General features: G+C 45.3%; 1 long non-coding RNA gene and 1 pseudogene across 1 annotated transcript; one reads left to right on the top strand and one right to left on the bottom strand.

Moving 5' to 3' along the window:
- Positions 1–58,663: 58,663 nt before the first annotated feature.
- On the bottom strand, positions 58,664–77,166 carry LOC121586935 (annotated as a pseudogene).
- A 3,094-nt stretch (positions 77,167–80,260) lies between these two features.
- On the top strand, positions 80,261–131,040 carry LOC121585718. The gene is made up of 3 exons (XR_006003890.1): positions 80,261–80,332; positions 87,305–87,362; positions 130,861–131,040. It is a non-coding gene; the product is annotated as an uncharacterized LOC121585718 (long non-coding RNA).
- The last annotated feature ends 13,139 nt before the right edge of the window (positions 131,041–144,179 follow it).

Here is a 144,179-nt window from a genome sequence, read left to right as displayed (position 1 = left end):
GTCAGTAGAGAACACAGTAACAGTCACGGTCAGTAGAGAACACAGTAACAGTCAGGATCAGTAGAGAACACAGTAACAGTCAGGGTCAGTAGAGAACACAGTAACAGTCAGGGTCAGTAGAGAACACAGTAACAGTCAGGGTCAGTAGAGAGCACAGTAACAGTCAGGGTCAGTAGAGACCATAGTAACAGTCAGGGTCAGTAGAGAACACAGTAACACTCAGGGTCAGTAGAGACAGAACACAGTAACAGTCAGGGTCAATAGTGAACACAGTAACAGTCAGGGTCAGTAGAGAACACAGTAACAGTCTGGGTCAGTAGAAACAGTAAAAGTCAGGGTCAATAGAGAACACAGTAACAGTCAGGGTCAGTAGAGAACACAGTAACAGTCAGGGTCAGTAGAGAACACAGTAACAGTCAGGGTCAGTAGAGAACACAGTAACAGTCAGGGCCAGTAGAGAACACAGTAACAGTCAGGGTCAGTAGAGAACACAGTAACAGTCAGGGTCAGTAGAGAACACAGTAACAGTCAGGGTCAGTAGAGAACACAGTAACAGTCAAGGTCAGTAGAGAACACGGTAACAGTCAGGGTCAGTAGAGAACACAGTAACAGTCAGGGCCAGTAGAGAACACAGTAACAGTCAGGGCCAGTAGAGAACAAAGTAACAGTCAAGGTCAGTAGAGAACACAGTAACAGTCAGGGTCAGTAGAGAACACAGTAACAGTCAAGGTCGGTAGAGAACACAGTAACAGTCAGGGTCAGTAGAGAACACTAACAGTCAGGGTCAGTAGATAACACAGTAACAGTCAGGGTCAGTAGAGAACACAGTAACAGTCAGGGTCAGTAGAGACAGAACACAGTAACAGTCAGGGTCAGTAGAAACAGAACACAGTAACAGTCAGGGTCAGTAGAGACAGAACACAGTAACAGTCAAGGTCAATAGAGAACACAGTAACCGTCAGGGTCAGTAGAGAACACAGTAACAGTCTGGGTCAGTAGAAACAGTAAAAGTCAGGGCCAATAGAGAACACAGTAACAGTCAGGTCAGTAGAGAACACAGTAACAGTCAGGGTTAGTAGAGAACACAGTAACAGTCAGGGTCAGGGTCAGTAGAGAACACAGTAACAGTCAGGGTCAGTAGAGAACACAGTAACAGTCATGGTCAGTAGAGAACACAGTAACAGTCAAGGTCAGTAGAGAACACAGTAACAGTAAGGGTCAGTAGAGAACACAGTAACAGTCAGGGTCAGTAGAGAACACAGTAACAGTCAGGGTTAGTAGAGAACACAGTAACAGTCAGGGTCAGGGTCAATAGAGAACACAGTAACAGTCAGGTCAGTAGAGAACACAGTAACAGTCAGGGTTAGTAGAGAACACAGTAACAGTCAGGGTCAGGGTCAGTAGAGAACACAGTAACAGTAAGGGTCAGTAGAGAACACAGTAACAGTCAGGGTCAGTAGAGAACACAGTAACAGTCAGGATCAGTAGAGAACACAGTAACAGTCTGGGTCAGTAGAGACAGTAACAGTCAGGGTCAATAGAGAACACAGTAACAGTCAGGGTCAGTAGAGAACCCAGTAACAGTCAGGATCAGTAGAGAACACAGTAACAGTCAGGGTCAATAGAGAACACAGTAACAGTCAAGGTCAGTAGAGAACACAGTAACAGTCAGGGTCAGTAGAGAACACAGTAACAGTCAGGGTCAGTAGAGAACACAGTAAGAGTCAGGGTCAGTAGAGAACACAGTAACAGTCAGGGTCAGTAGAGAACATAGTAACAGTCAGGGTCAGTAGAGAACACAGTAACAGTCTGGGTCAGTAGAGAACAGAGTAACAGTCAGGGTCAGTAGAGAACACAGCAACAGTCAAGATCAGTAGAGAACACAGTAACAGTCAGGGTCAGTAGAGAACAGAGTAACAGTCAGTGTCAGTAGAGAACACAGTAACAGTCAGGGTCAGTAGAGAACACAGTAACAGTCAGGGTCAGTAGAGAACACAGTAACAGTCAGGGTCAGTAGAGAACACAGTAACAGTCAGGGTCAGTAGAGAACACAGTAACAGTCAGGGCCAGTAGAGAACACAGTAACAGTCAGGGTCAGTAGAGAACACAGTAACAGTCAGGGACAGTAGAGAACACAGTAACAGTCAGGGTCAGTAGAGAACACAGTAACAGTCAAGGTCAGTAGAGAACACAGTAAAAGTCAGGGTCAGTAGAGAACACAGTAACAGTCAGGGTCAGTAGAGAACACTGTAACAGTCAGGGTCAGTAGAGAACACAGTAACAGTCAGGGTCAGTAGAGAACACAGTAGCAGTCAGGGTCAGTAGAGAACACAGTAAAATGCAGGGCCAGTAGAGAACACAGTAACAGTCAGGGCCAGTAGAGAACACAGTAACAGTCGAGGTCAGTAGAGAACACAGCAACAGTTAGGGTCAGTAGAGAACACAGCAACAGTCAGGGTCAGTAGAGAACACAGCAACAGTCAGGGTCAGTAGAGAACACAGTAACAGTCAAGGTCAGTAGAGAACACAGTAACAGTCAGGTTCAGTAGATAACACAGTAACAGTGAGGGTCAGTAGATAACACAGTAACAGTGAGGGTCAGTAGAGAACACAGTAACAGTCAGGGTCAATATAGACAGAACACAGTAACAGTCAGGGTCAGTAGAGACAGAACACAGTAACAGTCAGGGTCAGTAGATACAGAACACAATTACAGTCAGGGTCATTAGAGACAGAACACAGTAACAGTCAGGTTCAGTAGAGACAGAACACAGTAACAGTCAGGGTCAGGGTCAGTAGAGAACATAGTAACAGTCAGGGTCAGTAGAGAACACAGTAACAGTCATGGTCAGTAGAGAACACAGTAACAGTCAAGGTCAGTAGAGAACACAGTAACAGTAAGGGTCAGTAGAGAACACAGTAACAGTCAGGGTCAGTAGAGAACACAGTAACAGTCAGGGTCAGTAGAGAACACAGTAACAGTCAGGGTTAGTAGAGAACACAGTAACAGTCAGGGTCAGGGTCAATAGAGAACACAGTAACAGTCAGGTCAGTAGAGAACACAGTAACAGTCAGGGTTAGTAGAGAACACAGTAACAGTCAGGGTCAGGGTCAGTAGAGAACACAGTAACAGTAAGGGTCAGTAGAGAACACAGTAACAGTCAGGGTCAGTAGAGAACACAGTAACAGTCAGGATCAGTAGAGAACACAGTAACAGTCAGGGTCAGTAGAGAACACAGTAACAGTCAGGGTCAGTAGAGAACACAGTAACAGTCAGGGTCAGTACAGAACACAGTAACAGTCAGGATCAGTAGACAACACAGTAACAGTCAGGGTCAATAGAGAACACAGTAACAGTCAGGGTCAGTAGAGAACACAGTAACAGTCAGGGTCAGTAGAGAACACAGTAACAGTCAGGGTCAGTAGAGAACACAGTAACAGTCAGGGTCAGTAGAGAACACAGTAAAAATCAGGGTCAGTAGAGAACACAGTAACAGTCAGGGTCAGTAGAGAACACAGTAACAGTCTGGGTCAGTAGAGAACAGAGTAACAGTCAGGGTCAGTAGAGAACACAGTAACAGTCAAGATCAGTAGAGAACACAGTAACAGTCAGGGTCAGTAGAGAACAGAGTAACAGTCAGTGTCAGTAGAGAACACAGTAACAGTCAAGGTCAGCAGAGAACACAGAAACAGTCAGGGTCAGTAGAGAACACAGTAACAGTCAGGGTCAGTATAGAACACAGTATCAGTCAGGGTCAGTAGAGAACACAGTAACAGTCAGGGCCAGTAGAGAACACAGTAACAGTCAGGGTCAGTAGAGAACACAGTAACAGTCAGGGACAGTAGAGAACACAGTAACAGTCAGGGTCAGTAGAGAACACAGTAACAGCCAAGGTCAGTAGAGAACACAGTAAAAGTCAGGGTCAGTAGAGAACACAGTAACAGTCAGGGTCAGTAGAGAACACTGTAACAGTCAGGGTCAGTAGAGAACACAGTAACAGTCAGGGTCAGTAGAGAACACAGTAGCAGTCAGGGTCAGTAGAGAACACAGTAAAATTCAGGGCCAGTAGAGAACACAGTAACAGTCAGGGCCAGTAGAGAACACAGTAACAGTCGAGGTCAGTAGAGAACACAGCAACAGTTAGGGTCAGTAGAGAACACAGCAACAGTCAGGGTCAGTAGAGAACACAGCAACAGTCAGGGTCAGTAGAGAACACAGTAACAGTCAAGGTCAGTAGAGAACACAGTAACAGTCAGGGTCAGTAGAGAACACTAACAGTGAGGGTCAGTAGAGAACACAGTAACAGTCAGGGTCAGTTTAGACAGAAAACAGTAACAGTCAGGGTCTGTAGAGACAGAACACAGTAACAGTCAGGGTCAGTAGATACAGAACACAATAACAGTCAGGGTCATTAGAGACAGAACACAGTAACAGTCAGGGTCAGTAGAGACAGAACACAGTAACAGTCAGGGTCAGTAGAGACAGAACACAGTAACAGTCAGGGTCAATAGAGAACACAGTAACAGTCATGGTCAGTAGAGAACACAGTAACAGTCTGGGTCAGTAGAAACAGTAAAAGTCAGGGTCAATAGAGAACACAGTAACAGTCAGGGTCAGTAGAGAACACAGTAACAGTCAGGGTCAGTAGAGAACACAGTAACAGTCAGGGTCAGTAGAGAACACAGTAACAGTCAGGATCAGTAGAGAACACAGTAACAGTCAGGGTCAGTAGAGAACACAGTAACAGTCAGGGTCAGTAGAGAACACAGTAACAGTCAGGGTCAGTAGAGAACACAGTAACAGTCAGGGTCAGTAGAGAACACAGTAACACTCAGGGTCAGTAGAGACAGAACACAGTAACAGTCAGGGTCAATAGTAAACACAGTAACAGTCAGGGTCAGTAGAGAACACAGTAACAGTCTGGGTCAGTAGAAACAGTAAAAGTCAGGGTCAATAGAGAACACAGTAACAGTCAGGGTCAGTAGAGAACACAGTAACAGTCAGGGTCAGTAGAGAACACAGTAACAGTCAGGGTCAGTAGAGAACACAGTAACAGTCAGGGCCAGTAGAGAACACAGTAACAGTCAGGGTCAGTAGAGAACACAGTAACAGTCAGGGTCAGTAGAGAACACAGTAACAGTCAGGGTCAGTAGAGAACACAGTAACAGTCAGGGTCAGTAGAGAACAGAGTAACAGTCAGGGTCAGTAGAGAACACATTTACATTTACATTTACGTCATTTAGCAGACGCTCTTATCCAGAGCGACTTACAGTTAGTGCATACATTATTCTTTTTTTTTCTTTTTTTCATACTGGCCCCCCGTGGGAATCGAACCCACAACCCTGGCGTTGCAAACGCCATGCTCTACCAACTGAGCTATCTCCCTGCCGGCCATTCCCTCCCCTACCCTGGACGACGCTGGGCCAATTGTGCGCCGCCCCATTGGTCTCCCGGTTGCGGCCGGCTACAGCAGAGCCTGGATTCGAACCAGGATCTCTAGTGGCACAGTTAGCACTGCCTTAGACCACTGCGCCACTCGGGAGACGTAACAATAAGGGTCAGTAGAGAACACAGTAACAGTCAGGGTCAGTAGAGAACACAGTAACAGTCAGGGTCAGTAGAGAACACTGTAACAGTCAGGGTCGGTAGAGAACACAGTAACAGTCGGGGTCAGTAGAGAACACAGTAACAGTCTGGGTCAATAGAGAACACAGTAACAGTCAGGGCCAGTAGAGAACACAGTAACAGTCAGGGTCAGGGTCAGTAGAGAACAGAGTAACAGTCAGTGTCAGTAGAGAACAGAGTAACAGTCAGGGTCAGTAGAGAACACAGTAACAGTCAGGGTCAGTAGAGAACACAGTAACAGTCAGGGTCAGTAGAGAACACAGTAACAGTCAGGGTCAGTAGAGAACACAGTAACAGTCAGGGCCAGTAGAGAACACAGTAACAGTCAGGGTCAGTAGAGAACACAGTAACAGTCAGGGACAGTAGAGAACACAGTAACAGTCAGGGTCAGTAGAGAACATAGTAACAGTCAAGGTCAGTAGAGAACACAGTAAAAGTCAGGGTCAGTAGAGAACACAGTAACAGTCAGGGTCAGTAGAGAACACTGTAACAGTCAGGGTCAGTAGAGAACACAGTAACAGTCAGGGTCAGTAGAGAACACAGTAGCAGTCAGGGTCAGTAGAGAACACAGTAAAATGCAGGGCCAGTAGAGAACACAGTAACAGTCAGGGCCAGTAGAGAACACAGTAACAGTCGAGGTCAGTAGAGAACACAGCAACAGTTAGGGTCAGTAGAGAACACAGCAACAGTCAGGGTCAGTAGAGAACACAGCAACAGTCAGGGTCAGTAGAGAACACAGTAACAGTCAAGGTCAGTAGAGAACACAGTAACAGTCAGGGTCAGTAGATAACACAGTAACAGTCAGGGTCAGTAGATAACACAGTAACAGTGAGGGTCAGTAGAGAACACAGTAACAGTCAGGGTCAGTATAGACAGAACACAGTAACAGTCAGGGTCAGTAGAGACAGAACACAGTAACAGTCAGGGTCAGTAGATACAGAACACAATAACAGTCAGGGTCATTAGAGACAGAACACAGTAACAGTCAGGGTCAGTAGAGACAGAACACAGTAACAGTCAAGGTCAATAGAGAACACAGTAACCGTCAGGGTCAGTAGAGAACACAGTAACAGTCTGGGTCAGTAGAAACAGTAAAAGTCAGGGTCAATAGAGAACACAGTAACAGTCAGGTCAGTAGAGAACACAGTAACAGTCAGGGTTAGTAGAGAACACAGTAACAGTCAGGGTCAGGGTCAGTAGAGAACATAGTAACAGTCAGGGTCAGTAGAGAACACAGTAACAGTCATGGTCAGTAGAGAACACAGTAACAGTCAAGGTCAGTAGAGAACACAGTAACAGTAAGGGTCAGTAGAGAACACAGTAACAGTCAGGGTCAGTAGAGAACACAGTAACAGTCAGGTTCAGTAGAGAACACAGTAACAGTCAGGGTTAGTAGAGAACACAGTAACAGTCAGGGTCAGGGTCAATAGAGAACACAGTAACAGTCAGGTCAGTAGAGAACACAGTAACAGTCAGGGTTAGTAGAGAACACAGTAACAGTCAGGGTCAGGGTCAGTAGAGAACACAGTAACAGTAAGGGTCAGTAGAGAACACAGTAACAGTCAGGGTCAGAAGAGAACACAGTAACAGTCAGGATCAGTAGAGAACACAGTAACAGTCAGGGTCAGTAGAGAACACAGTAACAGTCAGGGTCAGTAGAGAACACAGTAACAGTCAGGGTCAGTAGAGAACACAGTAACAGTCAGGATCAGTAGAGAACACAGTAACAGTCAGGGTCAATAGAGAACACAGTAACAGTCAGGGTCAGTAGAGAACACAGTAACAGTCAGGGTCAGTAGAGAACACAGTAACAGTCAGGGTCAGTAGAGAACACAGTAACAGTCAGGGTCAGTAGAGAACACAGTAAGAGTCAGGGTCAGTAGAGAACACAGTAACAGTCAGGGTCAGTAGAGAACACAGTAACAGTCAGGGTCAGTAGAGAACACAGTAACAGTCTGGGTCAGTAGAGAACAGAGTAACAGTCAGGGTCAGTAGAGAACACAGTAACAGTCAAGATCAGTAGAGAACACAGTAACAGTCAGGGTCAGTAGAGAACAGAGTAACAGTCAGTGTCAGTAGAGAACACAGTAACAGTCAAGGTCAGCAGAGAACACAGAAACAGTCAGGGTCAGTAGAGAACACAGTAACAGTCAGGGTCAGTATAGAACACAGTATCAGTCAGGGTCAGTAGAGAACACAGTAACAGTCAGGGCCAGTAGAGAACACAGTAACAGTCAGGGTCAGTAGAGAACACAGTAACAGTCAGGGACAGTAGAGAACACAGTAACAGTCAGGGTCAGTAGAGAACACAGTAACAGTCAAGGTCAGTAGAGAACACAGTAAAAGTCAGGGTCAGTAGAGAACACAGTAACAGTCAGGGTCAGTAGAGAACACTGTAACAGTCAGGGTCAGTAGAGAACACAGTAACAGTCAGGGTCAGTAGAGAACACAGTAGCAGTCAGGGTCAGTAGAGAACACAGTAAAATTCAGGGCCAGTAGAGAACACAGTAACAGTCAGGGCCAATAGAGAACACAGTAACAGTCGAGGTCAGTAGAGAACACAGCAACAGTTAGGGTCAGTAGAGAACACAGCAACAGTCAGGGTCAGTAGAGAACACAGCAACAGTCAGGGTCAGTAGAGAACACAGTAACAGTCAAGGTCAGTAGAGAACACAGTAACAGTCAGGGTCAGTAGAGAACACTAACAGTGAGGGTCAGTAGAGAACACAGTAACAGTCAGGGTCAGTAGAGACATAAAACAGTAACAGTCAGGGTCAGTAGAGACAGAACACAGTAACAGTCAGGGTCAGTAGATACAGAACACAATAACAGTCAGGGTCATTAGAGACAGAACACAGTAACAGTCAGGGTCAGTAGAGACAGAACACAGTAACAGTCAGGGTCAGTAGAGACAGAACACAGTAACAGTCAGGGTCAATAGAGAACACAGTAACAGTCAGGTTCAGTAGAGAACACAGTAACAGTCTGGGTCAGTAGAAACAGTAAAAGTCAGGGTCAATAGAGAACACAGTAACAGTCAGGGTCAGTAGAGAACACAGTAACAATCAGGGTCAGTAGAGAACACAGTAACAGTCAGGGTCAGTAGAGAACACAGTAACAGTCAGGATCAGTAGAGAACACAGTAACAGTCAGGGTCAGTAGAGAACACAGTAACAGTCAGGGTCAGTAGAGAACACAGTAACAGTCAGGGTCAGTAGAGAACACAGTAACAGTCAGGGTCAGTAGAGAACACAGTAAGAGTCAGGGTCAGTAGAGAACACAGTAACAGTCAGGGTCAGTAGAAAACACAGTAACAGTCAGGGTCAGTAGAGAACACAGTAACAGTCTGGGTCAGTAGAGAACAGAGTAACAGTCAGGGTCAGTAGAGAACACAGTAACAGTCAAGATCAGTAGAGAACACAGTAACAGTCAGGGTCAGTAGAGAACAGAGTAACAGTCAGTGTCAGTAGAGAACACAGTAACAGTCAAGGTCAGCAGAGAACACAGAAACAGTCAGGGTCAGTAGAGAACACAGTAACAGTCAGGGTCAGTATAGAACACAGTATCAGTCAGGGTCAGTAGAGAACACAGTAACAGTCAGGGCCAGTAGAGAACACAGTAACAGTCAGGGTCAGTAGAGAACACAGTAACAGTCAGGGACAGTAGAGAACACAGTAACAGTCAGGGTCAGTAGAGAACACAGTAACAGTCAAGGTCAGTAGAGAACACAGTAAAAGTCAGGGTCAGTAGAGAACACAGTAACAGTCAGGGTCAGTAGAGAACACTGTAACAGTCAGGGTCAGTAGAGAACACAGTAACAGTCAGGGTCAGTAGAGAACACAGTAGCAGTCAGGGTCAGTAGAGAACACAGTAAAATTCAGGGCCAGTAGAGAACACAGTAACAGTCAGGGCCAATAGAGAACACAGTAACAGTCGAGGTCAGTAGAGAACACAGCAACAGTTAGGGTCAGTAGAGAACACAGCAACAGTCAGGGTCAGTAGAGAACACAGCAACAGTCAGGGTCAGTAGAGAACACAGTAACAGTCAAGGTCAGTAGAGAACACAGTAACAGTCAGGGTCAGTAGAGAACACTAACAGTGAGGGTCAGTAGAGAACACAGTAACAGTCAGGGTCAGTATAGACAGAAAACAGTAACAGTCAGGGTCAGTAGAGACAGAACACAGTAACAGTCAGGGTCAGTAGATACAGAACACAATAACAGTCAGGGTCATTAGAGACAGAACACAGTAACAGTCAGGGTCAGTAGAGACAGAACACAGTAACAGTCAGGGTCAGTAGAGACAGAACACAGTAACAGTCAGGGTCAATAGAGAACACAGTAACAGTCAGGTTCAGTAGAGAACACAGTAACAGTCTGGGTCAGTAGAAACAGTAAAAGTCAGGGTCAATAGAGAACACAGTAACAGTCAGGGTCAGTAGAGAACACAGTAACAATCAGGGTCAGTAGAGAACACAGTAACAGTCAGGGTCAGTAGAGAACACAGTAACAGTCAGGATCAGTAGAGAACACAGTAACAGTCAGGGTCAGTAGAGAACACAGTAACAGTCAGGGTCAGTAGAGAACACAGTAACAGTCAGGGTCAGTAGAGAACACAGTAACAGTCAGGGTCAGTAGAGACCACAGTAACAGTCAGGGTCAGTAGAGAACACAGTAACACTCAGGGTCAGTAGAGACAGAACACAGTAACAGTCAGGGTCAATAGTGAACACAGTAACAGTCAGGGTCAGTAGAGAACACAGTAACAGTCTGGGTCAGTAGAAACAGTAAAAGTCAGGGTCAATAGAGAACACAGTAACAGTCAGGGTCAGTAGAGAACACAGTAACAGTCAGGGTCAGTAGAGAACACAGTAACAGTCAGGGTCAGTAGAGAACACAGTAACAGTCAGGGCCAGTAGAGAACACAGTAACAGTCAGGGTCAGTAGAGAACACAGTAACAGTCAGGGTCAGTAGAGAACACAGTAACAGTCAGGGTCAGTAGAGAACACAGTAACAGTCAGGGTCAGTAGAGAACACAGTAACAGTCAAGGTCAGTAGAGAACACATTTACATTTACATTTACGTCATTTAGCAGACGCTCTTATCCAGAGCGACTTACAGTTAGTGCATACATTATTCTTTTTTTTCTTTTTTCATACTGGCCCCCGTGGGAATCGAACCCACAACCCTGGCGTTGCAAACGCCATGCTCTACCAACTGAGCTACCTCCCTGCCGGCCATTCCCTCCCCTACCCTGGGCGACGCTGGGCCAATTGTGCGCCGCCCCATTGGTCTCCCGGTTGCGGCCGGCTACAGCAGAGCCTGGATTCGAACCAGGATCTCTAGTGGCACAGTTAGCACTGCCTTAGACCACTGCGCCACTCGGGAGACGTAACAATAAGGGTCAGTAGAGAACACAGTAACAGTCAGGGTCAGTAGAGAACACAGTAACAGTCAGGGTCAGTAGAGAACACTGTAACAGTCAGGGTCGGTAGAGAACACAGTAACAGTCGGGGTCAGTAGAGAACACAGTAACAGTCTGGGTCAATAGAGAACACAGTAACAGTCAGGGCCAGTAGAGAACACAGTAACAGTCAGGGTCAGGGTCAGTAGAGAACACAGTAACAGTCAGGGTCAGTAGAAAACACAGTAACAGTCAGGGTCAGTAGAGAACACAGTAACAGTCAAGGTCAGTAGAGAACACATTTACATTTACATTTACGTCATTTAGCAGACGCTCTTATCCAGAGCGACTTACAGTTAGTGCATACATTATTCTTTTTTTTCCTTTTTTTCATACTGGCCCCCCGTGGAAATCGAACCCACAACCCTGGCGTTGCAAACGCCATGCTCTACCAACTGAGCTACCTCCCTGCCGGCCATTCCCTCCCCTACCCTGGACGACGCTGGGCCAATTGTGCGCCGCCCCATTGGTCTCCCGGTTGCGGCCGGCTACAGCAGAGCCTGGATTCGAACCAGGATCTCTAGTGGCACAGTTAGCACTGCGATGCAGTGCCTTAGACCACTGCGCCACTCGGGAGACGTAACAATAAGGGTCAGTAGAGAACACAGTAACAGTCAGGGTCAGTAGAGAACACAGTAACAGTCAGGGTCAGTAGAGAACACAGTAACAGTCAGGATCAGTAGAGAACACAGTAACAGTCAGGGTCAATAGAGAACACAGTAACAGTCAGGGTCAGTAGAGAACACAGTAACAGTCAGGGTCAGTAGAGAACACAGTAACAGTCAGGGTCAGTAGAGAACACAGTAACAGTCAGGGTCAGTAGAGAACACAGTAAGAGTCAGGGTCAGTAGAGAACACAGTAAGAGTCAGGGTCAGTAGAGAACACAGTAACAGTCAGGGTCAGTAGAGAACACAGTAACAGTCTGGGTCAGTAGAGAACAGAGTAACAGTCAGGGTCAGTAGAGAACACAGTAACAGTCAAGATCAGTAGAGAACACAGTAACAGTCAGGGTCAGTAGAGAACAGAGTAACAGTCAGTGTCAGTAGAGAACACAGTAACAGTCAAGGTCAGCAGAGAACACAGAAACAGTCAGGGTCAGTAGAGAACACAGTAACAGTCAGGGTCAGTATAGAACACAGTATCAGTCAGGGTCAGTAGAGAACACAGTAACAGTCAGGGCCAGTAGAGAACACAGTAACAGTCAGGGTCAGTAGAGAACACAGTAACAGTCAGGGACAGTAGAAAACACAGTAACAGTCAGGGTCAGTAGAGAACACAGTAACAGTCAAGGTCAGTAGAGAACACAGTAAAAGTCAGGGTCAGTAGAGAACACAGTAACAGTCAGGGTCAGTAGAGAACACTGTAACAGTCAGGGTCAGTAGAGAACACAGTAACAGTCAGGGTCAGTAGAGAACACAGTAGCAGTCAGGGTCAGTAGAGAACACAGTAAAATTCAGGGCCAGTAGAGAACACAGTAACAGTCAGGGCCAATAGAGAACACAGTAACAGTCGAGGTCAGTAGAGAACACAGCAACAGTTAGGGTCAGTAGAGAACACAGCAACAGTCAGGGTCAGTAGAGAACACAGCAACAGTCAGGGTCAGTAGAGAACACAGTAACAGTCAAGGTCAGTAGAGAACACAGTAACAGTCAGGGTCAGTAGAGAACACTAACAGTGAGGGTCAGTAGAGAACACAGTAACAGTCAGGGTCAGTATAGACAGAAAACAGTAACAGTCAGGGTCAGTAGAGACAGAACACAGTAACAGTCAGGGTCAGTAGATACAGAACACAATAACAGTCAGGGTCATTAGAGACAGAACACAGTAACAGTCAGGGTCAGTAGAGACATAACACAGTAACAGTCAGGGTCAGTAGAGACAGAACACAGTAACAGTCAGGGTCAATAGAGAACACAGTAACAGTCAGGTTCAGTAGAGAACACAGTAACAGTCTGGGTCAGTAGAAACAGTAAAAGTCAGGGTCAATAGAGAACACAGTAACAGTCAGGGTCAGTAGAGAACACAGTAACAGTCAGGGTCAGTAGAGAACACAGTAACAGTCAGGGTCAGTAGAGAACACAGTAACAGTCAGGATCAGTAGAGAACACAGTAACAGTCAGGGTCAGTAGAGAACACAGTAACAGTCAGGGTCAGTAGAGAACACAGTAACAGTCAGGGTCAGTAGAGAGCACAGTAACAGTCAGGGTCAGTAGAGACCATAGTAACAGTCAGGGTCAGTAGAGAACACAGTAACACTCAGGGTCAGTAGAGACAGAACACAGTAACAGTCAGGGTCAATAGTGAACACAGTAACAGTCAGGGTCAGTAGAGAACACAGTAACAGTCTGGGTCAGTAGAAACAGTAAAAGTCAGGGTCAATAGAGAACACAGTAACAGTCAGGGTCAGTAGAGAACACAGTAACAGTCAGGGTCAGTAGAGAACACAGTAACAGTCAGGGTCAGTAGAGAACACAGTAACAGTCAGGGCCAGTAGAGAACACAGTAACAGTCAGGGTCAGTAGAGAACACAGTAACAGTCAGGGTCAGTAGAGAACACAGTAACAGTCAGGGTCAGTAGAGAACACAGTAACAGTCAGGGTCAGTATAGACAGAAAACAGTAACAGTCAGGGTCAGTAGAGACAGAACACAGTAACAGTCAGGGTCAGTAGATACAGAACACAATAACAGTCAGGGTCATTAGAGACAGAACACAGTAACAGTCAGGGTCAGTAGAGACAGAACACAGTAACAGTCAGGGTCAGTAGAGACAGAACACAGTAACAGTCAGGGTCAATAGAGAACACAGTAACAGTCAGGTTCAGTAGAGAACACAGTAACAGTCTGGGTCAGTAGAAACAGTAAAAGTCAGGGTCAATAGAGAACACAGTAACAGTCAGGGTCAGTAGAGAACACAGTAACAATCAGGGTCAGTAGAGAACACAGTAACAGTCAGGGTCAGTAGAGAACACAGTAACAGTCAGGATCAGTAGAGAACACAGTAACAGTCAGGGTCAGTAGAGAACACAGTAACAGTCAGGGTCAGTAGAGAACACAGTAACAGTCAGGGTCAGTAGAGAACACAGTAACAGTCAGGGTCAGTAGAGACCACAGTAACAGTCAGGGTCAGTAGAGAACACAGTAACACTCAGGGTCAGTAGAGACAGAACACAGTAACAGTCAGGGTCAATAGTGAACACAGTAACAGTCAGGGTCAGTAGAGAACACAGTAACAGTCTGGGTCAGTAGAAACAGTAAAAGTCAGGGTCAATAGAGAACACAGTAACAGTCAGGGTCAGTAGAGAACACAGTAACAGTCAGGGTCAGTAGAGAACACAGTAACAGTCAGGGTCAGTAGAGAACACAGTAACAGTCAGGGCCAGTAGAGAACACAGTAACAGTCAGGGTCAGTAGAGAACACAGTAACAGTCAGGGTCAGTAGAGAACACAGTAACAGTCAGGGTCAGTAGAGAACACAGTAACAGTCAGGGTCAGTAGAGAACACAGTAACAGTCAAGGTCAGTAGAGAACACATTTACATTTACATTTACGTCATTTAGCAGACGCTCTTATCCAGAGCGACTTACAGTTAGTGCATACATTATTCTTTTTTTTTCTTTTTTTCATACTGGCCCCCCGTGGGAATCGAACCCACAACCCTGGCGTTGCAAACGCCATGCTCTACCAACTGAGCTACCTCCCTGCCGGCCATTCCCTCCCCTACCCTGGACGACGCTGGGCCAATTGTGCGCCGCCCCATTGGTCTCCCGGTTGCGGCCGGCTACAGCAGAGCCTGGATTCGAACCAGGATCTCTAGTGGCACAGTTAGCACTGCCTTAGACCACTGCGCCACTCGGGAGACGTAACAATAAGGGTCAGTAGAGAACACAGTAACAGTCAGGGTCAGTAGAGAACACAGTAACAGTCAGGGTCAGTAGAGAACACTGTAACAGTCAGGGTCGGTAGAGAACACAGTAACAGTCGGGGTCAGTAGAGAACACAGTAACAGTCTGGGTCAATAGAGAACACAGTAACAGTCAGGGCCAGTAGAGAACACAGTAACAGTCAGGGTCAGGGTCAGTAGAGAACACAGTAACAGTCAGGGTCAGTAGAAAACACAGTAACAGTCAGGGTCAGTAGAGAACACAGTAACAGTCAAGGTCAGTAGAGAACACATTTACATTTACATTTACGTCATTTAGCAGACGCTCTTATCCAGAGCGACTTACAGTTAGTGCATACATTATTCTTTTTTTTCCTTTTTTTCATACTGGCCCCCCGTGGAAATCGAACCCACAACCCTGGCGTTGCAAACGCCATGCTCTACCAACTGAGCTACCTCCCTGCCGGCCATTCCCTCCCCTACCCTGGACGACGCTGGGCCAATTGTGCGCCGCCCCATTGGTCTCCCGGTTGCGGCCGGCTACAGCAGAGCCTGGATTCGAACCAGGATCTCTAGTGGCACAGTTAGCACTGCGATGCAGTGCCTTAGACCACTGCGCCACTCGGGAGACGTAACAATAAGGGTCAGTAGAGAACACAGTAACAGTCAGGGTCAGTAGAGAACACAGTAACAGTCAGGGTCAGTAGAGAACACAGTAACAGTCAGGATCAGTAGAGAACACAGTAACAGTCAGGGTCAATAGAGAACACAGTAACAGTCAGGGTCAGTAGAGAACACAGTAACAGTCAGGGTCAGTAGAGAACACAGTAACAGTCAGGGTCAGTAGAGAACACAGTAACAGTCAGGGTCAGTAGAGAACACAGTAAGAGTCAGGGTCAGTAGAGAACACAGTAAGAGTCAGGGTCAGTAGAGAACACAGTAACAGTCAGGGTCAGTAGAGAACACAGTAACAGTCTGGGTCAGTAGAGAACAGAGTAACAGTCAGGGTCAGTAGAGAACACAGTAACAGTCAAGATCAGTAGAGAACACAGTAACAGTCAGGGTCAGTAGAGAACAGAGTAACAGTCAGTGTCAGTAGAGAACACAGTAACAGTCAAGGTCAGCAGAGAACACAGAAACAGTCAGGGTCAGTAGAGAACACAGTAACAGTCAGGGTCAGTATAGAACACAGTATCAGTCAGGGTCAGTAGAGAACACAGTAACAGTCAGGGCCAGTAGAGAACACAGTAACAGTCAGGGTCAGTAGAGAACACAGTAACAGTCAGGGACAGTAGAAAACACAGTAACAGTCAGGGTCAGTAGAGAACACAGTAACAGTCAAGGTCAGTAGAGAACACAGTAAAAGTCAGGGTCAGTAGAGAACACAGTAACAGTCAGGGTCAGTAGAGAACACTGTAACAGTCAGGGTCAGTAGAGAACACAGTAACAGTCAGGGTCAGTAGAGAACACAGTAGCAGTCAGGGTCAGTAGAGAACACAGTAAAATTCAGGGCCAGTAGAGAACACAGTAACAGTCAGGGCCAATAGAGAACACAGTAACAGTCGAGGTCAGTAGAGAACACAGCAACAGTTAGGGTCAGTAGAGAACACAGCAACAGTCAGGGTCAGTAGAGAACACAGCAACAGTCAGGGTCAGTAGAGAACACAGTAACAGTCAAGGTCAGTAGAGAACACAGTAACAGTCAGGGTCAGTAGAGAACACTAACAGTGAGGGTCAGTAGAGAACACAGTAACAGTCAGGGTCAGTATAGACAGAAAACAGTAACAGTCAGGGTCAGTAGAGACAGAACACAGTAACAGTCAGGGTCAGTAGATACAGAACACAATAACAGTCAGGGTCATTAGAGACAGAACACAGTAACAGTCAGGGTCAGTAGAGACAGAACACAGTAACAGTCAGGGTCAGTAGAGACAGAACACAGTAACAGTCAGGGTCAATAGAGAACACAGTAACAGTCAGGTTCAGTAGAGAACACAGTAACAGTCTGGGTCAGTAGAAACAGTAAAAGTCAGGGTCAATAGAGAACACAGTAACAGTCAGGGTCAGTAGAGAACACAGTAACAGTCAGGGTCAGTAGAGAACACAGTAACAGTCAGGGTCAGTAGAGAACACAGTAACAGTCAGGATCAGTAGAGAACACAGTAACAGTCAGGGTCAGTAGAGAACACAGTAACAGTCAGGGTCAGTAGAGAACACAGTAACAGTCAGGGTCAGTAGAGAGCACAGTAACAGTCAGGGTCAGTAGAGACCATAGTAACAGTCAGGGTCAGTAGAGAACACAGTAACACTCAGGGTCAGTAGAGACAGAACACAGTAACAGTCAGGGTCAATAGTGAACACAGTAACAGTCAGGGTCAGTAGAGAACACAGTAACAGTCTGGGTCAGTAGAAACAGTAAAAGTCAGGGTCAATAGAGAACACAGTAACAGTCAGGGTCAGTAGAGAACACAGTAACAGTCAGGGTCAGTAGAGAACACAGTAACAGTCAGGGTCAGTAGAGAACACAGTAACAGTCAGGGCCAGTAGAGAACACAGTAACAGTCAGGGTCAGTAGAGAACACAGTAACAGTCAGGGTCAGTAGAGAACACAGTAACAGTCAGGGTCAGTAGAGAACACAGTAACAGTCAGGGTCAGTATAGACAGAAAACAGTAACAGTCAGGGTCAGTAGAGACAGAACACAGTAACAGTCAGGGTCAGTAGATACAGAACACAATAACAGTCAGGGTCATTAGAGACAGAACACAGTAACAGTCAGGGTCAGTAGAGACAGAACACAGTAACAGTCAGGGTCAGTAGAGACAGAACACAGTAACAGTCAGGGTCAATAGAGAACACAGTAACAGTCAGGTTCAGTAGAGAACACAGTAACAGTCTGGGTCAGTAGAAACAGTAAAAGTCAGGGTCAATAGAGAACACAGTAACAGTCAGGGTCAGTAGAGAACACAGTAACAATCAGGGTCAGTAGAGAACACAGTAACAGTCAGGGTCAGTAGAGAACACAGTAACAGTCAGGATCAGTAGAGAACACAGTAACAGTCAGGGTCAGTAGAGAACACAGTAACAGTCAGGGTCAGTAGAGAACACAGTAACAGTCAGGGTCAGTAGAGAACACAGTAACAGTCAGGGTCAGTAGAGACCACAGTAACAGTCAGGGTCAGTAGAGAACACAGTAACACTCAGGGTCAGTAGAGACAGAACACAGTAACAGTCAGGGTCAATAGTGAACACAGTAACAGTCAGGGTCAGTAGAGAACACAGTAACAGTCTGGGTCAGTAGAAACAGTAAAAGTCAGGATCAATAGAGAACACAGTAACAGTCAGGGTCAGTAGAGAACACAGTAACAGTCAGGGTCAGTAGAGAACACAGTAACAGTCAGGGTCAGTAGAGAACACAGTAACAGTCAGGGCCAGTAGAGAACACAGTAACAGTCAGGGTCAGTAGAGAACACAGTAACAGTCAGGGTCAGTAGAGAACACAGTAACAGTCAGGGTCAGTAGAGAACACAGTAACAATCAGGGTCAGTAGAGAACACAGTAACAGTCAAGGTCAGTAGAGAACACATTTACATTTACATTTACGTCATTTAGCAGACGCTCTTATCCAGAGCGACTTACAGTTAGTGCATACATTATTCTTTTTTTTCTTTTTTCATACTGGCCCCCGTGGGAATCGAACCCACAACCCTGGCGTTGCAAACGCCATGCTCTACCAACTGAGCTACCTCCCTGCCGGCCATTCCCTCCCCTACCCTGGGCGACGCTAGGCCAGTTGTGCGCCGCCCCATTGGTCTCCCGGTTGCGGCCGGCTACAGCAGAGCCTGGATTCGAACCAGGATCTCTAGTGGCACAGTTAGCACTGCCTTAGACCACTGCGCCACTCGGGAGACGTAACAATAAGGGTCAGTAGAGAACACAGTAACAGTCAGGGTCAGTAGAGAACACAGTAACAGTCAGGGTCAGTAGAGAACACTGTAACAGTCAGGGTCGGTAGAGAACACAGTAACAGTCGGGGTCAGTAGAGAACACAGTAACAGTCTGGGTCAATAGAGAACACAGTAACAGTCAGGGCCAGTAGAGAACACAGTAACAGTCAGGGTCAGGGTCAGTAGAGAACACAGTAACAGTCAGGGTCAGTAGAAAACACAGTAACAGTCAGGGTCAGTAGAGAACACAGTAACAGTCAAGGTCAGTAGAGAACACATTTACATTTACATTTACGTCATTTAGCAGACGCTCTTATCCAGAGCGACTTACAGTTAGTGCATACATTATTCTTTTTTTCTTTTTTTCATACTGGCCCCCGTGGAAATCGAACCCACAACCCTGGCGTTGCAAACGCCATGCTCTACCAACTGAGCTACCTCCCTGCCGGCCATTCCCTCCCCTACCCTGGGCGACGCTGGGCCAATTGTGCGCCGCCCCATTGGTCTCCGGTTGCGGCCCGGCTACAGCAGAGCCTGGATTCGAACCAGGATCTCTAGTGGCACAGTTAGCACTGCGATGCAGTGCCTTAGACCACTGCGCCACTTTCGGGAGGCGTAACAATAAGGGTCAGTAGAGAACACAGTAACAGTCAGGGTCAGTAGAGAACACAGTAACAGTCAGGGTCAGTAGAGAACACAGTAACAGTCAGGATCAGTAGAGAACACAGTAACAGTCAGGGTCAATAGAGAACACAGTAACAGTCAGGGTCAGTAGAGAACACAGTAACAGTCAGGGTCAGTAGAGAACACAGTAACAGTCAGGGTCAGTAGAGAACACAGTAACAGTCAGGGTCAGTAGAGAACACAGTAAGAGTCAGGGTCAGTAGAGAACACAGTAAGAGTCAGGGTCAGTAGAGAACACAGTAACAGTCAGGGTCAGTAGAGAACACAGTAACAGTCTGGGTCAGTAGAGAACAGAGTAACAGTCAGGGTCAGTAGAGAACACAGTAACAGTCAAGATCAGTAGAGAACACAGTAACAGTCAGGGTCAGTAGAGAACAGAGTAACAGTCAGTGTCAGTAGAGAACACAGTAACAGTCAAGGTCAGCAGAGAACACAGAAACAGTCAGGGTCAGTAGAGAACACAGTAACAGTCAGGGTCAGTATAGAACACAGTATCAGTCAGGGTCAGTAGAGAACACAGTAACAGTCAGGGCCAGTAGAGAACACAGTAACAGTCAGGGTCAGTAGAGAACACAGTAACAGTCAGGGACAGTAGAAAACACAGTAACAGTCAGGGTCAGTAGAGAACACAGTAACAGTCAAGGTCAGTAGAGAACACAGTAAAAGTCAGGGTCAGTAGAGAACACAGTAACAGTCAGGGTCAGTAGAGAACACTGTAACAGTCAGGGTCAGTAGAGAACACAGTAACAGTCAGGGTCAGTAGAGAACACAGTAGCAGTCAGGGTCAGTAGAGAACACAGTAACAGTCAGGGTCAGTAGAGAACACTAACAGTGAGGGTCAGTAGAGAACACAGTAACAGTCAGGGTCAGTATAGACAGAAAACAGTAACAGTCAGGGTCAGTAGAGACAGAACACAGTAACAGTCAGGGTCAGTAGATACAGAACACAATAACAGTCAGGGTCATTAGAGACAGAACACAGTAACAGTCAGGGTCAGTAGAGACAGAACACAGTAACAGTCAGGGTCAGTAGAGACAGAACACAGTAACAGTCAGGGTCAATAGAGAACACAGTAACAGTCAGGTTCAGTAGAGAACACAGTAACAGTCTGGGTCAGTAGAAACAGTAAAAGTCAGGGTCAATAGAGAACACAGTAACAGTCAGGGTCAGTAGAGAACACAGTAACAGTCAGGGTCAGTAGAGAACACAGTAACAGTCAGGGTCAGTAGAGAACACAGTAACAGTCAGGATCAGTAGAGAACACAGTAACAGTCAGGGTCAGTAGAGAACACAGTAACAGTCAGGGTCAGTAGAGAACACAGTAACAGTCAGGGTCAGTAGAGAGCACAGTAACAGTCAGGGTCAGTAGAGACCATAGTAACAGTCAGGGTCAGTAGAGAACACAGTAACACTCAGGGTCAGTAGAGACAGAACACAGTAACAGTCAGGGTCAATAGTGAACACAGTAACAGTCAGGGTCAGTAGAGAACACAGTAACAGTCTGGGTCAGTAGAAACAGTAAAAGTCAGGGTCAATAGAGAACACAGTAACAGTCAGGGTCAGTAGAGAACACAGTAACAGTCAGGGTCAGTAGAGAACACAGTAACAGTCAGGGTCAGTAGAGAACACAGTAACAGTCAGGGCCAGTAGAGAACACAGTAACAGTCAGGGTCAGTAGAGAACACAGTAACAGTCAGGGTCAGTAGAGAACACAGTAACAGTCAGGGTCAGTAGAGAACACAGTAACAGTCAGGGTCAGTAGAGAACACAGTAACAGTCAAGGTCAGTAGAGAACACATTTACATTTACATTTACGTCATTTAGCAGACGCTCTTATCCAGAGCGACTTACAGTTAGGTGCATACATTATTCTTTTTTTCTTTTTCATACTGGCCCCCGTGAAATCGAACCCACAACCCTGGCGTTGCAAACGCCATGCTCTACCAACTGAGCTACCTCCCTGCCGGCCATTCCCTCCCCTACCCTGGACGACGCTGGGCCAATTGTGCGCCGCCCCATTGGTCTCCCGGTTGCGGCCGGCTACAGCAGAGCCTGGATTCGAACCAGGATCTCTAGTGGCACAGTTAGCACTGCGATGCAGTGCCTTAGACCACTGCGCCACTCGGGAGACGTAACAATAAGGGTCAGTAGAGAACACAGTAACAGTCAGGGTCAGTAGAGAACACAGTAACAGTCAGGGTCAGTAGAGAACACAGTAACAGTCAGGATCAGTAGAGAACACAGTAACAGTCAGGGTCAATAGAGAACACAGTAACAGTCAGGGTCAGTAGAGAACACAGTAACAGTCAGGGTCAGTAGAGAACACAGTAACAGTCAGGGTCAGTAGAGAACACAGTAACAGTCAGGGTCAGTAGAGAACACAGTAAGAGTCAGGGTCAGTAGAGAACACAGTAAGAGTCAGGGTCAGTAGAGAACACAGTAACAGTCAGGGTCAGTAGAGAACACAGTAACAGTCTGGGTCAGTAGAGAACAGAGTAACAGTCAGGGTCAGTAGAGAACACAGTAACAGTCAAGATCAGTAGAGAACACAGTAACAGTCAGGGTCAGTAGAGAACAGAGTAACAGTCAGTGTCAGTAGAGAACACAGTAACAGTCAAGGTCAGCAGAGAACACAGAAACAGTCAGGGTCAGTAGAGAACACAGTAACAGTCAGGGTCAGTATAGAACACAGTATCAGTCAGGGTCAGTAGAGAACACAGTAACAGTCAGGGCCAGTAGAGAACACAATAACAGTCAGGGTCAGTAGAGAACACAGTAACAGTCAGGGACAGTAGAAAACACAGTAACAGTCAGGGTCAGTAGAGAACACAGTAACAGTCAAGGTCAGTAGAGAACACAGTAAAAGTCAGGGTCAGTAGAGAACACAGTAACAGTCAGGGTCAGTAGAGAACACTGTAACAGTCAGGGTCAGTAGAGAACACAGTAACAGTCAGGGTCAGTAGAGAACACAGTAGCAGTCAGGGTCAGTAGAGAACACAGTAAAATTCAGGGCCAGTAGAGAACACAGTAACAGTCAGGGCCAATAGAGAACACAGTAACAGTCGAGGTCAGTAGAGAACACAGCAACAGTTAGGGTCAGTAGAGAACACAGCAACAGTCAGGGTCAGTAGAGAACACAGCAACAGTCAGGGTCAGTAGAGAACACAGTAACAGTCAAGGTCAGTAGAGAACACAGTAACAGTCAGGGTCAGTAGAGAACACTAACAGTGAGGGTCAGTAGAGAACACAGTAACAGTCAGGGTCAGTATAGACAGAAAACAGTAACAGTCAGGGTCAGTAGAGACAGAACACAGTAACAGTCAGGGTCAGTAGATACAGAACACAATAACAGTCAGGGTCATTAGAGACAGAACACAGTAACAGTCAGGGTCAGTAGAGACAGAACACAGTAACAGTCAGGGTCAGTAGAGACAGAACACAGTAACAGTCAGGGTCAATAGAGAACACAGTAACAGTCAGGTTCAGTAGAGAACACAGTAACAGTCTGGGTCAGTAGAAACAGTAAAAGTCAGGGTCAATAGAGAACACAGTAACAGTCAGGGTCAGTAGAGAACACAGTAACAGTCAGGGTCAGTAGAGAACACAGTAACAGTCAGGGTCAGTAGAGAACACAGTAACAGTCAGGATCAGTAGAGAACACAGTAACAGTCAGGGTCAGTAGAGAACACAGTAACAGTCAGGGTCAGTAGAGAACACAGTAACAGTCAGGGTCAGTAGAGAACACAGTAACAGTCAGGGTCAGTAGAGACCATAGTAACAGTCAGGGTCAGTAGAGAACACAGTAACACTCAGGGTCAGTAGAGACAGAACACAGTAACAGTCAGGGTCAATAGTGAACACAGTAACAGTCAGGGTCAGTAGAGAACACAGTAACAGTCTGGGTCAGTAGAAACAGTAAAAGTCAGGGTCAATAGAGAACACAGTAACAGTCAGGGTCAGTAGAGAACACAGTAACAGTCAGGGTCAGTAGAGAACACAGTAACAGTCAGGGTCAGTAGAGAACACAGTAACAGTCAGGGCCAGTAGAGAACACAGTAACAGTCAGGGTCAGTAGAGAACACAGTAACAGTCAGGGTCAGTAGAGAACACAGTAACAGTCAGGGTCAGTAGAGAACACAGTAACAGTCAGGGTCAGTAGAGAACACAGTAACAGTCAAGGTCAGTAGAGAACACATTTACATTTACATTTACGTCATTTAGCAGACGCTCTTATCCAGAGCGACTTACAGTTAGTGCATACATTATTCTTTTTTTTCTTTTTTCATACTGGCCCCCCGTGGAATCGAACCCACAACCCTGGCGTTGCAAACGCCATGCTCTACCAACTGAGCTACCTCCCTGCCGGCCATTCCCTCCCCTACCCTGGGCGACGCTGGGCCCAATTGTGCGCCGCCCCATTGGTCTCCGGTTGCGGCCGGCTACAGCAGAGCCTGGATTCGAACCAGGATCTCTAGTGGCACAGTTAGCACTGCCTTAGACCACTGCGCCACTCGGGAGACGTAACAATAAGGGTCAGTAGAGAACACAGTAACAGTCAGGGTCAGTAGAGAACACAGTAACAGTCAGGGTCAGTAGAGAACACTGTAACAGTCAGGGTCGGTAGAGAACACAGTAACAGTCGGGGTCAGTAGAGAACACAGTAACAGTCTGGGTCAATAGAGAACACAGTAACAGTCAGGGCCAGTAGAGAACACAGTAACAGTCAGGGTCAGGGTCAGTAGAGAACACAGTAACAGTCAGGGTCAGTAGAAAACACAGTAACAGTCAGGGTCAGTAGAGAACACAGTAACAGTCAAGGTCAGTAGAGAACACATTTACATTTACATTTACGTCATTTAGCAGACGCTCTTATCCAGAGCGACTTACAGTTAGTGCATACATTATTCTTTTTTTTCTTTTTTCATACTGGCCCCCCGTGGGAAATCGAACCCACAACCCTGGCGTTGCAAACGCCATGCTCTACCAACTGAGCTACCTCCCTGCCGGCCATTCCCTCCCCTACCCTGGACGACGCTGGGCCAATTGTGCGCGCACCCATTGGTCTCCCGGTTGCGGCCGGCTACAGCAGAGCCTGGATTCGAACCAGGATCTCTAGTGGCACAGTTAGCACTGCGATGCAGTGCCTTAGACCACTGCGCCACTCGGGAGACGTAACAATAAGGGTCAGTAGAGAACACAGTAACAGTCAGGGTCAGTAGAGAACACAGTAACAGTCAGGGTCAGTAGAGAACACTGTAACAGTCAGGGTCGGTAGAGAACACAATAACAGTCAGGGTCAGTAGAGAACACAGTAACAGTCAGGGTCATTAGAGAACACTGTAACAGTCAGGGTCAGTAGAGAACACAGTAACAGTCAGCGTCAGTAGAGAACACAGTAACAGTCAGGGTCAGTAGAGAACACTGTAACAGTCAGGGTCAGTAGAGAACACAGTAACAGTCAGGGTCAGTGGATAACACAGTAACAGTCAGGGTCAGTGGATAACACAGTAACAGTCAGGGTCAGTAGAGAACACAGTAACAGTCTGGGTCAGTAGAGACAGTAACAGTCAGGGTCAATAGAGAACACAGTAACAGTCAGGGTCAGTAGAGAACACAGTAACAGTCAGGGTCATTAGAGAATACAGTAACAGTCAGGGTCAGTAGAGAACACAGTAACAGTCAGGGTCAGTAGAGAACACAGTAACAGTCAAGGTCAGTAGAGAACACGGTAACAGTCAGGGTCAGTAGAGAACACAGTAACAGTCAGGGCCAGTAGAGAACACAGTAACAGTCAGGGCCAGTAGAGAACAAAGTAACAGTCAAGGTCAGTAGAGAACACAGTAACAGTCAGGGTCAGTAGAGAACACAGTAACAGTCAAGGTCGGTAGAGAACACAGTAACAGTCAGGGTCAGTAGAGAACACTAACAGTCAGGGTCAGTAGATAACACAGTAACAGTCAGGGTCAGTAGAGAACACAGTAACAGTCAGGGTCAGTAGAGACAGAACACAGTAACAGTCAGGGTCAGTAGAAACAGAACACAGTAACAGTCAGGGTCAGTAGAGACAGAACACAGTAACAGTCAAGGTCAATAGAGAACACAGTAACCGTCAGGGTCAGTAGAGAACACAGTAACAGTCTGGGTCAGTAGAGAACACTAACAGTCAGGGTCAGTAGATAACACAGTAACAGTCAGGGTCAGTAGAAAACACAGTAACAGTCAGGGTCAGTAGAGAACACAGTAACAGTCAAGGTCAGTAGAGAACACGGTAACAGTCAGGGTCAGTAGAGAACACAGTAACAGTCAGGGCCAGTAGAGAACACAGTAACAGTCAGGGCCAGTAGAGAACACAGTAACAGTCAAGGTCGGTAGAGAACACAGTAACAGTCAGGGTCAGTAGAGAACACTAACAGTCAGGGTCAGTAGATAACACAGTAACAGTCAGGGTCAGTAGAGAACACAGTAACAGTCAGGGTCAGTAGAGACAGAACACAGTAACAGTCAGGGTCAGTAGATAACACAGTAACAGTCAGGGTCAGTAGAGAACACAGTAACAGTCAGGGTCAGTAGAGACAGAACACAGTAACAGTCAGGGTCAGTAGAGAACACTGTAACAGTCAGGGTCAGTAGAGAACACAGTAACAGTCAGGGTCAGTGGATAACACAGTAACAGTCAGGGTCAGTGGATAACACAGTAACAGTCAGGGTCAGTAGAGAACACAGTAACAGTCTGGGTCAGTAGAGACAGTAACAGTCAGGGTCAATAGAGAACACAGTAACAGTCAGGGTCAGTAGAGAACACAGTAACAGTCAGGGTCATTAGAGAATACAGTAACAGTCAGGGTCAGTAGAGAACACAGTAACAGTCAGGGTCAGTAGAGAACACAGTAACAGTCAAGGTCAGTAGAGAACACGGTAACAGTCAGGGTCAGTAGAGAACACAGTAACAGTCAGGGCCAGTAGAGAACACAGTAACAGTCAGGGCCAGTAGAGAACAAAGTAACAGTCAAGGTCAGTAGAGAACACAGTAACAGTCAGGGTCAGTAGAGAACACAGTAACAGTCAAGGTCGGTAGAGAACACAGTAACAGTCAGGGTCAGTAGAGAACACTAACAGTCAGGGTCAGTAGATAACACAGTAACAGTCAGGGTCAGTAGAGAACACAGTAACAGTCAGGGTCAGTAGAGACAGAACACAGTAACAGTCAGGGTCAGTAGAAACAGAACACAGTAACAGTCAGGGTCAGTAGAGACAGAACACAGTAACAGTCAAGGTCAATAGAGAACACAGTAACCGTCAGGGTCAGTAGAGAACACAGTAACAGTCTGGGTCAGTAGAGAACACTAACAGTCAGGGTCAGTAGATAACACAGTAACAGTCAGGGTCAGTAGAAAACACAGTAACAGTCAGGGTCAGTAGAGAACACAGTAACAGTCAAGGTCAGTAGAGAACACGGTAACAGTCAGGGTCAGTAGAGAACACAGTAACAGTCAGGGCCAGTAGAGAACACAGTAACAGTCAGGGCCAGTAGAGAACACAGTAACAGTCAAGGTCGGTAGAGAACACAGTAACAGTCAGGGTCAGTAGAGAACACTAACAGTCAGGGTCAGTAGATAACACAGTAACAGTCAGGGTCAGTAGAGAACACAGTAACAGTCAGGGTCAGTAGAGACAGAACACAGTAACAGTCAGGGTCAGTAGAAACAGAACACAGTAACAGTCAGGGTCAGTAGAGACAGAACACAGTAACAGTCAAGGTCAATAGAGAACACAGTAACCGTCAGGGTCAGTAGAGAACACAGTAACAGTCTGGGTCAGTAGAAACAGTAAAAGTCAGGGTCAATAGAGAACACAGTAACAGTCAGGTCAGTAGAGAACACAGTAACAGTCAGGGTTAGTAGAGAACACAGTAACAGTCAGGGTCAGGGTCAGTAGAGAACACAGTAACAGTCAGGGTCAGTAGAGAACACAGTAACAGTCATGGTCAGTAGAGAACACAGTAACAGTCAAGGTCAGTAGAGAACACAGTAACAGTAAGGGTCAGTAGAGAACACAGTAACAGTCAGGGTCAGTAGAGAACACAGTAACAGTCAGGGTCAGTAGAGAACACAGTAACAGTCAGGGTTAGTAGAGAACACAGTAACAGTCAGGGTCAGGGTCAATAGAGAACACAGTAACAGTCAGGTCAGTAGAGAACACAGTAACAGTCAGGGTTAGTAGAGAACACAGTAACAGTCAGGGTCAGGGTCAGTAGAGAACACAGTAACAGTAAGGTTCAGTAGAGAACACAGTAACAGTCAGGGTCAGTAGAGAACACAGTAACAGTCAGGATCAGTAGAGAACACAGTAACAGTCAGGGCCAGTAGAGAACACAGTAACAGTCAGGGTCAGTAGAGAACACAGTAACAGTCAGGGTCAGTAGAGAACACAGTAACAGTCAGGGTCAGTAGAGAAAACAGTAACAGTCAGGGTCAGTAGAGAACACAGTAACAGTCAAGGTCAGTAGAGAACACATTTACATTTACATTTACGTCATTTAGCAGACGCTCTTATCCAGAGCGACTTACAGTTAGTGCATACATTATTCTTTTTTTTCCTTTTTTTCATACTGGCCCCCCGTGGGAATCGAACCCACAACCCTGGCGTTGCAACGCCATGCTCTACCAACTGAGCTACCTCCCTGCCGGCCATTCCCTCCCCCTACCCTGGACGACGCTGGGCCAATTGTGCGCCGCCCCATTGGTCTCCGGTTGCGGCCGGCTACAGCAGAGCCTGGATTCGAACCAGGATCTCTAGTGGCACAGTTAGCACTGCCTTAGACCACTGCGCCACTCGGGAGACGTAACAATAAGGGTCAGTAGAGAACACAGTAACAGTCAGGGTCAGTAGAGAACACAGTAACAGTCAGGGTCAGTAGAGAACACTGTAACAGTCAGGGTCGGTAGAGAACACAGTAACAGTCGGGGTCAGTAGAGAACACAGTAACAGTCTGGGTCAATAGAGAACACAGTAACAGTCAGGGTCAGGGTCAGTAGAGAACACAGTAACAGTCAGGGTCAGTAGAAAACACAGTAACAGTCAGGGTCAGTAGAGAACACAGTAACAGTCAAGGTCAGTAGAGAACACATTTACATTTACATTTACGTCATTTAGCAGACGCTCTTATCCAGAGCGACTTACAGTTAGTGCATACATTATTCTTTTTTTTCTTTTTTATACTGGCCCCCGTGGGAATCGAACCCACAACCCTGGCGTTGCAAAACGCCATGCTCTACCAACTGAGCTACCTCCCGCCGGCCATTCCCTCCCCCTACCCTGGACGACGCTGGGCCAATTGTGCGCCGCCCCATTGGTCTCCCGGTTGCGGCCGGCTACAGCAGAGCCTGGATTCGAACCAGGATCTCTAGTGGCACAGTTAGCACTGCGATGCAGTGCCTTAGACCACTGCGCCACTCGGGAGACGTAACAATAAGGGTCAGTAGAGAACACAGTAACAGTCAGGGTCAGTAGAGAACACAGTAACAATCAGGGTCAGTAGAGAACACTGTAACAGTCAGGGTCGGTAGAGAACACAATAACAGTCAGGGTCAGTAGAGAACACAGTAACAGTCAGGGTCATTAGAGAACACTGTAACAGTCAGGGTCAGTAGAGAACACAGTAACAGTCAGCGTCAGTAGAGAACACAGTAACAGTCAGGGTCAGTAGAGAACACTGTAACAGTCAGGGTCAGTAGAGAACACAGTAACAGTCAGGGTCAGTGGATAACACAGTAACAGTCAGGGTCAGTGGATAACACAGTAACAGTCAGGGTCAGTAGAGAACACAGTAACAGTCTGGGTCAGTAGAGACAGTAACAGTCAGGGTCAATAGAGAACACAGTAACAGTCAGGGTCAGTAGAGAACACAGTAACAGTCAGGGTCATTAGAGAACACAGTAACAGTCAGGGTCAGTAGAGAACACAGTAACAGTCAGGGTCAGTAGAGAACACAGTAACAGTCAAGGTCAGTAGAGAACACGGTAACAGTCAGGGTCAGTAGAGAACACAGTAACAGTCAGGGCCAGTAGAGAACACAGTAACAGTCAGGGCCAGTAGAGAACAAAGTAACAGTCAAGGTCAGTAGAGAACACAGTAACAGTCAGGGTCAGTAGAGAACACAGTAACAGTCAAGGTCGGTAGAGAACACAGTAACAGTCAGGGTCAGTAGAGAACACTAACAGTCAGGGTCAGTAGATAACACAGTAACAGTCAGGGTCAGTAGAGAACACAGTAACAGTCAGGGTCAGTAGAGACAGAACACAGTAACAGTCAGGGTCAGTAGAAACAGAACACAGTAACAGTCAGGGTCAGTAGAGACAGAACACAGTAACAGTCAAGGTCAATAGAGAACACAGTAACCGTCAGGGTCAGTAGAGAACACAGTAACAGTCTGGGTCAGTAGAGAACACTAACAGTCAGGGTCAGTAGATAACACAGTAACAGTCAGGGTCAGTAGAAAACACAGTAACAGTCAGGGTCAGTAGAGAACACAGTAACAGTCAAGGTCAGTAGAGAACACGGTAACAGTCAGGGTCAGTAGAGAACACAGTAACAGTCAGGGCCAGTAGAGAACACAGTAACAGTCAGGGCCAGTAGAGAACAAAGTAACAGTCAAGGTCAGTAGAGAACACAGTAACAGTCAGGGTCAGTAGAGAACACAGTAACAGTCAAGGTCGGTAGAGAACACAGTAACAGTCAGGGTCAGTAGAGAACACTAACAGTCAGGGTCAGTAGATAACACAGTAACAGTCAGGGTCAGTAGAGAACACAGTAACAGTCAGGGTCAGTAGAGACAGAACACAGTAACAGTCAGGGTCAGTAGAAACAGAACACAGTAACAGTCAGGGTCAGTAGAGACAGAACACAGTAACAGTCAAGGTCAGTAGAGAACACAGTAACCGTCAGGGTCAGTAGAGAACACAGTAACAGTCTGGGTCAGTAGAGAACACTAACAGTCAGGGTCAGTAGATAACACAGTAACAGTCAGGGTCAGTAGAAAACACAGTAACAGTCAGGGTCAGTAGAGAACACAGTAACAGTCAAGGTCAGTAGAGAACACGGTAACAGTCAGGGTCAGTAGAGAACACAGTAACAGTCAGGGCCAGTAGAGAACACAGTAACAGTCAGGGCCAGTAGAGAACAAAGTAACAGTCAAGGTCAGTAGAGAACACAGTAACAGTCAGGGTCAGTAGAGAACACAGTAACAGTCAAGGTCGGTAGAGAACACAGTAACAGTCAGGGTCAGTAGAGAACACTAACAGTCAGGGTCAGTAGATAACACAGTAACAGTCAGGGTCAGTAGAGAACACAGTAACAGTCAGGGTCAGTAGAGACAGAACACAGTAACAGTCAGGGTCAGTAGAAACAGAACACAGTAACAGTCAGGGTCAGTAGAGACAGAACACAGTAACAGTCAAGGTCAATAGAGAACACAGTAACCGTCAGGGTCAGTAGAGAACACAGTAACAGTCTGGGTCAGTAGAAACAGTAAAAGTCAGGGTCAATAGAGAACACAGTAACAGTCAGGTCAGTAGAGAACACAGTAACAGTCAGGGTTAGTAGAGAACACAGTAACAGTCAGGGTCAGGGTCAGTAGAGAACACAGTAACAGTCAGGGTCAGTAGAGAACACAGTAACAGTCAGGGTCAGTAGAGAACACAGTAACAGTCAGGGTCAGTAGAGAACACAGTAACAGTCAGGGTTAGTAGAGAACACAGTAACAGTCAGGGTCAGGGTCAATAGAGAACACAGTAACAGTCAGGTCAGTAGAGAACACAGTAACAGTCAGGTTAGTAGAGAACACAGTAACAGTCAGGGTCAGGGTCAGTAGAGAACACAGTAACAGTAAGGTTCAGTAGAGAACACAGTAACAGTCAGGGTCAGTAGAGAACACAGTAACAGTCAGGATCAGTAGAGAACACAGTAACAGTCTGGGTCAGTAGAGACAGTAACAGTCAGGGTCAATAGAGAACACAGTAACAGTCAGGGTCAGTAGAGAACCCAGTAACAGTCAGGATCAGTAGAGAACACAGTAACAGTCAGGGTCAATAGAGAACACAGTAACAGTCAAGGTCAGTAGAGAACACAGTAACAGTCAGGGTCAGTAGAGAACACAGTAACAGTCAGGGTCAGTAGAGAACAAAGTAAGAGTCAGGGTCAGTAGAAAACACAGTAACAGTCAGGGTCAGTAGAGAACATAGTAACAGTCAGGGTCAGTAGAGAACACAGTAACAGTCTGGGTCAGTAGAGAACAGAGTAACAGTCAGGGTCAGTAGAGAACACAGCAACAGTCAAGATCAGTAGAGAACACAGTAACAGTCAGGGTCAGTAGAGAACAGAGTAACAGTCAGTGTCAGTAGAGAACACAGTAACAGTCAGGGTCAGTAGAGAACACAGTAACAGTCAGGGTCAGTAGAGACAGAACACAGTAACAGTCAGGGTCAGTAGAAACAGAACACAGTAACAGTCAGGGTCAGTAGAGACAGAACACAGTAACAGTCAAGGTCAATAGAGAACACAGTAACCGTCAGGGTCAGTAGAGAACACAGTAACAGTCTGGGTCAGTAGAAACAGTAAAAGTCAGGGTCAATAGAGAACACAGTAACAGTCAGGGTCAGTAGAGAACACAGTAACAGTCAGGGTTAGTAGAGAACACAGTAACAGTCAGGGTCAGGGTCAGTAGAGAACACAGTAACAGTCAGGGTCAGTAGAGAACACAGTAACAGTCAGGGTCAGTAGAGAACACAGTAACAGTCAGGGTCAGTAGAGAACACAGTAACAGTCAGGGTTAGTAGAGAACACAGTAACAGTCAGGGTCAGGGTCAATAGAGAACACAGTAACAGTCAGGTCAGTAGAGAACACAGTAACAGTCAGGGTTAGTAGAGAACACAGTAACAGTCAGGGTCAGGGTCAGTAGAGAACACAGTAACAGTAAGGTTCAGTAGAGAACACAGTAACAGTCAGGGTCAGTAGAGAACACAGTAACAGTCAGGATCAGTAGAGAACACAGTAACAGTCTGGGTCAGTAGAGACAGTAACAGTCAGGGTCAATAGAGAACACAGTAACAGTCAGGGTCAGTAGAGAACACAGTAACAGTCAGGATCAGTAGAGAACACAGTAACAGTCAGGGTCAATAGAGAACACAGTAACAGTCAAGGTCAGTAGAGAACACAGTAACAGTCAGGGTCAGTAGAGAACACAGTAACAGTCAGGGTCAGTAGAGAACAAAGTAAGAGTCAGGGTCAGTAGAAAACACAGTAACAGTCAGGGTCAGTAGAGAACATAGTAACAGTCAGGGTCAGTAGAGAACACAGTAACAGTCTGGGTCAGTAGAGAACAGAGTAACAGTCAGGGTCAGTAGAGAAAACAGTAACAGTCAGGGTCAGTAGAGAACACAGTAACAGTCAAGGTCAGTAGAGAACACATTTACATTTACATTTACGTCATTTAGCAGACGCTCTTATCCAGAGCGACTTACAGTTAGTGCATACATTATTCTTTTTTTTTCTTTTTTTCATACTGGCCCCCCGTGGGAATCGAACCCACAACCCTGGCGTTGCAAACGCCATGCTCTACCAACTGAGCTACCTCCCTGCCGGCCATTCCCTCCCCTACCCTGGACGACGCTGGGCCAATTGTGCGCCGCCCCATTGGTCTCGGTTGCGGCCGGCTACAGCAGAGCCTGGATTCGAACCAGGATCTCTAGTGGCACAGTTAGCACTGCCTTAGACCACTGCGCCACTCGGGAGACGTAACAATAAGGGTCAGTAGAGAACACAGTAACAGTCAGGGTCAGTAGAGAACACAGTAACAGTCAGGGTCAGTAGAGAACACTGTAACAGTCAGGGTCGGTAGAGAACACAGTAACAGTCGGGGTCAGTAGAGAACACAGTAACAGTCTGGGTCAATAGAGAACACAGTAACAGTCAGGGCCAGTAGAGAACACAGTAACAGTCAGGGTCAGGGTCAGTAGAGAACACAGTAACAGTCAGGGTCAGTAGAAAACACAGTAACAGTCAGGGTCAGTAGAGAACACAGTAACAGTCAAGGTCAGTAGAGAACACATTTACATTTACATTTCGTCATTTAGCAGACGCTCTTATCCAGACGACTTACAGTTAGTGCATACATTATTCTTTTTCTTTTTTCATACTGGCCCCCGTGGGAATCGAACCCACAACCCTGGCGTTGCAAGCGCCATGCTCTACCAACTGAGCTACCTCCCTGCCGGCCATTCCCTCCCCTACCCTGGACGACGCTGGCCAATGTGCGCCGCCCCATTGGTCTCCGGTTGCGGCCGGCTACAGCAGAGCCTGGATTCGAACCAGGATCTCTAGTGGCACAGTTAGCACTGCGATGCAGTGCCTTAGACCACTGGCCACTCGGGAGACGTAACAATAAGGGTCAGTAGAGAACACAGTAACAGTCAGGGTCAGTAGAGAACACAGTAACAGTCAGGGTCAGTAGAGAACACTGTAACAGTCAGGGTCGGTAGAGAACACAGTAACAGTCAGGGTCAGTAGAGAACACAGTAACAGTCAGGGTCATTAGAGAACACTGTAACAGTCAGGGTCAGTAGAGAACACAGTAACAGTCAGCGTCAGTAGAGAACACAGTAACAGTCAGGGTCAGTAGAGAACACTGTAACAGTCAGGGTCAGTAGAGAACACAGTAACAGTCAGGGTCAGTGGATAACACAGTAACAGTCAGGGTCAGTGGATAACACAGTAACAGTCAGGGTCAGTAGAGAACACAGTAACAGTCTGGGTCAGTAGAGACAGTAACAGTCAGGGTCAATAGAGAACACAGTAACAGTCAGGGTCAGTAGAGAACACAGTAACAGTCAGGGTCAGTAGAGAACACAGTAACAGTCAGGGTCAGTAGAGAACACAGTAACAGTCAGGGTCAGTAGAGAACACAGTAACAGTCAAGGTCAGTAGAGAACACGTAACAGTCAGGGTCAGTAGAGAACACAGTAACAGTCAGGGCCAGTAGAGAACACAGTAACAGTCAGGGCCAGTAGAGAACAAAGTAACAGTCAAGGTCAGTAGAGAACACAGTAACAGTCAGGGTCAGTAGAGAACACAGTAACAGTCAAGGTCGGTAGAGAACACAGTAACAGTCAGGGTCAGTAGAGAACACTAACAGTCAGGGTCAGTAGATAACACAGTAACAGTCAGGGTCAGTAGAGAACACAGTAACAGTCAGGGTCAGTAGAGACAGAACACAGTAACAGTCAGGGTCAGTAGAAACAGAACACAGTAACAGTCAGGGTCAGTAGAGACAGAACACAGTAACAGTCAAGGTCAATAGAGAACACAGTAACCGTCAGGGTCAGTAGAGAACACAGTAACAGTCTGGGTCAGTAGAGAACACTAACAGTCAGGGTCAGTAGATAACACAGTAACAGTCAGGGTCAGTAGAAAACACAGTAACAGTCAGGGTCAGTAGAGAACACAGTAACAGTCAAGGTCAGTAGAGAACACGGTAACAGTCAGGGTCAGTAGAGAACACAGTAACAGTCAGGGCCAGTAGAGAACACAGTAACAGTCAGGCAGTACCAGTAACAGTAGGCAGTAGAGAACACAGTAACAGTCAAGGTCGGTAGAGAACACAGTAACAGTCAGGGTCAGTAGAGAACACTAACAGTCAGGGTCAGTAGATAACACAGTAACAGTCAGGGTCAGTAGAGAACACAGTAACAGTCAGGGTCAGTAGAGACAGAACACAGTAACAGTCAGGGTCAGTAGAAACAGAACACAGTAACAGTCAGGGTCAGTAGAGACAGAACACAGTAACAGTCAAGGTCAATAGAGAACACAGTAACCGTCAGGGTCAGTAGAGAACACAGTAACAGTCTGGGTCAGTAGAAACAGTAAAAGTCAGGGTCAATAGAGAACACAGTAACAGTCAGGTCAGTAGAGAACACAGTAACAGTCAGGGTTAGTAGAGAACACAGTAACAGTCAGGGTCAGGGTCAGTAGAGAACACAGTAACAGTCAGGGTCAGTAGAGAACACAGTAACAGTCATGGTCAGTAGAGAACACAGTAACAGTCAAGGTCAGTAGAGAACACAGTAACAGTAAGGGTCAGTAGAGAACACAGTAACAGTCAGGGTCAGTAGAGAACACAGTAACAGTCAGGGTCAGTAGAGAACACAGTAACAGTCAGGGTTAGTAGAGAACACAGTAACAGTCAGGGTCAGGGTCAATAGAGAACACAGTAACAGTCAGGTCAGTAGAGAACACAGTAACAGTCAGGGTTAGTAGAGAACACAGTAACAGTCAGGGTCAGGGTCAGTAGAGAACACAGTAACAGTAAGGTTCAGTAGAGAACACAGTAACAGTCAGGGTCAGTAGAGAACACAGTAACAGTCAGGATCAGTAGAGAACACAGTAACAGTCAGGGCCAGTAGAGAACACAGTAACAGTCAGGGTCAGTAGAGAACACAGTAACAGTCAGGGTCAGTAGAGAACACAGTAACAGTCAGGGTCAGTAGAGAACACAGTAACAGTCAGGGTCAGTAGAGAACACAGTAACAGTCAGGGTCAGTAGAGAACACAGTAACATCGTCAGGGTCAGTAGAGAACACAGTCAACAGTCAGGGTCAGTAGAGAACACAGTACACAGTCAGGCCGTCAGTAGAGAACACAGTAACAGTCAGGGTCAGTAGAGAACACAGTAACAGTCCAGGGTCAGTAGAGAACACAGTAACAGTCAGGGTCAGTGAGAACACTAGTAACAGTCAGGGTCAGTAGAGAACACAGTAACAGTCGGGGTCAGTAGAGAACACAGTAACAGTCAGGGTCAGTAGAGAACACAGTAACAGTCAGGGTCGCAGTAGAGAACACAGTAACAGTCAGGGTCAGTAGAGAACACAGTAACAGTCAGGGTCAGTAGAGAACACAGTAACAGTCAGGGTCAGTAGAGAACACAGTAACAGTCAGGGTCAGTAGAGAACACATTAACAGTCAGGGTCAGTAGAGAACACAGTAACAGTCAGGGTCAGTAGAGAACACAGTAACAGTCAGGGTCAGTAGAGAACACAGTAACAGTCAGGGTCAGTAGAGAACACAGTAACAGTCAGGGTCAGTAGAGAACACAGTAACAGTCAGGGTCAGTAGAGAACACAGTAACAGTCAGGGTCAGTAGAGAACACAGTAACAGTCAGGGTCAGTAGAGAACACAGTAACAGTCAGGGTCAGTAGAGAACACAGTAACAGTCAGGGTCAGTAGAGAACACAGTAACAGTCAGGGTCAGTAGAGAACACAGTAACAGTCAGGGTCAGTAGAGAACACAGTAACAGTCAGGGTCAGTAGAGAACACAGTAACAGTCAGGGTCAGTAGAGAACACAGTAACAGTCAGGGTCAGTAGAGAACACAGTAACAGTCAGGGTCAGTAGAGAACACAGTAACAGTCAGGGTCAGTAGAGAACACAGTAACAGTCAGGGTCAGTAGAGAACACAGTAACAGTCAGGGTCAGTAGAGAACACAGTAACAGTCAGGGTCAGTAGAGAACACAGTAACAGTCAGGGTCAGTAGAGAACACAGTAACAGTCAGGGTCAGTAGAGAACACAGTAACAGTCAGGGTCAGTAGAGAACACAGTAACAGTCAGGGTCAGTAGAGAACACAGTAACAGTCAGGGTCAGTAGAGAACACAGTAACAGTCAGGGTCAGTAGAGAACACAGTAACAGTCAGGGTCAGTAGAGAACACAGTAACAGTCAGGGTCAGTAGAGAACACAGTAACAGTCAGGGTCAGTAGAGAAACACAGTAACAGTCAGGGTCAGTAGAGAACACAGTAACAGTCAGGGTCAGTAGAGAACACAGTAACAGTCAGGGTCAGTAGAGAACACAGTAACAGTCAGGGTCAGTAGAGAACACAGTAACAGTCAGGGTCAGTAGAGAACACAGTAACAGTCAGGGTCAGTAGAGAACACAGTAACAGTCAGGGTCAGTAGAGAACACAGTAACAGTCAGGGTCAGTAGAGAACACAGTAACAGTCAGGGTCAGTAGAGAACACAGTAACAGTCAGGGTCAGTAGAGAACACAGTAACAGTCAGGGTCAGTAGAGAACACAGTAACAGTCAGGGTCAGTAGAGAACACAGTAACAGTCAGGGTCAGTAGAGAACACAGTAACAGTCAGGGTCAGTAGAGAACACAGTAACAGTCAGGGTCAGTAGAGAACACAGTAACAGTCAGGGTCAGTAGAGAACACAGTAACAGTCAGGGTCAGTAGAGAACACAGTAACAGTCAGGGTCAGTAGAGAACACAGTAACAGTCAGGGTCAGTAGAGAACACAGTAACAGTCAGGGTCAGTAGAGAACACAGTAACAGTCAGGGTCAGTAGAGAACACAGTAACAGTCAGGGTCAGGTAGAGAGACACAGTAACAGTCAGGGTCAGTAGAGAACACAGTAACAGTCAGGGTCAGTAGAGAACACAGTAACAGTCAGGGTCAGTAGAGAACACAGTAACAGTCAGGGTCAGTAGAGAACACAGTAACAGTCAGGGTCAGTAGAGAACACAGTAACAGTCAGGGTCAGTAGAGAACACAGTAACAGTCAGGGTCAGTAGAGAACACAGTAACAGTCAGGGTCAGTAGAGAACACAGTAACAGTCAGGGTCAGTAGAGAACACAGTAACAGTCAGGGTCAGTAGAGAACACAGTAACAGTCAGGGTCAGTAGAGAACACAGTAACAGTCAGGGTCAGTAGAGAACACAGTAACAGTCAGGGTCAGTAGAGACACACAGTAACAGTCAGGATCAGTAGAGAACACAGTACGTCAGTAGAGAACACAGTAACAGTCGGTCAGTAGAAACCAGTAACAGTCAGGGTAGAGAACACAGTAACAGTCAGGGTCAGTAGAGAACACAGTAACAGTCAGGGTCAGTAGAGAACACAGTAACAGTCAGGGTCAGTAGAGAACACAGTAACAGTCAGGGTCAGTAGAGAACACAGTAACAGTCAGGGTCAGTAGAGAACACAGTAACAGTCAGGGTCAGTAGAGAACACAGTAACAGTCAGGGTCAGTAGAGAACACAGTAACAGTCAGGGTCAGTAGAGAACACAGTAACAGTCAGGGTCAGTAGAGAACACAGTAACAGTCAGGGTCAGTAGAGAACACAGTAACAGTCAGGGTCAGTAGAGAACACAGTAACAGTCAGGGTCAGTAGAGAACACAGTAACAGTCAGGGTCAGTAGAGAACACAGTAACAGTCAGGGTCAGTAGAGAACACAGTAACAGTCAGGGTCAGTAGAGAACACAGTAACAGTCAGGGTCAGTAGAGAACACAGTAACAGTCAGGGTCAGTAGAGAACACAGTAACAGTCAGGGTCAGTAGAGAACACAGTAACAGTCAGGGTCAGTAGAGAACACAGTAACAGTCAGGGTCAGTAGAGAACACAGTAACAGTCAGGGTCAGTAGAGAACACAGTAACAGTCAGGGTCAGTAGAGAACACAGTAACAGTCAGGGTCAGTAGAGAACACAGTAACAGTCAGGGTCAGTAGAGAACACAGTAACAGTCAGGGTCAGTAGAGAACACAGTAACAGTCAGGGTCAGTAGAGAACACAGTAACAGTCAGGGTCAGTAGAGAACACAGTAACAGTCAGGGTCAGGGTCAGTAGAGAACACAGTAACAGTCAGGGTCAGTAGAGAACACAGTAACAGTCAGGGTCAGTAGAGAACACAGTAACAGTCAGGGTCAGTAGAGAACACAGTAACAGTCAGGGTCAGTAGAGAACACAGTAACAGTCAGGGTCAGTAGAGAACACAGTAACAGTCAGGATCAGTAGAGAACACAGTAACAGTCAGGGTCAGTAGAGAACACAGTAACAGTCAGGGTCAGTAGAGAACACAGTAACAGTCAGGGTCAGTAGAGAACACAGTAACAGTCAGGGTCAGTAGAGAACACAGTAACAGTCAGGGTCAGTAGAGAACACAGTAACAGTCAGGGTCAGTAGAGAACACAGTAACAGTCAGGGTCAGTAGAGAACACAGTAACAGTCAGGGTCAGTAGAGAACACAGTAACAGTCAGGGTCAGTAGAGAACACAGTAACAGTCAGGGTCAGTAGAGAACACAGTAACAGTCAGGGTCAGTAGAGAACACAGTAACAGTCAGGGTCAGTAGAGAACACAGTAACAGTCAGGGTCAGTAGAGAACACAGTAACAGTCAAGGTCAGTAGAGAACACAGTAACAGTCAAGGTTAGTAGAGAACACAGCAACAGTCAGGGTCAGTAGAGAACACAGTAACAGTCAAGGTCGGTAGAGAACACAATAACAGTCAGGGTCAGTAGAGAACACAGTAACAGTCAGGGTCAGTAGATAACACAGTAACAGTCAGGGTCAGTAGAAAACACAGTAACAGTCAGGGTCAGTAGAGAACACAGTAACAGTCAAGGTCAGTAGAGAACACAGTAACAGTCAGGGTCAGTAGAGAACACAGTAACAGTCAGGGTCAGTAGAGAACACAGTAACAGTCAGGGTCAGTAGAGAACACAGTAACAGTCAGGGTCAGTAGAGAACACAGTAACAGTCAGGGTCAGTAGAGAACACAGTAACAGTCAGGGTCAGTAGAGAACACAGTAACAGTCAGGGCCAATAGAGAACACAGTAACAGTCAGGGTCAGTAGAGAACACAGCAACAGTCAGGGTCAGTAGAGAACACAGTAACAGTCAGGGTCAGTAGAGAACACAGTAACAGTCAGGGTCAGTAGAGAACACAGTAACAGTCAGGGTCAGTAGAGAACACAGTAACAGTCAGGGTCAGTAGAGAACACTAACAGTGAGGGTCAGTAGAGAACACAGTAACAGTCAGGGTCAGTATAGAGAAACACAGTAACAGTCAGGGTCAGTAGAGACAACACAGTAACAGTCAGGGTCAGTAGATACAGAACACAATAACAGTCAGGGTCATTAGAGACAGAACACAGTAACAGTCAGGGTCAGTAGAGACAGAACACAGTAACAGTCAGGGTCAGTAGAGACAGAACACAGTAACAGTCAGGGTTAGTAGAGAACACAGTAACAGTCAGGTTCAGTAGAGAACACAGTAACAGTCTGGGTCAGTAGAAACAGTAAAAGTCAGGGTCAGTAGAGAACACAGTAACAGTCAGGGTCAGTAGAGAACACAGTAACAGTCAGGGTCAGTAGAGAACACAGTAACAGTCAGGGTCAGTAGAGAACACAGTAACAGTCAGGTCAGTAGAGAACACAGTAACAGTCAGGGTCAGTAGAGAACACAGTAACAGTCAGGGTCAGTAGAGAACACAGTAACAGTCAGGGTCAGTAGAGAACACAGTAACAGTCAGGGTCAGTAGAGACCACAGTAACAGTCAGGGTCAGTAGAGAACACAGTAACACTCAGGGTCAGTAGAGACAGAACACAGTAACAGTCAGGGTCAATAGAGAACACAGTAACAGTCAGGGTCAGTAGAGAACACAGTAACAGTCTGGGTCAGTAGAAACAGTAAAAGTCAGGGTCAATAGAGAACACAGTAACAGTCAGGGTCAGTAGAGAACACAGTAACAGTCAGGGTCAGTAGAGAACACAGTAACAGTCAGGGTCAGTAGAGAACACAGTAACAGTCAGGGTCAGTAGAGAACACAGTAACAGTCAGGGTCAGTAGAGAACACAGTAACAGTCAGGGTCAGTAGAGAACACAGTAACAGTCAGGGTCAGTAGAGAACACAGTAACAGTCAGGGTCAGTAGAGAACACAGTAACAGTCAAGGTCAGTAGAGAACACATTTACATTTACATTTACGTCATTTAGCAGACGCTCTTATCCAGAGCGACTTACAGTTAGTGCATACATTATTCTTTTTTTTCTTTTTTCATACTGGCCCCCCGTGAGAATCGAACCCACAACCCTGGCGTTGCAAACGCCATGCTCTACCAACTGAGCTACCTCCCTGCCGGCCATTCCCTCCCTACCCTGGACGACACTGGGCCAATTGTGCGCCGCCCCATTGGTCTCCCCGGTTGCGGCCGGCTACAGCAGAGCCTGGATTCGAACCAGGATCTCTAGTGGCACAGTTAGCACTGCCTTAGACCACTGCGCCACTCGGGAGACGTAACAATAAGGGTCAGTAGAGAACACAGTAACAGTCAGGGTCAGTAGAGAACACAGTAACAGTCAGGGTCAGTAGAGAACACTGTAACAGTCAGGGTCGGTAGAGAACACAGTAACAGTCGGGGTCAGTAGAGAACACAGTAACAGTCAGGGTCAGTAGAGAACACAGTAACAGTCAGGGCCAGTAGAGAACACAGTAACAGTCAGGGTCAGGGTCAGTAGAGAACACAGTAACAGTCAGGGTCAGTAGAAAACACAGTAACAGTCAGGGTCAGTAGAGAACACAGTAACAGTCAAGGTCAGTAGAGAACACATTTACATTTACATTTACGTCATTTAGCAGACGCTCTTATCCAGAGCGACTTACAGTTAGTGCATACATTATTCTTTTTTTTCTTTTTTCAACGGCCCCCGTGGAAATCGAACCCACAACCCTGGCGTGCAAACGCCATGCTCTACCAACTTAGCTACCTCCCCCGGCCATTCCCTCCCCTACCCTGGACGACGCTGACCATGTGCGCCGCCCCATTGGTCTCCCGGTTGCGGCCGGTACAGCAGAGCCTGGATTCGAACCAGGATCTCTAGTGGCACAGTTAGCACTGCGATGCAGTGCCTTAGACCACTGCGCCACTCGGGAGACGTAACAATAAGGGTCAGTAGAGAACACAGTAACAGTCAGGGTCAGTAGAGAACACAGTAACAGTCAGGGTCAGTAGAGAACACAGTAACAGTCAGGGTCGGTAGAGAACACAATAACAGTCAGGGTCAGTAGAGAACACAGTAACAGTCAGGGTCATTAGAGAACACAGTAACAGTCAGGGTCAGTAGAGAACACAGTAACAGTCAGCGTCAGTAGAGAACACAGTAACAGTCAGGGTCAGTAGAGAACACAGTAACAGTCAGGGTCAGTAGAGAACACAGTAACAGTCAGGGTCAGTGGATAACACAGTAACAGTCAGGGTCAGTGGATAACACAGTAACAGTCAGGGTCAGTAGAGAACACAGTAACAGTCTGGGTCAGTAGAGAACACAGTAACAGTCAGGGTCAGTAGAGAACACAGTAACAGTCAGGGTCAGTAGAGAACACAGTAACAGTCAGGGTCATTAGAGAACACAGTAACAGTCAGGGTCAGTAGAGAACACAGTAACAGTCAGGGTCAGTAGAGAACACAGTAACAGTCAGGGCCAGTAGAGAACACAGTAACAGTCAGGGTCAGTAGAGAACACAGTAACAGTCAGGGTCAGTAGAGAACACAGTAACAGTCAGGGTCAGTAGAGAACACAGTAACAGTCAGGGTCAGTAGAGAACACAGTAACAGTCAGGGTCAGTAGAGAACACAGTAACAGTCAGGGTCAGTAGAGAACACAGTAACAGTCAGGGGTCAGTAGAGAACACAGTAACAGTCAGGGTCAGTAGAGAACACAGTAACAGTCAGGGTCAGTAGAGAACACAGTAACAGTCAGGGTCAGTAGAGAACACAGTAACAGTCAGGGTCAGTAGAGAACACAGTAACAGTCAGGGTCAGTAGAGAACACAGTAACAGTCAGGGTCAGTAGAGAACACAGTAACAGTCAGGGTCAGTAGAGAACACAGTAACAGTCAGGGTCAGTAGAGAACACAGTAACATTCAGGGTCAGTAGAGAACACAGTAACAGTCAGGGCCAGTAGAGAACACAGTAACAGTCAGGGTCAGTAGAACAAGTAACAGTCAGGGTCAGTAGAAAACAGTAACAGTCAGGGTCAGTAGAGAACACAGCAACAGTCAGGGTCAGTAGAGAACACAGTAACAGTCAGGGTCAGTAGAGAACACAGTAACAGTCAGGGTCAGTAGAGAACACAGTAACAGTCAGGGTCAGTAGAGAACACAGTAACAGTCAGGGTCAGTAGAGAACACAGTAACAGTCAGGGTCAATAGAGAACACAGTAACAGTCAGGGCCAGTAGAGAACACAGTAACAGTCTGGGTCAGTAGAGAACACAGTAAAATTCAGGGCCAGTAGAGAACACAGTAACAGTCAGGGCCAGTAGAGAACACAGTAACAGTCGAGGTCAGTAGAGAACACAGCAACAGTTAGGGTCAGTAGAGAACACAGCAACAGTCAGGGTCAGTAGAGAACACAGCAACAGTCAGGGTCAGTAGAGAACACAGTAACAGTCAGGGTCAGTAGAGAACACAGTAACAGTCAGGGTCAGTAGAGACCACAGTAACAGTCAGGGTCAGTAGAGAACACAGTTACACTCAGGGTCAGTAGAGACAGAACACAGTAACAGTCAGGGTCAATAGTGAACACAGTAACAGTCAGGGTCAGTAGAGAACACAGTAACAGTCTGGGTCAGTAGAAACAGTAAAAGTCAGGGTCAATAGAGAACACAGTAACAGTCAGGGTCAGTAGAGAACACAGTAACAGTCAGGGTCAGTAGAGAACACAGTAACAGTCAGGGTCAGTAGAGAACACAGTAACAGTCAGGGCCAGTAGAGAACACAGTAACAGTCAGGGTCAGTAGAGAACACAGTAACAGTCAGGGTCAGTAGAGAACACAGTAACAGTCAGGGTCAGTAGAGAACACAGTAACAGTCAGGGTCAGTAGAGAACACAGTAACAGTCAAGGTCAGTAGAGAACACATTAACAGTCAGGGTCAGTAGAGAACACAGTTACAGTCACGGGTCATTAGTAACTAACAGTCGGTCATATCGAGAACGACTAACAGTCAGGGTCATACATTATCTTTTTTCTTTTTAATACGCCAGGCCCCAGTAGAGAACACAGCAACACCACCTGGCGTTCAAGCATACTCTACCAACTGAGCTACCTCGAGCCAGTGCAGTCGGGGACCAGTAGAGAACCACTGTGCAACAGTCAGGGTCAGTGAGAACACAGTAACAGTCAGGGTCAGTAGAGAACACAGTAACAGTCAGGTTCAGTAGAGAACACAGTAGCAGTCAGGGTCAGTAGAGAACACAGTAACAGTCAGGGTCAGTAGAGAACACAGTAACAATAAGGGTCAGTAGAGAACACAGTAACAGTCAGGGTCAGTAGAGAACACAGTAACAGTCAGGGTCAGTAGAGAACACTGTAACAGTCAGGGTCGGTAGAGAACACAGTAACAGTCGGGGTCAGTAGAGAACACAGTAACAGTCTGGGTCAATAGAGAACACAGTAACAGTCAGGGCCAGTAGAGAACACAGTAACAGTCAGGGTCAGGGTCAGTAGAGAACACAGTAACAGTCAGGGTCAGTAGAAAACACAGTAACAGTCAGGGTCAGTAGAGAACACAGTAACAGTCAAGGTCAGTAGAGAACACATTTACATTTACATTTACGTCATTTAGCAGACGCTCTTATCCAGAGCGACTTACAGTTAGTGCATACATTATTCTTTTTTTTTCTTTTTTTCATACTGGCCCCCCGTGGAAATCGAACCCACAACCCTGGCGTTGCAAACGCCATGCTCTACCAACTTAGCTACCTCCCTGCCGGCCATTCCCTCCCCTACCCTGGAACGACGCTGGGCCAATGTGCGCCGCCCCATTGGTCTCCCGGGTTGCGCCGCTACAGCAGAGCCTGGATTCGAACCAGGATCTCTAGTGGCACAGTTAGCACTGCGATGCAGTGCCTTAGACCACTGCGCCACTCGGGAGATGTAACAATAAGGGTCAGTAGAGAACACAGTAACAGTCAGGGTCAGTAGAGAACACAGTAACAGTCAGGGTCAGTAGAGAACACTGTAACAGTCAGGGTCGGTAGAGAACACAATAACAGTCAGGGTCAGTAGAGAACACAGTAACAGTCAGGGTCATTAGAGAACACTGTAACAGTCAGGGTCAGTAGAGAACACAGTAACAGTCAGCGTCAGTAGAGAACACAGTAACAGTCAGGGTCAGTAGAGAACACAGTAACAGTCAGGGTCAGTAGAGAACACAGTAACAGTCAGGGTCAGTGGATAACACAGTAACAGTCAGGGTCAGTGGATAACACAGTAACAGTCAGGGTCAGTAGAGAACACAGTAACAGTCTGGGTCAGTAGAGACAGTAACAGTCAGGGTCAATAGAGAACACAGTAACAGTCAGGGTCAGTAGAGAACACAGTAACAGTCAGGGTCATTAGATAACACAGTAACAGTCAGGGTCAGTAGAGAACACAGTAACAGTCAGGGTCAGTAGAGAACACAGTAACAGTCAGGGCCAGTAGAGAACACAGTAACAGTCAGGGTCAGTAGAGAACACAGTAACAGTCAGGGTCAGTAGAGAACACAGTAACAGTCAGGGTCAGTAGAGAACACAGTAACAGTCAGGGTCAGTAGAGAACACAGTAACAGTCAGGGTCAGTAGAGAACACAGTAACAGTCAGGGCCAGTAGAGAACACAGTAACAGTCAGGGTCAGTAGAGAACACAGTAACAGTCAGGGACAGTAGAGAACACAGTAACAGTCAGGGTCAGTAGAGAACACAGTAACAGTCAAGGTCAGTAGAGAACACAGTAAAAGTCAGGGTCAGTAGAGAACACAGTAACAGTCAGGGTCAGTAGAGAACACTGTAACAGTCAGGGTCAGTAGAGAACACAGTAACAGTCAGGGTCAGTAGAGAACACAGTAACAGTCAGGGTCAGTAGAGAACACAGTAAAATTCAGGGCCAGTAGAGAACACAGTAACAGTCAGGGCCAGTAGAGAACACAGTAACAGTCGAGGTCAGTAGAGAACACAGCAACAGTTAGGGTCAGTAGAGAACACAGCAACAGTCAGGGTCAGTAGAGAACACAGCAACAGTCAGGGTCAGTAGAGAACACAGTAACAGTCAGGGTCATTAGAGAACACAGTAACAGTCAGGGTCAGTAGAGAACACAGTAACAGTCAGGGTCAGTAGAGAACACAGTAACAGTCAGGGCCAGTAGAGAACACAGTAACAGTCAGGGTCAGTAGAGAACACAGTAACAGTCAGGGTCAGTAGAGAACACAGTAAAAGTCAGGGTCAGTAGAGAACACAGTAACAGTCAGGGTCAGTAGAGAACACAGTAACAGTCAGGGTCAGTAGAGAACACAGTAACAGTCAGGGCCAGTAGAGAACACAGTAACAGTCAGGGTCAGTAGAGAACACAGTAACAGTCAGGGACAGTAGAGAACACAGTAACAGTCAGGGTCAGTAGAGAACACAGTAACAGTCAAGGTCAGTAGAGAACACAGTAAAAGTCAGGGTCAGTAGAGAACACAGTAACAGTCAGGGTCAGTAGAGAACACTGTAACAGTCAGGGTCAGTAGAGAACACAGTAACAGTCAGGGTCAGTAGAGAACACAGTAACAGTCAGGGTCAGTAGAGAACACAGTAAAATTCAGGGCCAGTAGAGAACACAGTAACAGTCAGGGCCAGTAGAGAACACAGTAACAGTCGAGGTCAGTAGAGAACTCAGCAACAGTTAGGGTCAGTAGAGAACACAGCAACAGTCAGGGTCAGTAGAGAACACAGCAACAGTCAGGGTCAGTAGAGAACACAGTAACAGTCAAGGTCAGTAGAGAACACAGTACCTGGAGCCTAGCATTCCTAGTCAGTACCTGGAGTCTAGCATTCCTACTCAATACCTGGAGTCTAGTATTCCTACTCAGTACCTGGAGTCTAAGCATTCCTAGTCAGTACCTGGAGTCTAAGCATTCCTACTCAGTACCTGGAGTCTAGCATTCCTACTCAGTACCTGGAGTCTAGCATTCCTACTCAGTACCTGGAGTCTAGCATTCCTACTCAGTACCTGGAGTCTAGCATTCCTACTCAGTACCTGGAGTCTAGCATTCCTACTCAGAACCTGGAGTCTAAGCATTCCTAGTCTGTACCTGGAGTCTAAGCATTCATAGTCAGTACCTGGAGTCTAAGCATTCCTACTCAGTACCTGGAGTCTAGCATTCCTACTCAGTACCTGTAGCCTAGCATTCCTACTCAGTACCTGGAGTCTAGCATTCCTACTCAGTACCTGTAGTCTAGCATTCCTACTCAGTACCTGGAGTCTAGCATTCCTAGTCAGTACCTGGAGTCTATTATTCATAGTCAGTACCTGGAGTCTAGCATTCACAGTCAGTACCTGGAGTCTAGCATTCCTACTCAGTACCGGGAGTCGAAGCATTCCTACTCAGTACCTGGAGTCTAGCATTCCTAGTCAGTACCTGGAGTCTAAGCATTCCTACTCAGTACCTGGAGTTTAGCATTCCTACTCAGTACCTGGAGTCTAGCATTCCTACTCAGTACCTGGAGATTAGCATTCCTAATCAGTACCTGGAGTCTAGTATTCCTACTCAGTACCTGGAGTCTAAGCATTCCTAGTCAGTACCTGGAGTCTAAGCATTCCTACTCAGTACCTGGAGTCTAGCATTCCTACTCAGTACCTGGAGTCTAGCATTCCTACTCAGTACCTGGAGTCTAGCATTCCTACTCAGTACCTGGAGTCTAGCATTCCTACTCAGTACCTGGAGTCTAGCATTCCTACTCAGAACCTGGAGTCTAAGCATTCCTAGTCTGTACCTGGAGTCTAAGCATTCATAGTCAGTACCTGGAGTCTAAGCATTCCTACTCAGTACCTGGAGTCTAGCATTCCTACTCAGTACCTGTAGCCTAGCATTCCTACTCAGTACCTGGAGTCTAGCATTCCTACTCAGTACCTGTAGTCTAGCATTCCTACTCAGTACCTGGAGTCTAGCATTCCTAGTCAGTACCTGGAGTCTATTATTCATAGTCAGTACCTGGAGTCTAGCATTCACAGTCAGTACCTGGAGTCTAGCATTCCTACTCAGTACCGGGAGTCGAAGCATTCCTACTCAGTACCTGGAGTCTAGCATTCCTAGTCAGTACCTGGAGTCTAAGCATTCCTACTCAGTACCTGGAGTTTAGCATTCCTACTCAGTACCTGGAGTCTAGCATTCCTAGTCAGTTCCTGGAGTCTAAGCATTCCTACTCAGTACCTGGAGATTAGCATTCCTAATCAGTACCTGGAGTCTAGCATTCATAGTCAGTACCTGGAGTCTAGCATACCTAGTCAGTACCTGGAGTCTAAGCATTCCTACTCAGTACCTGGAGTCTAGAATTCCTACTCAGTACCTGGAGTCTAAGCATTCCTAGTCAGTACCTGGAGTCTAGCATTCCTACTCAGTACCTGGAGTCTAGCATTCCTACTCAGTACCTGGAGTCTAAGCATTCCTAGTCTGTAACTGGAGTCTAAGCATTCCTATTTAGTACCTGGAGTCTAGCATTCCTACTCAGTTCCTGGAGTCTAGCATTCCTACTCAGTACCTGGAGTCTAAGCATTCCAAGTCTGTAGCTGGAGTCTCAGGTTTCCTACTCAGTACCTGGAGCCTAGCATTCCTAGTCAGTACCTGGAGTCTAGCATTCCTACTCAGTACCTGGAAACTAGCATTCATATTTAGTACCTGGAGTCTAGCATTCCTACTCAGTACCTCGAGCCTAGCATTCCTAGTCAGTACCTGGAGTCTAGCATTCCTACTCCTTACCTGGAGTCTAGCATTCCTAGTCAGTACCTAGAGTCTAGCATTCCTAGTCAGTACCTAGAGTCTAGCATTCCTACTCAGTACCTGGAGTCTAAGCATTCCTACTCAATACCTGAAGTCTAAGCATTCCTACTCAGTACCTGGAATCTAGCATTCCAAGTCAGTACCTAGAGACTAGAATTCCTAGTCAGTACCTGGAGTGTAGCATTCCTAGTCAGTACCTGGAGTCTAAGCATTCCTACTCAGTATCTGGAGTTTAGCATTCCTACTCAGTACCTGGATTATAGCATTCCTACTCAGTACCTGGAGTCTAGCATTCCTACTCAGTACCTGGAGTCTAAGCATTCCTACTCAGTACCTGGAGTCTAGCATTCCTACTCAGTACCTGGAGTCTAGCATTCCTACTCAGTACCTGGATTCTAGCATTCCTATTCAGTACCTGGAGTCGAAGCATTCCTACTCAGTACCTGGAGCCTAGCATTCCTAGTCAGTACCTGGAGTCTAAGCATTCCTACTCACTACCTGGAGTTTAGCATTCCTACTCAGTACCTGGATTATAGCATTCCTACTCAGTTCCTGGAGTCTAGCATTCCTACTCAGTACCTGGAGTCAAAGCATTCCTACTCAGTACCTGTAGTCTAGCATTCCTACTCAGTACCTGGATTATAGCATTCCAACTCAGTACCTGGAGTCTAGTATTCCTACTCAGTACCTGGAGTCTAAGCATTCCTACTCAGTACCTGGAGTCTAGCATTCCTACTCAGTACATGGAATCTAGCATTCCTACTAAGTACCGGGAGTCTAACATTACTACTCAGTACCTGGAGTCTAGCATTCCTACTCAGTACCTGGAGTCTAAGCATTCCTACTCAGTACCTGGAGTCTAGCATTCCTACTCAGTACCTGGAGTCTAGCATTCCTACTCAGTACCTGGATTCTAGCATTCCTACTCAGTACCTGTAGTCTAGCATTCCTACTCAGTACCTGGATTATATCATTCCAACTCAGTACCTGGAGTCTAGCATTCCTACTCAGTACCTGGAGTCTAGCATTCCTACTCAGTACATGGAATCTAGCATTCCTACTAAGTACCGGGAGTCTAACATTACTACTCAGTACCTGGAGTCTAGCATTCCTACTCAGTACCTGGAGTCTAGCATTCCTACTCAGTACCTGGAGTCTAGCATTCCTACTCAGTACCTGGAGTCTAGCATTCCTAGTCAGTACCTGGAGTCTATCATTCCTAGTCAGTACCTGGAGTCTAGCATTCTTAGTCAGTACCTGGAGTCTAAGCATTCCTACTCAGTACCTGGAGTCTAGCATTCCTACTCAGTACCTGGAGTCTAGCATTCCTACTCAGTACCTGGAGTCTAGCATTCCTACTCAGTACCTGGAGTCTAAGCATTCCTAGTCAGTACCTGGAGTCTAGCATTCCTAGTCTGTACCTGGAGTCTAAGCATTCCTACTCAGTACCTGGAGTCTAGCATTCCTACTCTGTACCTGGAGTCTAGCATTCCTACTCAATACCTGGAGACTAGCATTCCTACTCAGTACCTGGAGTCTAGCATTCCTAGTCAGTACCTGGAGTCTAGCATTCCTACTCAGTACCTGGAGTCTAGCATTCCTAGTCTGTACCTGGAGTCTAGCATTCCTACTCAGTACCTGGAGTCTAAGCATTCCTACTCAGTACCTGGAGTCTAGCATTCCTAGTCAGTACCTGAAGTCTAGCATTCCTACTCAATACCTGGAGTCTAGCATTCCTAGTCAGTACCTGGAGTCTAGCATTCCTACTCAGTACCTGGAGTCTAAGCATTCCTACTCAATACCTGAAGTCTAAGCATTCCTACTCAGTACTTGGAGTCTAGCATTCCTAGTCAGTACCTGGAGACTAGCATTCCTAGTCAGTACCTGGAGTCTAGCATTCCTACTCAGTACCTGGAGTCTAGCATTCCTGGTCAGTACCTGGAGTCTAGGGTTGATGGTGAAGCTCCCAGAGGTAGGGTTCATACAGGCAACATACTGACAGTGGTGGATCTCCTTTCATACCTGCAGTAGGAAACAGTGGGGCAACAGCTTGATTATACAAAGCTAACACACCATAAACCACCCTTCTGATGAAATGGAAGTGCAATATTTGATTCTGATCCGACAATCAAAGGTGGTATAAGGGGCATTATAGTGTGCAGGGCTTCTAGCCCACCACCTATGTTTACTCTGACAATACTTCCCCATACATAACAATACTTCCCCATACATATGACATATGACAATACTTCCCCACACGTATGACAATACTTCCCCATACATATGACAATACTTCCCCATACATATGACATATGACAATACTTCCCCATACATATGACAATACTTCCCCATACATTTCTATCCATCTATTGAGCGGTATGTGTTGTTGGTCTGTATGCCTGACCAGTGTGTGTAGTCCAGGTGCTGGCGTATGAGTGTGTGTGGCTGCACGGTGCCGTAGCTGTCCACAGCTGGCATGTTCATGTCGTCGATGAAGTAGACCAGCTTCCTGTTTCCTGGACGGGCGAAGTTACAGCCTGTCCTCTTCTCCAATGGCCACTCCAGGACCACTGAGCCAAAACAACATCAACAGTCATGGTCAGAGTTACCAAAATGCACTATTCACATCAGACAACAGAGTTACCAAAACACCCCATGTCATGGATAAATAATATTTTGATGAGTACTGTTAGATCACCAACAACCAACTTGTTTCCTGTTGGCCCTTTTAGAAGATGTTCACGTAGAATTGTTTAACGATCAAAATATTATTAGCCTATACCCCTCAAACTCAACTCTGGACCTCGAAGCCAGTTCCACTGCATTTTTTCATTGTTCCCCTCTAATCAGGGACTGATTTAGACCTGGGACACCAGGTGGGTGCAATTAATTATCAGGTAGAACAGAGAACCAGCAGGCTCCGGACCTTGTAGGGTCAGAGTTGAACACCCCTGGCCTATACTGTATGGTACTGATAACTTTTTTCTTTGTGACCTCACCAGCGCTACTCTTTCTCCAAGTAACACCAGCAGATGGTGCTGCTGTTCTGGTTTGAGATCTGGATCTTAGAACAGTATATCTTAGACGTGAAGCATTTTTTCATCACAACTTGCTGCCTTAAAGTACAGCTTCAACACAGGAAGAACTGGACCAGAACCGAGTGAGATGGAGGACATTCGTCAATGACCTATGCTCCTAATAGGGCTTAAGTCAAGAAAGTCACAACGTTGTGTAACTCACTTTGCAGCATGAGGGAGGTGCAGTAGTTGTTGAGGGGTACTTTAGTGGTCATATAGATGTCTGTCAGGTGGTCTAACTGGTTCCTGACCAGAGATGTCTTCCCCACGCCAGCATTCCCCACCAGCATCAAGGGGTTGGCCCCTCTCCAGCAACAGATCCATGAAGTACCTCAGACGCGCCATCTCCGCCGTATGTGTCACGATCGTCAGGGAGAGACCAATGCGCAGCGTGATGAACAAACATACTTTAATTAGTTAAAGCGTAAACAAGATACAAAACAAGAAACGACTCGTGAAGTCCATGGTGACAATGACCGAACACGGAACATAAACCCACAAACACAAAGGGAAAACATACAGTTTAAATATGGCTCCCAATCAGAGACAACCAGCCAACAGCTGACACTCGTTGCCTCTGATTGGGAGTCACTCAGGCAAAACATAGAAATCAACAAACTAGAACCCCCAACATAGAAATAACCCACATAGAATGAACACACCCTGGCTCAACATATGGAGTCCCAGAACCAGGGTGTGACAGTACCCCCCCCTAAAGACAGTACCCCCCGCACCTCAAAAAGAGCAAAACAGGGGAGGGCTGGGTGGGCATACCTCCTCGGCGGCGGTTCTGGCTCCGGCCTTGACCACCACCCTCCAATTAACCCCCCATAGCGCCCCTGGTCCAGTCTGGCCCCGCTGGCTGGAGCTGAACTTGACACTGGTGGAGCGGATTGCTCTAGCTCCGGCGCGAAGCATCTGACCGGTGCCGGACCAGCCAACGGTGGAACAGGCACGGCCCGTGCCGGACTGACGACGCACACCACTGGCTTGGTGTGGGGAGCAGGAGCGGGCCGCGCCGGGCTGACGAAACGCACCACTGACTTGGTGCGGGGAGCAGGAGCGGGCCGGACCGGGCTGACGAAACGCACCACTGACTTGGTGCGGGGAGCAGGAGCGGGCCGGACCAGGCTGACGAAGCGCACCACTGACTTGGTGCGGGGAGCAGGAGCGGGCGGACTGGGCTGACGGGCGCACCACTGACTTGGTGCGGGGAGCAGGAACGGGCCGGACCGGGCTGACGGCGTACACCACTGACTTGGTGCGGGGAGCAGGAACGGGCCGTGCCGGGCTGAAGAAGCGCACCACTGACTTGGTGCGGGAGCAGGAACGGGCCGTGCCGGGCTGGCGAAGCGCACCACTGACTTGGTGCGAGTGGCAGGAACAGGCCGGACCGTACTGGGAACACACACCACTGGCCCTACGTGGGGATCAGGAACAGGCCGGACCGGACTGGCAACACACGCCAGTACCTCTCGCCGTGCCTCTACATCCTCCTTCCCCCTGGTGACCAGTGACTCCCGTAACCTGGCGGCCTCCTGCTGCCCCGTCGTCCACGGCGTTAGCCCCCCCCTAAAAAATGTATGGGCTTCACTCCTACCCGTGGCCAAGGCCTCCATCCCTCTTGCCAGACTCGCACTCATCTCCTCCCAAGTCCATCCTCTCTCCTCGTCACGCTGCTTGATCCAGTCGAGGTGGGTTTTTCTGTCACGATCGTCAGGGAGAGACCAATGCGCAGCGTGATGAACAAACATACTTTAATTAGTTAAAGCGTAAACAAGAAACGACTCGTGAAGTCCACGGTGACAATGACCGAACACGGAACATAAACCCACAAACACAAAGGGAAAACATACAGTTTAAATATGGCTCCCAATCAGAGACAACCAGCCAACAGCTGACACTCGTTGCCTCTGATTGGGAGTCACTCAGGCAAAACATAGAAATCAACAAACTAGAACCCCCAACATAGAAATAACCCACATAGAATGAACACACCCTGGCTCAACATATGGAGTCCCAGAACCAGGGTGTGACAGTATGCACCAGAACGGCCTACAGTACAGCAGCCTTATAAAACAACTGAGACAAGAGTACAGTGTGAACACAGAAACGGTTACAGCACGGTTATATCACTCACTTTGAAAGCCATGTATTGACCGACACGAACTCAGTGAGTTGTTCATAATTGATAATGTCTTATGTTTCCCGTGTATACCACCACTGTTCGGGGATAATAGCGTCATTAGGTGGGAACAAAACCCTGCTAATTACAGCTCAGCCAGAAGCGGCAGGCAGGCAGGCAGGCAGCAGGCAGCAGGCAGGCAGCTGTGGGCAGGAGGACTGGGAGGAGGCAACAGAGCGTTGGTTGAGAGCCTAGAGTCTGTGTCCTGGTGCTTTTACACCCACACCCTCTGCTATGCGGTGTGCTAGATGGTAATCAGACACAGTGGCAGGGCTTTGTTCCGTCCTAGCTAGGGACCCCCACTATGACCTCATGATGTGTGGCTTTACCCTCTCTTATCATGCTCGCTGATGCGTTCAGACATTTTTAATACGTCCGTATCGTTCATTTATTGTTATTGTTTTTCAAAGGATGGTGGCTTTCTCGCTGAAACATGTATTCTGATGTTCTTTTAAAAGTTGCAACGGGAAGATAAAGTTGCAAAAGGAAGATATTATCCCCATGTAGGCTAGAATAATAACTGTCCCCGGGAGGTTTTCCAGACCATGTGACCATGGAACTCTGGCTGCGCGGCTAGTTAATTACAATCTACATAGATGCTACAGAGATGCTACAAAGAGGCTACAGAAAGAGGAGAGAAGTCTCCTTGGTCAAGTCATATTGTCAGGAAAAAGTCCTGGCCCTAGTTGGAAAGTCTAAGCTCTTTCATAGTCCTTAATACAACATCTTGTCAGTCAGGTGTCTAGGTTTTGACCTGCAGTGGCATATCAGGCTCCATGTGGTAGGGTGTTACTCTGTGGCTCCAGGGCAGGAAGCGTCTGGTCACAGGGTCCAGGTTGAAGTCAAACACAGAGTCCTGGGCTGGGGCCTGCAGCTTCACTGTCTTCATCTCCTTGGTCCACCACTGGCTGAACTCAGCCCGGTAGTCATGGAGCTACAGAAAAAGAAGAAGAAAAACTGTAGCACTGGTAATCTTGATGCTTCTTCCAACAATTTAATGAATCTTTTTAACCAACATTTCTGTCTCAATCGACCTTCATCAGGGTATTTTACAGGAAGGCGAAACTCATTCATGGAGCTACAGGCAGCATGGTCAAATATTTATATGTCAATGCACATGTACTGTAGCATCGTGTGTAATAACTGACAACATTATTTATCATCGTGTAAAAGACCAGATGAATGAGCTACACAGGCTTTTAGCATATCAACCCATTTATTTTATAAATTAAATAATTTTTGGGGGGTAGAGGAATGTGATGTCTTGTACAGTCAATATGATATGATGGTACCTCATACAGTATTTGTGCTGGGGTGTCATACCTGATCTTGGTACAGGGTTAGAGTGTCATACCTGGTCTTGGAACAGGGTTAGAGTGTCATACCTGGTCTTGGTACAGGGTTAGAGTTAGAGTGTCATACCTGATCTTGGTACAGGGCTAGGGTTAGAGTGTCATACCTGATCTTGGTACAGGGCTAGGGTTAGAGTGTCATACCTGATCTTGGTACATGGCCCTATCGAAGGCCCAGATGCCAAGATGAGTGTGTGTGTGTGTGTGTGTGTGTGTGTGTGTGTGTGTGTGTGTGTGTGTGTGTGTAGTGAGAGAGAGAGAGAGAGAGAGACAGAAAGAGAAAGTGAGAGAGAGAGACAGAAAGAGAAAGAGAAAGAGAGAGAGAGAGAGAGAGAGAGAGAGAGAGAGAGAGAGAGAGAGAGAGAGAGAGAGAGAGAGAGAGAGAGAGAGAGAGACAGCTTTACAGTAACACTACCTGCACCATGGAGCTCTCTGAGATGGGGGTGATGGTCTTGAAGGTACTCCTCACGTTTAGTACGTTTACTAAATGGAGGAAGAGAAAATTGTAGATTGGTGTGTTGTAGTAGTGGATTGGGGTGTTGTAGTAGTGGATTGGGGTGTTGTAGTAGTGGATTGGGGTATTGTAGTGGATTGGGGTGGATTGGGGTGTTGTAATAGTGGAATGGTGTGTTGTAGTGGATTGGGGCGGCAGGTAGCTTAGTGGTTAAGAGCGTTGTGCCAGTAACCGAAAGGTCGCTGGTTCTAATCCCAGAGCCGACTAGGTGAAAAATCTGTCGATGTGCCCTTGAGCAAGGCACTTAACCCTAATTGCTCCTGTAAGTCGCTCTGGATAAGAGCGTCTGCTAAATGACTAAAATGTAAATGTAAATGTAATATTGGAATGGTGTGTTGTAGAAGTGGATTGGGGTGTTGTAGAAGTGGATTGGGGTGTTGTAGTAGTGGATTGGGGTGTTGTAATAGTGGATTGGGGTGTTGTAATAGTGGATTGGGGTGTTGTAATAGTGGATTGGTGTGTTGTAGTAGTGGATTGGGGTGTTGTTGTAGTAGTGGATTGAGGTGTTGTAATAGTGGAATGGGGTGTTGTAGTGGATTGGGGTGTTGTAATAGTGGATTGGTGTGTTGTAGTAGTGGATTGGTGTAGAAAGTGAACAGGAGGGAGGAGGTACCTTGTTGTCGTCCATCACTGTGTTGAGAGATTCAATCCACATCGGATCAATGTCTCCATCCAACACAATCCACTTAGGCCCTGGGTGGCAGATGTTACCCTGCTCTCTCATCCGAAAGGACAGGAGACCTACAGTACAATAACACAGGAGGGGATGGATGACAGGAGAGCCTGGCGGGTAGGAGCGGGTAGGAGCATTGGGCCAGTAACCAAAAGGTTGCTGGATCAAATCCGCGAACCGATAAGGTAAAAATCTGTCGTTCTGCCCCTGAGCAAGGCAGTTAACCCCCAACAACAACTTCTCCCCGGGCGTCGTAGAGATTGTTACAATGTCACATTGTCTTTAACACAGTTTAATGGTTAAGACGAAACTTATCTATTAGTGGTTGGTTATATTTGACAGAAGTATTAAAGTGGTTGAAGGATTGTGACTTGACCGTCTTTCCGCTGGCGAGTGGCAGGATGGATGAATCCAAACAGCTCATCTGTGTTGACCGCCTTAGGATTCAGATCATTCCACACCGGCTTCCTCTTCAAGTTACAGTAGGTCTTATTCAGGGTTCTCAATATCTATCAAAAACAATAGTTACCACAACAGTTTGGCATTTGTTAGGTTGGAGATTCGGAGTGTGGTATTCTATTTTTCAAGCTAGGTGTTTACTGTATAAACTATATGAAGTTCGTACATTATCAAAGGTGTAGAGATCCAAATTTAGGGCATAAACACCATTCACAAATCCAAAAGGTACGTAAGCAAACAGCATTTGTCCTTCTGTAACATGGCTGTATGGACAGTAATGTCTACCTGGCTGTATGGGCAGTAACATCTAACGATTACCTGGTTGTATGGACAGTAACATTTACCTGGCTGTATGGATAGTAACATCTACCTGGCTGTATGGACAGTAACATCTACCTGGATGTATGGACAGTAACGTCTAACATCTACCTGGCTGTATGGATAGTAACGTCTAACATCTACCTGGCTGTATGGACAGTAACGTCTAACATCTACCTGGCTGTATGGACAGTAAAGTCTAACATCTACCTGGCTGTATGGAGAGTAACGTCTAATGTTTACCTGGCTGTATGGACAGTAACATTTACCTGGCTGTATGGACAGTAACGTCTACCTGGCTGTAACATCTACCTGGCTGTATGGACAGTAACATCTACCTGGCTGTATGGACAGTAACATCTACCTAGCTGTATGGACAGTAACGTCTACCTGGCTATATGGACCGTAACATCTACCTGGCTGTACGGACAGTAACATCTACCTGGCTGTATGGACAGTAACATCTACCTGGCTGTATGGACAGTAACGTCTAACGTTTACCTGGCTGTATGGACAGTAACATCTACCTGGCTGTATGGACAGTAACATCTACCTGGCTGTATGGACAGTAACATCTACCTGGCTGTATGGACAGTAACGTCTAACGTTTACCTGGCTGTATGGACGGTTACATCTACCTGGCTGTACGGACAGTAACATCTACCTGGCTGTACGGACAGTAACACCTACCTGGCTGTATGGACAGTAACATCTACCTGGCTGTATGGACAGTAACGTCTACCTGGCTATATGGACCGTAACATCTACCTGGCTGTACAGACAGTAACATCTACCTGGCTGTATGGACAGTAACGTCTAATGTTTACCTGGCTGTATGGACAGTAACATCTACCTGGCTGTACGGACAGTAACATCTACCTGGCTGAATGGACAGTAACGTCTACCTGGCTTGTCCCCTCTCTTCATAGCTCCCTCAATCAGCAAAACGAACTTGACCGCATGCAAACCCCAGTCATAGTGGTCCTAAGACAGAGGAAGATTGGAGAAGATAGCACTGGACAGGACACTAGTCTATCTGCTATTTCTGTAGTGAGGCAGCTTGATGTACCAGTACACCCCCTGGACAGGACACTAGTCTATCTCCTGTTTCTGTAGTGAGGCAGCTTGATGTACCAGTACACCCCCTGGACAGGACACTAGTCTATCTCCTGTTTCTGTAGTGAGGCAGCTTGATGTACCAGTACATCCCCTGGACAGGACACTTGTCTATCTCCTGTTTCTGTAGCGTGAGGCAGCTTGATGTAAATACACCTCCTGGACAAGACACTAGTCTATCTCCTGTTTCTGTAGTGAGGCAGCTTGATGTACCAGTACACCCCCTAGAAAGGACACTAGTCTAGCGCAGGGCCTTACCCCCAATCTATGTCCTTAATGCTGAGTGCCAAGCAGAGACGCATCAGGTCCCATTTTTGCAGTCTTTGGTATGATCCGTCAGGGGATCGAACAGCAAGGTGATGTGTGTGTGTGTGTGTGTGTGTGTGTGTGTGTGTGTGTGTGTGTGTGTGCATATAATGCATTGGTAGTATAGTTACCTGTTTGGAGAGCAGCTCCTTGCAGAGTGTGTACATGGTAATAAACGTATTGGCCAGTAGCTTGGCACTGTCACGATCGTCTAGAACAGATGAGGACCAAGGCGCAGCGTTGCAGGCAAACATACTCTTTAATTAGAGACACGATCAAAAACAACAAACGATACGTGACAGTTCACGGTCTAACATAAACAGACTTGAAACAAAATCCCACAAACACGAATGAAAAACAGACTGTATAAATATGGCTCCCAATCAGAGACAGCCAGCAACACCTGACACTCGTTGCCTCTGATTGGGAGCCACTCTGGCCAACATAGAAATAGCACCCATAGAACCAAAACACATTGATCTACACACCCTGGCTCAACATAACAGTGTCCCCAGAGCCAGGGCGTGACAGTACCCCCCCTAAAGGCGCGGACTCCGACCGCGTCAACCAAATACCACAGGGGAGGGACCGGGTGGGCACTCCGCCTAGGCGGCGGATCCGGCTCCGGGCCTGATCCCCGCTCCCTCTCCAACCCCCCAAAGTACCCCTGGTCCGGTCTGGACTGCACACTGATGGAGCGGATTGCTCTAGCTCCGGCGTAAAACATCTGACCAGTGCCGAACCAGGCACCAGTGGAACAGGCACGGGCCGTGCCGGACTGCCGACGCCCACCACTGGCTTGGTGTGGAGAACAGGCACGGGCCGTGCTGGACTGACAACGCACACCACTGGCTTGGTGTGAGGAGCAGGAGTGAGCCGAACCGGGCTGACGAAACGCACCACTGACTTGGTGCGGGGAGCAGGAACGGGCCGAGCCGGGCTGACGAAGCGCACCACTGACTTGGTGCGGGGAGCAGGAACGGGCCGAGCCGGGCTGACAAAGCGCACCACTGACTTGGTGCGGGGAGCAGGAATGGGCCGAGCCGGGCTGACGAAGCGCACCACTAACTTGAGTGCGGGGAGCAGGAACGGGCCGAGCCGGGCTGACGGGCGCACCACTGACTTGGTGCGGGAGCAGGAACGGGCCGAGCCGGGCTGACGGGTGCACCACTGACTTGGTGCGGGGAGCAGGAACGGGCCGAGCCGGGCTGACGAGCGCACCACTGACTTTGTGCGGGGAGCAGGAACGGGCCGAGCCGGGCTGACGAAGCGCACCACTGACTTGGTGCGGGGAGCAGGAACGGGCCGAGCCGGGCTGACGAAGTGCACCACTGACTTGGTGCGGGGAGCAGGAACAGACCGGACCGTACTGGGGACACACACCACTGGCCCTACACCGGGATCTGGAACGGGCCGGACCGGACTGGTAACACACCCCAGTACCTCTCGCCGTGCCTCTACACCTTCCATCCCCTCTTCTACCAGTGGCCCCCGTAACCTGGCGGCCTCCTCTGCCAACCCGCTGGACCGCTCTATCGCGGCCTCCTGCTGCCCCGACGTCGTGAGCCCCCCCCTAAAAATGTTCTGGGGGTCTCTCCTCCCCGTGGGCCAGGCCTCTATAGTTCTCGCCCAACTCTCGCTCTTCTGCCTCCAACTCCCGCTATTCAGCTCCTCAATTGGCTTGACCCAGTCGAAGCTCTTCCTCCATTGTTCCCAAGTCCACTCTCTCTGCTCTTCACTCGGCTTGACCCAGTCGAGGCTGCCACGGAGATCTGCTAGGGATTTCCCTGGCGATGGATCCTCGACTCGCTGCTTGGTCCAGTTGTGGTGGGATTTTCTGTCACGATCGTCTAGAACAGATGAGGACCAAGGCGCAGCGTTGCAGGCAAACATACTCTTTAATTAGAGACACGATCAAAAACAACAAACGATACGTGACAGTTCACGGTCTAACATAAACAGACTTGAAACAAAATCCCACAAACACGAATGAAAAACAGACTGTATAAATATGGCTCCCAATCAGAGACAGCCAGCAACACCTGACACTCGTTGCCTCTGATTGGGAGCCACTCTGGCCAACATAGAAATAGCACCCATAGAACCAAAACACATTGATCTACACACCCTGGCTCAACATAACAGTGTCCCCAGAGCCAGGGCGTGACAGGCACTGAGGAAGCCTTCAGCCACCAGCATGATCTCACAGATCAGCGCAATGTCAGGCACCACCATGGCACGTGGTCCTAGGAGAGGATAATATGGTGAGAGAATGGAGCTAGCTGTACCTGAAGAGAGCCTTGAAGTTCTCAGGTAGCTCCGTCCTGCCTGCGTAGCCTGGGTTCATGGTGATGAAGATCCCTACTGACGATTTTAACACAATCTCCTCTTCCAGGAACAAGAACCTGGTGCAAGGTTGAGGGATTGTCAGTTGTGTCTGAGGATAACTTATATATAACATGTTGTTCCGGTTGTGATCTGAATCAGAAAACTGTATTGCCATGCAACAGTAGTTGTTGTATGGAATTTCTCTTGGTGTTGTTCACAGAACGTTAAGAAACATCCACATCAACAATCAATCCAGATTTGTAATGTTGTGTGCAAATCAAGGAACCAGGGTCATGTTCAACAGGGTAAACCGTATCAAAACGTTTTGCAACAGAAAAATGAAAAATCTGTCTTCTTGTTGGACAAGTTTGGCTAGTACGTCGCCATTTAAATACATATTCTCCTTACTGAATACGACCCTGTGTTCACATCATAAAAACGGTCCCCACCTCTTCCTCTTGTTGCGGATGGCAGTCTGAATGGTTTTGACCTGCACAGCCACCACTGACAGGACCTCCACAGAGATACGGTTGAATTAATCAAAGCAGCCCCAGGCTCCAGTCAGGGCCAGGTCCTTATAGATGTTCCCTATAGACTGGACATGACAGGGGATGACATCATTATAAACACCACCTGGGTGTTATACAACACGCACAAGGAACTATTCAAGTGCAGAGGGAGAAATACTGTACATCAATTAATATGAAAATGCAATATTGTGGTGTTGGTGACTGGTGCTATTCCAACTGAAAAACAAGTTAAGTCAACAACAACAAAAAAGTCTAACAAATGTGGCCATGTTCTAACCTTCTAGTCCATCTGTTCAGAGCAGTTGAAGATGTATAAACCATGACGCCCAGGGCCCGGCCCAGATCCTTGGTGGTCTCAGTCTTCCCAGTGCCAGCAGGGCCTGCCGGGGACCCACTCTTAGTCAGGTGGAGAGACTGGGTCAGAGGGATGTAGCACCTACACATGGCCACAACAACAACAACATCACACACTGAGAACAACAAAGTCGTCATTTATCACAGCTCTCTATCCCTGACTACTGAATAATGATATTCTTTAGGACAGAAAATAAAAGTACAGTAAGATAATATTTAGTATCCCTAATCAGCTTTTATTTTGTATTTTAATCAGCACTGATAGCAACACAGTTGTTAACATGAAATAAACCTAATGACAAGATGATGACCAGAAGAGGGGTGTTCCCCAGGTATTCGTAGGAGCAGAGGAACTGAGCACCACAGATGTTAGCCAGCCAGTGTCTCTGCTGCTCGTCCCAGCGATGCCTCAGCTGAGACAGCCAGTAGAAAGCCTGCCCGTGGGTCACCTGTAAAAACATTATCCAGAGGCAGGTGGAAGGGGGAGAAAGTAAGGAACTTGTCTGTCGGCCCTGCATTAAAGACAAAAATGTGTTAAAGAAAATTGTGATAAATAATAAAGTATACCAGTTTAATTTAAGGACCAAAACATGGACAGCTGTGCCATATAGATTGCATAATAGTTGGGAAGAGATTTTCGATGTACCGATTCCATGGCACACAGTTTATGAACTGATACACAAAACGACGCTGGATTCAAAACTTCGAGTTTTCCAATTTAAATTATTATACAAAATTCTTGCAATCAATAGAATGTTATATACAGTGTGGAGAACAAGTATTTGATACACTGCCGATTTTGCAGGTTTTCCTACTTACAAAGCATGTAGAGGTCTGTAATTTTTATCATAGGTAAACTTCAACTGTGAGAGACGGAATCTAAAACAAAAATCCAGAAAATCACATTGTATGATTTTTAAGTAATTAATTTGCATTTTATTGCATGACATAAGTATTTGATCACCTACCAACCAGTAAGAATTCCGGCTCTCACAGACCTGTTAGTTTTTCTTTAAGAAGCCCTCCTGTTCTCCACTCATTACCTGTATTAACTGCACCTGTTTGAACTCGTTACCTGTATAAAAGACACCTGTCCACACACTCAATCAAACAGACTCCAACCTCTCCACAATGGCCAAGACCAGAGAGCTGTGTAAGGACATCAGGGATAAAATTGTAGACCTGCACAAGGCTGGGATGGGCTACAGGACAATAGGCAAGCAGCTTGGTGAGAAGGCAACAACTGTTGGCGCAATTATTAGAAAATGGAAGAAGTTCAAGATGACGGTCAATCACCCTCGGTCTGGGGCTCCATGCAAGATCTCACCTCGTGGGGCATCAATGATCATGAGGAAGGTGAGGGATCAGCCCAGAACTACACGGCAGGACCTGGTCAATGACCTGAAGAGAGCTGGGACAACAGTCTCAAAGAAAACCATTATTAACACACTACTCCATCATGGATTAAAATCCTGCAGCGCACGCAAGGTCCCCCTGCTCAAGCCAGCGCATGTCCAGGCCCATCTGAAGTTTGCCAATGACCATCTGGATGATCCAGAGGAGGAATGGGAGAAAGTCATGTGGTCTGATGAGACAAAAATAGAGCTTTTTGGTCAAAACTCCACTCGCCGTGTTTGGAGGAAGAAGAAGGATGAGTGCAACTCCAAGAACACCATCCCAACCGTGAAGCATGGAGGTGGAAACATCATTCTTTGGGGATGCTTTTCTGCAAAGGGGACAGGACGACTGCACCGTATTGAGGGGAGGATGGATGGGGCCATGTACAGTGAGGGAAAAAAGTATTTGATCCCCTGCTGATTTTGTACGTTTGCCCACTGACAAAGAAATGATCAGTCTATAATTTTAATGGTAGGTTTATTTGAACAGTGAGAGACAGAATAACAACAAAGAAATCCAGAAAAATGCATGTCAAAAATGTTATAAATTGATTTGCCTTTTAATGAGGGAAATAAGTATTTGACCCCCTCTCAATCAGAAAGATTTCTGGCTCCGAGGTGTCTTTTATACAGGTAACGAGCTGAGATTAGGAGCACACTCTTAAAGGGAGTGCTCCTAATCTCAGTTTGTTACCTGCATAAAAGACACCTGTTCACAGAAGCAATCAATCAATCAGATTCCAAATTCTCCACCATGGCCAAGACCAAAGAGCTCTCCAATGATGTCAGGGACAAGATTGTAGACCTACACAAGGCTGGAATGGGCTACAAGACCATCACCAAGCAGCTTGGTGAGAAGGTGACAACAGTTGGTGCGATTATTCGCAAATGGAAGAAACACAAAAGACCTGTCAAACTCCCTCGGCCTGGGGCTCCATATAAGATCTCACCTCGTGGATTTGCAATGATCATGAGAACGGTGAGGAATCAGCCCAGAACTACACGGGAGGATCTTGTCAATGATCTCAAGGCAGCTGGGACCATAGTCACCAAGAAAACAATCGGTAACACACTACGCCGTGAAGGACTGAAATTCTGCAGCGCCCGCAAGGTCCCCCTGCTCAAGAAAGCACATATACAGGGCCGTCTGAAGTTTGCCAATGAACATCTGAATGATTCAGAGGAGAACTGGGTGAAAGTGTTGTGGTCAGATGAGACCAAAATTGAGCTCTTTGGCATCAACTCAACTCGCCGTGTTTGGAGGAGGAGGAATGCTGCCTATGACCCCAAGAACACCATCCCCACCATCAAACATGGAGGTGGAAACATTATGCTTTGGGGGTGTTTTTCTGCTAAGGGGACAGGACAACTTTACCGCATCAAAGGGAAGATGGACAGGGCCATGTACCGTCAAATATTGGGTGAGAACCTCCTTCCCTCAGCCAGGGCATTGAAAATAGGTCGTGGATGGGTATTCTAGCATGACAATGACCCAAAACACACGGCCAAGGCAACAAAGGAGTGGCTCAAGAAGAAGCACATTAAGGTCCTGGAGTGATGTAGCCAGTCTCCAGACCTTAATCCCATAGAAAATCTGTGGAGGTAGCTGAAGATTCGAGTTGCCAAACGTCAGCCTCGAATCTTTAATGACTTGGAGAAGATCTGCAAAGAGGAGTGGGACAAAATCCCTCCTGAGGTGTGTGCAAACCTGGTGGCCAACTACAAGAAACGTCTGACCTCTGTGATTGCCAACAAGGGTTTTGCCACCAAGTACTAAGTCATGTTTTGCAGAGGGGTCAAATACTTATTTCCCTCATTAAAAGGCAAATACATTTATAACATTTTTGACATGCGTTTTTCTGAATTTTTTTGTTGTTATTCTGTCTCTCACTGTTCAAATAAACCTACCATTAAAATTATAGACTGATCATTTCTTTGTCAGTGGGCAAACATACAAAATCAGCAGGGGATGAAATACTTTTTTCCCTCACTGTATCGCGAGATCTTGGCCAACAACCTCCTTCCCTCAGTAAGAGCATTGAAGATGGGTCGGGGCTGGGTCTTCCAGCATGACAACGACCCGAAACACACAGCCAGGGCAACTAAGGAGTGGCTCCGTAAGAAGCATCTCAAGGTCCTGGAGTGGCCTAGCCAGTCTCCAGACCTGAACCCAATAGAAAATCTTTGGAGGGAGCTGAAAGTCCGTATTGCCCATCGACAGCCCCGAAACCTGAAGGATCTGGAGAAGGTCTGTATGGAGGAGTGGGCCAAAATCCTTGCTGCAGTGTGTGCAAACCTGGTCAAGACCTACAGGAAACGTATGATCTCTGTAATTGCAAACAAAGGTTTCTGTACCAAATATTAAGTTCTGCTTTTCTGATGTATCAAATACTTATGTCATGCAATAAAATGCAAATGAATTACTTAAAAATCATACAATGTGTTTTTCTGGATTTTTGTTTTAGATTCCATTTCTGACAGTTGAAGTGTACCTATGATAAAAATTACAGACCTCTTTATGCTTTGTAAGTAGGAAAACCTGCAAAATTGGCAGTGTATCAAATACTTGTTCTCCCCACTGTATATATACATATGGGGGATACAACCATCTCAGCTCTGCAGATTTTGCTGCGAAGAGACAGAATCATTAGATCATTTGTTTTGGTACTTTTATTTTTTTTTATTTCACCTTTATTTAACCAGGTAAGCCAGTTGAGAACAGGTTCTCATTTACAACTGCGACCTGGCCAAGATAAAGCAAAGGTACTGTCCATATCTAGCTTGTTTTTGGTCGAAGGTTCAAGAATGACTGAAGAATTGCAACATTTACCTGGAGCTAACTCTGCAAATAGCACTGCTGGGTGATTTGAAAAGTTACAGTCAATTGATCAATAATATAATAATACTCTTAGGAAAAATGTTTATCTTTAATTTACAATCTGTAGAATCTATGAGAATAGAAATGTTCAGAACTTTTGCGAAACAGCACAGTTGAAAAAGATATGGCAAATAGAAATCAAAACTGTATGGTCTTCAGAGATAGATGGGAGGGGTTGAGGGTAGCTGAAGGATGGGACTAAAAACAAACAAAAGATTACTATTGTAAAATATACTGTGTCCGTAAAATGTATATAGTATGTATAAGCTGGAAGTAGAAGCCTACGTGTTGTTGTCCATTAGTTTACTCCAATTAGGGGAGGGGTGGTAGGGTTAGGGGAACACAATAAAGGAAAATATATAAAAAATAAAAATAAATAAAAAACACACCAGACAGAGCACTAAACATGGATAGATATTTAGATTTACAGGTATATTCACGAAGGCTCTCAGAGTAGGAGTGAACTGAAAGGCTAAACTGATCCTAGATTAGCACTCCTACTCTTAGATCCTTTATTAATGCGGGGCGTTGAGTGGCGACAGGTATGATGGTACTTAGTCACGCTTTATGAATACATGCCCAGATGTCTACAGTGAGAAGTCGAGTCAGAAGTGAAAGAGGACGAATCATGAACCTTCTGAGTGATGAGCTTGGACACTACGTCTCTGACGTGGACGTCTATGGTGCAGATGGTCATGATCTTCTGTTTCCCAACAGCATGGTGATCAACGAGTTGAGCTGAGAAACCTGCACCAGAACAAGCCTGAGTGACGAACATACAGTACAGCTGACTTTGAGACGGTTTCCTGGACACTGAATAAGACGAGTCCTGGACTAAAAAGCTATTTCAACATTATTTTTAGTCCATGACATGGCTTGATCTCTGTCTGGGAAACCAGCCATTTGTGTATAATACAGGAGAGGCCAACCCTCTGGCTAGAGAGCTTCTGGATATGCAAGTTTTGCTCCAACCAAGTTGTACCACAGCTGATAGTACTAATAGAATCAGATGGGCTGCATAAGCACTGGGAAAGCCTGCAGAGTGGCGCAGTGGTCTAAGGCACTGCATCGCAGTGCTAGCTGTGCCACTAGAGATCCTGTTTCGAATCCAGGCTCTGTCGTAGCCGGCCGCGACCGGGAGACCCATGGGGCGGCGCACAATTGGCCCAGTGTCGTCCAGGGTAGGGGAGGGAATGTCCGGCAGGGATGTAGCTCAGTTGGTAGAGCATGGCGTTTGCAACGCCAGGGTTGTGGGTTGGATTCCCACGGGGGGCCAGTATATAAAATAATGTATGCACTCACTAACTGTAAGTCACTCTGGATAAGAGCGTCTGCTAAATGACTAAAATGTAAATGTAATGGTAGCTCTTCAGGAGGAGGGAGGGACACCCCTGGTCTAATATGTACCTACAGTAGTTGAACTAGCTCTGTAGGCTACTATAGTCATTTGGTAATGGCTTTAATAAGAACTAAAGAATCCCGTCCTCATCAGGGAGTACACCGCTTTCACAAAGGAATGTAATTTTACCTCTGGAGTAGAATACCGCTAAAATACACCTCATTCATCAAAGTGTTTGACTTGAAGGGTGAGTGAGTCTCTGTGTGTGTGTGTGTGTGTGTGTGTGTGTGTGTAATGTACTGTATGCGTGCATCTATATGTCTATAGACAGTGTATGTGAAGAAGTACAGCAGCTTGCATTTATCACCAGTCTAGCATGACAGGAGATCTAATCAGCAGTGGGTCTGTAGGTTGAAGGGAAGCAGGGGTTGCATCCCAAATGGCACCCTATCCCCTTAGACCAGAGCCTTATGGAAGCCCTGGTAAAAAGTAGTGCACTATACAGGAAATAGGGTGCCATTTGGGACGCAGACAGGGAGATAATTCAAACAGCCCAAGGACGTGCTAACCTTAACTATGTACTGCTGATGACAGTGACAACACTGATAATAGAGCAACTCTCTGTGAGCCTCCCTCCGCGGCTCTACAGACACATCGTCTGAGTCCCAAATGGCACCCTATTTCCTATATACACACTAGTGCACTACTTTTGACCAGAGCCATATGAGGCCCTATAGTCATAGTGAATAGGGTGTTGTTTGGGGCTCAGACATCAACAGCTCAGCAGCTCTCTATGAAGGGAGATAATAAAACAGGTGTTCATGTTTCTGACTGACAGCTACATTCAACACCTCCACCTCCACATGTCCCTGTCCCCACCTCCATTACAGGTGCTTAGACTGATGGAGTATAGAATACCTCTGGGAGGTAATAATGGAATGGAAAGGTATGATAACTACTGGGTCTGTGTCTCCTAGCGGAGGAAGATCGAGGCATACACTTTCATCATTTCAAATTTGACAGCCATGGTTAATGCACCTGTACAGTCTTTGTTGTGCTCTAACAAAAATGTTTTGTGTTGACAATATTGGATCTTAATCAAAAGGATCCTACATGGAGCCACAAGTCACCTGTTTCTTGTTGAGCGCTGACTTAAACCCCTCCTCCAGCCTCTGAAACACCATCCACACGTTGTCCACCAGATCTGAGAGCCAGTGCAGGCTACTTGGGCTGAATTGAGGGCAGAGAATGTCAGTTATCCTTGTGTAAATATTGCACAACTATTTCTCACGATCAAAGCAAAGGAAAAGAAGAATCTTGTGGTTTCTATTTGGGATGGCTGCTCTTGGAGAGGATCTCCAGTAAGTCTGTTAATGAGACAAAGCAGATGCGAGGAAACACCAGTCTCTTGGTCTCCAGGTACTCAGCTAGTGCTTTCTCACACAGAGCCAGTCTGGAACAGAGAACAAGTACATCCTACAGGGAAATCTTCAGACTAATCTTTAAACTCGATGTAATAGATAGAGTACAATATGTCGAACTCCTACGAAAAACATTTATATCTTCAAAGTGATTGGCCAGGTGAACCTTTTCTGTAGATCCTCTAGTTTCTCAAACAGATGGGGTTTGTTGGTGGCCTTAATGATGTTCTTTGTTTTGGCGCTGTCCAACATCAACTCCTGCACAGAGTATTATATACTGTAGGGTACTGTAGTTTATTAAATACACAGAGTAGTGAATACTGTAGGGTAATGTAGTTTATTAAATACACAGAGTATTGTAACTGTAGGGTACTGTAATTTATGAAATACACAGAGTATTATATATGTAGGGTACTGTCATTTATTAAATACACAGAGTATTGTATACTGTAGGGTACTGTAGTTTATTAAATACACAGAGTATTGTATACTGTAGTTTATTAAATACACAGAGTATTGTATACTGTAGGGTACTGTAGTTTATTAAATACACATAGTATTGTATACTGTAGGGTACTGTAGTTTATTAAATACACAAAGTATTGTATACTGTAGGGTACTGTAGTTTATTAAATACACAGAGTACTGTATACTGTAGGGTACTACAGTTTATTGTGATAGTCATATTTCATCAGAGACCACTGAATTCAATCTCTATATATTTAGAGGGAGTAGGGTTGCAAGATTTCAGTAACTTTCAGTAACGTTCTTCCAGAAATCCTGGCTGGAAGATTCCTGGAATCAGGAGGGAATAAGGAGGGATCCGGAACACTCCAACCAGGATTTCCGGTAAACTTGGGAATTTTTGGGAAAGTTACCGGAATTGTGCAACCCTAATACAGTGGAAGTAACTAAGGGAGGACCGGGAAGTCTGTGTCAATGTCCTGGAACCTGAGTGCGTCGTGGGACAGATGGTGGCTGACGTCCTCTGACCCAATGAAGATGCTCTCCAGGTAGGCCCAGGTCCTCTGGACCTCCAGCCAGACCAGCAGCACAGAGTCAGCCACCGTCAGCCGGCCCTGCAGACCTGACACCTGCACCAGGAAGTGCTCCACGTGCTTACTCTGGGAGATCCCCTGGAGCTGCATCTCTTAGGAAAAAGACAAGGCCGTGGAGATGGTTGAGAGGGTAAGTATACCAGGGTTGAAAAGCATAGAGAAAAATTGGAATTAGAATTTCAGTTTACTTCCTGAATTGACATGGATGACAGGACCTTAATGGTTTGAAACAAAGTTAAGTGGCATGACAATAACCGACACAAGCCTTTAAAAAATATATTTTAGGTTGTCTCTTGTACAATTTCATGTTGAATGTTTTGAGGTATTATAACAAAGAGAAGAGGTATTATAACAAAGAGAAGAGGTATTATAACAAAGAGAAGAGGTATTATAACAAAGAGAAGAGGTATTATAACAAAGAGCCTCCCCAGACAACAATGTCCAGCAACAGCCATTAATCACATTGGGCCTCAATATGGCTGTCTGTCTGTCTGAGTGAGACCTCTCTCCTCTCCTCTCAATAGCGCTGTCTGTCTGAGAGACCGCTCTCCTCTCCTCTCAATAGGGCTGTCTGTCTGAGAGAGACCGCTCTCCTCTCCTCTCAATAGGGCTGTCTGTCTGAGAGAGACCGCTCTCCTCAGCTCTCCTCTATAGTAAGAACAGTCAGACACTCACAGGCTGCATATGCATACTAAGTGGCACCCTATTCCCTATATAGTGCCCTATTTTTGACCAGAGCCCAAAAATACTACATTACTGTACATAACACACCAGGAGAATCTCTTCCTCTTCCTCTCCCGCTTCATCTTCTTCTTCCCCGTCCCCTTCCTCTGCTTCTTCTTCTTCATCATACAGTGAACTGCTGTTTTGGAAAATGGACTATGAACTACAGTTCAGCCATTTGTAAACGTATCCAAGATATATCATGATTTTGATTAAAGTATTAAACATATTTTTTTCTAAACAATTATTGAAGACAGGCATTGGAATGTCATTCATTCATTGAAATGTAGGCTACCTGATGATCTTCCTGTTTCAATCAGTTACACATCACACTTCAATAGAGGGGTCGAGGTTCGATAGTGATCCTCGTAGACTACCTCCATCGTTGCCCATGTCTGACTAATCTCACTTAAAACCTGAGACAATAAAAAGCAAACACATGACATCACATTTGAATCGTTCCCATTATAAAACTCCCATTGTATCACAGTACAGTAAATAGATGGATAATTCCGAATGCGAGACCTTTTCAACGACCATCTCCTTGACTGCCTGATCCACTATGTTACAAACTTCCTCTTCAAACAGATGAAGCTGCAGTGCCAACAGGTCTTCCAGGGTGATTCTGTCTGTCATGGTGAAGTCCATCCTACACAGACAGTGTGAGCAAACAAACAGATGCTCTAATGATGCTGTCTAACTGATAGTGTTGAACTTATCTACTGTCTGTTTGTGTAGGACATCCATAAACTGGACAAAGAGGCCCGTGTGTGGGACGTGTATCGTGGGTTAAATCTCTATGTGAAGAACCTGTTGACGTCACGGAGGGCTGTCAGCGAGCTGCAGAACCAGGCCATACGGGAACGCCGCTGGGCTCAACTCATCACCACCACCAAGGTGACGGAGGGAACTAGCACAGATCTGATAAGAGATTCAATGAATAGGGATGCGTCCCAAATGGCACCCTATTTTCAATTGCTTTATAGTGCACTACTTTTGACCAGGACCCATAGGGGTCTGGTCAAAAGTAGTACACTATAAATGGAATAGGGTGCCATTTGGGACGCACCCAGGATAGATCCATGCATTCCAATAGATCAATCCATTAATGTAACATGCTGTAGAAATGATGGCTGGATGAATTACATTTCTATGGGTAATTTCTTCTTTTTCTGGGGTGCTTTGTCATTGAGCATTTTCCCTCCATGCATTACATTTCCGGGTAGTGGTGTGGGTCTTTTAAATGTTTAACATTTTGGTCCTTTAACAGATGCTCTTGTCACATAGGGTATAACGACAGAACATACTGCAGAAGAGATGGGGAGGGTGATGGTGTGTGTGTGTGTGTGTGTGTGTGGATGCGTTAGCTAGGTAGAAGATGACGTCACCTTGACAAACCTCCTGAGCTCTGCGTCCACGTTTATCTCCCTCCACTTGGTCATTGTCCAGTCCTCCACACTGCACTGCATAGATAAATATACACAAGTAAATGAATGGGGACGAGGAGCCTTAATGGGACCATTTTGAAGGTCCCAGGGACACACTGGTGTTATCCTAAATAGTCAGGAGAGGGCTTCCACAGTTCTGGGGTTAGATTATGGTGTTATCCTAAAGAGTCAGGAGAGGGCTTCCACAGCTCTGGGGTTAGATTATGATGTTATCCTAAAGAGTCAGGAGAGGGCTTCCACAGCTCTGGGGTTAGATGATGGTGTTATCCTAAAGAGTCAGGAGAGGGCTTCCACAGCTCTGGGGTTAGATTATGATGCTATCCTAACGAGTCAGGAGAGGGCTTCCACAGCTCTGGGGTTAGATTATGGTGTTATCCTAAAGAGTCAGGAGAGGGTTTACACAGCTCTGGAGTTAGATTATGGTGTTATCCTAAAGAGTCAGGAGAGGGCTTCCACAGCTCTGGGGTTAGATGATGGTGTTATCCTAAAGAGTCAGGAGAGGGCTTCCACAGCTCTGGGGTTAGATTATGGTGTTATCCTAAAGAGTCAGGAGAGGGCTTCCACAGCTCTGGGGTTAGATTATGGTGTTATCCTAAAGAGTCAGGAGAGGGCTTCCACAGCTCTGGGGTTAGATTATGGTGTTATCCTAAAGAGTCAGGAGAGGGCTTCCACAGTTCTGGGGTTAGATTATGGTGTTAAAGAGTCAGGAGAGGGCTTCCACAGCTCTGGGGTTAGATTATGGTGTTATCCTAAAGAGTCAGGAGAGGGCTTCCACAGCTCTGGGGTTAGATGATGGTGTTATCCTAAAGAGTCAGGAGAGGGCTTCCACAGCTCTGGGGTTAGATTATGGTGTTATCCTAAAGAGTCAGGAGAGGGCTTCCACAGCTCTGGGGTTAGATGATGGTGTTATCCTAAAGAGTCAGGAGAGGGCTTCCACAGCTCTGGGGTTAGATTATGATGTTATCCTAACGAGTCAGGAGAGGGCTTCCACAGCTCTGGGGTTAGATTATGGTGTTATCCTAAAGAGTCAGGAGAGGGCTTCCACAGCTCTGGGGTTAGATTATGGTGTTATCCTAAAGAGTCAGGAGAGGGCTTCCACAGCTCTGGGGTTAGATGATGGTGTTATCCTAAAGAGTCAGGAGAGGGCTTCCACAGCTCTGGGGTTAGATTATGGTGTTATCCTAAAGAGTCAGGAGAGGGCTTCCACAGCTCTGGGGTTAGATGATGGTGTTATCCTAAAGAGTCAGGAGAGGGCTTCCACAGCTCTGGGGTTAGATTATGGTGTTATCCTAAAGAGTCAGGAGAGGGCTTCCACAGCTCTGGGGTTAGATTATGGTGTTATCCTAAAGAGTCAGGAGAGGGCTTCCACAGCTCTGGGGTTAGATTATGGTGTTATCCTAAAGAGTCAGGAGAGGGCTTCCACAGCTCTGGGGTTAGATGATGGTGTTATCCTAAAGAGTCAGGAGAGGGCTTCCACAGCTCTGGGGTTAGATTATGATGTTATCCTAACGAGTCAGGAGAGGGCTTCCACAGCTCTGGGGTTAGATTATGGTGTTATCCTAAAGAGTCAGGAGAGGGCTTCCACAGCTCTGGGGTTAGATTATGGTGTTATCCTAAAGAGTCAGGAGAGGGCTTCCACAGCTCTGGGGTTAGATGATGGTGTTATCCTAAAGAGTCAGGAGAGGGCTTCCACAGCTCTGGGGTTAGATTATGGTGTTATCCTAAAGAGTCAGGAGAGGGCTTCCACAGTTCTGGGGTTAGATTATGGTGTTATCCTAAAGAGTCAGGAGAGGGCTTCCACAGCTCTGGGGTTAGATTATGGTGTTATCCTAAAGAGTCAGGAGAGGGTTTCCCCAGCTCTGGGGTTAGATTATGGTGTTATCCTAAAGAGTCAGGAGAGGGCTTCCACAGTTCTGGGGTTAGATTATGGTGTTAAAGAGTCAGGAGAGGGCTTCCACAGCTCTGGGGTTAGATTATGGTGTTATCCTAAAGAGTCAGGAGAGGGCTTCCACAGTTCTGGGGTTAGATTATGGTGTTATCCTAAAGAGTCAGGAGAGGGCTTCCACAGCTCTGGGGTTAGATTGTGCAGAAACACTTAGAATTATTTCCAGTCTTTTTACAGATAGCGGTGATATTTTGCTAACTCTTTACTTCAAGCTGACATGCTTATAACTTGTAATAAAGCATTCTACTTTAAAGAGTTACCAAAGGTTTTTTCAGGGGTAGCTAGTATATCAGTGTGGCTGGTTACCTGAACATATAGGACAATGTCCCAGAGCTGGTTACCTGAACGTATAGGACAATGTCCCAGAGCTGGTTACCTGAACGTATAGGACAATGTCCCAGAGCTGGTTACCTGAACGTATAGGACAATGTCCCAGAGCTGGTTACCTGAACGTATAGGACAATGTCCCAGAGCTGGTTACCTGAACGTATAGGACAATGTCCCAGAGCTGGTTACCTGAACGTATAGGACAATGTCCCAGAGCTGGTTACCTGAACATATAGGACAATGTCCCAGAGCTGGTTACCTGAACGTATAGGACAATGTCCCAGAGCTGGTTACCTGAACGTAAAGGACAATGTCCCAGAGCTGGTTACCTGAACGTATAGGACAATGTCCCAGAGCTGGTTACCTGAACGTATAGGACAATGTCCCAGAGCTGGTTACCTGAACGTATAGGACAATGTCCCAGAGCTGGTTACCTGGACGTAATATAGTTGTTTAAGGACAGTGATCTCGCTCTGACAGAGTCTGAGCTCCCTGTAGTCTAAGACGGTCACTTCAAACAGGTTAGTGGACTCCTGCAGCTCCACAATCTCTCTCTCCAGGGTGACAATCTCTCTGTGAGACTACAACATACAACAAGAAAATTATAAATGCTCTGTACATTCAGTAAAAACAACCATCTACTGTTTTTATGAGAGGTCCGTCACTCATACATTTAATATATTTTTGTCAAATCAATTAAATAGGTTTTTTAACTCAAGACTTGACACTTAAATGTCATTATAACTGAAAAATATAATGCTAGATGAATATAATGCTAGATGAATATAAAGCTAGATATTGGACCACCTACTTTCTCCAGACTGGTGTAAGGCTTCACAGCATTGTAACTGAAGGGAGCCTCTGTTCTGAACTTCTCTCTGAACTTGTTCTGGTTCATCTGTAGAGTGTTACACAAGGGATACCTTTTATAATGTAGAACAGGATAACGTAAATGGTCCATGGAGCAGGTGATCAGCTGTGGGTTAAAGGAAGTGATAAGTGAAAAAACGTTGTGTTGGTCCCAAACTGGCAACCTCTTCCTTAGTACCCTATGGGCCCAGTTCAAAAGTAGTGCACTATAAAGGGAATTGGGTGCCATTTGGGACTCAGCTCTTCCTCACACCTCAAAAGCTGTGCATCGTCTTCGTGTAACAGCCACCTCCACATTTTGTAACGGTGCCACCTCATGCCTCACTGATAAAGCCAGCTTCTTGGCTCCGCTCCACTTCTCCGGGAGTTCCTATACACCGGCAGAAGAAGACAGGATGTCCAGTTGCAGCTACAACATAGGGAATAGGGTGCCATTTGGGATGTAGTCCAGGTCCTCACCTCCAGTTGGGAGTAGTCCAGGTCCTCAACTCCAGTTGGGAGTAGTCCAGGTCCTCACCTCCAGTTGGGAGTAGACCAGGTCCTCGCCCCCAGTTGGGAGTAGTCCAGGTCCTCACCCCCAGTTGGGAGTAGTCCAGGTCCTCACCCCCAGTTGGGAGTAGTCCAGGTCCTCACCTCCAGTTGGGAGTAGTCCAGGTCCTCACCTCCAGTTGGGAGTAGTCCAGGTCCTCACCCCCAGTTGGGAGTAGACCAGGTCCTCACCCCCAGTTGGGAGTAGTCCAGGTCCTCACCCCCAGTTGGGAGTAGACCAGGTCCTCACCCCCAGTTGGGAGTAGTCCAGGTCCTCACCCCCAGTTGGGAGTAGTCCAGGTCCTCACCTCCAGTTGGGAGTAGTCCAGGTCCTCACCTCCAGTTGGGAGTAGACCAGGTCCTCACCTCCAGTTGGGAGTAGTCCAGGTCCTCACCTCCAGTTGGGAGTAGACCAGGTCCTCGCCCCCAGTTGGGAGTAGAACAGCTCTGGGATGGTCTCTCCATATCTCTCCAGCAGGATGACAGTGTCTTTGAGAGGGTCAAACAGCCTGTCTGTGACCACCTGTCTGTCCCTGACCACCAGCAGGTATCCCATCACTTCCACTAAGCCACCATGGTCCTCCTCAGACACAGCCTGCCTCAGCCCCTCATCTGTGGCCCGCAGAAACTGCTCCAGCTCATCCAGACTTGGAGGGAATGGGAAGCATGGATGTAATGTTAAAACAGTTGATAGTGCTGACTAAATTAGAGGTCAAGTCTTGTGAGATAGCCTCTGAAGTGTGTGTAATGTGTTCTCCTGATCATAGCGCCACCAATAAACAATGTTTTCTCCTGATCATAGCTCCACCAATAAACAATGTTTTCCGGTCATGGCTATCATGCCTGATTCATAAGATAAATGCCCTAAAATCACTCAAAGACATTGAACCTTGTTCCTCATGTTCTCTGAATGGCCGGCCACATCTTGTGACATCACGTCTGACGGTTCTTCTCATTGGACAGTAGTGGCACACACACAGTGACAAATTAGATTAGGCAAAGTAGGCCTTCTCTATCTGTTCACGTTTTTGGTCTTCGGGATAAACACGCAAACAAAAAATATCCACATGACTACATCTTAATACCATGACTACTTGTGGATATTTTGTCACCTTGACCAAATAGAGAAGGCAAAATCTCGATTGATGTTTATTGGTCTTTGGTATAAACAAGCAGCGATACATATTTCATTTAATCTATCAATATAGGTCTAACCTTATTTCAAGCTAGTTGTTTAATGATTAAACTTAAATCAGGTCAGAATTATTTAGTGGACCGTCTGACTGACTAATACGGATTGGTGACTAGGTCAAAAGAAACACTTGATTACCTGTTCAACAGTGAATGACAGCTGTGGAAGAAAAGGCTGGGAGACCAAGCCAAAAAGTAAGTTTCCTGCAGGTTTCAGCAATGATGGACACAGATCTCTTTTTGAGAACATAACATTATTTGTTTTAAGGAGCAGGTGAGGCCTAAAGATTGATTTACAAAGGCAGTAGCCATGACAATGTTCTACTGTATAAAAAGAGTCAAGGAAAACTATAATTTACAATGTCACCTTGCCCATAGACCCAAAACAATAATGTGTTTACAACACTAATAACACATTAAAGTACTAAAGTTACTAAGTAACGTGCTAGCAGTCGCGGGCACCAGTCGATAGTATAGTAAAAAACATCACATTACCTTGCTTTTCGAAGAAGCTTTTCAGAACTGTCTGGTTATCCTCGAATGCAACACACTTCTTCTCCCAGGTTTCCTGCCTCACTTCCAAAATCCGACAAACTTTTTTCCCTATAAACTTTACTCTTGTCATCCTCCCGAAAGAGGGGAACATTCTCCTCGTCAGACATGTTGTTTCCTGACAACTCCTTGCCACTAAACTTTAAACTTTTGTCACTATATAGCTTTACTTCAAGTATGTAACAGTTTCTCACTACTTGGCGAACTAATCATGATTGACGTGAGAGGTATGCACGCTCCCCTGCGCAAGATTTTCCTTTGCAGTACAATGTTAGGGGGCGGTGCTGCGTCTCGTTTCCTTGCCGACGACCATACAGATGCTCAAGCTCCCGTGCATCTTCAAAGAGAAAATCCCTCCTGGAAAAACAAATCTTCCCAAATTGCTCAGTAGTTGTAGGTCTTTTCAAACCATATTTTATAAGAATTACTAGTTGACTATAGAAAGAGCATGGCAACTGTAGGTAGTGGAATAACCTAAATTGCAATCCAGGGTAAGTGTGTTGAATAAATTCACCTGCATTGATGTAGAATTGTGTTTGGACAATATTCAACATCCAGATCACACTGTTAAATGCAATACAATTGTATTGAACTGATGATCCAGACTGTAGGCCTAGGTGTTGTCCTTTGGGACTATGGGGCCCAGGGGTTGATCATCATCTGCATTTTAGGGGTTTGTGTGTACAATGTTGTCCTATGTCCATGGCAATATACAGTCCTGTGACAGGGGCTGAACTCACCCCAGGATTTTAAAGCCCTAACACTGGTCAGGGTAGATAAAGAGAGAAACAGAGAAGTGTAATTTCAGAAGTGTAATTTCAGAGTTCCGAATAGCACGTGACCGCGGCAATACTAGACATGCACGTGGTGAGTCCATCCATATAGTAATTGTGCTGAAATGTATAAATGTAATATATTTAGATAAGGTTAGCAGCTTATAAGCCTATGAATTTCAGAGTTATATTGATGATTAATAAGGTTAATATGACCATATTGATTATCAATTTCCACAACACAAAGACAAATGTACCGAAGACCCTTCATCCCTCATAAAGCGATTATGAATCATGCAAACATGAAAATATGTTTTTGCCAATTTTCAAATTCAGCACTCTCACTTATAAAGAGTCCTATAGGAATGTGGGAACTTCTCTCCTGGAATTCTTGAGATGTGGTCAATAATGCAATTACCTGCAAATAATGACAGCCATTTTGTAAAATGTGCCTACAGTTCCTTACTATCAACATTACTACTGCCAGGTTACAGCAACCTGACCTATTTTGTGTTTCCTTTCTTGCATAGGCTACACCAGGGGAAGGCAACCCTGGTCCTGGAGTGCTGCAGGCACTTCATGTGTTTGATTTAACCAACCTGGAAGACCAGGTGTGTTGAATTTAGGCAATCACTGAACTGATCAATTAGCTCAGTTGGTCAGCTGTGGTGCCTAGTTGGAACAAAATCCTGCAGTACCTGCGGTGCATGAACAGGGTTGCCTACCCCTGGGCTACAGTGTAGGCTACCTATTTCCCCAGGGTTTTCCTAACTCGGTTCTGCCAAACTCGGTTCTACTCAACACGTGGTAGTGTTGAGTAGACCTACCCTCACCTTTGATGTAGGCTAGATCGCTAGAGTAGACGCATGCCAAGGATGCCCCCTGCAGGATATAGGTAGCCTACCGAGGGCGCATAGGCCTTTCACACAAGTGTTCTCCTCAAGCGGGATACTGTGTAACCATAACTGTTTTCTTTATGAGCTTTCTATTTACGTTTTGGATGTTGAACAGTCTCAAGAATCAGGGGGCTTTGTCGCGTGGGCTATAACTCTATTTTTAAGTGACACAACAGTTGAATCACTGAAATGAATCACTGAAATCAAATGAATGAAAATAACAACACACTTTACTGTAAGTGGATGAAATATGCTCACCAAATGTATGTGGAAAGATGGAAATAAAATTGCCCTATTCTTGATGAACGGGTATGTCATTATGTCAGAAGGAAAATAAAAGCCTACAGTTTTCAAACTCTCATGACGATGATGAATTTGATGATGAAGAAGAATTATGACGTCGCATGGGTAGGTTAGCTATCATGTCCTGCAGAGGGCACTGCTTTGTCTCTTTTAGCAGACTTCTCTCAAGACAACGCGTGACTTTTTCATACCTCTGAATTCCCCATCACATTATGCTACAGAGTGAAATACAATGGTGAGTTTTTAAGATTTACTTAATCCTAACTAGAACTAGCCTATTAGATCAGATTGTGCGATTTCATCATAGAGGAGGTGTTTTTTTTCAGTAGCCTAGTCTATTTTTTACAGCAATTAGGCAAAAATATATAGGCCACCAGTGCCACTAAAATGTTGTCAAATGTAGGCTACACTTATACCATATAAACTGCATCACTGTGTTATGTGTGAATTAATAAAGAAAATGTGAGTGATAAAATGAATAGGGCCGACGGGTAGACTACAACACAACACAAAAATAGTTTTAGGCTATTCCATCAATCTGAAAGTGTAGCCTAACATGGTAATGGCTATGTGGCAGTTGGCAAGCCTATAGCTATAGATGAAAATAGTTGTTCTTTACACACAGGTTTTGTAACTTTAATGTAGAAATGTAGGATGCATCTTGAAATACTAAAGAAGTGAATATCGTACAATTTGAACAGCATAAAGTCAACAGGCCTACTAACGATCTGTATGAGTATTATTTATTAGTATAGCCTAATGTTGGCCTATGTATTTGTTTATTTATTTCGGTTATTTATTTTATCATGGAATTCTTTATATACCCATATTATTATTAATAATATTATTATTATTATTTAATAGGTCTATAAAGACAAAAAACAAAAGCAAAACATCTGGATAGATAAGATAGATATGAATGCAGATATGAGCCCACGTCAAACCCAATAGGCTAAGATCAAGGTGCATTTACATTTTGGGGGGGATAAACAAACTAACAAACAAACACGTCGTTTTTTTATACGGCTGGAATTTTGTTACAGCAGAGAAACTAGCATGTCAAAACCGGCCCCATGCAGGTTTCCCATGAGGCTACTGCTGTGTTATGTAAGCCCCCGAATGAACAAATTTGTTATCCCAGACCCGAGGGCATCTGTTGATGGATACGCTGTCCTAGGGGACAGAGTAAAGCTCCAGTACAACAGCCGGCGCTTATCTTGAAAGGCTTGTTTTAAGTGTTCCTCTGTTAATATACAAAAGATTTAAGGACACCCGTTACCTGACTATTGTGGTATAATCCCATGGTTTTGTGTTAAACTTGCACAGCTGATAGTTCTGACATATGTCTGCTGCTTAAAGGTCCAATGCAGCCGTTTTTATCTCAAATCAAATAATTTCTTGGTAACAACGAAGTACCTTACTGTGATTATTTTCAATTAAAATGGTCCAAAATAAACAAAAATAGCTTTCTCTCCTTGCTAGGACTGTCTGTGGGAGGGGAAAACTGAAAACTATCTGTTATTGGCAGAAAGGTTTGGAACTTTCTTTCTTATTGGTCTATTAACTAATTTACCACCTGGTGTAACTAATTTACCACCTGGTGATATCACCAGGCAGGCCCAAACTCCCTCCCACCAAAACAGGTAGAAATTTCAGGCGGCCTTTTCAAACAGCTTTTACACTAAAAGGGCATTATCATCATTTTCACAACTTCACAGTATTATTCCAACCTCATAGTGTGGAAATATATATAAAACACTCGAAAATCACGTTTTTGACTGCACTGGGCCTTTAAGGGTTTTAGTATTCATTTACAGGCTTTCAATATTTGTTTCATTGCAGGCATATCCTACCAAACGATGTCAGCAAATTATAATTTCATCTTCAATCAAAATAAGCAAAATATATTAAAGCCATAATATTCTATAATTAGGACCTAACCAGTAGATTGTCCGTTAATGTGAGTCACACAAAACAATTGTTCACAATTTCATAGTCCAGAATATTGAAAGGTACATGCATATCTTATTTTATCTTAGAATTTCACGTCACTCCATGTCACTCTCCTTTATGAATAAAAATGATGAAAATTGTGGCTCAAAAACCAAGAAAAAGTGTGTGTCCGTGTGTCCGTGTGTGTGCGTGTATGCATGTTTGTGTGTTTGAACAGAGAGACAAAAAACTTTGCAAAATATCTTATCAAATGGAGCCGTAAGTAATAGCCTAATATATATATTCTGCAGCAACCCTTCCACAACGTGGCCTGCCGGTCCTGCACAGTGACCCATGATAGCACTGTTAGTGCACAGGGGAGTGTTTGGTGTGTGTAGTGGGTGTGGAGGGGTGTGAAGGACTTAGACTGAGGGGAGTGGTGGGACACTGAGGGGAGGGTAGAGGAGGTCTGGGGTGGGGTGGGACACTGAGGGGAGGGGAGAGGAGGAGTGGGGTGGGACACTGAGGGGAGGGGGAGATGAGGGGTGGGGTGGGACACTGAGGGAAGGGGGGAGAGGAGGGGTGGGGTGGGACACTGAGGGGAGGGGGAGAGGAGGGGTGGGGTGGGACACTGAGGGGAGGGGGAGAGGAGGGGTGGGGTGGGACACTGAGGGAAGGGGGAGAGGAGGGGTGGGGTGGGACACTGAGGGAAGGGGGAGAGGAGGGGTGGGGTGGGACACAGGGGAGGGGAGGTCTGGGGTGGGGTAGGACACTGAGGGAGGGGGGAGATGAGGGGTGGGGTGGGGTGGGACACTGAGGGAAGGGGGAGAGGAGGGGTGGGGTGGGACACTGAGGGGAGGGGGAGATGAGGGTGGGGTGGGGTGGGACACTGAGGGGAGGGGGGAGATGAGGGGTGGGGTGGGACACTGAGGGAAGGGGGAGAGGAGGGGTGGGGTGGGACACTGAGGGAAGGGGGGAGAGGAGGGGTGGGGTGGGACACTGAGGGAGGGGGGAGAGGAGGGGGTGGGGTGGGACACTGAGGGGAGGGGAGGTCTGGGGTGGGGTAGGACACTGAGGGGAGGGGGAGAGGAGGGGTGGGGTGGGACACTGAGGGGAGGGGGAGAGGAGGGGTGGGACACTGAGGGAAGGGGGAGAGGAGGGGTGGGGTGGGACACTGAGGGGAGGGGGAGAGGAGGGGTGTGGTGGGACACTGAGGGGAGGGGAGGTCTGGGGTGGGGTAGGGGGCTGGGACCAGACTATGAAGGAGACCTGTGAGGCCGGGACTGGGACTCTCCTGAGGACGCCCAGTCCACTTGTGTCTGAGGGGCTGGCTGGTTTATCCCACTTAATCAGCATCCTCTGAGACTGGCACTACCCCTGTGGTCATAAGACCTGCATGGGGTCACTGTGGAGGAGTCCAAATGAAGTGAGGCCAACGGAGACAATGGCTCTGTCAATCAGACTTAACCTGACTTACTTGTGTAATTATTCACTCCATAAATGCAAATTAAATCTCTCCAGTGTTATTTTAGTATAACATACAGGACAATATTTTGCTGTAGGTAGATAGGTTTGAGTCATGTCTTTGCATGTCCCCTTCCTACATCATTGTTCCCGTTCTTGTCAAATGTGTGATGGATACAGTATGACTTTACTAGAGAGTTAGATACTATATTTATCAAAGCTTTGCACCCTCAGATGGATTGGACAGTGGACACACAAAATAATTATTTTCTATCACAGTGTTGACTCACATCAACTGCAAATCCTCCAGTATCATCATAACATCAGATACATCCACAGACAGTGACAAACCACACCATACATAACATGCTGTAGCATACCCTGACAACAGATTAAAATATTCAATTAACATACATAGGCATCATCACAATCTTAAAAAAAAAAAACATATATTTATCTCAGAAACCCAAGAAGATATATGAAGATAAGACATGGTGTCACATTGCTTCCTGCAATTAGCCCGAGCTCTTCCCTTCCGCTGCTGTTTGGGCCATAATTTGTAGTTATTGGGATGGCACAGTGGTTTGGGGGTTGTAGCGGTAATGTCCCGGGGGCGGCTGTCAGTCCTACCCCATTATAAATGACAGAGCTGAGCGAGCCTCCTTGGCTACCTCTCAACACTCCGGGCTTCCTTCGGGGCCTTGCGTAGCAGCATTTGTCAGAGCGTGTGCCCTTTTGATTTTCTAATCCCAGCGCAAGCTGTGGAATGCTGGCCCTCGATGAGATATTCTGCTCACAAACAGTGATTTATGTTCCTTGCGGTTGCAGGGTGCTCAATGGTAAGGAGATTGCAGGTGTTGAGGAGTGGGAGCCCCAGTAAAAGGTTTTAATATGCACACCTCGTGGTCTTTAGGCACAGCTACATCACAAGGATTAGCGCCTTCTGGCCTGCCAGTACCGGGGGGGTGGGTCAATAAATGTTTAAAATGCATATAGGTCCCTACAGTCAGATAGCGATTACACAAACACCCATATATGAAGGATTTTTCCCCCATACACATATTGACATATTTTAAGTCTATATCACATATACACATCGCTATATGTAGTAGGGAACGTCCTGATTTCTCCAAGAGAGGCTTGATCCTGGATCATCATTATTTTGTTGTCTGTGGATCAACAATGCATCAACCAATCAGATAAAATGACGATCCAGGATCAACTCAGCTACTGTAAATTATGTTCCAGGATCAACACAGTTAAATGACCATTTGTTATTTGTTTTTATAAAATAAAAACTGGATCTAAGTTGAGCACAGTTCATCACCAATCAGTAACTATGTCAAAGAGTGCCTGTTATTTTAGATACTTAGAGAATAAATATTTTAAAAAATTGACATCAATAATGCCTCCAGATCTAGGCAAGCAGTGTTGTTGAGAAGCAGTGTAGACTAGTGTTCAACATAACGCTTAGCTTCTCCTCTCTTTATGGAGCAACCCAGTTGACCTTTGCCCCCGATTTGTATTGAAAGTCACAACATAAAATCAAGAACGCAAACGGAGAGAGGTTTTTTTTCAGAGCTCTAGTGTTTGCCCTCTCTCCACCACTTACACTGCTTTGGTGTCTACTTTAAAAGGTAATTGTAGCTTGGAGAGCACATCCTTTTTGTCATGCAAAGCAGAGTGAGGTCTTTTTAGTTCTTTAGCTTCAACTGAAGGATTGGCGTTGAGAAATAAAGATTCCATTGTGGTGAAATTCCCCGCCGGCTTTGTTGTAAGATTTACGATTGTTTTAGTGAATGAGTGTTTTGGCAGGAGACTACTGCAATATTTCACTGAGATACATATGTTTTATGGAAACTTCCACAATCTTTTATAAGTGAAGAAGTCACAGTTCAAAATACTTATTTAAAACTATGCGTGAGTTTCATAATGTGATAATAAAAAAAAGGTTATCTGCACCATTTGTGTGCTTAGGTAATTGTTACTGTGCTGTTGACTTATTGTTACTGTGCTGTTGACTTATTGTTACTGTGTTGTTGACTTATTGTTACTGTGCTGTTGACTTATTGTTACTGTGTTGTTGACTTATTGTTACTGTGTTGTTGACTTATTGTTACTGTGCTGTTGACTTATTGTTACTGTGTTGTTGACTTATTGTTACTGTGTTGTTGACTTATTGTTACTGTGCTGTTGACTTATTGTTAATGTACTGTTGACTTATTGTTACTGTGTTGTTGACTTATTGTTACTGTGTTGTTGACTTATTGTTACTGTGTTGTTGACTTATTGTTACTGTGTTGTTGACTTATTGTTACTGTGCTGTTGACTTATTGTTACTGTGTTGTTGACTTATTGTTACTGTGCTGTTGACTTATTGTTACTGTGTTGTTGACTTATTGTTACTGTGTTGTTGACTTATTGTTACTGTGTTGTTGACTTATTGTTACTGTGTTGTTGACTTATTGTTACTGTGTTGTTGACTTATTGTTACTGTGCAGTTGACTTATTGTTAATGTACTGTTGACTTATTGTTACTGTGTTGTTTACTTATTGTTACTGTGTTGTTGACTTATTGTTACTGTGCTGTTGACTTATTGTTACTGTGTTGTTGACTTATTGTTACTGTGTTGTTGACTTATTGTTACTGTGCTGTTGACTTATTGTTTACATTTACATTGTAGTCATTTAGCAGACGCTCTTATCCAGAGCGACTTACAGGAGCAATTAGGGTTAAGTGCCTTGCTCAAGTGCACATCGACAGATTTTTCACCTAGTCGGCTCGGGGATTAGAAGCAGAGACCTTTCGGTTACTGGCACAATGCCCACTATGTTGTTGACTTATTGTTACTGTGTTGTTGACTTATTGTTACTGTGTTGTTGACTTTTTGTTACTGTGCTGTTGACTTTTTCTTTTCTTTTTTGATCAACTTGATTGTTCCCCTTTCTTAGCATAGTACGTCCATATAGCAGCCTAGATATTACAACTGTAAAACAGTTGTACACAACAAATGTTCACAACTACTTAAAAATGTCATATTTCTTTGTACATTGCCATAAAACAACACCGCTGTGCAAGCAAACCATTTTGATTTATAAATCGTTGTCAATGTCTATGAATTATTGTTACGGTAACGTAGTCAGTCAACAGGCAGCTTCCACATTACATTAACATTGATCAAATGTGATGTCATCAGATTATGTGCCTATCAAAAAAAGTCCATTCAGAAATGTGACTGTGGAGACTTTAGTGCAAATTAATGGGTTGAGTGAGTCTGGGTTTTGTCATGACATGTTGCAAACAACTTGACGTGCGCTAACAACCTTCCTCAGTGATTTAATAACAGTCATCTGTGTTAGACCCTACCCCCACCCCTCTCTCTCCTTTTTTCTTTGCCAGAGGGATTGCTATAAACTGCACCAATTTACCTGAGTCCAACCATCTTGTAATGGGTGTGTCTCTCCAACCCTTCCCCCTTCCCTCTGCTTGTTCCGACCAAGGACAGGGGTCAGTTAGAAGGCCTTTCTGGCCCCGTGGCAGATACATAGTTCCAGGCTCCTCATTGGACAGTACTAGTCCAATGACCTTTTCAACTCTTCTCTCCTCCGTGACCCCGAATGCCTAGTGCTTGAAGTCATCATTTTCTACAGGTTTCTCTCTGATGTTTTACCTTCCACGTTTCAATAAATGTTTGCACTTAGCCCAGCTGTAATGAATGTAAAATAATATTATCTTTATGTCTTTATTTGCTGCACAATAAAGGTGAGAAGTCTTTATTAACAGTGTTCCTTTGTGTGTCTCTCTCTATAGGTGGATGTATTCATTACCAGCTCCACAGTGCTCCTGAAGAAAAGACCGGATCCTACCGGTAAGTAAGACACACTGTATGTACAACACAGCAAAAGGTTAAATTACAGTGTTTTAATTTTCTATTAAGTCATCCGGGGTTCCTTGTTAACAGGGAGACGAATCAGTGTTATTGCAATTATGTGGCGCTCTTAATTCAATTTGCCCCTGTGAACTAAAATGAGTTCTAAACTTCCCCATTAAACTTAATTGCTGTTCATTCAATTCCATAAAAGGGGGGGGGGGGGAATCGTCAGGGGAAATCCTGATCATAAATGTAATTATTTTAATAATGGGGGCGCCGGTGTACTAGTTATCCCCCTCATTACCGTACGTGGTTCACTATCGCTCTAGCCTGACAAAACCCAACCAAGATCCTCCTCTGACAGTGTATTTGAGCTGGAACAGGGCAGGGAACCGCCAAACAAATACATGTTCTAGAGGTCAGTGTAGAATTCATTATGTTAGGGTTGTACACGACACAGATCATGGTTTTGGTGATCTTCTCTAAAAATGTGATTATTTTTACCCAGGTTGGAAGCCACATATTTCCAATATTTTCAATCTGATCATTAATAAACTCTACACATTGTCTTCCAGTGCTAAAAAATGTGGACGCAATTTATATACAAAAAAAACAACAGTAAAATGTATTTTCAGAAGAAGAGAAATGTACCTGGAAGCCCTGATCACAGTCACAAGCTCACTCTCTCCATGACGCTCGAAAATGTTGCTCCCCAATGTTACAAAACGGTAGCATTTAGCCCTTTCTCTCTCTCTCTCTCCTCCCTCTCCCTCCCTCCCTCCCTCCCTCCCGCCTTCCTCCTATTTCTTCCCATGTCCATTAGACCTTGCAGACTAATCGAGCAGCACCAATTGCTCCCGCGGTGAGATCATTAAGTAAATTATTTTAAGATCAAACGGCCAGCAGCCACAATGAAGTCCTGTGTAATGGTGACAACATCAGAAGTCTCCCCCTCCTCTACCCCCTCCTGTGAAATTAAAGCCCAGTGGGTAGTTCTCTCTTGCACCTCTCAGGTGGATACCCAGGCCATTAGACTCCTTTTAGCTGCAGGCTAAGGCAGGAACCGCTAATTGGCCGCAGGAACAAAACCAACCCCATTGACAGGATCAGACTTGCATGCCGCTTTTAAAGAGGTGGCAAATTATTGTGAGGGTCCAAAGACAGGAACAGCAGTGGCAGGAGGCTAGCTAGCTAGCTACCATTGTAATAGTCCACATAGGAGAGGCAGGAGGCTAGCTAGCTAGCTACCACTGTAGTGGTCCACCGAGGAGAGGCAGGAGGCTAGCTTGCTAGCTACCACTGTAATGGTCCACCTAGGAGAGGCAGGAGGCTAGCTAGCTAGCTACCACTGTAATGGTCCACCTAGGAGAGGCAGGAGGCTAGCTAGCTAGCTACCACTGTAATGGTCCACCTAGGAGAGGCAGGAGGCTAGCTAGCTAGCTACCACTGTAATGGTCCACCTAGGAGAGGCAGGAGGCTAGCTAGCTAGCTACCACTGTAGTGGTCCACCGAGGAGCGGCAGGAGGCTAGCTTGCTAGCTACCACTGTAATGGTCCACCTAGGAGAGGCAGGAGAATTAGGCAGAATGGACTAGTGAAGTTGTTCCGGTTACTGTGACGACATAGGTTATCACAGGAGAGTACAGATTGTTGATTACTTGATAGCCACCTCTGAAAATTGACTTTTGAATCACTTCCTGTACTTTATGGTAAATTAATGTAAGTGTTGTCTTGATAAAGTACATTGCATTCAACTGTGTTTCCACAATGTTGATGAATTGGACTGAAAAACCACATTAATGAAAGTATCAGAATTCCAGGAAAGGTTTTTCCAGCTCTCCAGCCACTTTCCTCCATGGATAATTCATGCTTTGTGTTGTTTAGATCCTATATACATGTATATACACTAGGAGAAATAATAGGCCCACATGAATGGAAAAGATTGGCACCATGTAAGACCTTCTAATTAGTATTGTTTATAATTCAGTCATAGATAGATAGATAGATAGATAGATAGATAGATAGATAGATAGATAGATAGATAGATAGATAGATAGATAGATAGATAGATAGATAGATAGATAGATAGATAGATAGATAGATAGATAGATAGATATATAGATAGATAGATAGATAGATAGATAGCTACAGAGGACAGGACAGACAGACATCACTGATCAAAGAGCTGCAGGTACTGAGAACAGGAAGTGTGTGCGTGCACGCGTGTGTGTGTGTGTGCATGTGTCTATGTGTTCCATTAGCTCAGTTCTAAAGCCATTAGACAGACAATGATTACACACTAAGTGCTGTCCCTGGACGGTGGTTTGACAGCTTGCCTTTTTACTGGGTCAGAGTTCCTGTTGGGTTAACATAATTAAGAGCATGAGTGTAGAAAGCAGGTCACTATTATATACAATGGACATTCCCGTTTATCTCCGTATTTATCTCAGTATAAACCTACACAAGAGAAGTTTCAAATCATATTTGGTTTGTTTGTTTCTGTTGTCTCGCTCAAGAATACATATCTGGTAGGACCAGAAATCCAAGGATTTGAACATACTCTGAGTGTACAAAACATTAAGAACACCTTCCTAATATTGAGTTGCACCTGCCTCTTTTGCCCTCAGAACAGCCTCAATTCATCGGGGCATGGACTCTACAAGGTGTCGAAAGCGTTCCACAGGGATGCTGGCCCATGTTGACTCCAATGCTTCCAGTTGTGTCAAGTTGACTGGATGTCCTTTGCATGGTGGACCATTCTTGATACACAAAGGAAACTGTTGAGTGTGAAAAACCCAGCAGCGTTGCAGTTCTTGACACACAAACCGGTTCGCCTGGTACCTACTACCATACCCTGTTCAAAGGCACTTAAATATATTTTGTCTTGCCCATTTACCCTCTGAATGGCACACATACACAATCCATGTCCTAATTGTCTCAAGACTTAAAAATCTACACTGATTGAAGTGGATTTAACAAGTGACATCAATAAGTGATCATAGCTTTCACCTGGATTCACCTGGTCAGTCTATGTCATGGAAAGAGCAGGTATTCTTAATGTTTTGTACACTCAGTGTATTTTGCGCTGAATTCTTGCACTCACTCACCCAAACATACACAGTGATCCTTTTTCAGTAGTTTGGCTCTGTTTTGACGAGTGAATGTGCTGAAGCCTTGGTGTGTGTTGTGTGGACTCTGTGAAGGAGAGGGGATGGAAAACAATGCATGATAAATAATTACCTTGAGTTGTCAACCAGCATGAATGAAAAAGTGAAATCAACAAAAAGATGTACCATGTCACTGGATTTAGGTGAAAGGGAAAATCCACTCAAAAACTATATATATATATTTTTTTTTTCAATAGTCCACTGTTCATACAGTCCCAAAATGTTTTGTATGTCAGCAGTCAAGTTTTTGAGATATTGGGCATTAAAGAAGCAAAGTGTCACCAGCCACATCATCATGTATAAAATACCAAAATATAGTTTTTGGGGGTGGAAAAAATGACATAAATTCACAAAATTCCATCACGTTGATGACTGCAAATCCAATCAGTTTTCCATGTTGATTCAACGTCATCAGAAGGAAAGACATTTACTTTTTTTGTTGAAATGACTTGGAAACAACACTGATTCAACCAGTTTGTGCCAAGTGGGTAATGTTGTAAATAGACGAGATAGAAACCAATGCAGCAAAGTGAAGAGCGTGATTTATCCTCCACCGGCATGGAGCGTCAGTCTCATCAATCACATGTTTTAATTAGCGATAGCTCTTCTTTGTGACTGAGAAATGTGCATGTAATTCAATTTGGGGCTCCCCGCAGCTCCGACCCAGTTCCCCCAAGTCAAGATTTGTCAATTCAATGGAAGTTCATGTAAGGTCCTAATGATAGAGACAGGGGAAAGGAGTGAATTAGGTAAACCAATCTGCCACCACTGACATCATTGTGTTCTGTTGAATGCTGTGTAGCAGGACTGGAGAGACACGTGTTGTATGCTTTATGACACCCTCTGCAGTTCCTGTATCTGTACCTATGGCTGAATGATATTGGGTTTACACAAGGGTTTGGCTATGATAAGATCAGCTGTAGTATGTGGGTTTTCTGGCCTCTTAAGGTTCTTTGCTACAGGGAACTTATCAATACGACTAATTCGTCTTCAACTTTTTAATTCTCTCCCCATCTCTGTCTTCAGGGAGCTCTTGCTCTATCTAGTAAGGTCCAGCTGCTAGTTCATTATTTGTGGAAAAAATAAAGTCACAGGTACAGTAGAGCTAAAGCTACAGTACTAAGGGTGGCATTATACACCATCTGACGTTGTCACCAAACTACACTCTTAGAAAAAAAGGTGCTATCTAGAACCTAAAAGGGTTCTTTGACTGTCCCCATAGGAGAACCCTTTGAAGAACCCTTTTTGGTTCCAGGTAAAACCCATTTGAGTTCCATGTAGAACCCTTTCCACAGAGGGTTCTACATGGAACTCAAAAGGGTTCTACATGGAACCAAAAAGGGTTATCCTATGGGGACTGCCAAATAACCATTTTAGAACCCTTTTTTCTAAGAGTGTATCTATGAACAGATGATCAACCACACCACCTTCGACAGGGACACACAATACCCCAAAACCCCCCAAATAGCCTTTGCCCTGTCGTTGACCTCCTGTACAGGTTTAGGGGTCGATTAACGCTTTTGGCAAAACAAATCCACCTGATCTGTGTCCACCATAAGACCATGTATGGCCCTGCACTGCAGGAAACAATTAACTGACATACCCTCATTAATGTATAGTAGCTATACTGTAAATACTGTCATATTTTGCCTCAGAGTGAGGGTCAGCATTAAAAGTTACACTATCTGTCACTATGTCAGGCTGCGTTACAAATGCCACCCTAGCCCCTATATAGTGCGCTACTTTTGATCAGAGCCCTATGGGTATCATATAGACCCTGGTCAAAAGTAGTGCACTATATAGGTAATGGGGTGCCATTTGGGATGCATTCACATTCTCCATCCATGTACATGTTTGAAATACCCTGTAGGACCCCAGGCTGTACAGATGGCTGTGTGACTGCTCAGGTACCTGTTAGAAGCTATTGTACAGGGCTGTACACCTGTCGTCTCATTTGTAGACCACCTGCTCACAGAACCATGCCAGCAGGTGTGATGTGATTGGTTATCACGGTCAGGATGACCGAACCATGATGATCCAGCAATTAAATGACTTCAACTACTGTGTGCAAAAAAGTAATGCCTGTCTGTTGGTATTCTCTACAGTTGTCTGGACATGGCTGTCTGTTGGTTTTCTCTACAGTTGTCTGGACATGGCTGTCTGTTGGTTTTCTCTACAGCTGTCTGGACGTGGCTGTCTGTTGGTTTTCTCTACAGTTGTCTGGACATGGCTGTCTGTTGGTATTCTCTACAGTTGTCTGGACATGGCTGTCTGTTGGTTTTCTCTACAGTTGTCTGGACATGGCTGTCTGTTGGTTTTCTCTACAGTTGTCTGGACATGGCTGTCTGTTGGTTTTCTCTACAGTTGTCTGGACATGGCTGCCTCCTTATACAGTACATATCCCTGGAGCCTTTGTAGACCTAGTGATGTGTAGAAGCACCTCGTCCTTGATACTTCCTCCATTTCATTTGCTTGTTGACTCTATAGTATTGTCTATTGAATTGAATTGCAATAGACCCAGTGCTGGGTGGAAGCACCTTGACACATCCTCCACTTCATTAGCTTGTTTAGAGTGTTGACTCTAGTGTGCTGTTGACTCTAGGGCGTTGACACTTCATTTAGGATAGTCATTGAGTTCATGTGATAGCCTATCTTGCTATACTGGGATCAATGATGAGGGTTTGGGGAAAGAGCTTCTGTGCACTCATGAGAGACATTTGATCTTCTTCATGATTTGAGAGTGCTATCAGCATTACTTTGTTTGCCCTTTCAGTAATCCATTGAAATTACAATCTAGTGATGGGCAACAAAACAGGTCCCGCTGCCTCTTGACATACAAAGAGACCAGGACCTCTTATCCTTCATTTAAATGTTGCTCTTCTGATTACCTCTTCAATGGGAGACTTAACTGATACTGAGGGTATAGGGCCCGAGCCGTTACTCAAAACAATGAGAGCTTTCAGAGTTAAAGGGCCCATTCAAATGCTAAAGGCGGCAATAGCTAATTATTTAGATCTCACCAGACACTTGAAAGTCTCTTATCTGACACATGTTAATGCAAAGTCACTGTAGGGTTGTCTATCTCACAGCAGTCATCCATCGGCTTTACTTCCCTATGGGAAAAGAGAGGGGAAAGGAAGGGAAGCCTTCAACACGCTGTTGATGCTCCTCTCACAAATGTGTTTGTGTTATTCTAATCTACTCTATTCTACTCTACTCTACTCTGCTCTATTCTACTCTATTCTACTATATTCTACTCTATTCTATTCTACTCTATTCTGCTCTACTCTACTCTGCTCTACTCTATTCTATTTTACTCTACTCTACTCTACTCTATTTTACTCTATTCTACTATGCTCTACTCTGCTCTACTCTGCTCTATTCTACTCTATTATACTCTGCTCTACTCTGCTCTGCTCTGTTCTACTTTGCTCTACTCTATTCTACTCTATTCAATTCTACTCTATTCTACTGTGCTCTACTCTGCTCTATTCTACTCTGCTCTACTATACTCTATTCTACTTTGGTCTACTCTATTCTATTCTACTCTATTCTATTTTACTATATTCTACTCTGCTCTATTCTACTCTGCTATACTCTATTTTACTCTATTCTACTCTGCTCTTCTGCTCTACTCTGCTCTATTATATTATATTCTACTCTGCTCTACTCTACTCTGCTCTACTCTATTCTATTTTACTCTATTCTACTCTATTCTATTTTACTCTATTCTACTCTGCTCTATTCTACTCTATTCTGCTCTGCTCTATTCTACTTTGCTCTACTCTATTCTACTCTATTCTATTCTACTCTATTCTACTGTACTCTACTCTGCTCTACTATATTCTACTCTATTCTACTGTACTCTACTTTGCTCTACTCTATTCTACTATATTCTGCTCTACTCTACTCTACTCTAGTCTACTCTATTCTACTTTGGTCTACTCTATTATATTCTACTCTGTTCTTTTCATCTCAGACCATGCATGTATATTATCATAGATACTGAAAATATTCCTAAGAAACTGCTTTGGTATATATACACTACTGGTCAAAAGTTTTAGAACACCTACTCATTCAAGGGTTTTTCTTTATTTTTACTATTTTCTACATTGTAGAATAATAGTGAAGACATCAAAACTATGAAATAACACATATGGAATCATGTAGTAACCAAAAAAGTGTTAAACAAATCAAAATATATTTTATATTTGAGATTCTTCAAATAGCCACCCTTTGCCTTGATGACAGCTTTGCACACTATTAGCATTCTCTCAACCAGCTTCACCTGGAATGCTTTTCCAACAGTCTTGAAGGAGTTCCCACATATGCTGAGCACTTGTTGGCTGCATTTCCTTCACTCTGCGGTCCAACTCATCCCAAACCATCTCAATTTGGTTGAGGTCGGGGGATTGTGGTGGCCAACTCATCTGATGCAGCACTCCATCACTCTCCTTCTTGGTAAAATAGCCCTTACACAGCCTGGAGGTGTGTTGGTTCATTATCCTGTTGAAAAACAAATGATAGTCCCACTAAGCCCAAACCAGATGGGATGGCGTATCGCTACAGAATGCTGTGATAGCCATGCTGGTTAAGTGTGCCTTGAATTCTAAATAAATCACCGACAGTGTCACCAGCAAAGAACCATAACACCTCCTCCTCCATGCTTTACGGTGGGAAATATACATGCGGAGATCATCCGTTCACCCACACCGCGTCTCACAAAGACACGGCGGTTTGAACCAAAAATATCAAATTTGGACTCCAGACCAAAGGACACATTTCCACCGGTCTAATGTCCATTGCTCATGTTTCTTGGCCCAAGCATGTCTCTTCTTATTATTGGTGTCCTTTAGTAGTGATTTCTTTGCAGCAATTCGACCATGAAGACCTGATTCACACAGTCCCCTCTGAACAGTTGATGTTGACATGTGTCTGTTACTTGAACTCTGTGAAGCATTTATTTGGGCTGCAATTTCTGAGGCTGGTAACTCTCATGAACAAATCCTCTGCAGCAGAGGTAACTCTGGGTCTTCCATTCCTATGGCGGTCCTCATGAGAGCCAGTTTCATCATAGCACTTGATGGTTTTTGGGACTGCACTTGAAGAAACTTAGAAAGTTCTTGACACTTTCCGTATTGACTGACCTTCATGTCTTAAAGTAATGATGGACTGTTGTTTCTCTTTGCTTATGTGAGCTGTTCTTGCCATAATATGGACTTGGTATTTTACCAAATAGGGCTATCACTCAATTAAGTGAGTTTCTTTTTGGGGTACGGTGGTGTTAATCAGAAAATCACCTGCTGCTCAGTGCTCTGAGTGGATATTGTGTGAATGTTTTCACTATATTTTGTACAGTACAGCTATCAAGTCAGTGCCTCAAATACCCACATAAAGTGTTGATTGCTCTCCTGAGGAGCAGACTCCAAGAGTATGTCAAACTAGCTGCCCGCTCATGGCAGGGGCCAAGCTGTTCTCTCTACCAATGTTACAGTGCAAGAAAATCACCAGCTTTCACTCCTGTTTTGATATGACAGAATAATTTATAGTATGCTCAAAATACATTTGGCACCAATTCATCCCATGGACTACATATACTGTCACTCTCTCCCAGTGGTGTAAAGTACTTCAGTCAAAAAACACTGTTGGACCATGCCCCTGGCTATCCGTAAATTTAAAAAGCAAGAAAGTGTTGCCGTCTGGTTTGCTTTATGTAAGGAATTCTTAAATTATTTATACTTTTACTTTTACTTTTGATACTTAAATATATTTTAGCAATTACATTTACTTTTGATACTTAAGTATATTCAAAACCAAATACTTTTAGACTTTTACTCAAGTAATATTTTACTGGGTGACTTTCACTTTTACTTGAGTAATTTTCTATTAAGGTATCTTTACTTTTACTCAAGAATGAAAATGGGGTACTTTTTCCACCACTGCTCTCTCCTCCTCACTGCTAGGTAGAGAGAATCCAGTATGGGGAAGTGTAGGGTGGGGAACAAATGCAGATTTAAAATACATTATAAAATGGATAATTTGGATCCTGGATGCTGATTGGCTGAAACCGCATTCCAGACGTGTGTAAGTTATGAAATGGAAAAGTACAACACAACAACAAGGCAAGCTAAACATCTTGTTGCTTAGAAACCTCTATCAAAACAAGTTCCAGAGGACGCCAGTAATTTAACACTTTGTGGTGGTGACACCAAACGACAAGCAGCAGAGATGTCTGTAATCAGGCTCTACCTGCATTTACACACTTTACTCACCCATCATAGACCCACAGCAGTAATAAAGTATTGTAAGATAATCATGAAGTCCCCCTCACTACTGGAAGATACGTTTTTTGTGTTATTCTGTAGTAGCAACAGTGTAGTATGATTAGGATTAGGATGAAACATGCCATATTATGGAAGAATTTCCCCGTCTGGACTAACTTCCTACATGCAGATATCCAAAAGAAATGACCTTAAAGCAATCGCTTAATTCCACCAACCATACATTATTATGGCATCACCTTTATCCCACTGTTTTTACAAGACCGTTTTCTTTATTTCTTAATCAATCTCAGTCATTTCAAATCAAATAAAATTGAATTTTATTGGCCACATGCGCCGAATACAACAGGTGCAGACATTAGAGTGAAATGCTTACTTACAGCCCTTAACCAACAGTGCATTTATTTTTTAATAAAAAAGTAAAATAAAACAACAACAAAAAAGTGTTGAGAAAAAAAGAGCAGAAGTAAAATAAAATAACAGTATGGAGGCTATATATACAGGGGGTACCGTGCAGAGTCAATGTGCGGGGCACCCGCTAGTTGAGGTAGTTGGAAGTAATATGTACATGTGGGTAGAGTTAAAGTGACTATGCATAAATAATTAACAGAGTAGCAGCAGCGTAAAAAGATGGGGTGGGGGGGCAGTGCAAATAGTCTGGGTAGCCATGATTAGCTGTTCAGGAGTTTTTCAGATTTATTTAACCCCAAATGTTTCACCTTGGCAATTTCCAATGGCATATCCCCTCACTAGACAGACAGGCTGAGGCAGCACAGAGACAGAGACAGAGAGACAGAGACGGAGACACAGAGAGAGAGAGAGAGAGAGAGAGAGAGAGAGAGAGAGAGAGAGAGAGAGAGAGAGAGAGAGAGAAAGAAAGAAAGAAAGAAAGAAAGAAAGAAAGAAAGAAAGAAAGAAAGAAAGAAAGAAAGAAAGAAAGAAAGAAAGAAAGAAAGCCTGGAGACTGGTCTCGCTACAGTCCATGACTAATTTAGTTATATATGGCTGACTTACTGGAAATTACTATACATTTACAGGAATTCAGACACATTATATCAACACTGTTGAGTAATATGTATGTCCTATTAGTGTTTGGGGGATTCTTTGTTATGCAAATGCAGCAAACAAGCAAATACGTCATGATGAATGGGATTGAATAACAACGCATATGTTATTAATCGTAGTTACCCTGTTCCCCACTTCATATTTGTGATGCAAATAGATACAATGACTCCGATAGGAATGCTGATGATCCAACAATCCACAGGACATTCAGTTGATTGGATACGGCAAAACATAATTTATTTACCATTCTCTGCTATTAAAGTTGTTAAGATAGCTCAGCTCTGTTACTCCAGCGTCTTGTTCCCAATCAGTTAGTCAGTTAGATGTTCATATCCTGTGAAAGTTTTAGAGATGTTGTTGATTGTGTTCTGTCTGTTTTCTCTCAGTATCTAATGGCTCTGAATCAGTGTGGCTGACATTCCTGCTCGGAGACAAAAATGGAAATGCTCTCCCTGCAATCACAGCCTTTCATTCGGCCCACTATGAAATAAAATGTCTATTAGCCATTAGCTGATCTGATATCCTGGTTTAAACAGCTCAGGCGTCTCTCTGTGTGGTTGTTTGGAGGGAGACTGAAGAGATTGCGGGCTTCGACCCATGTTCCTGTTGATTGACTCAAATCAACCAAACTGTGGCCCACATCAGGCTTTCTGGAAACAGATGTCCGTTGGTGATTGATTTGATTTGATTGGCTGTCTAATGCATTGCCAAATATGTATGAATGCTCCAGAGGAGTCAAGGAGTCATGTTACGAAGGCTTTGTTAGACGCAGGTTGTAAAACTACGTTGGCAGATTTAACAATGTGATGATGGATGTCAACATTCTTGGAGTGAAGATACATTTTAGCAAATTATTCACCAATGTAAATATATATATAACTATGTATATTTCCTTTTACATTTTTACTTCTGAAAATCATATAGGTACATTTGTTAACGTTCAATAATATTCTGAAGGAATTTAATTTGTGTTTCGCAATAAGATTAAACATATTATAAATCGAATCACGTTAAATACTTTGTGTTCTCAGAACAGGTAATGCTATCCCATATCCAAATTCCAAAACGTTGTAGGTACACTAAGAACATTGTTTTGAAGTATTGTCAACTATGTAGCTAATCGTTCAAAAGGGAAATTCACACGTAGTGGTAAGAACATTTAAGTCTAAAATAGTTATAGATGTAACGGCGTGTATTGGCTTGTGTCTCTAGTGCCGAAGAGAACAGGTCTGACAACAGAGAGAAACATCGCTGACGCCAGGCTCTCTCCCTCTGTCTGGTCTCACAGTTCGCAACAGGTTAAAACACTACAGTACTAATGCTCCAGGCTACTCTCTCGCTACACACACTCACCTTTTACAGCTCCGCTATGGCATTTCAATTCAAATCTGGATTATTGTTTTTGCTCTTTGGAGTAGATATGGTAACGTGGTTGTGTGCTTGATTTTGAACATGCCATGCCTTCTAATTCATGGACTTGTGGATTAACACACAGACCCCCACACACACACACACACAGCAATGTCCAGCGGCAGTGAGAGACCCAGTTCAGACAGTAGTTGATGGGCTCTGCTAGGGGCCTCACCTGAGCTGTGATCTAGCAGCCTTGATCACAGGGGGACAGCAGTGGAGTGAATTCCTCCTGTCCCACTTCAAATGCAGCGGAACAGTAAATCAGACAGGTAGACGACACCAGCCTGCCCACTCATCACTTTAGTGCACCGCTCCGCTTCTGTCCCCTCTGGCTCAGGAAGCAAGTATGCCAATAATGTCACCTGACAACACTGCTGGAGCCATTTTACCACTGTTGGGTCAGGATGTGTTTGTGTGTGTGTGTGTGTGGCAGGTTAGTGTTTTTCATCATGAATCTTGTTCTGGAGGCAGCTCTGCACTAGCTGGCACAGCCACAGAATCATAAAATCTGATTTTAAACCTAACCCTAACCATTCTGCTAACCCTAATGCCTAACCCTAACCATTCTGCTAACCCTAATGCCTAACCCTAACCATTCTGCTAACCCTAATGCCTAACCCTAACCATTCTGTTAACCCTAATGCCTAACCCTAACCATTCTGCTAACCCTAATGCATAACCCTAACCATTCTGTTAACCCTAATGCCTAACCCTAACCATTCTGCTAACCCTAATGCCTAACCCTAACCATTCTGTTAACCCTAATGCCTAACCCTAACCATTCTGCTAACCCTAATGCCTAACCCTAACCATTCTGCTAACCCTAATGCCTAACCCTAACCATTCTGTTAACCCTAATGCCTAACCCTAACCATTCTGCTAACCCTAATGCCTAACCCTAACCGTTCTGCTATCCCTAATGCATAACCCTAACCATTCTGCTAACCCTATAGCCTTGTTTTTGTTTTCATGAATATTTACAATATTGACTTTGCAGCCCATCTTTGGGCCCATCTCGGCCAAATGGCTCAGTTCTGCCTCCAGGGCAAGATTCATGACAATAAACGTCAACCTGCTTGGGTGTGTGTTGTGTTTGGGCGCACCTGTGTACGTGTGCACGTGTGTGTGTGTGTGTGTGTGTGTGTGTGTGTGTGTGTGTGTGTGTGTGTGTGTGTGTGTGTGTGAGCATGTGTGTACCATTGCAGTGTTATCCAAGGATTTTTCAGAAGACTACCGTAGAAAACATCTGACTCACAGTTTTGAGGCATACTGTGCATTATGCTAAAAACAGAAGTTGATACATTACAAATAAATACGTGATAACAATAGTAGGAGTAGTGAATGTTGATGAACATGCTGCACTGTATTAACCCAGTGTACAGAACCATATCACCAAGTCTCACTATGAGATGAAGCTATCAGAGAAATCCTATCTGTGTGAGGGGTGTCTGTCTATCAGGGGGAAATGAATCAGACAAGGTCACAGTGCTATTTCAAGACATCTACTTTACATGGCCGCATAGGAAATGAAGCCCTTCAATCAAGCGGGATTGGGTGGCTGGACGACATGTATAGACGTAACAAACAGAGAGTAATGACAAAGTAGTCAATCCATCAGGGAAAACTGAGAGGTGAATCTCATGGTCAGAACAACAGTATTTCTGAAAAGGCTGCATATCAATGTGTCCATGTTCTTGAAAAGCAGGATTATTAGATACACTCACAATTAATGAGAAAAAGAAACGGGGGGATCTTTCTATATATACCAACAAACAGAAATGTATTTAAGACCACAGCTAATGGTGGATAGAATCACTACATCCTCTATACAGTATATTACACTATATGTACAAAAGTATGTGGACACCCCTTCAAATTAGTCTATTTCAGCCACACCTGTTGCTGACAGGTGTATAAAATCGAGCACACAGCCATGCAATCTCCATAGACATACATTGGCAGTAGAATGGCCTTATTGAAGAGCTCAGTGACTTTCAACGTGGCACTGTCATAGGATTCCAGCTTTCCAACAAGTCAGTCCGTCAAATTTCTGCCATGCTAGAGCTGCCCCGGTCAACTGTAAGTGCTGTTATTGTGAAGTGGAAACGTCTAGGAGCAACAATGGCTCAGCCGCGAAGTGATAGGCCACACAAGCTCACAGAACTGGACCGCCGAGTGCTGAAGCGCGTAGCGTGTACAAATCATCTGTCCTCGGTTGCAACGTCAGCACAAGAACTGTTCGTCGGGAGCTTCATGAAATGAGTTTCCATGGCCGAGCAGCCGCACACTAGCTTAAGATCACCATGCGCAATGCCAAGCGTCGACTGGAGTGGTGGAAAGCTCACCGCCATTGGAGTCTGGAGCAGTGGAAACACGTTCTCTGAATCATGCTTCACCATCTGGAAGTCCGACGGGTGAATCTGGGTTTGGCGGATGCCAGGAGAACACTACCTGCCCCAATGCATAGTGCCAACTGTGAAGTTTGTTGGAGGAGGAAAAATGGTCTGGGGCAGTTTTTCATGGTTCAGGCTAGGCCCCTTAGTTCCAGTGAAGGGAAATATTAATGCTACAGCATACAATGACATTCTAGACGAGTCTGTGCTTCCAGCTTTGTGGCAACAGTTTGGGGAAGGCCCTTTCCTGTTTCAGCATGACAATGCCCCCGTGCACTAAGCGAGGTCCATACAGAAATGGTTTGTCGAGATCAGTATGGAAGAACTTGACTGGCCTGCACAGAGCCCTGACCTCAACCTGATCGAACACCTTTGGGATGAATTGGAATGCCGACTGTGAGCCAGGCCTGATCGCCCAACATCAGTGCCCGACCTCACTAATGCTCTTGTGGCTGAATGGAAGCAAGTCCCTGCAGCAATGTTCCAACATCTAGTGGAAAGCCTTCCCAGAAGAGTGGAGGCTGTTATAGCAGCAAAGGGGGGACCAACTCCATATTAATGCCCATGATTTTGGAATGAGATGTTCGACGAGCAGGTGTCCACATAGTTTTGGTCATGTAGTGTATTCTATAAGATGTGAAAACCCCCTAAGATGTTCCTAAGGAACAAACAAACCATGTACATCTGAGAAATATCAAATAATGAGAAATATCATATACATGTAAATATTACCATTATAATGGCCGTACCTCAACATAGTGATGTCCCTAGTAGTGCCTTCACACTGGGCATAGACATCAGTTCAACGTCTATTCCATGTTGGTTCAACGTAATTTCATTAAAATGTCATTATGTGGAAACAACGTTGATTCAACCAGTGTGTGCCCAGTGGGTTCATCCTACATGTGAGCTCTTCTCTTCCATGCAGCAGTTCATCTTTATAGCATTTCTGCTTGACGATAAGAATGTAGATCTCTGGCTAAGATAAAACTATTTATTTAACCATCACATCCTCATTGCTAGTAGTATGCCCTTAACACAGGAGGTTGGTGGCACCTTAATTGGGGAGGACGGCCTCATGGTAATGCCTGGAGCAGAATCAGTGCAATGGTATCAAATAAATCAAACACATGGTTTCCATGCGTTTGATGCCATTCCATTCGCGCCGTTCCAGCCATTATTATGAGCCGTCCTCCCCTCAGCAGCCTCCACTGGCCCTTAAACACATGATCTATCCCTTGTTTTATGCATTCAAAACTCTCCATTGTATTTGGTATTTTATTAGGATCCCCGTTAGCTGTTACCAAGGCAAATACAATACATATATTTGTAAAGATCCTTGATACTGTGTACGTCTGCTACCCAACAAAGAATATATCCAGGGATATAATACCCAAGAGGTGGATACATTTTTTCTGAATATTTTCTCAAAAGTTTGTGTCTATCTGAATAGGAGCCAGGAGCCCAATGCACCAGTGCTTTAACAATCAATGCATTATCTTGTGTGCAAAAAGTCTAGACGTTCTGTGATTTTTCACCCCTCCGTATTATTAAAGAGCGTTAAACAAATTAAAACCACAGCAGAAAGAGAAGCCGCCATGCATCCAGTCAGTAAAATACCAATTCATAAAGGTGAAGAAGTAGCCGGGGCCGCCGCTCTGTGCTCGGCTCTCTGACGGGGAGGGCCAGTGAAAAATCTGTGCTGACCCTTTCATCCCAGCGCTCATCTATCTCTCACTACTGTCAGCTGATAGATTCCCCACCGTTGATTTATGGGAGAAAAAAATGTCACAGTGGAATGGGCTTTTGATAAAATTGTTAAAGAGATTCTGGGCAATAAATCCTGATCTTTACATTCAGGTCACGAGCTACTTTCACATTCTCCTGCCATCAACAAGAGCCCGCCAAACATGACAACTAATCCATAACTTTACAATATTCTCTGGCCGTTTAGGAAAAGAGTAACATTTCTATTTAACGCGGGGAAGGAAAACAGCAAGTCACTCTTTTCTGTGCCAAAGGGTATGGGTTATAGGGGGTATGGGTTATAGGGGGTATGGGGTTATAGAGAGTATGGGTTATAGAGGGTATGGGTTATAAAGGGTATGGGTTATAGAGGGTATGGGGTTATAGAGGGTATAGGTTATAGGGGGTATGGGTTATGGGTTATAGGGGGTATGGGGTTATAGAGGGTATAGGTTATAGAGGGTATGGGTTATAGGAGGTATGGGTTATAGAGGGTATGGGGTTATAGAGGGTATAGGTTATAGAGGGTATGGGTTATAGGGGGTATAGGTTATAGAGGGTATGGGTTATAGGGGGTATGGGTTATAGAGGGTATGGGGTTATAGAGGGTATGGGTTATAGAGGGTATGGGGTTATAGAGGGTATGGGTTATAGGGGGTATGGGGTTATAGAGGGTATGGGTTATAAAGGGTATGGGGTTATAGAGGGTATGGGTTATAGAGGGTATGGGTTATAGAGGGTATGGGTTATAGAGGGTATGAGTTATAGAGGGTATAGGTTATAGAGGGTATGGGGTTATATAGGGTATAGGTTATAGAGGGTATGGGGTTATAGAAGGTATGGGTTATAGAGGGTATGGGTTATAAAGGGTATGGGTGATAGAGGGTATGGGGTTATAGAGGGTATGGGTTATAGAGGGTATAGGTTATAGAGGGTATAGGTTATAGAGGGTATGGGTTATAGAGGGTATGGGTTATAGAGGGTATGGGGTTATATACTGTATGGCGTTATAGAGGGTATGGGGTTATAGAGGGTATGGGGTTATAGAGGGTATGGGTTGTAGAGGGTATGGGGTTATAGACTGTATGGGGTTATAGAGGGTATGGGGTTATAGAGGGTATAGGTTATAGAGGGTATGGGTTATAGAGGGTATGGGTTATAGAGGGTATGGGGTTATATACTGTATGGGGTTATAGAGGGTATGGGGTTATAGAGGATATAGGTTATAGAGGGTATGGGTTATAGAGGGTATGGGTTATAGAGGGTGTGGGGTTATATACTGTATGGCGTTATAGAGGGTATGGGGTTATAGAGGGTATGGGGTTATAGAGGGTATAGGTTATAGAGGGTATGGGTTATAGAGGGTATAGGTTATAGAAGGTATGGGTTATAGCGGGTATGGGTTATAGAGGGTATGGGGTTATAGACTGTATGGGGTTATAGAGGGTATATGTTATAGAGGGTATGGGGTTATAGAGGGTATAGGTTATAGAGGGTATGGGTTATAGAGGGTATAGGTTATAAAGGGTATGGGGTTATAGAGGGTATGGGGTTATAGAGGGTATGGGGTTATAAAGGGTATGGGGTTATAAAGGGTATAGGTTATAGAGGGTATGGGGTTATAGAGGGTATAGGTTATAAAGGGTATGAGGTTATAGAGGGTATGGGGTTATAGAGGGTATAGGTTATAAAGGGTATGGGGTTATAGAGGGTATAGGTTATAAAGGGTATAGGTTATAGAGGGTATGGGGTTATATAGGGTATAGGTTATAGAGGGTATGGGGTTATAGAAGGTATGGGTTATAGAGGGTATGGGTTATAAAGGGTATGGGTGATAGAGGGTATGGGGTTATAGAGGGTATGGGTTATAGAGGGTATAGGTTATAGAGGGTATAGGTTATAGAGGGTATGGGTTATAGAGGGTATGGGTTATAGAGGGTATGGGGTTATATACTGTATGGCGTTATAGAGGGTATGGGGTTATAGAGGGTATGGGGTTATAGAGGGTATGGGTTGTAGAGGGTATGGGGTTATAGACTGTATGGGGTTATAGAGGGTATGGGGTTATAGAGGGTATAGGTTATAGAGGGTATGGGTTATAGAGGGTATGGGTTATAGAGGGTATGGGGTTATATACTGTATGGGGTTATAGAGGGTATGGGGTTATAGAGGATATAGGTTATAGAGGGTATGGGTTATAGAGGGTATGGGTTATAGAGGGTATGGGGTTATATACTGTATGGCGTTATAGAGGGTATGGGGTTATAGAGGGTATGGGGTTATAGAGGGTATAGGTTATAGAGGGTATGGGTTATAGAGGGTATAGGTTATAGAAGGTATGGGTTATAGCGGGTATGGGTTATAGAGGGTATGGGGTTATAGACTGTATGGGGTTATAGAGGGTATATGTTATAGAGGGTATGGGGTTATAGAGGGTATAGGTTATAGAGGGTATGGGTTATAGAGGGTATAGGTTATAAAGGGTATGGGGTTATAGAGGGTATGGGGTTATAGAGGGTATGGGGTTATAAAGGGTATGGGGTTATAAAGGGTATAGGTTATAGAGGGTATGGGGTTATAGAGGGTATAGGTTATAAAGGGTATGAGGTTATAGAGGGTATGGGGTTATAGAGGGTATAGGTTATAAAGGGTATGGGGTTATAGAGGGTATAGGTTATAAAGGGTATGGGGTTATAGAGGGTATGGGGTTATAGAGGAGCTTGACTGAAAGTTGCAATGAAAATAAGTCACATTGTGTTTAGACTGTCTGGAAGATAGAGAGAAATTGTTGTCCCTCACATTGAGATATTGATTGTGTGAACACTGCAGTATGTCATGTCAGCCAGCTATGAGTAGAGGATAATATTTACACTGAATACAGATACATTTATCAACACTACCTCATTAAGAATGTTATGGAGGGAGGAGTAAATATATGATTATCAAAATAATGATCCCAATTAATGAAAATGCTTGAATTTAGTAGAATATAATATTTACATATTATAAACTATTCCCAATGTACTAGTATGCAAAAACAATGTTTTGCTAAACAAAACAGCAGTCACTTGTGGTAGTAAGAATGACTAGCATCTGGAATCTTTGGTCAAACACACCTCGACTGGGTCCGCCCAAGAATGCACCCTATTTCCTACATAGTGCACTACTTTTGACCAGAGCCCTATGGGCCCCGGTCAAAAGTAGTGTACTACATAGGGAATAGGGTGACATTTGGGACGTACACCTCCTGACGGAGTGCTTCTGACAGGAACTCCTCAGTCAGCCGAGTGGCGCCAGGAAGGCTGTGTGATTCAGCAAACCTGCCGCGCCGTTGTCTCATTGGTCTCTCAGTCTTTACGACATAGCTAAGAGGAAAACAGTGAGTCCTGTTGCTCAGTACAGGTGTTTCACACAGGAGATTACTTGTAAAAACAGCTACATTTACACTGAGTGAGACTTAGGGAGGATTGACTCACATAAAAGGAGCCTGTAGCTTTCTGTAATAACTCAGAGAAAGAGAGTGAGAACCCAGAGAGAACCCGGTGTGGCCTGGCCGCCTGCCCAGAGAGTGATTGAAATCATAACACGGTTTAATTTGTCCTGCAGAAATGTCCTCACACAAGTGAATATAATCCATTGTTGCACAGTAAATAAACATCAGACAGCACAGTAACCTCAGATTGACAAAGACAAATAAGAAGCAACTTAACAGGAAATGGTTGTTGTTTTGAACTGCAGTGGCGATCAAATTAAAGACGGGGGGAAGAAATGAATGAAAATAGCAGAAGATGAGGTAAAGTAGCACCGAAGACACAAGAAGAGGAAGGAGACAGAGGTTACGTCCCAAATGGAACCCTATTCCCTATAAAGTGCATTACTTTTGACAAAAGTAGTAGACTGTATAGGGAATAGGGTGCCATTTGGGACGCACACAGCAAGTAGCTAGGAGGATACAAGCAGAACATGAAGCAGCTAGCTAAGGATTACTGAGTTTGTGTTTCAGATTAAGGCCTGAAGAACAACAAGTGTTAAACAAAGACAGCAGGGACAGGAAATTAAATGTTTACAGTGAAGGAGAGGAGGGGTGGTAGGGGATAGTGATAACTGACGGAGGACCAGACTTCCTCTGCTACTGTCACTGGAAGCTGGAGATGGACTGGTCCTTCTCAGAGAACTGGTGTCATTGGTGGCCGGTGAAAAATGAGAAGCTGTGATCTTTCTCCTTTTTTTTTCCCTATTTGCTCTCGCTTTCTCTCTCTCTATCTCTCAATATCTCCTATCTCTTTTCTTTCTCTCTCTTTCTCTCTCTTTCTCTCCCTCTATCTATCTTTCTTTCTTTCTTTCTTTCTTTCTTTCTTTCTTTCTTTCTTTCTTTCTTTCTTTCTTTCTTTCTTTCTTTCTTTCTTTCTTTCTCTCTCTCTCTCTCTCTCTCTCTCTCTCTCTCTCTCTCTCTCTCTCTCTCTCTCTCTCCTCTCTCTCTCTCTCTCTCTCTCTCTCTCTCTCTCTCTCTCTCTCTCTCTCTCTCTCTCTCTCTCTCTCTCCGTCAGTTGATTTGCTCTGTTTGTGCTTTACAACCAACTCCCCTCTGCAAAACAGTTATTTCAATTAAATACACTATTCCTATAAACAATTGGCTTTTTCTTCACTGTAAAATTCTAACAGATTCTCCACCGGGTGTCAATAATGATTATGTTGCTGCTACTGAGAGATTGAAGGAGAATGTATTTTTCCATACCAGCATTTTATGGAACTTACTCATTTTGAATTGGATCCACATAAGCTGTAATGTCAGCTACATTCATGCTACTGTCTAGATTGACTCCAACACTGAAAGGCTAAAGGGTAGCTGTAATGTCAGCTACATTCATGCTACTGTCTAGATTGACTCCAACACTGAAAGGCTAAAGGGTAGTCTACAATGCACAGACATAACACACTGTTGAATTATTTACATCACTTGTCACACAGCGCTGGTGTGATTTCTGAGGAGCGGTGTTCAGTGTTACTCCTATTCTCCTGGCACTTGTTTGTGTGTGGGGGAGGGTGAATGAGACATTGTCTGCATTCCAAATTGAACCCTATTCCCCATGGGCCCTGGTCAAAAGTAGTGCACTAAATAAGGAATAGGGTGTCATTTGGGACGTAGCTGCTCTCCTGATTCCTAGGGGCCGTGGTGGTTCAGGGAGAAAAACGCTATGTTAATTTAATCGTCCCTGGTCCAACGCCATGGATACACAGACTGTGGATGGAGAGAGAGAGGTAGTGAAAAGACGTGGCGGTAGCTAGCTTGTTCCACCATCTTTATAATGACAGCGTGGGGAGCAGAGGGCAGATGTCCCCAGCGCCTCATCCCTGGGAGAATCTTTCATCTCACAGTCCCATCTCTCCATATCTAAGAACATAAATTACATAAATTACTCCATTTGCATGACAGGATTTGTAACAGGGCGAATCAGTTGTCAGACTCGATTAAACGTTACACCGGAGCGCTATCGTAATCAGCCCTATTCTAATGAGCGCGGCGGCGTGGCTGGACGGCCGGATGGACGCACGGCAGTGTGTGGATCAGGGAGTGGTTGCACGTGGGATTAATTCTGAGGTGCTGCTTGTCATGACAGACAGAGAGCGAGAGAGAGAGAGAGACAGAGAAGCTCCCCTGGGTAGCAAAGCCTAGGCCCTTTGATGCCTGCCTGCCTGAGTCGACCCGAGGCCACACACACACACACACACACACACACACACACACACACACACACACACACACACACACACACACACACACACACACACACACACACACACACACACACACATAAAGGACAAATAGAGGAAAGCCTTCCTTCCTTGTGGTTGAAACACAAGTGAGCCAAGAAGCACCATCTGAGGACTACTTATTCCTGTCAGCTTTGAATACTAATGAGGCCTGAGGCCTTTACAGGAGAGGAGCATCATTAAAATGACCCCAGCCCCCCGATCAGACCTGGCCCCCCAGCACATCACTACAACTACACGCACACACACTCTCACACACACACACTCTCACACACACACACACACACACAGAGGGTCATTAAGACGCCGAGGTATTCCAGGCGAGGAAGCCGAGCCATCATTTGGTGCTGAAAAGGGGGGCTTCCTTCTTTGAGTTGACAATACTTTTTGAAGGATAATTCTCCATCTCCATAATGGTCAGTGTGATTTACATACAGATTGCTGCCCGAGCTGATTACTGAGTTTGGATTTTGTTGTTTACTTCAAAAAAGGTGGTACACCTTTCATCAGTCAGAATATGTATTTATCATTTTTCCTGTTTGATTCAGAGAGGGGTAAGATACATGGCAACCTTTTCTTCTGACTTTTAAGACGTAAGCTAGAAACAGTGAAGAAGACTGAACCTTTTTTTTAAATAATTTGAGGCGAGTGGAATCACCGCAAAAAACACTGCTAGTACTATGTCATAAAAAATAATTACACTTAATTTAATCATATTGCTCATAAAGATATTGTCTACAAATTGATCATAAATATATTACTTGCAAACGGGTTTGTTTGACAATCAACATTTTATTTACAATGATTTTACTCACAATTTATATCACATTAGCAATTGATAATTTCCACATTGCCAGTAAATGTATCGTATAAACATGCTATTCTAAAAGTAGTCATTTTCTCCACCCTAGCTAATCTCATTGCTTGTATAAATGACAGAGCCATAATTCCCTACAGTCCTCTGTGTTCAGCCATGTCGTACAGTACAGTGTGGTCCCTCCCCTCGCCCAGCCCTCATTGTTTTGTGATGAATATACACTGATGCTAATTCTCCTTACGCCAGTCTGCTCTGGTCCCCTGTCTGTCTGAGCAGCAGGTTTGGTCTGCTCTGGTCCCCTGTCTGTCTGAGCAGCAGGTTTGGTCTGCTCTGGTCCCCTGTCTGTCTGAGCAGCAGGTTTGGTCTGCTCTGGTCCCCTGTCTGTCTGAGCAGCAGGTTTGGTCTGCTCTGGTCCCCTGTCTGTCTGAGCAGCAGGTTTGGTCTGCTCTGGTGCCCTGTCTATCTCACCAGCAGCTTTGAGAAGGAGGGTCCACAGAAACTTCCCTATTGCCACCCTCCAACCCTTACCCTATCAACTAACCCTCAGCACCACACTACACCACACTGCCTCCAACTCACTACCACCCTCCCCCTTACCACCCCTGTCCCTCCCACCTCCTCTCCTTTACCCCCCACCCATCCTCTGTGCCCCGCTCCCCATTTGGGAGAGACCCGGGTGCTGTTCCGAGGGTCCCTTACACCCCAGAAACTGTCAGCGGCCTCCTTCCTTCCCATGAGCAGAACTCACAATAGAGAAAGGGCCCCGGCTGAGAGGTTCAGTGGCCATTAACCTCTACCAGCTGTTACTGCCCAGGGTATTCTGCCCCACAATACCGGGCCCCGAGGGGGCCCTCACAGCCACTAATCTAGCCATTGTTGGCCAGGAATGCTGACAGAAGAAAAGAAATTTTTCTTGTGTCCATGCAAGCGTGTGTATCCATGTGTGAGAGCCGAGAAACGGAGGGCTAATTTCTATAGTAGAGTCCGTGAAGGAGGGGACCTTGAAGAATACCCACCCCTGTTTAGCTGCTTGACAAAATTATTTTGCTCATAAAATGGATGGTGATTGTTTTCAGAGGGCAACTCCGCAACCCACCACACCAACACCGTCTTATATTTTGTTGTAACTTGTGAGTAAAAATATATATATATATATATATCTGTAAATATACTTTGTCGAAATATAACTTTTAAAATCATGCAAAAATTGGTAAATGTGATGTGCTTCAGTGATATCCCTGGTTTGTTTATAAATCACAGACATCTTCCCAAAAAAATCTGATTATTTGGGGGGAAAAAGCCATTTTATGTTGGTACTTTGCTCTCAGAATATATTAGAAATTAGTCCCTTTCGATTAACATGAAAATTAAAACAGCATTTTCCAGTCAATTTAACAATGAGCCAGCCATTAGGAAGCTTCTGGTGTGCTGAGCATGTGTGACAACACAATCTTCATTTCTAAAAGAAAGGAACAGCAAAATGACAGAAACAAGAGAAAGAAAGAAAGAAAGAGAGAGAGAAAGAAAGAAAGAAAGAAAGAGAGAGAGAGAGAAAGAAAGAAAGAAAGAAAGAAAGAAAGAGAGAGAGAAAGAAAGAGAGAGAGAGAGAGAAAGAGAGAGAGAGAGAAAGAGAGAAAGAAAGAAAGAGCGAGAGAAAGAAAGAAAGAGAGAAAGAGAGAAAGAAAGAAAGAAAGAAAGAAAGAGAGAAAGAAAGAGAGAGAGAAAGAGAGAGAGAGAAAGAGAGAAAGAGAGAAAGAGAGAGAAAGAAAGAAAGAAAGAAAGAAAGAAAGAAAGAAAGAAAGAAAGAAAGAAAGAAAGAAAGAAAGAAAGAAAGAAAGAAAGAAAGAAAGAAAGAGAGAGAGAGAAAGAAAGAAAGAAAGAAAGAAAGAAAGAAAGAAAGAAAGAAAGAAAGAAAGAAAGAAAGAAAGAAACTTACAATTTAGAAAAAATACTTCTTGCTTAGACAGTATGAAGTTGAAACAGTAAAGTTGCAATGTTATACCTGTTGAAGAATTGTTGTGATACTTTGATAATTTGAGTATTTGGTAGTTTTCTCAAAGGCTTGCGAGAGGAGCGACTGCATGATATTTCACAAGATATTTCTTTCTACGGCCACAAACTAACATCAGAATGCCAATATCATCCCAATGTAACTATTAATACTGTACTATTACGGTAATAATGTATTCATGGATATGTTTACATGTTGCATCATGTATGCGTAGGTAATTTGTAGTCATTATTAAATTGACAATAAAAACCAAAACAGTCATCCAACCTCCCCTCTCCCATCTTGTCCTCTCCTCAACTTAAATCCCAACAGATCAGATATCGACAGTGTCAACATCAACAGGAAGCAGTGATCCTTAGCTGTGAGCAGCTCATAGATAGGCTACGGCTCACACAGCATTACCATAGAGGAAGAAAACACCAAACATGACAACACCTAGAGAAAAAGGGAGGAAACCTTTAATGGAAAGTTGTAAGATTAGTTTTATTTAAAGAAAAAGTGTAGTGTGTGTGTGTGTGTGTGTGTGTGTGGTTGTGGGTGGGTGTGTCCTGCTAGTCTGCTCCATGTGTGGTGTTGTGACAGAAGGGGGGATCTGCGTCAGTCAATTATCTGTCCCCACAGACCTTTGTGCTAATGAGGCGGTCCAGCCATCGGCAGACTTCCCCTGTCGCCCCCAAAATATCACTTTCATTGCTTGCAGAACTAATTCAGGGCACAAAAGTGGAGCGTCACCATTGCGGCCTCTTTTACTGCTCCTATTGTGGAGCCTTTAGAAGTGCTGCTGAAGAGAGGGTCCTGGACTCAGGCCTCTTCATCTCCAGTCCATTGCCTGTCATTAACATATATATACATATGAAAAGTGGGGTAAGTCCCCAACAGCTGTCCGGCAAAGAGGCAAGAGCCATTCCCCGATTCCCCCTCTCCCTCCAAATGCTGACAGAAGCCTTTAGCTAGCCCCTTCCTTGGGCAATAATACACCAAACCATTTAAACAGTCTTTCAGAGGACTGAGAAAGAGATTTTTTTGGGGGGGGATAATGCTACATTCACAGGCCAGGGCCCACAGTGGCCCCCTGCTCATTGCCTTGCTACTGTCTCCAGTGGGATTGTTGCTTCATAGAAGTCAGGGGACAGAGGGAGGAAGGGACATCCAGCATTGGGACAATATGAATCTCTCAGACATTTCTAACAGAAAATAAATCCATGAATAGCAATTGCACTTGATTAATCTTCTGTTTTGGAGATTTCTTTAAAAATATATAAACATATTTCTAAAGTGTGTGTTTCGATGTGGTGTGCTAGTGTTATTCTCCAGTGATCAAATAGGGAAAGGAAAGGGGGATAACTAGTCAGCTGCACAACTGAATGCATTCAACCCAAATGTGTCTCCTGCATAATAAGACTCCATCATCAGTTTATTTTGAAATAGCTTTTGAATGTGCATAGGGTATCTACCACAAGCCCTTGTCATGATCTAGATCAGGGGTGTCAAACTCATTTTAGCTCAGGGGCCACATGGAGGAAAATCTATTCCCAAGTGGGCCGGACCGGAAAAATCATGGTATATATAACTTAAAAACAACAACTTCAGATTGTTTTCTTTGTTTTAATACGATCAACATACAACATAAAGCTGGAGCCTGAGGACAGTGTGTCCAAAATAGTACAAGCACAACATCACTATTAATCATAAAACACGTCAAGTTTATTTGAAAATTCTAAAGAAAAAGAACACACAAACACACAATGCCTCAGTGATTAACAGAACTGTTTCACAGATCACAGAACTATATCAGGGTGTCATTTCTCAGGCAGAAATGTAGATAAAAATAATGAAATCCTGTTCCCCAAACAAGTGCAAGAACCACAGAGTCAAGAATAGGTTAAATATACAAATAAAATCAAATCAATTAAAAACAATAGCACATCAACATAAAAACATATAAACATAAATCTGAAAGCGTTGCTCAAACTCCCGTAACAGTCCCGTTATGTTATCTTTGAACCGCTTCATGTCTGCCACATGTTGGGTCGCGCACACATTTTTCAGACAGGGGAAGTGAGCTGCATCACCACCGGCAAGTTGCGTCTCCCACAATGAGTGGCGCAGTGGTCTAAGGCTCTGCATCGCAGTGCTAACTGTGCCACTAGAGATCCTGGTTCGAATCCAGGCTCTGTAGCAGCCGGCCGTGACCGGGAGACTCATGGGCGGCGCACAATTGGCCCAGCGTCGTCCAGGGTAGGGGAGGGAATGGCCGGCAGGGATGTAGCTCAGTTGATAGAGCATGGCGTTTGCAACGCCAGGGTTGTGGGTTCGATTCCCACGGGGGGGCAGTATAAAACAAAATATATGTATTCACTAACTGTAAGTCGCTCTGGATAAGAGCGTCTGCTAAATGACGTAAATGTAAATGTAAAAATGACAGCTTCAACTTGAAAGAACGTATGCTGTCATAATACTGCGTGACAACTTTGTTGCGCCCTTGCAGCTGTTTGTTCAAGTTATTCAGGTGCTCTGTAACATCCACCATAAATGCAAGGTCCTGCATCCATTCTGCGGAATGAAATTCTAACACTGGTTTGCCCTTTTCTTCCATGAACTGTTCAATTTCTTCTCGTAAATCAAAGAAACGCCTCAGCACAGCACCTCGGCTTAACCATCTTACCTCAGTGTGGTATGGCAGGCCATAGATGTGGTCTTTCTCTCTGAGAAGGCTGTCAAACTGACGGTGATTCAGGCTTCTGGATTGGATGAAATTAACAGTTTGGATGACCACCTTCATGACGTTATCCATCTTTAATGACTTGCAACACAAAGCCTCCTGGTGCAAAATACAGTGAAAAGTCAAAAAATCACGTCCTCCATTTGCAGATTGCACTTTCTCTCTGAACTTTGTCACAACGCCTGCTTTTTTCCCCGATCATTGAGGGCGCACCATCTGTAGCCAGGCTGACAGCGCGGGACCAGTCCACTCCGACCCTGTCCAGCGCGCACGACGAGTGCGGTAAAAATATCAGCTGCTGTCGTTGTATCTGTCATCGGCACCAACTCCACAAACTCCTCGGTGACGGTCAATGTGTCATCAACTCCGCGGATGAAAATGGCCAGTTGTGCAACATCTGTAATGTCCGTGCTTTCATCAATTGCAACCGAAAACGCAATAAATGACTTTACTTTTTGCTTCAACTGGCTGTCCAAATCCACTGAAAGATCGGAAATCCTGTCTGCAACTGTGTTTCTTGTCAGGCTGATATTTGCAAAAGCCTGCCGCTTTTCAGGGCACACAATCTCCGCTGCCTTCATCATGCATGTTTTTACAAATTCACCTTCACTAAATGGTTTTGAAGCCACTGCGATTTCATTAGCAATGAGGTAGCTAGCTTTCACTGCAGCGTCACTGATGTCTCGGCTGTGAGTAAACACAGACTGCTGTTTCTTCAGACCCGCCAACAGTTCATTCACCTTCTCTCATCTCCGCTGTCCTTGAAAGTTGTCATATTTGTCGGCATGAAGACTCACATAGTGGCGACGAAGGTTATATTCTTTCAGCACTGCAACATGCTCTGAACACACCAAACATACAGCTTTCCCATTCAATTCCGTGAATAAATAGGATGACCATTTTTCTTGGAACACTCTGCACTCTGCGTCCACTTTTCTATTTTTTGACAGAGACATATTGGGGCAATGAGGGTGCCAAAGCACATAATGTTAAAAGTAGAAGCCGTAATAAATATCGCGGGCAAAACAAAGTAGCTCATTGGCTGCACGTGCTTGACCTACTTGCTCTGCCCAGGTATAAACAGTTTGCTTGCTTAACACAATTGCTATTGCGCCATCCAGTGGACGCAATTGGAACAGCAGTTTATTTTATTGAAAAATTGCAGCGCATTTTTATACTTTCCAATTTTTTATTTTTTATTTATTTTTAATCATCTCGCGGGCCGGATTAAACCCGTTTGCGGGCCTGATCCGGCCCGCGGGCCGGACGTTTGACACCCCTGATCTAGATCATGTATGTGTATATAGGTACTCAGGGCTGGAAGTGGGGAGGAATGTGTGGGAACTAAGTTCCATAAGTGAAACTTTTCATATGTAGAAATTGTTTATTTGCTGAATTCCTGGTATTTAACAGTGGAGTTCCCTACGGGATGTTTTCCCTTATTCCAGCCCTGCGGATGTTATCTAACCTACTGTATGGTAGACCTACACCAACTGTTGAACTACAGCAAATCCCCTTATTGTATGGGACACTTTTAAATGTGCCTTTGCAATTCAGTACTCATCTCAAAAACAAAAGCAATTTAGGTCAAAAAAGTCCATACTAACAAAGGAAATAGAAGGTCTAACAGAACAGATATATAGCAACAGAAAATGTAACATAGAGGCTCAGAATAAATTAGAGAAAAAAACAAAAATAAATGGAGGAACTTATTCAAGAAAGTTCAAGTGTAATATTTTTTATATATTATAAAAATAAAGCAAACTGGATGGAATATGGGGAAAAATGCACCAAATTATTTTTTAATCTTCAACATAGAAATGCTACCAAAAATAATTTACTGAAACTGGTTACAAATGACGGAGTCACCCATGATTCAACAAATTATATTTTGAAGGAGGAAGCAAAGTACTTTAAGCATATGTTTTCGTTTCAGTCGCCTCCATCTCCTCTAACTGAAACTAATTGTATGGATGTTTTTTCTATTGATAATGTAAAATGAACAGCCATACAGAAAGAATCATGTGAAGGTGAAATTACAGAGGAGGAACTTCTGGATGCAATTAAAGATTTTAAGTCCGGGAAAATTCCAGCGTTGGATGGCATACCAGTTGAGGTATACCAAACCTTTTTTGATATACTCAGAGGACCGTTATTAGCATGTTCTAACCACTCCTATGTACATGGTAGATTATCAGACACTCAAGAAGAAGGTCTGATTTCATTATTACTGAAACAGGATACAAGTGGAAAATATAAAGATCCTGTCCATTAAAAAAATTGGAAGCCCCTTACACTTCAGTGTTGTGATGCAAAAATTATAGCAAAATGTATAGCGCATAGAATTAAGGTATTGTCGGACATTATTCATTCTAATCAGACAGGTTTTTTACATGGACGATACATTGGAGATAATATAAGGCAAGTACTGGAAACAATAGAACACTATGAAAAATCTGGGAAACCAGGCCAGCTATTCATAGCTGACTTTGAAAAAGCTTTTGATAAAGTACGACTGGAGTTTATATATAAATGCCTGGAGCATTTCAATTTTGGAGAATCTCTTATAAAATGGGTTAAAATCATGTATAGTAACCCTAGTAAATAATGGCTATTTCTCAGACTAAACTGTCAAGAGGAGTAAAACAGGCTTGTCCACTATCAGCATATTATGGCCATCGAAATGTTAGCTATTAAAATCAGATCCAACACTAATATGAAGGGATTATAAATCCAGGGCTTAAAAACAAAGGTGTCATTGTACACTGATGATTCATGTTTTCTTTTAAATCCACAACTTGAATCCCTCCACAGCCTCATAGAGGATCTAGATACATTGTCCAACCTCTCTGGATTACAACCAAATTATGATAAATGTACTATATTACGTATTGGATTACTAAAACATAAAAATGTTACATTACCGTGTAGTTTACCAATAAAATGGTCTGATGGTAATGTGGATATACTTGGAATACATACCCCCCCAAAAAAAAAAGATCTCACTCCAATACATTTTAATAGAAAGTTAGCTAAAATAGATAAGATCTTGTTACCATGGAAAGGTAAATACCTGTCTATTTGTGGAAAAATCACCCTGATTAACTCTTTAGTATTATCCCAGTTTACCTATTTGCTTGCCTAGCGAACAGTTTTTGAAATTATATGAGAAAAAAATATTCCATTTTATTTGGAACGGCAAGCCATACAAAATTAAACGGGCCTATTTATATAATGAATATGAATTGTCAGGACAGAAATTATTAAATATTAAAGCGTTAGACCTATCACTAAAAGCTTCGGTCATACAAAAGTTATACTTAAATCCGAACTGGTTCTCTACCAAATTAGCAAGATTGTCTCACCCCATGTTCAAGAATGGCCTTTTCCCCTTTATTCAGATTACAACCTCTCACTTTCAGTTATTTGAAAAGGAAATCATCTCCCAAATATCACTATTTCTAAAACAAGCCATATAATGTTGGTTGCAATTTCAATTTAATCCTCCAGAAACGACTAAACAACAAATAATGCAAGAAATATTGTGGTTAAACTCAAATATACTAATTGATAAAAAAACATTATTTTTTGAAAAAATGTTTAAAAAAGGTATAATCTTCGTAAATTATATCATAGGTAGAACTGGTGGAGTTATGTCACACATGCAGCTAACAAAAACATATGGACATGTCTGCTCTACCCAAAATTACAACCAAATAATTGCAGCATTACCGCAAAAATGGAAGAGGAAAGTGGAAGGGGGAAAAAGTAAGGAACTTGTCTGTCGGCCCTGCATTAAAGACCATACTTGGGTAAAGAAAATTGTGATAAATAAAAAAGTATACCAGTTTAATTTAAGGACCAAAGGATTGACAGCCGTCCCATATAGATTGCCTTGTGCAGGACTACAAATTTATCCCTGATGTCCTTACACAGCTCTCTGGACTTGGCCATTGTGGAGAGGTTGGAGTCTGTTTGATTGAGTGTGTGGACAGGTGTCTTTTATACAGGTAACGAGTTCAAACAGGTGCAGTTAATACAGGTAATGAGTGGAGGATAGGAGGGCTTCTTAAAGAAAAACTAAACAGGTCTGTGAGAGCCGGAATTCTTACTGGTTGGTAGGTGATCAAATACTTATGTCATGCAATAAAATGCAAATTAATTACTTAAAAATCATACAATGTGATTTTCTAGATTTTTTTTAGATTCTGTCTCTCACAGTTGAAGTGTACCTATGATAACAATTACAGACCTCTACATGCTTTGTAAGTAGGAAATCCTGCAAAATCGGCAGTGTATCAAATACTTGTTCTCCCCACTGTATATGGGGGATACAATCTTCCCAGCTCTGCAGATTTTGCTGCGAAGAGACAGAATCATTAGATCATTTGTTTTGGTACTGTCCATTTGTAGCTTGTTTCTGGTCACAGGTCCAGGAATGGCTGAAGGATTGCAATATTTACCTGGAGCTAACCCTGCAGATAGCACTACTGGGTGATCTGAAAAGTCATAGTCAATCGATCAATAATATAATAATACTTTTAGCAAAAATGTTTATTTTTAATTTACAATCTGTAGAAACAATGAGAATAGAAGGGTTCAGAACTTTTGTGAAACATCATAGTACAGTTGAGAGATATATGGCAAGTAGAAATCCAATATGGATGGTGTTAAGAGATAGATGGGAGGGGTTGAATGGAGATGAAGGTTGGGACTAGTAAAACTAATAACAACAAAATAACTAATGTTAAACATACTGTGTCCATAATAATAGGTTGAGAACTTTTGTGAAAAAGAGCACAGTTAGAAAGATATGGCATATAGAAGCAAACCGGATGGACATCATGAAAATGATTGGAGAGGTTGAGGGTAGAGGAAGTTCAGGAGTAAAAACAAATTAAATTGAATTATTGTAAAATTGACTGCATCCATAAAATGTATATAGTATGTATAAGCTGGAAGTAGAGGCCTAAGCGTTTAGGAGAGGGGTGGTGGGGTTGGAAAGTAATAAAGGAAAATACATTTTTTAAATGGATATGTGTGTATATATGTGATATGTGTATATATATATATATATATATATATATATGTATTTATATGTATGTATTTGTATATGTGTATATATATATTTATATATATATATTTGCAGGGGGGACATATGGGGGATTGGAAGTGATGCAAACAAGTACATTGATGGAAGTTACAATCTATAAGAAATATTAAAGCTGATCTACCCCCCAAACAAACAAACAAAGAAAAAAAAACAGTTGAACTGCAACAGATAATATTTGTTGGGGCATTTTGATGGTGGATTTCCTTTTTGATCTGCCTTATCCTGTCTGATTCAGCACCAGGGACAAGTTGATAACTGTGCGTTACCATCCCGCTAAATGTTGATGTTGGGTATTAGTGCAGGGCGTGGAGGGAGATCAAGCCTTTTCACCCTGAGCAAAATGATTTGGTCCTGGAGGAGTGGAGGAGTGTATGGGGACGGGGCGCAGCAATCCCCTTATTTAGACTGGGGCGGCGGGACTCAACACAGGGGTTAAGTGACTTGCCCCAGGTCACTCTGGAAGTAATTTACTCAGGGTGGATTTTCTCACCTAAACCTCCTCAACTCCTTCTCATACTATGAGGGCCTCTTTGGCTTCCTGGGCTACCTCCCAAATGGTACCCCAACTATACTGAATATAAGGTGGTCATTTCAGCCTCTGTTTGTCAAATAGCTGTGTAACAGTCAAATAGGACTTTAAAGACAGCCTAAAGCACGGGTACGTAAACAACACTTTTGACAACAAAACTACTGTAATTAGGAAAAGCTCATTTTTGAAAACAAGATAAACAATTCTGAAACATTCCCCCCCCCCTCAAATTCCCTCGCTCTTCACTCTTCGAAGAGTTAGCTTGATTCCTATAGCTCAAGTTCTAACAACCTAAACAAGTTGTAGGAATATAAACAAGTTAAATGTATCCGTAAAACAGAAACATCCATTTTTATTGATAAAAAACCAGGTTGTGATCATGTGATTAGTCTCTATCTGAGACACGTGGAAGGGAGGAAGGCCAGTCCATTCTTATTGTTCATTTAAACTTTAGTTCAGAGTTCTTTTCTGATAATATAGTCTCTTTCCACTGATTGGTTTTGTATGGCTGGTTGAGATGCGATGCCCCCCGGTCCCCTGGAAGAGGAGGTGAAGGGAGAAGAAGCCAGAATCCATCCGATCTAATGAATAAGAAAGGGCCTTGGTTAAAATGGGACTGGTTTGTCTCTTCATGGGTCCTTTTTATTCAGCTTTTAGAAAGACGAGGAGAGGAGAGAGAGGAGGAGGCCTGATTGATAAATCCCCTCCCTTACCCATCCTGTGCGCCTGGTGACCCCGGAGTCATCAAGTACAATGCCCCGCATCTTAAGTTTCTAAATCTCCGCTTGAAAAATAGAAGGAGCAAATTTGTGTCCATTATGGGAGTTTTGACGCGTCACTACTGGGGTCATTATTTAGAGCCTGCATGCCCAGCGGGCTACCAGCAGCTAACTGCGCCCAGGATTTTATTGTCCAATTGATCCGCCTCCCCCGACTCCCACTACCCTCACCCCCTCCTCCCCTATCTTCCCTCTCAACCCCATCCACCCCCTGAATCAGCAGCTTCCAAACGGCCCTCTCTCTCTCTCTCTCTCTAATCTCACTTGTTGCGTCCTCTTATAGCAGCTAGCAGCGGAAGCATTTCTCTCTCCAGTCCATACACAACCAGCCAACGCCTCAGGCCCTTACCCCTTCTCCTCTCCAGTCCATACACAACCAGCCAACGCCTCAGGCCCTTACCCCTTCTCCTCTCCAGTCCATACACAACCAGCCAACGCCTCAGGTCCTTACCCCTTCTCCTCTCCAGTCCATACACAACCAGCCAACGCCTCAGGCCCTTACCCCTTCTCCTCTCCAGTCCATACACAACCAGCCAACGCCTCAGGCCTTACCCTTCTCCTCTCCAGTCCATACACAACCAGCCAACGCCTCAGGTCCTTACCCCTTCTCCTCTCCAGTCCATACACAACCAGCCAACGCCTCAGGTCCTTACCCCTTCTCCTCTCCAGTCCATACACAACCAGCCAACGCCTCAGGCCCTTACCCCTTCTCCTCTCCAGTCCATACACAACCAGCCAACGCCTCAGGCCCTTACCCCTTCTCCTCTCCAGTCCATACACAACCAGCCAACGCCTCAGGCCCTTACCCCTTCTCCTCTCCAGTCCATACACAACCAGCCAACGCCTCAGGCCCTTACCCCTTCTCCTCTCCAGTCCATACACAACCAGCCAACGCCTCAGGCCCTTACCCCTTCTCCTCTCCAGTCCATACACAACCAGCCAACGCCTCAGGCCCTTACCTATACGGCTACGCCTCCCCTTCCTCTCCTTCTCCCCTCCTCTCCTTCTCCCCTCCTCCCCTTCTCCCCTCCTGTCCTTCTCTCCTCCTCCCCTCTCCTCCCCTCCCCTCCCCTAACTAACCCTTATTTATCAGCACTACGCTATTTGTTGTCTTCGCATAGTTCCACAATTCATTAAAAAAGGAAAAGGGGGAGTTGTGGAGAGAGATAGACAGAGAGAGAGAAGCTAGAGGGGGTGTGGGAAGGAGGAGGAAGGCAGTAGAGGGGGGAAGGGATTAGGATGACTTCTTGAACACATTTTTTCCCCTTTTGCTGCAATTAAACAAAGTAGGCCTGTGATTAGTGCAGTGCGGGGAGCAGGGAAAAAGACACCCTTGAATCCCAATGGAGGGACCTGACTGAGCATTATTGACTGACAATGCCCCAGTTTATTGCTCAAACCTGCTTACCCTCCTGCATGGTAAACCATGGGAACTCCACTCAGGTGGAAACTGGTTCTTCTTTTCTCTTTTTCTCCCTCCCTCCCTCCCTCCCTCCCTCCCCTCCTATGACCGCGGGAGCCCTCCAGGAGCACACAGGGTGGTGAAAGCTACACAACACCCCCCCAACACCCCGGTAACTGAGATGTTTACGATAATCTGGGCCTGTTTTTCTGTGCGTGAGTTTGCAGCTCGCACTTGTCTGTCGTTGTTCCAACGCAGTTAATGATGAGCTTCCTCCGTGTTTTTTCTTTGACACCCCTTCTCTCTCTCTCCTGTCCTCCTCCTCCTCCTCCTCCTCTCTTTTCTTAAGCGGCTGTTTAAGTGGAGAGGAGCGTCCCCCTCTGGCTCTTGGGAACGCTCTTGAGGGGGTCTCTCTCTCTCTCTCTCTCTCTCTCTCTCGCTCTCGCTCTCGCTCTCGCTCTCGCCTGGCATGGCTCTGTGTGCAATTGTACACTGCCGAGGGAAGTTTTAGGCAATTACAGATGTGACAGCCACCTGCAGGAGCAGCAAACCCCCCTACGGTCTCAGACAACTACCACCCACCCCACGGCCAAACCACCCACCCCCCGAACCGGCAGCTTCATGAATATGTGATGGCGTGATGATGTTGTGAATGGGGCCTGGGGCAGGAGAGGGGAGGAGGGGAGAGGAGAGGGCGATGGAGAGGGAGAGGGGTGGTGGTGGTGGTAGTGGTAGTGGTGGTGGGTTGGGTGGGGGGGGGGGCTGTAATAAGTCTCCCAGCTGGGGGTGGTGTTGTGGCCCCTGTCTCCCTGCGGCAGTCCATACAGGCAGCCCTCCAGGAGAGCTGACCCCGGGCCAGGGGCCCCCTGACGGAGGGGAGCTAAGGGGAAGAAGTAAAGAAGAGACAGGGGCGTGCAGAGCGCTCCCCGTAAATCTCTTGTTGGCCAATTTTACACATGATGTCTGGCCCAAAGGCCTGAGTGGCAGGCCTGACAGAGGCCTGATTTCATTTGATAACCTGCTTATTGAATGGGATTTAAATGAGTATTTCACATACAAATTACCTCTCGGATCCAGAACCACACAGATGAAAAGGCCCCGCTACTGACTGTCGCTTTACAAAACACAGATGTCTGTGATCTTCTGTAATTGTTTTGATGGGATATTTTTGTACATGTCTGTTCAGTTAGGCTATAACACTTTTTAAAGTGTGGTCAGGATTATTTCACATCCATGTGTCACTGTGTTTGATGTACATTACGTTATAGATTCAAATGTAACAAGTGACATCAATAAGGGATCATAGCATTCACCTGGTCAGTCTATGTCATGTAAAGAGCAGGTGTTCTTAATGTTTTGTACACTCAGTGTTTATGCACGCACACACACATACACACAAACACATACTGGTACACAAACTCTCACACACACACAGCCTCTGACATATGTTCTTATATGCGGACAACACAGCTGTGACACAGGAGCCCATCATGAGCAGCGTCGTCCAGGGTAGGGGAGGGAATGGCAGGCAGGGATGTTGGTAGAGCATGGCGTTTGCAACGCCAGGGTTGTGGGTTCGATTCCCGCGGGGGGCCAGTATGAAAAATATATATATATATGTATGCACTCACTAACTGTAAGTCGCTATGGATAAGAGCGTCTGCTAAATGACTAAAATGTAAATGTAAATGAGCACTGATCAAATGAAACATAGGAGGGAACACAGTGAAAAATGGTCCCTCTGAAAGTTGAGATTATTTAATGGTTTCTGTAGATCTCAATTGAATAAAGCCATAAGGACTATATCCAGTCATTCTCAGTGCTGGAACCAGTACAATGTAATAGATGAGGAGATCAAGGTTAACCAGACAGGAATAAGAGGAAACAGCATATCTAAACATGACAGATATGAGAGGAGACATAGCAGACAGAAAACAGAGCGGGTAAGAGATGAGAAGCAGTAAATTAATCGGGGGACAATATCTCCCGTCCCACAGCAGAGTAGAAAGTGCACCAGTCTTTATTTCCTGTAACAACTCAAGACAAACGACCACCAGTCGCTACATTAGTTCTGATAAAGGACAAGCAAGAAAGACAATGGCTTTCCATTTCTGATTTAATCAACCCTAGTGTGTGATGTATTTCTGATTTAATCAACCCTAGTGTGTGATGTATTTCTGATTTAATCAACCCTAGTGTGTGATAGAGGAGAGTGGGTGAGGGGGTTATAGGGGGGTGGGTGATGGGGTTAGAGGGGGGATAGAGGGGGTGGGTAAGGGGATAGAGGGGGGTAGGTGAGGGGGATAGAGGGGGGTTGGAGGGAAGAAGATGGGGGGGAGTGTGTAATTCCTCATTGTGGCGATGTTGATGGTATGATGAAATATACAAAGAGTAATAAAGAGCCTGCTGTCGCTATAACACTCTGCTCTGTTCTACTCTGCCACGGTATGGTGAGGAGGAGAGGAGAGGAGGAGGAGAGAGGAGGAGAGGAGAGGAGGAGGAGAGAGGAGGAGAGGAGAGGAGGAGAGAGGAGAGAGGAGAGAGGAGGAGGAGGAGGAGGAGAGAGGAGGAGGAGAGAGGAGGAGGAGGAGAGAGGAGGAGGAGAGAGAGGAGGAGGAGAGAGGAGGAGGAGGAGAGAGGAGGAGGAGAGAGGAGGAGGAGGAGAGGAGAGGAGGAGGAGAGAGGAGGAGGGGGGAGGGAGGAGAGAGAGGAGGAGGAGGGGAGGAGGAGGAGAGGGAGGAGAGGAGAGGAGGGGAGGACATGAGAGGAGAGGGGAGGGGGGAGGAGAGAAGAGGTGGAGAGGAGGAGGGGAGGGGAGTGGAGAAGGGGATAGGAGCGGAGGAGGGGAGAGGAGAGGAGAGGAAAGGAGAGGAGAAGAGAGGAGGATAGTAGGAGAGGAGGGTAGGGGAGAAGAGAGGTGGAGAGGAGAGGAGAAGAGAGGAGGAGAGGAGAGGAGAGGAGAGGGGAGAGGAGGGGATATGAGAGGAGAGGAGAGGAGGGGAGAGGTGAAGAGGAGGAGAGGATGAGAGGAGGGTAGGGTAGGAGAGAGGAGAGGAGAGGAGCGGAGAGGAGGGGAGAGGCAAAGAGAGGAGAGGAAGGGAGTTGAGAGGAGGAGGGGAGGAGAGGAGGAGAGGAGGGGTGGGGAGGAGAGGGGTGAGGGGTGAGGAGGAGAGGCAAAGAGAGGAGAGGAGGGGAGTTGAGAGAGGGGAGTGGAGAGGAGGGGAGGAGAGGAGGAGAGGGAAAGAGAGGAGAGGAGGGGAGTTGAGAGAGGGGAGTGGAGAGGAGGAGGGGAGTAGAGGGGGAGGAGAAGTGGGAGAGGAGTGGAAGGGGAGGGGAGAGGAGGAGTGGAAGGGGAGGGGAGGGGAGAGCATTAGAGGAGATTAGGAGAGGAGAGGAGATAAGAGGAGAGGAGAGGAGAGGAGGGGGGAAGAGGAGAGGAGGAGAGGAGAGAAGAGGAGGGGAGGAGAGGTGAGTGGAAGGGGGAGGTGAGGTGGGGAAAGGAGAGGAATGGAAGAGGGAGGAGAGGAGAGGAGAGGAGAGGAGAGGAGGAAAGGAGAGGAGGGGAGGAGAGGAGGGGAGGAGAGAGGAGGGGAGAGGAGGAGAGAAGAGGAGAGGTGAGGGGAGAAGGGGAGAGGAGAGGGGAGGAACCTGTGAGTTTGAAGCTGTGGACACAACATTATCAAAATACAGACTGATGCTCTGAATTAATTAGACCTGCATTCGGGAGGGCTGTGTGTGCATGTGTGTTTCTGTGTTATTGTGTGTGTGTGTGTGTGTGTGTGTGTGTGTGTGTGTGTGTGTGTGTGTGTGTGTGTGTGTGTGTGTGTGTGTGTGTGTGTGTGTGTGTGTGTGTGTGTGTGTGTGTGTGTGTGTGTGTGTGTGTGTGTGTGTGCAGCACGGCCACGGCCCAGCCTGATCTGGAGTCTCAATTTATTTTCCCTTTCCAGCTCATCCTTTACAGAAATGACAGTGTCTTCTTATTGATTTTACACTCAGAGATCAATCAGGTTTCCCCTGACTCTGGGAAAATTTACGCCCGACTCCCCACTCTCCTCTCCTCCCCACCGCAGAGCAAGGGCCCCAGCCACCATCTACACACACAGGGCCAGTGGAGCTCTAGAGGTGGTAATATATACCTCCCACTCCTCCTCTCTAACACACACACACAGACACACACACACACACAGCCAGCTCATCCCCAGTTTCTGTGTAAGGGACCATGACCGCAGCCAAAATAAGCTAATCTAGCAAGAGTGGTGGGATGGGATGAGGTGGAATCTCTCCTTGTTAACACTCAGCTCAGCCCAGACTCACAGTCTCTTCTCCGGCCCACATCTCACTCCCCTGCCCTGCCCCGCCCACATGTCACTCCCCTGCCCCGCCCACATCTCACTCCTCTGTCCTGCCCTGCCCACATGTCACTCCCCTGCCCCGCCCATATGTCACTCCCCTGCCCTCCCCTGCCCTCCCCTGCCTGCCCACATCTCACTCCCCTGCTCTGCCCACATCTCACTCCCCTGCCCTGCCCACATCTCACTCCCCTGCCCACATCTCACTCCCCTGCCCACATCTCACTCCCCTGCCTTGCCCTGCCCACATCTCACTCCCCTGCCCTGCCCACATCTCACTCCCCTGCCCTGCCCTCCCCTGCCCCGCCCCCATCTCACTCCCCTGCCCTGCCCCCATCTCACTCCCCTGCCCTGCCCACATCTCACTCCCCTGCCCTGCCCACATCTCACTCCCCTGCCCCACCCTCCTCTGCCCTGCCCACATGTCTCTCCCCTGCCCTGCCCACATGTCACTCCCCTGCCCTGCCCTTCCCTGCCCTGCCCACATGTCACTCCCCTGCCCTGCCCACATCTCACTCCCCTGCTCTGCCCACATCTCACTCCCCTGCCCTGCCCTCCCCTGCCCTGCCCACATCTCACTCCCCTGCCCTGCCCACATCTCACTCCCATGCCCTGCCCCCATCTCACTCCCCTGCCCTGCCCCGCCCACATCTCACTCCCCTGCCCTGCCCACATGTCACTCCCCTGCCCTGCCCACATCTCACTCCCCTGCCCTGCCCTGCCCACATCTCACTCCCCTGCCCTGCCCACATCTCACTCCCCTGCCATGCGCCGCCCCATCTCACTCCCCTGCCCTGCCCTGCCCACATCTCACTCCCCTGCCATGCCCCGCCCCCATCTCACTCCCCTGCCCTGCCCATGTCACTCCCCTGCCCCCCCTTCTTGCCCCCACATTACTAATGAGCTCAACATAGATGGAGGATGAGAATTGTTGATATGTGAGGGGTACAGTTCCCCCTGGGTAGTGAATGGTAATGGTTTCATCCCAAATGGCACCCTGTTCCTTATATAGTGCACTACTTTCGACTAGGGACCATAGTAGTGCACTATGTTGGTAATAGACTCAGGCTCAGCCATAGACAGGTGTCATCCTCCATCATTTGTTTGAGCATCTCCAGGTACAGAAGGCAACTGTCTTTAAATACCATGTCATGGCCCCATCAAATCAATGGTTGTTACCTGTCTTCCTGATGTTCAGACTGTTTCCTTTTGTAGACAACAAACACATTTGGAAGTCCCCTCATGATTAGTCCATCTGCATCCAGTGTTTAGTAAATAAAGGAACAGTGAGTGATTCCATACCCATGTATGCAGTGAAATTATCATCGTTAACAATCCCAGATGTAGCACGTCTAATGTCACTCATTGGGCTTTATATTCCTGTCTCAGATGTGTCCGTAGCACTGTGTATCTGGGACTCAGCAACACCTAACAAAATGGCCCCTTAGAGGTACACAACATGATGGAGTCTCCCTCTTAGAGTGAAAGGGGAAATGTTAGAGAGAACAAGAACAGAAAATGACAGGGGTACGTCTGTGGAGTAGACGCTGCTACAAGGTTGTTGTGATTCTGCCTGGGAGCAAATCAAGACGCTGGTGGAGGGGAAAACCAGTTACCAAGTGACCAAGAATGACAGGTCGGGGAGAATGTCACAGCAATTGTGAGGCCATCACTGGCAAGGCATCATGGGTGATTGCTTCATGCTCTTCTCTGCGACTCGTCAAGTCCATAGTCGGGGACAACCGCTCACCCTTGCCTCGTCCCTGGCCGAAACCTTTTGGCGCTGACATTTAAAGTGTTGATTTTTGAGCACTTATGCTAATTGTTGTAATTTTCCTGATGAAGCGACCGTTCTGATACCTTGATGCGGCCAAGATAGTTTTACATTTTCTATGCTGGTCCTCTTTGCCATTTGGTCTGTGTAGTGTCAGCTCGGAGTGCTACTGAAAGCAGACAAAATTGCAAGCAAATTGCATCAGATTGCCAACATTGTGAAAAGATAAATTGCTTGCAAATCTATTTAAACCACTGGCCTATTTTCATCAGCTACGGTACTTGGTATTCATGATTGCTTAATTGGCGACCTTTCCTATTGTGTAGAGCTGTATGGTGCGATGGAAAGCGATCTTTACCAAACCAATTACCCTGTTTTTCCTCCTCACTGCTACATTAGAGCTGTGATTGCGACGGCTAGTCCTTTGTAAATGAACTTTCAGATTTCCATGATATTTTTTTTTTTTTTTTTGGGGGGGGACTGATGGAGAATAAAGTGTCATTTGTTTGCTGTGATGTAGTGTTGTGAAGGCTCTTTGTTTGCTGTGATGTAGTAGTGTTATGAAGGCTCTTTGTAGAGGGATTGTCAGAGAGAATGGAGGCAGACAGAGTCGAGCCCTGTCTGTTTCTGACAGTTATTATCTAAGCACCATTTTATTTTCTCATGTGAGGGACTAATCAAAAGGTAGCATATTATAAGCCTTCATAAAACACTTTAAGGATTTTTAACAGTGTTATTTTTTTTGGGGGGATTTTTTTGTGCAGTTTTAATGAACCTTCAAACATCTTATTCATTTTATATCTGGTTACCTCTCTTTTAACAGTCTTCAATTACATGGGAAATGCTCTGCTGTGTTTGACTGTGTGGGTTTGTAGATAGGCCTATTGTACAAGTCAGTCTGGTCAATTTACAAGCAATTAATTGGCACTTCAGATGTTGAACTTATCATAGATGTTGTATTAGAAACATCATCCATGGCATCAAACAGCCAGAGGCTTTTAATAAATATCTTTATTCCTCAAATCAGGATGTTTTTGATGATTCTCTCTATCACACACACACACACACACACACACACACACACACACACACACACACACACACACTGCCTATTCACTCCACCAAGGCAGTCCAGGCTACTTTAGCTCTGTCTCTCTCATAGCTTTTGCATTGATCATCGCCTCACTCAAATAAATCCAACCCCTCATCATCAACCGTGCTAGAATGATAGATAGACACAGAAGTGATAGCATGTGCACCACGGGTGTAATCACTCTTCCCAAATACTGTAATATTCATTTTGTAATTGTACAGTTTTCCATCTAAATACTTTCAATCAATCAAATAGTCAGCCACAAAAATGCATCTTTATTCCCCTCAGCAATACGAGCTGTATGGTGATGAGAAAGGCTGTTCTCCGTCCTCTCTCTCCAGACAGACAGACAGACAGAGTGTTTTCTCCCCCCTCTCTCTCTCTCTTTCTCTCCAGACAGACAGACAGACAGTGTTTTCTCCCCCCTCTCTCTCTCTCTCTCTCTCTCTCTCTCTCTCTCTCTCTCTCTCTCTCTCTCTCTCTCTCTCTCTCTCTCTCTCTCTCTCTCTCTCTCTCTCTCTCTCTCTCTCTCTCTCCAGACAGGCAGACAGAGTGCTTTCTGCCCTCTCTCTCTCTCTCTCCAGACAGACAGACAGAGTGTTTTCTCCCCCCCCTCTCTCTCTCCAGACAGACAGACAGACAGACAGTGTTTTCTCCTTTCTCACTCTCTCTCTCCAGACAGACAGACAGACAGACAGACAGACAGACAGACAGACAGACATAGTGTTTTCTCCTCTTGCTCTATCTCCAGACAGACAGACAGACAGACAGACAGACAGACAGACAGACAGACAGACAGACAGACAGACAGACAGAGAGACACGCTGTGGGTGTGTATATTATAATATTCTTGTAGATGAAGTGAAACGTGCTGAACTAAGCCAAAGGGCTGTCACACAGACACACACACACACACACACACACACACACACACACACCAAACGGCTGTCATTCCGTTAACATATCTCCCTGTTAGAGAGGCCCAATAGAATTAACCCCGGATTAACCCACCTGGTCTGAGTGGAAGGTAATGGTGTGCAGGGCTAATGTGTGTGTGTGCCCTCTGCCAGGTACCGTGGGCTCTCCCTGGCACCGTTAGTGCCATCTGAGGGGCATCAGGACAGCATGGCCATCACTGTACAGCTGGCATCTGCGTGGCACTGCCAGGCAGAGAGACAGGGGTAGCTACTAGCTAATGTCCCCCATGCCATCCCTGTAGGCTCAACAGGATCACTGCTTTCTACCCTTCCCTGTCCACATCTCTGGAAACACAAGGAAGGACTTGTGAGTACTGTGACCTACTATTAATGTGACTGGTTTCTGCTAACTAAAACTATTGTACACTGTACACTCTATCTAACCCAGGGCTGTATCTAGGTTGGTTGCCCTGGTTGCTGTCTCAGATATGAAATAATGAACACAGTACAAGAAACATAGAAACAGATTATCCTGGACCTATTTAATTGGTTTCAAATAATCAATCCTTTAAATGATTTATAAACTCCTATTATGATCAATCTCATGAGTCATCTGCATGGTCAGGACGGTAATGAATTGAGGCTACATGTCTGTGTGGTGATTACAGCTGCTCTTTAACTACTGGTCTTCTCTGCAGCCTTGCCTTAAGGCACCATTTAAACACTGCTTCCTTCCTTCCTTCCTTCCTCTCTCCTCGCCCAGCGGTTCCACCCCTCGTCTGTCTGTCTGCCCCTCCATTTGAACTTGCAGGTAGGGGAACAGATGTGTATGCTGTCAGTCAGTGTCCTGATCAGACATCCAGTCAAACACAGAGACTGACAGGAGGATAGGAAAACCCAAAGAGGAAGCGATTGTTTAACGGACCAGGTAGGCGGTTGGAGCTCGATACATAACAAGGTGGTTCCCCGTCTCTTTGGCTCGCAGCTGTAATGGCTAGACTGTAATGACATCTAAATCCTCAGCCTGTTTGTCTAGAGAAAGGTTATGTCAAGAATAAACCATCTTTAACATAATTCTGGTTATCCCAGCAAACTAGACTGCACAGAGCATAAATCAACCTAGCCAGCAGGACCATGTGGCTTTATGGAGCAGTATGCACCACTAATACCACAGTATTTATTCTGTCAATACGTATGTCCCAAATGGTACCATAGTCCCCCTATGGACCCTGGTCAAATGAAGTGTTATATATAGGTAGTAGGGTGCCTTTTGGGAAACATGTATTGTCAGAATAAATGCTGTGGTATTAGTGGTGCATACTGCTCCAGAAAGCCACATGGTCCTGCTGGTTAGGTCATCAGAATATACTGCTAGCTATTTGCAAAAGCAGTGTCTTTGACCTTGGAAGACTTTAATCAAGAAGTATGGATTAACTGTTACAATGAATCAATGGGCCATAACATATATTGTGACAGTTTATTATGAGAGTTGTCCTTAAAGCATTGACATGTGTACAGTAGGTGATTGTCCACTGAATGAAGAGGAGATAGAAGAAGGTCAATGAAATGTGCCAGATAATAGAAAAACCCTGTAATGATATGAACAAGCCCACAATGCCTCTAATATCTCTAGTCAGGTAATATTATTGAACTGCGGTCTTATCCAACTACCATCTACCGCTATTATACGACTGAGAGTGAGTTGGGGGTATGAAATGGCGTTATGAATCCAGACAGAATTATGCGTGCATAACAAATCAACAGTATTAACTCAACGCTTCATTAGTCGTCTGTTTTTAAGTTTCTTTGAGGCTTCCGTGTAATTTCATTTGTCCGTATGGATTTCTGCCACGTTCCATCCATCTACTCTTCCACTTGGTCAATACCTGATAACAGTGCTGTCTGACAATCCTTCCTGTCCACCGCGTACTTAATATTTACTGATGCCCAGGCCTTATTAAAGCAAGATGAATCGCCCCCCGCTGCCATGGATTTCCTTTCAGTGCAGGTGGGGGGGGATTGTGTGAGAGAGGGAGAGAGAGTGGGATTGAGAAAGACAGGGAGGGAAGTTTGCGGGGGCCAGGCAGAATAACCGTGGCTGGTGGGGGAATCATCTTGTGGGCGGCTTCTGTGTGACTGGCTCCCTGCGGGGGCCTATAGCTCTGGAGCTGCCCCCAGTGTCAGAGGAGTTAGAGGAGAGGAGAGGAGAGGAGAGAGAGAGGAGAGGAGAGGGGGAGAGGAGAGGAGAGGGAGGAGAGGGAGGAGAGGAGAGGAGAGGAGAGGAGAGGAGAGGAGAGGAGAGGAGAGGAGAGGAGAGGAGAGGAGAGGAGAGGAGAGGAGAGGAGAGGAGAGGAGAGGAGAGGAGAGGGGGAGAGGAGAGGAGAGGAGAGGAGAGGAGAGGGAGAGGGAGGAGAGGAGAGGGGAGAGGAGAGGAGAGGGAGAGGAGAGGAGAGGAGAGGAGAGGAGAGGAGAGGAGAGGGGGAGAGGAGAGGAGAGGAGAGGGGGAGAGGAGAGGAGAGGAGAGGAGAGGAGAGGAGAGGAGAGGAGAGGAGAGGAGGAGAGGAGAGGAGAGGAGAGGAGAGGAGAGGAGAGGAGAGGCACCACTGTGTGAGAAGCAGTGTGCCTCCTTCCTGGTAGCTGATGACGGAGCAGCACAGATGGGCTTGGGGCTGGGGCTCGTCCCCCAGCATGCTCCTTTGTATGGAGCCCTGCTCACTAATTACAGCTGATGACTGTGTGTGAGGGGGAGAGGGAGAGGGAGAGAGAGGGGGTAGAGAGGAGAGGAGAGGTGATGGGAGCAGGGGTAGAGAGGAGAGGAGAGGAGAGGGGAGCAGCGGTAGAGAGGAGAGGAGCAGGGGTAGAGGAGAGGGGAGCAGGGGTAGAGAGGAGAGGAGAGGAGAGGAGCAGGGGTAGATGAGAGGGGAGAGGAGAGGGGAGAGGAGCAAGGGGTAGAGGTGAGAGGAGAGGAGAGGGGAGAGGAGCAGGGGTAGAGTAGAGGGGAACAAGGGTAGAGGGGAGAGGAGAGGGGAGAGGAGCAGGGGTAGAGGAGAGGGGAGAGGAGAGGGGAGAGGAGCAAGGGGTAGAGGGGTTGAGGAGAGGAGCAGGGATAGAGGAGAGAGGAGAGGAGCAGGGGTAAAGGAGAGGAGAGGGGAGCAGGGGTAAAGGGGAGAGGAGCAGGAGTAGAGGAGAGGGGAGGGTAGCAGGGCTAGATGGGCATGGGGAGTGGAGAGGGGGGTAGGAGAGGGGGAGGATTCAGGCAGGTGACAGGATGAGGAGAGGAACCTGTGGCAGATCCCGGGCACCATCAGGCACAACGGAGGCGCAAGCTGACAGCTAATTAGGAAAGACAGGGATTTCTCCCCATGTAACAGATGTTGTCTAATCAGTCCAGCTCGGGAGAGCCCAGCGCCAGCGACATTTCATGCACAATTTAACCATCTAAAAGGGATGAAATACTTAATGCATTGTAAGGCCAGCACAGCTGTTTCTCTCTCTCTCTCTCTCATCAGAAAAAAAGAATCTCCCATGCAGTCGAAAAAATATACATGTTTTATGTAACTCCAACCAAGTGTTTATAATGCTATAATAGCTGACGGGGGAAAATGAGCTTCTGCACATCTGCCAAAAGATTTCAGCTCTATTGATTACTACTACAATGTCAATAGAGTGACAGATCAAATGCAGATTTTTGACTGTGCCTGTTTGCGATTTCATAGCTTGTGTCTCACAGACAATCAGAGCAATTTTATTCTGAGCTTCTGTCTGTCTGCACAAGCACAAGCAATATCAATTCAAGCCATTTCAAGCCAGAACCCTCATGTCAATAGATTTGGAAACACTTTAAAATGATTGCAACTCATGTGAATATTCTACACATCATTAGATGTAACTGTTTCACGAAACAAATATATTTCTCCTCATGTTACTTTTATCACAAAATAAAATGATGGTCACAACCAGTTGTGATCCAGGATAAAATAAGAGACTGAAAATTATTTAAGAGACTATTAAACAAAGCTTTTCAACAGGCTACAGGGCTGCTAAACTGTTGCATAGCCAGCATGAAGGGACTGCAAGGTACAAACCAACAATAACAGCCCACGCTGTATGAAAGGGTACCGACTATTGTAGGTTACAGAGAGACAGACTCATACCACTCATACTGATGCCCCTTTCTTTCACACCACTATCTCCTCTCTCTCTCCCTATCAGCCCTGCCATTGGCTGGATCCCATCCCCCTGATTCCTCAGCTGTGCATGTGTATCTGATGTTCTGGGTGACAGGTCATCTGGCTGAAAGTTCTGGCTGAAAGTTCCAACAATTGCAAGGAGAGAGAGCGAGAGAGCGAGAGAGAGTGAGAGCGAGAGAGAGAGAGAGAGAGAGAGAGAGAGTGTGAGAGAGAGAGAGAGAGACAGAGAGAGAGAGAGAGAGAGCAGAGAGAGAGAGAGAGAGAGAGAGAGAGAGAGAGAGAGAGAGAGAGAGAGAGAGAGAGAGAGAGAGAGAGAGAGAGAGAGAGAGAGAGAGAGAAAAAAAAAAAACCTGGCTGATGAAATCTGTGCAGTTATCACGCTAACCATTACCTGTCAAACTCTCCGCTTCAATTTAAGGGTGCATCAATTTTCTGAGGAAATCAAGGACGAGGAAGACAAGCAGAGCAGATAAACAGTGACAAAGGCCCCTCTCTCTTTCTCTGCTCACTCTTTTATTTATGATGGGTTGCTGTGTGTGTGTGTGTTTGTGTGTGAATGAGTGTGTGTGAGTGTGTGTGAGTGTGTATGAGTGTGTGTGTGGGTGTGTGTGAGTGTGTGTGTGAGTGTGTGTGAGTGAGTGTGTGTGAGTGTATGTAAGTGAGTATGTGAGAGTGTGTGAGAGTGTGTGTGTGAGTGTGTGTGAGTGTGTGTGAGTGTGTATATGTGTTTGTGTGTGTGTGTGAGTGTGTGTGTGAGTGTGTGTGAGTGTGTGTGTGAGTGTGTGTGTGTGTGAGTGTGTGTGAGTGTGTGTATGACTGTGTATGAGTGTGGGTGCTTGTGTGTGAGTGTGTATGAGTGTGTGTGTGAGTATGTGAGTGTGTGTGAGTGTGTGAGTGTTGGAAGACAGGGAGACAGGCAGGCAGGGAGACAGGGGGACAGGAGACACAGGGAGACAGGGAGACAGGGAGGGAGGGAGGGATACTCTGTTAAACTCAATGTGTCCCGTCAGTCTGAGGCTCTATCTGTGATTCTCCATGCAAGCCTTCAGCCTCCCAGTTTAGTTAATAGTGTCCTGTCCTGGAGGTGTACTGGTACATCAAGCTGCCTCACTACAGAAACAGGAGATAGACTAGTGTACTGTCCAGGAAGTGTACTGGTACATGAAGCTGCCTCACTACAGAAACAGGAGATAGACTAGTGTCCTGTCCAGGGGGTGTACTGGTACATCAAGCTGCTTCACTACAGAAACAGGAGATAGACTAGTGTCCTGTCCAGGAAGTGTACTGGTACATGAAGCTGCCTCACTACAGAAACAGGAGATAGACTAGTGTCCTGTCCAGGGGGTGTACTGGTACATCAAGCTGCTTCACTACAGAAACAGGAGATAGACTAGTGTCCTGTCCAGGAAGTGTACTGGTACATGAAGCTGCCTCACTACAGAAACAGGAGATAGACTAGTGTCCTGTCCAGGGGGTGTACTGGTACATCAAGCTGCCTCACTACAGAAACAGGAGATAGACTAGTGTCCTGTCCAGGTGGTGTACTGGTACATCAAGCTGCCTCACTACAGAAACAGGAGATAGACTAGTGTCCTGTCCAGGTGGTGTACTGGTACATCAAGCTGCCTCACTACAGAAACAGGAGATAGACTAGAGTCCTGTCCAGGTGGTGTACTGGTACATCAAGCTGCCTCACTACAGAAACAGGAGATAGACTAGTGTCCTGTCCAGGTGGTGTACTGGTACATCAAGCTGCCTCACTACAGAAACAGGAGATAGACTAGTGTCCTGTCCAGGGGGTGTACTGGTACATCAAGCTGTCTCACTACAGAAACAGGAGATTGACTAGTGTCCTGTCCATGAGGTGTACTGGTACATCAAGCTGCCTCACTACAGAAACAGGAGATAGACTAGTGTCCTGTCCAGGTGGTGTACTGGTACATCAAGCTGCCTCACTACAGAAACAGGAGATAGACTAGTGACCTGTCCAGGAGGTGTACTGGTACATCAAGCTGCCTCACTTAAGAAACAGGAGATAGACTAGTGTCCTGTCCAGGGGGTGTATTTACATCAAGCTGCCTCACTACAGAAACAGGAGATAGACTAGTGTCCTGTCCAGGGGGTGTACTGGTACATCAAACTGTCTCACTACAGGAACAGAAAGCTCGGGCCGTTCTGGCTTGGACAAGGCTTACTAACTTATAGCTACTAGTTAGTGAGGTCAGACTGAGAGGGACTGGATGACTGTGTAATAAGGCCTGAAGATGGACAGTAATGAATTATGGCCAGTACAATACAACACAACTTAGTTTGTTAATTTGTTACAACGCACATTGCTTGTCTTCTGTTTTGATCTCCCATGCACCGACATATTTTTGTGACCATTCCAAGATCATACCTGTCGAATGCACAGACAGATCTCACTGACAGGACTAGAGAGGGATAGGATGAATGTGGTTTACTGTAATCATCCCTAGAACAGATAAGTGGACACTTATACCATGCTTCCCTGAGCCATCTCATTCCACCTACCCAGGCAAGGCACGTGTCATGACAATGACATCACTTGTCATAAAACTATTAGGAATGTAAATGAAATGTGTCCCACATGGCACCCTATTCCCTATATAGTGCACTACTTTTGACGAAAGCCCCATAGGCAAAAGAAGTGCACAATAAAGGGAGTAGGGTGCCATTTGGGACACACTTCATTTACATTCCTAATAGTCTAAATTAAATGTTTTGTGTTTTGCTGTATGGTAGCATTGTGAATGGTTTATGACCTGGGTTTAGGGTTAAAGGAGGGAGGTGGGAGACTAACTACTAGACTGTCCTAATGTTGTGATGTCTCCCTCCGTGGTCTGGGCTGGTTAAGAGTTCCCGTGGTGACAGTATTGACAGAGAACATATAGACACACAGTGACCATATTGTCCCAGATAACCAATAACTCCCAAAGGTACCGTAGGACCAACTGAATTAGTTAGATTGAGATGAGTAAACCACCTGGGATGAAAGTGATTAAATGCTAAGTTTCCTTACTGCATTTACCATCAATATTGTATGTCATAAGTAGCCTATACAGTGAGGGAAAAAAGTATTTGATCCCCTGCTGGTTTTGTACGTTTTCCCACTGACAAAGACATGATCAGTCTATAATTTTAATGGTAGATTTATTTGAACAGTGAGAGACAGAATAACAACAAAAAAATCCAGAAAAACGCATGTGAAAAATGCTATAAATTGATTTTCATTTTAATGAGGGAAATAAGTATTTGACCCCTCTGCAAACATGACTTAGTACTTGGTGGCAAAACCCTTTTTGGCAATCACAGAGGTCAGACGTTTCTTGTAGTTAGCCACCAGGTTTGCACACATCTCAGGAGCGATTTTGTTCCACTCCTCTTTGCAGATCTTCTCCAAGTCATTAAGGTTTCGAGGCTGACGTTTGGCAACTCGAACCTTCAGCTCCCTCCACAGATTTTCTATGGGATTAAGGTCTGGAGACTGGCTAGGCCACTCCAGGACCTTAATGTGCTTCTTCTTGAGCCACTCCTTTGTTGCCTTGACCGTGTGTTTTGGGTCATTGTCATGCTGGAATACCCATCCACGACCCATTTTCAATGCCCTGGCTGAGGGAAGGAGGTTCTCACCCAAGATTTGACGTTACATGGCCCCGTCCATTGTCCCTTTGATGCAGTGAAGTTGTCCTGTCCCCTTAGCAGAAAAACACCCCCAAAGCATAATGTTTCCACCTCCATGTTTGACGGTGGGGATGGTGTTCTTGGGGTCATAGGCAGCATTCCTCCGCCTCCAAACACGGCGAGTTGAGTTGATGCCAAAGAGCTCGATTTTGGTCTCATCTGACCACAACACTTTCACCCAGTTCTCCTCTGAATCATTCAGATGTTCATTGGCAAACTTCAGACGGCCCTGTATATGTGCTTTCTTGAGCAGGGGGACCTTGCGGGCGCTGCAGGATTTCAGTCCTTCACAGCGTAGTGTGTTACCAATTGTTTTCTTGGTGACTATGGTCCCAGCTGCCTTGAGATCATTGACAAGATCCTCCCGTGTAGTTCTGGGTTGATTCCTCACCGTTCTCATGATCATTGCAACTCCACGAGGTGAGATCTTGCATGGAGCCCCAGGCCGAGGGAAATTGACAGTTATTTTGTGTTTCTTCCATTTGCGAATAATCGCACCAACTGTTGTCACCTTCTCACCAAGCTGCTTGGCGATGGTCTTGTAGCCCATTCCAGCCTTCTGTGAACAGGTGTCTTTTATACAGGTAACACGCTGAGATTAGGAGCACTCCCTTTAAGAGTGTGCTCCTAATCTCAGCTTGTTACCTGTATAAAGACACCTGGGAGCCAGAAATCTTTCTGATTGAGAGGGGATCAAATACTTATTTCCCTCATTAAAATGCAAATCAATTTATAACATTTTTGACATGCGTTTTTCTGGATTTTTTTGTTGTTATTCTGTCTCTCACTGTTCAAATAAACCTTCCATTAAAATGATAGATTTGCTCCTGATTTCTTTGTCAGTGGGCAAACGTACAAAATCAGCAGTGGATCAAATACTTTTTTCCCTCACTGTACCTTCATGTGCCAATACAAAGACTATATACAGTGGGGAAAAAAAGTATTTAGTCAGCCACCAATTGTGCAAGTTCTCCCACTTAATGAGAAATTTTTTTCCAGAAAATCACATTGTAGGATTTTTAATGAATTTATTTGCAAATTATGGTGGAAAATAAGTATTTGGTCAATAACAAAAGTTTCTCAATACTTTGTTATATACCCTTTGTTGGCAATGACACAGGTCAAACGTTTTCTGTAAGTCTTCACAAGGTTTTCACACACTGTTGCTGGTATTTTGGCCCATTCCTCCATGCAGATCTCCTCTAGAGCAGTGATGTTTTGGGGCTGTCGCTGGGCAACACGGACTTTCAACTCCCTCCAAAGATTTTCTATGGGGTTGAGATCTGGAGACTGGCTAGGCCACTCCAGGACCTTGAAATGCTTCTTACGAAGCCACTCCTTCGTTGCCCGGGCAGTGTGTTTGGGATCATTGTCATGCTGAAAGACCCAGCCACGTTTCATCTTCAATGCCCTTGCTGATAGAAGGAGGTTTTCACTCAAAATCTCACGATACATGGCCCCATACATTCTTTCCTTTACACGGATCAGTCGTCCTGGTCCCTTTGCAGAAAAACAGCCCCAAAGCATGATGTCTCCACCCCCATGCTTCACAGTAGGTATGGTGTTCTTTGGATGCAACTCAGCATTCTTTGTCCTCCAAACACGACAAGTTGAGTTTTTACCAAAAAGTTCTATTTTGGTTTCATCTGACCATATGACATTCTCCCAATCTCTCTCTTCTGGATCATCCAAATGCACTCTAGCAAACTTCAGACGGGCCTGGACATGTACTGGCTTAAGCTGGGGGACACGTCTGGCACTGCAGGATTTGAGTCCCTGGCGGCGTAGTGTGTTACTGATGGTAGGCTTTGTTACTTTGGTCCCAGCTCTCTGCAGGTCATTCACTAGGTCCCCCCGTGTGGTTCTGGGATTTTTGCTCACCGTTCTTGTGATCGTTTTGACCCCACGGGGTGAGATCTTGCGTGGAGCCCCAGATCAAGGGAGATTATCAGTGGTCTTGTATGTCTTCCATTTCCTAATAATTGCTCCCACAGTTGATTTCTTCAAACCAAGCTGCTTACCTATTGCAGATTCAGCCTGGTGCAGGTCTACAATTTTGTTTCTGGTGTCCTTTGACAGCTCTTTGGTCTTGGCCATAGTGGAGTTTGGAGTGTGACTGTTTGAGATTGTGGACAGGTGTCTTTTATACTGATAACAAGTTCAAACAGGTGCCATTAATACAGGTAACGAGTGGAGGACAGAGGAGCCTCTTAAAGAAGAAGTTACAGGTCTGTGAGAGCCATAAATCTTGCTTGTTTGTAGGTGACCAAATACTTATTTTCCACCATAATTTGCAAATAAATTCATTAAAAATCCTACAATGTGATTTTCTGGATTTCTTTTCTTCTCAATTTGTCTGTCATAGTTGACGTGTACCTATGAAGAAAATTACAGGCCTCTCTCATCTTTTTAAGTGGGAGAACTTGCACAATTGGTGGCTGACTAAATACTTTTTCCCCCCACTGTACATAATGTGTGTCTGCGCTACTAACAGCTCAATGAGGAATGGGATATTTAGCTTGAAGAGTGACACATTGTTTAGTGACAGAGTCAGAGCATAAAATCATAGCATGGTTTCTGCAATTCGTCCATTTGTGATTGTTGGCACTAGTCTTTTCTTACTGGCACTGACTTTGCTGATAACGTCTTTATTGAGGGAAAATGTACTTACTACGACTGTGATATGTGGTTGTCTTACCTACCTATCTTACCCATAAGAGGCTAAGTCCTATCTAAGCCGGGGGAGACGGGGGGGACGGGGACAGGGGTGGGGGGGCGTGGTGTTGTTCTTCTAAGCTATATGGAATTGTTTTAAGAAGGTCATACCAATGATCATTTAGCTATTTGATTTTGAATTTTAAGACCCCTTGGAAGTATTCACAAAATTATTTTGGCCTTACTGCTATTTTCAGACCTGATGACAATCTGTTTCGGATGGAAACGTTGTCAATAAAGCGGTGAATTGGGAGCTTTAACAGTGCCTTCTTGTTCTATACTAGTATTCTTTATTAGCCCAGCACCTATGTTTTTAAGGATGTGCGTATGACCACAAACTTGTCTTACTGCTATTAGCCCATACAAACGCATTGAATAACAGATTCACTACATGGAACAACAGATATTCCCCCAAAAAAGATGAAAAGGAAGTTTGTTCTGAAGTGTCTGTCCTTTATCTGAGAGATATAAGATCAGGATCCCCCAAAAAGAAGAAGAAAAAAGAATGCGCTAACTAAAGTCACTCTGGATAAGAGCGTCTGCTAGATGAATAAAATGTCAATGTAAAACGCTGGCTGTATTTTGTGTGTCTCTCTCCAGTCCAGACACTGGTGAAAAAAAGCAACACATATTTCTGTAACCTGACAATGTGTAAAAACTCAAGCAACAAGAGCGCTCTGAGAAGCTAGTCCTCTGGGAAACCATATGAATTGGCCATTACAGAGAACGCTTGAGTGAGGTTGATTGGCCAAAATGGCCTCTCTGGTTGGGTAACCCTTGAACTGATTCAGAGTACAAACTCTGATTTTGAGTACAGACTCAGTGTACAAATTCAAAGTACAAACTTGTTGCACTAAAAGCCACCCTCAGTTGACAACAAGATTATAATGTCATATAATATATTTTCCATAAACCAAAATCACAATGTTTACGAAATAAATGCTGTGTGAATAAAGACTTTCCTCAATTGTAAGTAAACTGTATTCAGAACAGAGAGCAGTGAGATAATGCATGATCTTATATCGAGTTTACCTTATACCGTCTCTGTAGATGTCCGTGTGTGTGTGTGTGTGTGTGTGTGTGTGTGTGTGTGTGTGTGTGTGTGTGTGTGTGTGCGTGTGCGTGTGTGTGTCGTTTACGTGTAACCTATCTCCCCAGAACAGCACTAACCCAGCCGCCCCCCAAAGCTCTTTCCCCAGACTAATCTCTCTCTCTCAATCACCCCAAGCTATTATTGATAACAATCCCTCCCTCTCTGATAGTCGCTGCCATTGACGTCTGACCTCTATAGTATTTTCTCTCTATTCAGTATCACTGATGCTATAACTGCCCCCCACTTATGCCTCTGCAGATAGAGTCTTGCATTGATTGGCTGAGTGACTGAGAGCCGATAAGATAGCTGCAGGGAACACAGTGCATAACATATAATAGATGTGATATTTTCAAGCCATTTAAGAATAGAATACTTCACAGTTAAAATCAGTTCAACGCTGAAGATCTTCCATGTAAAGGAGGTCAATATGTATTTAGTGTAATTCGAGACACAATTAGTTTCACAGCAAAATGAAAGGCATATGATAATTGATGGCACTCAGCTAAAGGCATGAATTGTTATTACAGCGAAGGCTGGACTTGTACCTTAGTTTTTCTGTGATTATTTGTGTCATTACTAATGAGTGAGCTTTGCATCAACACATGAAACTGTCACAGCTCATTCTGTCAACAGGCAGATATACACTCAACACATACTTCACACTGTCAAACAACAGGCCTTATGAAAATGACTGTTACTTAGATACCAAAAAAAGTATGTAATTGCCTGTCAGTGTACATATACCATATAGTATATAGATGTTATAAAGAAAACATTTAATTGAATTGACAATTTATGATTTGAAAATTAGATAAATAATAACGTTTTCGTCCTTTCAGAAAAAAGTTCCCAAAGTTGACGCCACAAAGTAAGATGAAGAAAACATAGCAGCGATAGAGACATGGATGTTAAACCCTCGCTACATTCAAATAATGGACCGACAATCTTTTATTGCGGAGTCGGCATGCAAATGTTGATAGCGTGGGGCTTTTTGTCATGGGGCTGACGGACAATTAAGCTTTAGAAAATACTATGTGTAGGTGTAGGTTGAGGTTAGTCATTGACTGACCAACTTCACTGGGCCTCAAGGTTCACAAGCTGTGACAGGTGATTGCTCATACTAACAGCTCATTGTGAGCGGCAGGGAGACGTTCATATTTGATGAATGATTCACTTGCGTTTTAATTTATTCTGCCCTCTGATCTGTAAGGCAGGCTAATGTCTTTGGGGTCAGTACACACACACACAAACAACACACACACCCCACAGAGAGAGAGAGAAGGGGGGGGGTGGGGGGGTCACAGTTAATGGGATTACTGGGGCAGTGCAGGGCCGTCCCTAACCTCCCTCCCCTCCCCTCCCTCCCAGGTCCCAGTGTGCCAATCAGCCCCAGCAGTTCAGGGATCGCCACCTCTCTCTACTCTCTATCGTATCATAGAGAGTGCTTGTGTTAGCCCGGTGTGGAGACCCAATGCTCTCTAACCTCTTCACCACAGCAGCACTTTGACTGGAGTGACCTCCGTTAGCAGAGAGCAGGGAGCGCAGAGCTAACCGCTACCCCCCCAGAGGAGACTTAAACACGGCACCCTACTGGGTCATAGTCTAGTGGTCTAACCATTAACCCAAACCTCTCTGCTCAGTCTGCCTTGTTCAGACATCCCTCCCACCGCAATCACACTACCATCAGAGTCCTTTGGCTTGACCCCGAGATATTACTCTGACGTCTGCAGGGAGCAGTAGGTGCAGACAGTAGATTTGTGACAGGAAGGTCA

The sequence above is a fragment of the Coregonus clupeaformis genome, chromosome 17 (assembly GCF_020615455.1).
Source record: "Coregonus clupeaformis isolate EN_2021a chromosome 17, ASM2061545v1, whole genome shotgun sequence".
NCBI classification, from domain to species: domain Eukaryota; kingdom Metazoa; phylum Chordata; class Actinopteri; order Salmoniformes; family Salmonidae; genus Coregonus; species Coregonus clupeaformis.
This window is presented reverse-complemented; position numbering and strand designations above follow the sequence as displayed.